Below are 142553 nucleotides of genomic sequence, written 5' to 3'. Positions count from 1 at the left end.
TATAGGACAATGATTGTCTGCCCTCCCACTTTCGATGCTTTCCTATTTTGTGTTGTCACAATTAAATCACGTCAATATTTTATATTATTTTTTCATATAGATAATAAGAAAAAAAATAAATATTAATATAAAATGTTGACGTGACTTAATCGTGACCACACAAATAAAAAAATACAGAAAAACACCAAAAATAGGAGGACAAATAATCCTTATCCCAATATATATACTATATATATATATATATATATATATATATATATATTTCTGCAACTTCGCATTTATTATCTCATTTTAAAGAAATGGGCCTGTGTAACTACCAGGCAATTATAATGGCAATGGCATCCCCCATTTCCTCTATCTCTCTCTCAAAAGGAAGGGGATCATCAAGACGTGGCATAATGTAAGCCAAAAGCAACCAAAATATGCTTCCAGCATCACCAATATACATATACATACATATATATATATATATATATATATATATTTCTGTCATTTTGCATTTATTATCTATTTTTCGAGGAATGGGCCTTCGTTGCTACCACTATTTATTTTTCATATGCGTAGCTGCGCGTTCTCTACTGGTAGCAAGAGTCCATTTAATCACGTTAATTTCCTTGTCTTCCATTTTGATTGTTGAAGAGTCTCTGCTGGAGTGTCTGTTTCTAGAGCTACCAAGATTCTATTTGTCTCCTCCTCCACAGTTAATCGCCTCTTTTTTCACCTTGAAGCCATTTGCTACATTCAGATTTGATTCCCGCATCCATTTTTCACAAACACGTCACATGAAGGTATAGGCATTACTGTTTGGTTCAACATGGCCTTCGCATCGTGTTCTAAAGGTTGATGTGATTACTTGTTCATTTGAGCGTTTGACCATATATTTCGAGTTAACTCTGTGCAAAGTATTGCGTGTTGTGCCTTGTTTAGGAGGCGGTCTAGCCGGGATCAACCCGTACATCGTCTGAATCAGTTTATGACTCAGGTATTCAAGTTCTGGACAAGAAGAGAACACAATAGTGTGAAATGAAATTTGAGCAATCTCAGCTCTGGCAGCATCCTTTGACATGCTCTGAATTGTGTAAAATAGTAAAGAAATGTCAGTTTTCGTGAGCTGCAAACGTTGTACCTAGAGTGATATGTAGTGCTTATTTAAGAAAAAAAAGGGGCCAATGTTGTTTTGATATCTGAAATATTCAAGATAATGACACTGCATTTGCTTGTTCTTTTCTAAAGATGACAATGTATCAGCGGGCGGGACACACACGCTCTCCCTCAAACGGAAAATAAATGGATGAGATTGAAAATAGAAGATCTAACATTTTTAGAAATTAAATTTAATGGCTAAAACACGAGTCAGTAAGTGCTACATTGCATTGAAGTATTAGATAATAACTTCCCAGCCACGCCCTCACAATTTTGTTTCTGGGAACTCACACGAGAACTTCCCAGCGGGTCACCCATCATGGGATTGCTCTCGCGTGCTACTCGCTTAACTTTAGAGTTCCAATGGAACCCGAAGCCAGTGAGCCCCCAAAAAACCTCGTGCTAGGTAGAGATGGAACATAAGGCTTACATGATCCACTCCTTTGGACGATATGAGATGTTACATTTAGGTACTTAAATGAAAGTCCTTTCATTTTTATATAAGAAATAGGCTTTATACTGGCGCCTCCTGAAACTCAAGTTCATTCTCATTTTACCCTGTAAACTCAAATTGTCCCACTTAACTCCTGTTTGGCATTTTTGCGGAGAATATGTCTTGGGTTGAACGAGTAAATAACTTGCTAGGGGTTAGTCCAGGGACTAAATACGCCTAACAATTTTGACCAAAAAAAAAAATACGTCTAACAAAGCCATAAGACAAGTCGTCTCATCATTTATGGGTGGTAATTAACGTGGATCCTCATGTAGTCGACATCAAAAATAAAAAAGTCTAAAGTTAGGTATGCACTTATACCTATAAAACCAAAGGCCCATCGGTTCCCAACTTCATCATTTCATCACCAAATTAATTTGGCAGCAAATTGAAGAACTGATTGCTTAATCATGATGAACAACCAAGTAATCTTCAGTCTCACCTTAGCCATCTTCTTCGCAGGTAAACAAATTGACTTGTTCTGTTCTTTTTGTTTGCAGTTATTTGAATGTGATCTGGTACGTGTCATGATTCATGAAAAATGTTATATCGATCGTTAAATTGTCAGACATGAAATTTTGTGTTTGAACGTTATTAATTTGTGTTCAAATTGATGGATAGTTTGTAACAGTATCATTGACACATATATAGAGATATAGTGATATTTTTTTGTAACATAATGGTTATTTGATTATTCGTTTATAATTGGCATGTAGGTGCACATGCAGCTACGATCACCTTCACCAACCGTTGCACCTATACCGTATGGCCAGGGTCCCTAACCTCCGATCAACAACCACAACTATCCTCCACAGGGTTCGAGTTAGCATCCGGCGCTAGCAGTTCCTTGACCACTCCAGTCCCATGGAAAGGCCGCTTCTGGGGCCGAACCGGATGCTCCACTGACGCCTCAGGAAAGTTCAGTTGTGCCACAGCAGAATGTAACTCTGGCCAAGTCACATGCAACGGTAACGGAGCAGTTCCACCAGCAAGCCTAGTCGAAATAAATATTGTCCCAAACGGAGGCCAAGATTTCTACGACGTAAGTCTTGTTGATGGCTTCAACTTGCCCGTGTCTGTTGCCCCACAAGGCGGCACGGGCGACTGCCAGACCTCTTCCTGCCCCGCCAACGTCAATGCTGCTTGCCCAGCTGAGCTGCAAGTGAAGGGGTCCGATGGGAGCGTAATTGCATGCAAGAGTGCGTGTACACAATTTAATCAACCACAATACTGCTGCACTCCTCCTAATGACACACCAGCTACATGTCCACCCACAAACTACTCTCAGATCTTTGAGAACCAATGCCCTCAGGCTTATAGCTACGCTTATGATGATGTCAACAGCACCTTTACATGCAGCGGTGGACCAAACTACGTTATTACATTCTGTCCATCAGCCTAAAAATAGAACTAGAAAGGATATTATGTAATATCCCCTTATATCATACTATAGGAGAAATAAACTTTATGAATTTTGACACTTAGTATTGTCATGAATTTGTAATAATTTCAATGAAATAAATAAAGAATAATACTCTTGCATTCCCCTTTTCGGGGATGAGCTATTCATGACTACTTGCAAATATGTATTTTTACTGTAGAAAATTTATAATTAGAACAGTTCAATTTCTTAATTTTTCTTTAAATATTATCCCAACAAAAAATCATTTGAATCATAAATTATTTTATTTTTTAAATGTATCAAATAACCATGTATGCATCAAATAAATCAACAGCCTCTTTACATATTAGCCTGAAAATATAGGTTGTGAAAGGACAAAATTCCCTTTTATCTATTACCATACATACAATTGGACAAATAAACCCTACTAATTTTAATACAGAGGTATTGTCAGGAATATGAAATACGATATTGTCCAAGGGCTACGTAGCTAATGCGCTGTTTCTGGCTAGCATTAGTGCAAGAACCGACGTGTTTAAATTTTTAACCCAAAAAATTTAGGGTTTAACCCAGAAACATGTTTTGTGCTTCAACTCTTCTGGGTTAAATTTTTAGTCTGAAATTATTAAAAAATGAATTTAGGATTCTTAAAGTAACTTTAAAAAAATTAAAATTTTGTAGACTATTCTAATTTAATTTTATGAACATTTTAACTTAAAAATATTTAGATTCCAATAAATATTGAAAAATCACTAAACTGACACCATGAAACTCGCCAGACACTATGAAAGAATATGAAAAAACAATTATTTTTAATTACTTTAGCCGTTGGATCTAAATTTGGAACGTTAAATCTATTTTTTTTACTGTTGGATTTGATTATATTAAATCTTAATTATTGGAAAAACTAAAAAAAATACATATATATGGTGGGCCAACCCTACTAACCCAGGGGGAATCCTGGCCTAAATTTGCCCCAGAAATGAGTTTTGGGTTAAAACTCATATTTACCCTAAGGGTTGGAGCAAGTTGGGGTAGGTTTAGAATTTAAAATTTGAGTTTTACTCTAAGGGGTGAAGTAGATCTAAAGGGGGTAAAAGCTACATCCCACCCAAAAATGATACATTTGCCAATTTTTCAGTAGTTTAGGGTTACTTGGAAAATGAATGAAGAAGTTTGATTCTAAAATTTTATTTTATTTTATTTAAAAAATGGACTAGCTGATGGCTTTGCCACGACAATCCTCTCTTCCAAGGGCCGGGAAGGCTCACAGAGACATTTTAGTCTCCCTCTGGCCACCATCATATGATTCACTAACACCAGAAATTATTACTATAGTTTAAAACTAGAAAAATGCCCACGCGTTGCTGTGGGACTTGAATGCACGAATCTTAACCACATAAATTAGACACATGTAACTTGAAAAAAAATTAAACAGAATCATGAACGAATGAAAAGAATAGATGAGTGAAAAGTGAAAAAGTAGGTTGTTTTTGTTTCAGCAGTTAATCTTTCAAGCATAAGTGTTTAAAGCAACAAAGATGTAGTACGCATGTTTCCATAAGTTACAAAAGGAAGATGTAATATCCCGTCCCTAAAATCATGATTTTATTTTATTCTTGACGTATTTCGAAGATTTGATTAGGACTAGTTCTTTATTTCTCCAAATTTGAGAAAAACGAAGTGAGGGTTACTTTAGTCATTTCCAATTTTCTCGACCTTTTCGGTCAACTCTTGAATTGGTTAGGTAGAGTTCGATTCCATGAGCACGTAGGCGTAAACAGATCTTATTTCCAAGTCCAAACGAAGAAGTTAGAGTCGTTTAAAGTTGGTGGTATTTTGGTAATATTACCAAAATGCTATAAATGGGGGGAACCTCCATAAAAGGGGGAGGGGTTTTCAGAAAATGGGAGATGGAAACTGCACTAACCCGTTTTAGGGGGAAATTTGACCCATAAACCCACCAAACTTGACCCGCTTGTATCTTTTTCATCCGAGCTCCGTTTTGGATGATCTTGGTGTCCACGGAAAGCTCTTGACGAGCCCTACATCTCTGTGATGTTAGATTTTCCCATTTCTTTTCCATATTTGCAGTTCGAGGTCGCAAAGTCCACGACTTTTCCGGCGGTTTTATCATTTTTCCGGCGATTCCGGAAACGATTTTCTTCGAGTGATGTATGAAACTTCATCTACTCTTCATAATCTTCAAGTGGGTATGCTTAGTTTGTGCTTTGGTATTCATTTTAGAGTTGGGTGTTTAGAACCCTAGAAATCCGGTTTTCTCCGGTGAAATTGGACGGTTTCCGGTTAGAATTTAGCGTCGGGCTAGTTGTGAAAAGTGTTTCCTTTGTTGAGCTCTAGCTACCACGTAAATTTGAGCTCATCTAGTTAATGTTGAAATTCATGGTTTGTAAACCCTCCATCTTGACTTCCACCGCGTGTGGCGATGCGTGGGATCGTTCACGAGTGTGATCTAGGTTTCAAATACCTTCTAGTGACCATGTGAACCTATTTCTAGCTTGGTTTCCAAAGATTCAATTGTTTGGTGTGGTGATCAATTTGGACCGCCACTTGTTTGTGTGATTGTCGACAATTCGACCATTGGATCAAAATGAAACTTTAGTATGTTATCCTCAAAGCATAATGTGGACTTTGGGAAGTTATGGATCGTAAATCTGATTTGCGGATTGTTGTGGACCCCATCGTTGATCGAAAATTGATTTATGGTCAACATGTCTCAGAATGTTCTAAATAATAAAATTAGTACTATGGGAGACTTAAGTGAAGTCTAATGGGCCTACATTGGTTAGATAGTGACTTGAACATATGTGATATGGTTATTACCTTGATTTCTTATATTGGTATCATCGGTGAATTTGACTTGGTCTTATAATGTGATTCTATTGAAATGTGATTATATATATATATATATATATATATATATATATTTGTATATATTTAGCCATAGACCTATGTTTATCAAACATGATTTGGCTTGTGTACTGATGATGATCGTGGTATGTGAATTGACGTGCATATTCGAAAGGTGTTTGACGTACATAGATGGTATGTTATGATGAAATGTGAGTGACTTTAATATATGTGAATATGAAATGGTTTTATAATCATTTTTCCTATAAATTGTTAATTTTCATATTTAGCCAATGATGTTGTTATATGAAGTGGGATTTGACGTGCATATTGGAAATATGGTTTGTTTTGTTTGATTGGCTTGATTTGATGAAGGTGAGGGCTAGTGGTGGACCGTTAACCCATTGTCATGGGGTTTGTTGCTTTGAAACATGTGTCAATGCTCGTTTCATTATTTCTTTTCTTGTTTCGTGGAGCCTTTATAACTTGAGCAACTTGATTCATGTGTTGTTTCATTAATTGGTGGTTGCAATGTACTCCGCGATTCCATTGAGTGATGGTCCGGAATCCTTCCTACTCCACTCTGCGATTCCGTTGAGTGATGGTCAGGAATCGTATCTTGGTTTGGGTTCCGTTGAGTGATGGTCCGGAATCCCTCTTACTCCGTGATCCCGTTGAGTGATGGTCCGGGATTGTATCCACATTAGCTCATTGAGTTTAGTTTGAGATGGTTGCAAAGGTGTAGGCTTTGGATGAACAGTGTCGCCCTAATTCTACTTTCATTGTGTGTATGTGAATATGGGTGTGAGATGTTATGGTTGTTTGAAATGAACTTTTGGATGTCTGGGTGACTCCCTCAGAGTTTTCAAAAGTAGGGTATTGATTTCTTATGAAAGATTTATATTCAAGGTTTATAAATTATGATTGATGGCTAGTTTTATTATTGTATCACATGCTTATTTTATTGTCCCTCACCCGAGCCTCTTAGCTTGTCTGGGTGCCTGATTTGCCAGTGCACCAATTCCATAATATTTGGCATTGACTTTACATATGACAGGTCTGGGTAGATTATGAGAAACCGCTTGATATTTTGGTTCCGTTGAGTGGTCCGGAACCCTATGTTGTTGGATTCTGTTGAGTGGTCCGGAATCATTGCTCTTGTTCATTCCGTAAGGTGATTTTAGAATCCTAAATTCGAGTAGATGGGAATTACCCACAATAGATATTGTGAAAATAAATTAGAATTACCATGTTATTATTCTTAACCCAAATTGGGAATTATGTAGAGTTCTTTAATTAAATTCGTGAAATGATATGTTATCTCACTGATTGATTAACGTAATTAAACATTAATATTGTGCTTCGTAATTCCTTGATATGTTACAAGCTATGGATCGGAATATAATGTTGGAAGCATAGTGATTGGTATGATGAAGTGAAATGTGATTTAACTTGGGTATTGGAAATAGTTATGACACATGATTGTAATGCATATTGAATTGCTTGAGAGATGTGAGGTCTAGTAATGGACCGATAAGCCATTGTGATATGGATTTGTTGCTCGAGATTGTTTCGTTGATTTTTTGGGAATTGAGTAACTTGAATCATGTTTTGTTCCTTCGAGCCATTGTTATGTTTCTTGGACTTCTGTTCAGTTCTGTTGTGTGGTCCGGAACTGAGTTCGGCTTGGATTCCGTTGAGTGATGGTCCGGAATCCCTTTTGATGCCTTGATTTCGTTGGGTGGTCCAAAATTTCCCTTTTTCAAAGATGTAGTCTTCAGTCGAACTATGTCACTCTAGCCCACGTGTTTCGACGTGTTGTATGTGTTATTGATGATGTGATGGTTGACATTATTAATTGATGGGATTGTGGAATGACATTGGATATGAGTGTGGTTATCATGAGGATTTTAGTTGATTTATATTTCTAGAGAATCATGTGTACTTTGTTAATTCTTAACTATGTTACACACTATGAAATGTGATTTTATGTGGAAAACGTGATGAATTACGTGATGGATGAAGTGGAAAGGTTAATCGTCATGTGAGATTGTTATGTTGGATATCATGGTTATTGTTATGATTGGACTTGTTGATAAATGTGGCTAGAGAATGGTATTGTGCTTCGTTGGTTCTTTAAAGTGATATATGTTGTGAATTGCGGTATCATGTTGCGACATAATGATTTATATATAGTTGGAGGGGAAATCATGTTTTTCAGATGGGTTTGTTATGTAACCCTGAGTCTAGTATTTTCATGCTTGTCAAGTTCTATTGATTGATTGAGAAATGTTATACCTTTCGACTTAATCTGACTGTGTTATATGTCAATTATTGTGCATGACGAACTAGGAATGGCTTGATCCCTGTTTAGGGTACATAGGCAGTCTAATGGGGAGGTTAGATGCAGCCATAAAATATACGAAAATAACTATACGATTCGATTTTTGGGTTGTGCTTGCCCATATCCTGGAGGTGGGATATGATAAATACGGATTTTTTGTGACGTCACGTGTCAATTCTGGACGTATGTCGGGATTGGGGCGTGACAGAAGATGCAGTCCAAACATATTTTACCCCTGCAGTTACGATGGCAAAATGCATGCCTTGTAGCCTAGGCACCTGTTAAGTAGTTACAAAAACAAAAAAACAAAAACAAAAAAAAAAAAAAAAAAAAAAAAAAAATCCCAAATGTTCAAAGCAATAAAGATGCAGGATCCCTGTTTCCATTAGTTACAAAAGGACGATGTAGTCCACACATATTTTGCCCTTACAGTTAGGGTGGCAAAATACATGCCCTGCAACCTAAGCACCTGTTTAAGCAGTTACAAAAAAACTAAAAAAAAATGTTTCAGCAACACATGTTTTACAGGCAAAAAAATAGAGAGCAGCTTTGTAGCAATTCATAACGAAGACGGCAATCCTTCATTTTTTCGGCGGGCGAACATCTTCATCACTATAGTAAAAAACATGAATCATAGTTTAGCAAACATTGGTATAACAAATGTTATGCAGGCGTGTATGTGTAAAACAAATTATAATTTACCTATCTTTGGTTTTTTTGGCTTGAGACTTTGTTTTGAGTGCAGCTATCGGCTCTTTGTTGGCGGGCTCAATCTTAGGGACAACCAATTTGTGGAATTCTCTGGTAATTCTAGCATAATTGGTTGTCTCTGTTTACCCGGTGTGAGTTTTTTTGCTGTGAATGAAGGTACAATTTATAAGGTTAAAGAGAATCGTAATAGGTATGCAAAAAAGTGTCAAAGAATGGTGCAAAAAGATTGGCTAACAGTTTTTGATCAGCGGCATAACACATGTACACCCAAGATAAGCAACCATATTTATTAAGATTTACACATAAGAGGATAATTGAGAGGAAAACTTAACCTGTCGGGTTTGCTTGGTTGATCAATGAACAATGCTCTCTTTGAAGTTTTGTTTTGGTTGGGGGGGGGGGGGGCAGGGGGTGGAACTATCAAAAAAACCCAATTAAAACACCAACCAACCAATAACAGAATCACAGAGATAAAATGCCTAACAATATTCGATAAAAAAACAAGAACACTAGCCTAAACCAGAATAACAGAGATGGCAAGGGACCTTCAACCCTCATAGAATCACACAGACAAAATTAAAAGGAAAAAAAAAAAAAAAAAAAGGTCCAACTACTGGACAATTAGATCCCAAACTAACCACATAAATAGGACAAAAACTGAAACATGGAGTCATGCAACACAAAACCTGTAATTAGATCCCAATCACAAAATGTCAAACCAAAATTCCTAATCTAACTATCCAAGCAAACACAATTCTAATGGGGTTTAGAACAAATAAACCAATTATCCAATTTGAATGGCGTTTGGAACAAATACATTGACTACTCAGTTTTCTCAAGCTTTACATAAATAGACAGATATAGATACGTGAACAAAATAGAAAGAACCCCAATTCCATTCTAAGCTCAAACCACCAAATACATGCTTAGTTACTCGACCTTGACATAAATGGACAGATAACAGATACGCACATAAAATAAAAAGAAACTCAGTTCCAATGTAAGCTAAAACGAACAAAAATGAATCATATATTTAAAATCCAAGCATGAAAGCTTCACGAATATAAGTAAAAAAGGTAGATAACTAATTAGGCTTTGAAAAAAAATGATGGCGCATAATTATATACCTCAAAACGTCAAGAAATCAACTGCTTCCTCCAACAATCCAAATTTTTGAAATTTACAAAAAGTAAATCCGTTAGCAACCCTAAGACTTTCAAATTTAACGACGAAATCTAATGAAATTTCAGCTAAATGATCAAAGACACACCAAAAAATAAAACAAAAAAAATTTAGGAATATTTTGAATCCAACACAACTAATTTGGTTCCGTGAAGAATACGAAAGCTCAAGGCCTAGGTGAAATGTTGAGTAAATTGCAAGGGCCCTCGACCAAAGCTATAATTGAACAGTAATGTCATGCAACCTACAATTACTTCAATACAATCGGATATAAAAGCAAATTAAATTTGTAAAGACACTCTCCCTCGAGGGTTTAACCCTCCCCACTCCCCAAACCCAAAACGATGACTTGGCAAAAACAATCCCTCCACTTTGTCGCCTTGAGATGTGTTCACTTAATGAAAATCATGATACTAACAGAACAAATAGCAAGTACTCTAAACCCTAAACCCTTTAATTAACCCTTCGCATGTTGGGTTTTGAAAATCACACAAGGAGTAAACATGTAATCATAACATATTTTTAATTAAAAAAAAAAAAAGAAAAACAAAACAAAACTTCCCACTCCCACGTTGCCATCACTCCCTTCTTTTCTCCTATTTCAAAAACAAAAATACAAATTTTCTCATATTTTGTGTGTGCCTATATGCTAATATAAATATTAAATTAATATCGAACTTGGGGAAATGCTATCAGCCTCCCACTCTTTACTGGACAAGGATTGTCTGCCCTTCCATTTTTCGTGCCCTCTTGTTTGCGTGGTCATGGTTAAACTACGTCAACATTTTATATTACTATTTATTTTTGTCTTATTATCTCTATAAAATATTAACGTGCTTTAACCATGATTATTCAAAACAGAAAGGCACAAAAAAATGGGAGGACAAACAATCCTTGTCCCTCCTTACTTCTCCTAAAAAAAATCAACACTCCAGATGGATCCCCCACTAACACAACAAAAAAGTTGAAAATTACAATTAAACTAAACATTTTATCTCTCTTCCTCTCCCTCTTCGTCTGCCCTCTACCTGATGAAAACCAGAAGCACAGAGCTTCCCAAAATTCCAGTTGTTTCCATCCTCTCTTCCCAAAAAATACAGGTGTTTTTTCTTTTCTGTTTTCTGATTAAAAATTATTAGAGATTATTGGATGAACCAGACCACCGAATCCAAAAAGTACTGGTACGTACGTACCGATACGGGATTCGGACACCATTTCACCGAATCCAACAACTATGATTTGTCTTGATTTTCTATTTGGATTTTTTTTATATGAAAATTAAGTATAGGGTTTTGACATATGGGTGGATTTGACATTGCTCATGCTGCGGCTAGGTAAAAAGACTTCCTCAGTTGTTTTGCTTGGATTATCATGTTCATGCCAATATTAAATGAAATTTCTACCCTTGCCACTAAAACTCTCTACTTTTTTCTTTGCTTTTTGTGTTGAGGTGTCGTCTGCTTCTTCTGCTTCATTGGTTTTGTTCTTCTGCACTCCCTTGGCCCCTGGGATTTTTGTGCTTCCCTACTGCCCTGCTTCGGGATCTTCAATTTTGAATGGTTCTCGGTCCCAGCTGGCTAGAGCTTTGATTTTGTGTTTCTGCACTCTCCCGGGGATTTCTTCACTGTCCTGCTACTGGGATCTTCAATTTTTGAATAGTTGTGGATCCCAGCCTGCTATCTGCAGAGCTTCTATTTTCCTTCAACTTCGTCTGTAGCAATGCGCCTCCCTCAAACTACTATATTGGCATTTGTTTAACTTTTACTCGAAGGATTGAGCAATGGGTTACGCGTCGAATGTTCATGCAGGTATTCACATCTGTTCTACAGAAGTTGGGTTGTTCATAAACGAAAGAGTTGTTTGGATTTTACTGCTTCTTGAATTTATAAATAAATGAGTCATTGCGTAAAAAAAATAATTTGGGGTTTTGTTTTTATGTTGGAATTCTGAGTGTGGGTGTATGATTTGGTTCTCTTTGTATTTTCAAGAAACGGTGGTTTTCATTTTTCAGGGGAGCGTAAATATCATTCTAGGATTCATATAGCCGACCCCACTTGGTGAGAAAAGGCTTTGTTGTTGTTGTTGTTGTTTGTATATCGTGTAGGCTTCTACGCTGTTTGTGCTTGAGGTATATAATTTCAGCTTTTTTCTTTGGGTTTTTATTATTGAAGAATGTAAATTTTTTTTGTGCTCGGAAACTCGAATACGTAGGGATTCATCTGATCTTATATTTTTGTGTATTTTGAGAATGCCTTTTAATGCTTTTTTTACAGTTTTGTATCATATTTTGTGTGTGTGTGTGTGTGTGTGGCTCAAAACAGAAAGTTACTTGGTCCTAATATGTTGTTTATTTAGCTGCAGCCAACATTCCGGTGTCTGAGATTGGTGTGCAAATTACTGGTAATTTGGATTGGTGTCTGAGATTTAGAGAATGGCTCGCATCTTTAATTTCTTTTTCCTTCATTATTACTGTTTTCAAAATTTTTACTGGTGGGTATTGATGATTTATAGTCTGTGAGGGCTTCAATCTGTTGGAATTTTGAATGGTTATTGCTTCATCGGAATTTGGGTGGTCCAAATTTTGAATTAGAAGAAAACCCATTTGATTAATATTTTAGGTGGATTGGCTCTCTGTGTTTCGTCTGTTATTTCTTCCCCAGTTGGAAAGTGGAAGCCCCAACTTTGAGCTCAGAGCTTGAATTTCTCAATCATTCGTTTCTCTGCACTCTCATCAGTCACTCTTGATCCTCTCTCTGAGGACCTGGGTACTTTTCCAGCTCTATCAAGTAATACTCCATTTAATTGCTTAATTGAGGTTTTTTGTTTCTCTTTTTTGCTCTTTCATCAGTTCATTGGCTTTTTTGTTTCTCTTGATCCTTCTTAATTGTCATCTATTAATCTTTCCATTCATAATGAAGCTTAATTGTCAACCTGTTTTGAGGTAGCCATGTGAACCATTGCAGGAAACGTGCTGCCGACTCGGGATTTAACATTGCAGGTTTCATTGACTTCCTATCCTCTGCTTACTTATGTTTTATTATCTGATTTTAAACTTTTAACAGCATAAAGCTTATGAAAATTCAAATGTATTTGACCACGATATAATTTTAGAGGATTTAAAAAGTGAAGATTTTTGGTGGATGTAGAAGAATGTTTTAGGTCTTAACATATTTTAATGTGGACTATCCTTTTTTTGGGTCAATTTACATTGTCGATCATTGATAATATTAATGTTGCAATCCTTGATTCCCAATGAAGAATGGCTGTTTTGTATCAATCATTATTGAAAGGAAAAGAGAGGCGAGAGAAAAATTAGCTGTGTAATAGTTTTACTAAACAAACAGAATTATATCACACATTTTGTATCCTGTAGCTCAGCACAGTAATCATAGCTGGTCAGTTTAATTATTAGCAGCTGATAAGTGTTTGTGAAGAAGTGTAGCCATGGGAATTTAAACAAATTCAAATTTATAGATTCGAATGGGTCAAGGTTGATTTGGCAAGGAATTTATGGACAGTTGGACAAACACACGCACGCACACACACATATATATATATTAGTCCACCCTATACGTATTCTTTTGTGAAGCATTTCCAAAGTTCTACTAGGTTAGATACTGATTGTTCAGAAATCAAACATGCAAAATTTCTATGCATGTTTTAAAATTGGTTGTAGGGAGTAGGCTTCTAAGTGGACATTCTGTGTGAAGGTTGTTTCGGTCAGATATGCAATAGAAATTTGCATCATTGTGGAGTCTGGTGTCTGTCAATGTTTAATGGGCTTCTAGCTTTAAAACCCCACAATTAGCAAGCAAGGCGAGGCTTAAATTGTGGTCATGTGGTTGGTAATTGATTTTTTCTCACGACAATTCCAATGTTTCTTTACGTAGAGCTCATGATTGTATATCATGGGTTTCCAATAATCAAAAAAGCTTAACACACACGATAAGATTGCTTCCACTTTGTCAAGGTGTTTTCTTTTCTCAATAGCAATGAACCATTCAGCCTACACTTATTTATTAGAGAAAACTTTAGAATTAGTCTTTGAAACTTTTACTCTAGCATCTCTTCAAGAATAAAAGAACAATTACCAAATTAAAATCCCTATAGACATTGCTTATATCTTCATCTCCGTATGAACCTAATCCAGAATTCCCAGGGATGCAAAAGATTCCACATCTGTTTGGTCATTTTGCTAAATTTCATTAGATTTGACCCTCAAATTTGAAAAAGCTTTCATCTTGCTGTAAATTTAAGTCTTTTCTCTCTGTGTTGGTCCATCTCCTTATATTTGAAAGTCTCAGAATTGCTAATGGATTTATTGTGTTTGGGAATTTTAGGATTTTGGATTTTGGTTGGTTTAGGTTGCTGCAGATGGGGGCTTTGGATGTAAGGCGGTCGTTGGCAGACCCCGAAAGGTTGATTACCCTCCTTATGGAAGGGACTTTATGAACCATCAGCCTACTGGAAGTGTTTGCAATGGCAAACTGGCCACTGCCTTCAGTTCTTCTTATTGAAAGTATTTAGTTGAATTCTACTATTTACAGCAAACCATATAAACAATGATATGTAATTCTAAGAGGAGAGATTTAATGGCATTACTATTATTTAGTTCGATTCAAATGATGCAAACTGTTAATTTCCTTTGCAGTTACTTTTATTTCAAGACACTGCACTCTTCTTTCAATCTCGCATTCTTATGAATCCTCAAAATATTATTTTTGCGCAGAATTAGTTTGCCAAATCCACATGACGTTAAACTTTAGAATTGTTAAAATAGTATGATTTACTTGGAATCTGATGGTGTTAAACTGCAGCAAATAAAATTTTCCTGTTGTATTGAATTTTCGGAGGGCTTCCTTTCCACTTTTGATAACTCAGCAGCTGCAAGCAAGGCAGAGAGTTTTTTATTCAAGAGCAACAATCCAGAACAATTTCCATGGGAAGAGTCATGGATTCCTATTTCTTAGCTCTCACTGCCATTGTCACTGTAACACTCTCTCTCACTTCCTCTGAAAGATAAATCTCAATTTTTGAGCCCTGATTTGTTAGTTACGCAGTCCTTGGAACGGAATACAAACACAACTCGACAATAGGGTCTTCATGTTGTCCCGCATCGGAGGATTATTATAAAATTTATGAACTTTATTAGGGTTTACATTAGGCTTTTCATCTCCAAATAATTCTTTAAATTTGGTTCCCTTGTGGCTCGGATATGCATACAATCATTGTTTGGAATTTGGTGTTTATAGCATTTGATTTTCTTGGATTTTTTACATGTTTTTGTGGTGACACAGGGGACGTATTCTCGGATGGAGGTGAAAGGATTTGGAAGAATCAGATATGCCTATTCATTTGTAAGGTGATTGTTTTACCGCTTAAAATACCGTGCGAGTTTATTTCACTAACATTGCATTGGGTTTTTTAATTTGATATGTTGTTTTGGCGTGTGAAAATCGAAGAACTTTTAAATGTTTGCAAATTTGGTTGACACTTAAGTGCAATTCATTTTGGTCAAGGCTTTGGTTTGTGGCCAGTTGGAATTCATTTTGCTAAAATAAGATAAATCTCTTTTTCAGCGAATCTGGGGTTTTGTTAGGTGTGGGGTTCTTTTGGCCTGATTTTTTTTTTTTTAATTGATTTGGGGTTTTGTTTTGTTTGGTTTGCTAAGATTTGGTTCCCCAAAATTAGTTTTACATGCAATAAGAATACTGCGGATCAAATTGTAGGTCCAAACATCTCTTGAAGGAGATGTATATAGCTGATGAATTGCTTAAACATGATTTGGATGGTAAACCTTCTGTTGATATACCAAGCTGCCCAGTTTTGGTGTTTGTTGATATAAAAGATGAAAAGCTTGGAGGACGACTCTATAACGAATTTTGCTACCGTCTGAATAAAAACCAGGTATTATTCTCTCTTTGTAATTGTCTCTCCTTGAGGAAAGGCATATTGAAATGATTATTTTAAAAAAGAAATCTGACCTGTATGATTGTAAACATGCTTATCACATGGGACTGAAAATAACATCCCCCTTTCGTTTGGATGGGTAGGACATCTTTTAGTTTATGAAAGCATCTTTGAAGGGATCAATTATTTTTCCATTGTCCCGATATCACATGGGACTGAAAATAACATCCCCCTTTCGTCAGGATGGGTAGGACATCTTTTAGTTTATGAAAGCGTCTTTGAAGGGATCAATTATTTTTCCATTGTCCCGATATCACATGGGACTGAAAATAACATCCCCCTTTCGTTTGGATGGGTAGGACATCTTTTAGTTTATCAAAGCATCTTTGAAGGGATCAATTATTTTTCTTCTTTTGTTGTTGATTGAGGTGGGTTATAGGAATAAGGTGACGTTTTAGAGTTGAAATTGTTAGTTTTTTTCGTGATGCTCTTTCCTTTTCTTCTCAGTGAAAAAACATACTAAAGTAACAACGCAATGGTGGTGAGAATAAGTGTTCTCAGGTATCTATGGATGTGTGATATGAATTAGGTGGATGATGTTGAAGCATCAGTCAATAAAAAACAAATAGGATCTCAGATATTATACATTAATGCATACATTAGTGCTTGAAAGATTAGCTGTTGAAACAAGAACAACACACATTTTTTGCTTTTTTGTTTAGCTGTTAAAACACGTGCCTGGCCTGCTGGACGTATATTTTGCTATCTTAACTTGAAGAGCAATATAAGTGTTAAATGCATGTTGCTTATGTTTCTCAGGAAACAGAGCATTTTTTGCAACTGTATCTTTTGTAATCAGCTCAGTTGAATGTATATAAAAGCCGAACTGCTTATCTTACCGACACCCTTCACTCATCTATCCCTTTTGTTCGTTCATGATTATGTTGAATTTTTTTTTTTTTAGGTTAAATGTCTTATTCATGTGGTTAAGGCTGGTGCATTCAAGTCCCGCAGCAACGCGCGGGCATTTTTGCTAGTATTTACCTAATATACATTAAGATGAACAAGAACATATACTAGCTATAGCATTAGTCAGTAGTTAAACATTTTTATTGTTGTTTCTCAAATTTATATTTGGTATCTCCTAGGATTCTTTAATGCAAGAGAACATTTATGGTTTTTTGGAGGTATAGGCACACGTTCCTTTGTTGTACTTAATCGAAGTTCTCGCGTAGATAAATTTTATTTACAGATTGATGAGTTTAGTTATGTCTTTGATTCAGGGAATTGGCAAATGATCCAGTTTTACGGGAAGCGAGTTACGATCGATCACCACCTCACATTCCCAAACATGTTGAGCTTGATGTGCTGGGAACGGTGGTCTTGCAAATATTTTGGTATGGGCGTAGCAGCTGAAGATGACGTTACCTTTTTTCTTGTAGCTCATGAAATGAAAGGTGTGTGTGTGTGTGTGTGGATTTGAGCCTCAAAGTTCCTCTTCCAAGTACTGTCTTCTACCTGGTTTTGAAAATATTCAAGTGACTCGATTCATTGGGTTCCTTTGACATTATGTATATGGTTGGGTCAGGTGTACGTAGGTTGGGCAATTCTCAAGTGCCCTTTCCTGTGCGTCGGTTGGTCTTCTTTGGGGCCTTTTGATCCCGTTCTTCTAGCTAGCCAAATGACAAATCCGAGGCTTCGAGTTGTTATAATGCTGTTCCTTAAGCTGGTACTCTTCTAAAAGCCAAAACGCTTCTGACTACGGGCTGGTTTAGTATTGCTGTACTTTGAAAAAAAAGTTGCTTCTGCTGTGCTGTAAGAATAAGCAGTTGTGAAACAAAGCAGCAGAGTGTTTGGTAAACTTTTTTTGTAAATGTGCTTTTAAAAAAAAAATAGTAGTATTATAGTGTTTGGTAAACTTTTATGTAAAACAGATGTGAAAAAAAAACCGGTTTTTTTAAGTTGGGTTTTGCAATTTCTTGTTTTTGGCTTTTTTTCACCAAAAATTGTGAAAAAAAACTGAAGCTAAATGTTTATTAAACACAAAAACAGCTCTCAGCTTTTTTTGATACCAGCTTTTTTCAGAATCACCTCAGTACCAAACCAGGCCTATGTATGATAGAAAAAGTTAGAAAAGCTTTTGATTCATATAAATGCTTTTTGGATAAGCTTCTTCAAAAAGCACTTTCAAGTACATTCTAAGGATTCGGCCCTTAATAAGAATTTTAACGCGAAGTAGGTTTAGTGATATTCCTCTTTTAACTCTTAGACGAGAGTCCGACATCAATTTATGTAAACATGCGTCCTTCAAATCCCTCTTCAAATGTGTAACATGTGAATCCATGCTCCAATCAATAGAAAAGTCCGGGGATGGCTCCTCTGTCCAACCGTTGCCCCACTCTTTTGTCTATTTCCTCTAGATTATTAGCTCCTGTGAGCTGTGGCGATGACTTTTCACTAGCTAGTCGTTCGTATCATTTCCTCTGTCTCTTCCATCGCCTTATATTTCGTGCTTTGTTCAGGAGGGGAGGGCCGGTTGTGTTTTCTTGGATTCTTTTAATAAATTTCGACACCACACAAACAAAATAATTCAAGTGAAAGTGAGTGAGCGACGAATAGTGGGAAATAATTAAACTTGGTGGGAGGACTGTTTTCACTTCTGAAAGGAAAATCATAACCAAACATCTTTTTTCTATTCTTACACATAAATCTTTTATATAGAAAGCTAGCGTCCCAATTTTAGGGTCACAGCTTCGACAAAAATAATAGACCTAAAATGCCCCTCAGCAAAAAAAAAAAATAAATCAAAAGCCGCAAAAATGAGTGCATAAAATAATCTAAGGGTAATTTTGTAAATTTATTTTATTTTTTTAATAATGCCCTGCCTCTTCTACAGTCTTCCACATTGTTTCATTTTCTTAGTTTCATTCATACCTCTTGACCCATTTTGGGATGGAGTTTGTATCATATTTCCATGGTATTTGATGTGAACAGCCACATCATGTGAAAAATTTGCAAAACATGGTATAGTAATGATATTCATATCATGTTTTTGTACCAAATCTGATTAATTCAAATGATGTGGTTGTCCACATCAGATATCACCTAAGGTGGTATAGAAATGTGATATAAAAATATGATATGAATAACATTACTCTTTTGGGATTAGGTTTCTTTATCTCTCAAACCATAATTTTTCTCTCTTTCTAATCTCATCTCTCTACTCGCACCGATCGGTCGAACTATAAAAATTCCGTCTGTGTGCCATCATTGTCATTGGTTGCTATAAAAAATAATTTGGTTTGCTGACGCCAGGTACAGTGACTGCCAGAATTACTGGGTTTTCAATTTTTCAATTTTATTAGAATTAGAATCGATTTTTAAGTCGTTGGGTCCGTATCCTTTTTGGTAAGTTTTGTGATTTTCTTACTGCCAAGTACACCGTCCAGGAATGCATCTCTGAATTCATTAGCTTCGTCACCAGCGAGTAATTTTCACCTCTAATCTCTTTATACCTCTTTCTCTCTCTACTGTTATTTACTTTGCTTTTCAATCTGAATTTTTTGTTGGGAGTTTTAACGAAAAGTTCGCGGTACTGTTCATTTTAAAGAAAAATCATATTTTTACACTAAAAAGTCAATCATGGTAGTATTTATTTTACCCTTTATTTTGTCCTTATTGTTAAAACTCAAAATTTTCAAACCCTTTTCATTAAATTTTCTTTTTTTTGTTTTTGATTTTGAATTGGGGTGTCTGGGGCCAGCGACAAGTGCCAGAAGGAGAAGCGAAACACCATCAATGGCGACGATTTGTTGTGGGCGATGGCCACGTTAGGGTTTGAGCACTATATCGAGCCCCCCTCAGGATTTACTTGCCTAGGTACAGGGAGGTATTATTCTTTAACTTTTGCCTTTTATTCCTCCTTTTTCTTTTACTTTCAATTCTCTTTACATTTTAGCATTTTTCAAATGCAAATTTACAGTTTGGTTGTAGCATCTTCTGGGTTTTTTTTTTCTCTTCCCATTTTTAACTTTAATCCTTTAAGAAGATTGAGATTTAAAATAAATCTGATGTTAGATTACATATTGATTATAATCCCTTGATGTGTCCTTAATTCAAAATAATTAATGTGTATTTTATTTAATGTCTCCCATTAAATATTTAAATTTATTAATATACAAATTTTAATTTATTTTTTGACCAAACAAGAATTTTTTAATTTATTAATTTTATTTAACATTCTTCAAACTTGAAAGACTCAAATAATGTACCTAAACGTTAGTATCAAAATATATTATATTGAACTAATGTATTTAAATGTTAGTACCGAAATGTATGTACTAAAATATATACACCGAAATGTATTATATTAAATTAATATACCTAAATGTGTGTACTGAAAAATATGTACCGAAATGTTAATACCGAAAAGTATTATATTGAATTAATGTACCAAAATCTTTGTATCGAAATGTATGTACCGAAATGTGTGTACCCAAATGTATGCACCAAAATGTATTATAATGAATTTAATGTACCTAAATGAAGAAGACAAAATACATCGAAATATATTGTATAACAAAAATTAGTTTATCTAAATGTTTACAACAAAATATATTACGATAAATGAAATAAAAATGAAAATTATAATGAAATAAAATTAATACATTAAAAATTAGGAAGAAAAAGAGAAATAATTAAAAAAATCAAAATATAATTAATAAATGAGGTTATTTATGTATTAAGGGACTAAAATTAGATTTTGATCTTACTCCTAGTTTTAATCGAAAAGTCATATTTGCCAAGGATTAAAATGAAGTTTTCTATTTAATTTATTCAATTGGGTTTTCCTTATCAGTTCAATCTAACACTTCCTTTTCTTCTTTGTTTTTACCCTTTGGTTTGATTGGTTGGGATCATTGGATTGTCACTGACAGAGGTAATATTTTTTTATGAATGTTATCAGACTTCACTTCTATATGATCTGATGCATAAATGTGTTTGATGTTATTTTATGAAGGGGCATTTAGATCCAGGTCCAAAAAAATCAGTTACTTTTGGATTGAGTCCAGTTAGATATTCTTCCCAGTTTAGGTCTAGTTGATCTCATCTTATTCCCGTTTTGCCCTTTATAGTAAAAATAAATATATATTTAAATTTCCTAATTTATGCATTATTTACTCAAATTTGAATTTCAAAATTTGAATCTTCAAATTCCTCAGTCTAGCCACAATTTAAGGAAAAAAATTTAAAAGTAAGTTCATGTGTATGACTATAAACCCACGACTTAAGTTGAAATGAATGATTTATATAAAACATATGAAAAAACCTATGAACAAAAACCTATGATATAGGTAGACTATGAACAAAAACCTGTGATATAGGTAGACTATGAACAAAAACCTGTAATATAAGCAATGACCAAAAACCTATGGTATAGGTAGATAAATATTTTTAATTTGAATTAGAATATCAAGAACTAATGTGTGTGTGCACTATTAATCCATGGTATAAGGTAGATAGAACAAGATAACCTATGATACAGGTAGAAAAACACAATTAACTTGAGACAAATTATCAATAATGTGTGATAGGTAGATAATACAATTTATCCATGACACATGTAGTATAAAACACACATAGGTAGATTAGAAAAAAAGATGTGATATATATACCAAGAAGATCCATAGAAAATGATGAATAAAAAGATGATGCTGAGGGAGTAAAACACGAAGAGGTTTAGAATAGAAAAAAAAAAAATTAAATTAAAGCATATACAAGATTGGCTAAATTCTACAAATCAAACCAACAATAGAAATTTGAGTTGGACATCTTTGATCATCTACGCTTGGGAGCAGGGAGGAGGGAAAAAAAGAAGATATCATGAGGGATGAGAAGGAGACATCGTGAGGGAGAAAGAGAAGGAAGAATAGGAAACGTTTTAAAGAGAATTAAATTCCTATACTTAATCCGATCATTAAGCATAAGATAATCCTATGAATAAGGATTAAAAATCATCATAAATATAAAAAAATTAATAATATATTAATTACTTAATTAGTCAATTTAGGGATAAATTTGGCAAAAGAACAAAAATAAGCTGATGTGTACAATGAGCCATTGGACCTAAGTCAATAATTAAGCAAAATTGGACTATACCTCACAAAGGCTCACAAAATTGGACTCATATCAAATTTTCTCTTTTATGAATAAGTTAAATGGGTTAAGATGCATATCCTTGTTTATAGGGTATAAATAATAATTAGCTGCTTTTTTTTTGTGTTTTGGGGATTTTATCAGATTTGAAAAACGACGGAGACAAAATTAATTTCGAACAAATTAAAGAATGCAAAATTTTGGTTATTTGGTTATTGATTTATTATGGTAATGAGCTATTCAACTTTTTTATTTTAATTGTGAGAGTTTTCTTACTTTCTTTCTGTGTTAGGTTTCCTTTTTGGATTCGTTCTCTGAAAGATCCCACATCGACCAACGGAGAGGGGGTGATGTCCCTTATATGTAAATGCTCCCCTCCTTATAGCATGAGGCCTTTTGGGAACTCACTGGCTTCAGATTTCATCGGAATTCCGAAGTTAAGTGAGTTTGGGCTGGAGTAATCCGAGGATGGGTGACCCACTGGGAAGTTGCTCGTCAGTATGTTTTGTTTGGGATATTATTATAAATACTTATTAAAGTATGTATTCTACAAAGTCTATTTATAATACAAGTTATAATGTATACTTAAACAGTGATAGTTTATACTTTGAATAGGAACTCACGAGTTGGATCAAGAGACTTGATCAATTTGGTAGTTACGTGGACTTACGTTGTAGCTTTGGAACCAGGTAGGGTTGCTTGGGAAACCTCATAAATATTTATTCTTTTATTATCTGATTAATACATATTGATTGATATTTATGTATGTGGTTGGATTCATAAACTCATTGCCTATACGATTACTTGGATGGATTGAGATACATGCTTTTCATTCACTTGTTAAACAATGAACTGATTACCTTAAGTTGAGATTCTTGTGAAGGAGATAGGGAAATGGGCATTGAGGAAGGCTTTTGTGTAGTTGAGCTTAATTGTTGGCAGGTACCAGGTCTTAGGTCAGCCCCAAAGTGCACACTAATTTAAGGGTAATACGGGATTGGCGAAAGGGAATTAGGCAAGAGCACTAACAAAAGGAAAATATGGTGTTTGGGTTCAAGTTAATAGGGTTTGAAGAGAGAAACTTTGTGCATTCATACATATAATTTTTCTTATGTGTTTTTAACTACATAAAAATAATATACTCATGGTTATATATATATATATATATATATATATATATATATATATATATATATATATTGAGGTATAATGTCCCTATTGAGCTTTATGCTCACCTTAATTAAATTTGTGCAGGTTCGGAACTAGAGAATTAAGTCATGTGCTAGAGATGTTACTTGTTGTATGATATGTGTAAATAGAAATAAAATAAAGAGCTTGGTGGTGTTTGCTCTTTTGTTTGAATAAGGAACAAAAAGCTTTATGTAAATTTATGTAAAGTGTACTTTGTAAAACTTGAGAATTATCTCTTGGTGAATAAATGTGAATTATGTTTGAACAGATTTATATCTTCTAAATAATTTTTTTTTCTTTCTTCACTATTTAACTATGGATCAATTTGTTCTTAAAGATTTTATTCCATATTAAATTGTGAATCATGCCTTAATTAGAGTTTTAAGTTAATACTCCGATTAGGGTGTGACAACTTGTAGCTCATCAATCTAGGCTAGCACACGAGTCGGAGTCACCTAGTGTGACTTGTACGAGAGGTTGGGTATAAATATGTACGCTCAAGTGCCACGATCATGTGAAGGCTGTGCGATAATTCTCGGGTTATCTACGAGTCAGAACCACCTATTGTGGTCTGTACGACAGGCTGGCACCAGACTTGGATCCAAGGTGAGCGTGCGATGTGAGAGGTGAACAATCACGTGAAGGTTGGCCCTAGCCCCGGGCAGGAGCACTAATACCGGGGTGCAGCCATGATGAGCTCCAAATAAATGTGTGCAAACCAATGCAATACAACTCATTCAATCACAAAGTAAACTCACCTGAACTTACTTGTGCATCCAGTAGGATCGTTTGGCATTTCACAATTTCATAACAATGCAACATTTTAAATATAACAATATTTAATCATGGCATGATATGCATAACTCAATTCAAAGCAGTTGTGGAAACTATAAAGTTTACACGCACGCACACACACACACACACACACACACAGTATAAAAAGGAAAAAGACCCACTCACCTAAAGTCCTTGCTACAACTCCTTAGCATAAATATCGAGGCGCCAAGAACGATCGTCGCATGTGGCCAAGTCCAATTTGGCTGGGCTTCAAATCACCACGAACCTGCCGGAACCTTAGAATTTAGGTGTTCTTGATTTGTCCTCAAATCAAATCTGACGCTCCAACCAATGATTAGGCATTGTTCCTGAGTTCAAGGGAGGGCTAGTGGTGGTGGCAATTGAAAGAAATCATTGCAGAAATGGTAGATTCACCTACGTGCACCCCTCGAAGCCGACGTGGGTGTTCTTGTGAAACTAGGGTCCAAAAACCTATCAATCATGGGTGGAAATTGAAGAAGAATGGCCAGTGAGAAGTTCCCAGGTGGTGGACGGCTGCAATTTGGCAGAAAAATTGACGAAAACCAATTGGGAACAAGTCGGGTCGGCGAGGAGGAACCGGGTTAAGGGTGATCCGGTGCTCCTTCACCCTCTCCTTTTCCCTCATTTCTTCCCTCTCCCATTGGTCACTCACCCTCTCCCTTCTCTCAATTCGTCTTTACCTCTCCCTCTTTTCTCTTCTTTGTTTTCCATCTCCACCGACTATCTCTCATTCCCTTCAATCTCAGCCACACATGTGGCTTTCCAAATTTTGCTCCAAAAATCTGGAGCATTCCAGAAAATAATAAATTTATAATTTTTTCCTCGACTTCATTCGTTAATAACTCCTTCGTTATAACACCAAATTACGTTCCGTTTACGCCCACGCGTTCATATCGACGAATATTACAAGGATACGCCAAGAAAATGGATCTTACATGACTCGACAATGCGGTCAACAAAAGTCAATGCATTTGCCTCGAAGCGCATTTTTCGTAAATTCACTTTTTAAAATTATAAATACTATAATTTTTAGGAACGGGTCATTAAATCTACAGTCTTTGAAAAAACAAATTTTTTCCTATGGATATAATGTGATTAGTTCCTTTGACAAATGCAAGTTTTTGAAAAATTTAAACTCTGCAAGTTGTGAAAAAAAAAAGGTTTCCAAATCATGTGCTTTCACGTTTCGGCATCTTTCCGTTTCTATTTCAAGGATTTCTGCACTAAAGGTTAGTGATCTAAAATTTGGGAATTGTTAACATCAAATTTTAAGTATCTGTTTTTTAAGTTTGAATAAACTTTGGTATTCCTTGTAGCTTTAATCGTGTTTAAATTGAAGTCCAAATTTCAGTGGTTTGTTCATAATTAGTGTGTTATGTTGTTTTATTGTGTGTTTTATGTGTTTGTTAATTTATGGGGAAAACTCTATATGCTGTATATTGTGACTCCTAAACCCCTTGTACTCAAAGTTGCTTCCTAGTGCAACAAAAGCATCGATATCTAATATTCACTCTTTGCCAAATAAATTGACCAAACAAAAGGAAAATATTTGTAACTCTAGAACATACACATAAATGGTACTGTATGAAATATCCCACATGAATTTTTATTATTAACATCACTTTCATATGTTAACTATTTGACAATTCATATTCCTCATGTTCTCTTTTCTTTTTTCAAAAATAAATTATCGTGTTTTTTTTTTCTTTTTCTTTTTTTCACTCGGATCAAAATACATAAGACTTAAACCTGCATTTTGGTTGGAGATTTTACAATTGCACCTCTGTTGTCGTTCAATACGATTTTTTTTTACTTTTTTTTAAAGAACTAAAATTCATTCTCTTTTGCAATTTCTTTGTATTGGTCAGCAATAACGAAGTTCGATTGGGACAAATAAATGTTCACAATTGTCAAGAACAATCACAACAAAGGTTTCGTAGGAGCAATGAACAAAGACAAAGACGTCGAGTTGCGAATTCATCATCAATGGCTCAAAATTCAATGCAACAATGTGCCTATTATCAAACTTGATTGAACTCCGAAAATATAGTACAAAATCAAATGGAAGAAAACCAAGAACAATAGGATCAACATCAATGGGTAATTATGATTTCTTTCTTTTGGACCCTAATAATTATATATTTGTAAATTCATCTAATGTATGAATATTTTTGTATGAATTATTAAAATCATCTTATTAAGATCAAACAAAGCATAATTTTACATCGTCATCCATTTAAAAATTTCTAATTTCTGTACATACTTATATAATAATATATGCTAACTACATTTTTCATGTACCATTACATTTCTTGCTTTAGAGCAACAAAATGCACATGTTATTGATGAGAGAGAGCGCCAACAAGAACAATGGAGGGATCGTCAATATAAGGGGCGAAATTCAATGACTTCAAGGCAAAGACACGAATGTTTAGCACAACGAAGATCCAATTACCGAGTTCAACAAATTCAACACTCAAGCAAAGATCCAATTACCGGGTTCAACAAATTCAACACTCAAGCATAGTGTCACAACGAAGATCCAATTATCGGGTTCAACAAATTCAACGCTCAAGCATAGTGTGATTTGCTGAAGGTGACACCAATCAAGTTCAATGCCCAAACATAGTGCAATTTGATGAAGACGGTAGCAATCATGTTCAACGTCTCAACATAGTACCATTTGGAGAAGGCAGTAGAAGTCAAGTTCCAAGAACAATGCGCTTAACTTATATAAGGCAACTGGCTCAGTCAAATTGGACACACTTGCCTTAGGGTGGATTTAACCAAAATTTTACTAATAAATTAATAATGGTAATCTTGCAAACTACCATATTCCAACTTTTAAGATAAAAACTCTATATCACCGTTACTATAAAGACCACTTATTACCTTTCTTCAATTCTATTTGATTATTACAGAATATACAACAGAGCAATCATTATGCTCGAATGCTGCAGTGAATTATGCTTACCCGCCCATCATCAATGAATGTATTAGTTTTTTTATAATAATAAATACAAATTCAATTTCGCTCTATAATTCATAACACACATGTATCGTTTTCTTCTGAAGTAGATGATTTTCATCTCATCAATGAAAATGAGATCCAACTTAACGACGATGTTCCACTTCGACATCATACTATGGCAGCAAGGGCAAGTCATAATCAGGCTAGAAACTTTAATGAAAACATGGGAGTTCCAAGATTTTACATGCCAAATCCAATCACATGTTCAGATCATGCCCATTTGTTCTTTCATGAAACCTCTGAAATGTGTTGCTTGCGTGGAAAGATTGCCCTACTAGCAATACCATCCCCTCCTGAAATGACTGAACTTTTTTGCAACCAATCTACAAAGGGAAAACATTTTTGACAAAATATACGAGCTTACAACCACATTTTTGCCTTCACTTCAATGGGAGTTCATGTTGATGAAAGCCTAGCAACAAGAAGACGGGGTATTTATACATTTCGTGCTCAAGGTTCCATGTATCATAAGATAGGAAGTCTCTCGCCTGTTGGAGATAATAGACCGAGATTCCTACAAATGATATATATGACACAACTCATGAAATAGATAATTGGATGAGAGAAAGTGAAGCACTAAACAGAGATGTCGTTCAAAAAATCCAAGAAATCTTGAATCAATATAATCCATTTGTGCAAACATTTCACCACCTAGCGCAATGTCAAGATTTACAAAATTGCAGATTTATTATGTCACATCCCAGATCGGCTCAGCCGTAACACGATATTATTCGTTTTGGGCCTTGATCATGCCCTCACTATTTTGTTTCTGGGAACTCAAACGAGAACTTTCCAGTGGGTCACCCATCCTGGGATTGCTTTCACCCGAACTCGCTTAACTTCGGAGTTTCAATGGAACCCGAAGCCAGTGAGTTCCCAAAAGGCCTCGTGCTATAGGAGGTGGGCATGTACATATAAAGCACATCACCCCATCTCCGTTGATCGATGTGGGATGTTGTAATCCACCCCCCCTTAGGGGCCCAACGTCCTCGTCGGCACACTCGCACCAAATAGCATAGTGGCTCTGATACCATTCTATTACATCCCACATCGACCAACAGAGAGAGGGTGATGTGCCTTATATGTACATGCCCAGCTCCTATAGCACGGGACCTTTTGGGAACTTACTGCTTCGGGTTCCATCGGAACTCCGAAGTTAAGCGAGCTCGGGCAAGAGCAATGGGAAGTTCTCGTCTAAGTTCCCAGAAACAAAATCGTGAGGGCGTAGCCTAAAGTGGACAATATCGTGCTACGACGGAGCCGGTCTGGGATGTGACAGATTATCAAGGAAATCAACAACAATATTGTTTATCATCTACATCTCAGGTTACTGCAATCATAGTAAATGGTGAAGGATAAGAAAACATTAGAGGTTGGGATATCATTGTGCAAACTATAGATGGTCAACTTAAGAATATCAAAGTTTGTGTCGGCTACTATGACCCTTTACAATATCCATTGTTGTTACCTTATGGAACATATGGATGGGATGTGAGTACTCGAAATAACAACTGCAAAAAAGTGACATGTTGTGACTATAATTCTTATGTTCTTCAGGTAACCAAAGACCTTCATCTCTATACACATAATATTAGTTTTTAAAATTATATTATGTTGAGCAAATTTTTTTATTATTTTAGATCTGTGAACGCGACAAATCGCTTCTACTTTGTGGTGCTAGCCTGTTGCAGCAATATGTAGTTGATAACTACATAAAGATCGAATCACAAAGGCTTAGATGGATGAGTGATAATCAACACACAATTTGATCTGAATTTTATCAAGGACTACAAGACTCATTAATTGTAGGACAAAATAATGCAGGTATAAAACTTATCAATTTATACAATAACATATGCGCTTCGTTTTCATGTTCTATCATATCAAATGATACTTATTAATAAGTTATAACAAAGTAAATATAATCAGACTTATTAATGATTTATAACAAAACAAATAAAGGAAATATCAATTGTTGTAGGACTATATTACCATCATCTTTTAGTGGTGATCCCCGTGACATGTATCAAAGGTATCAAAATGTAATGACTTTGGTTCAAAAGTATGGAAGACCAAATATTTTCCTAACAATGACATGTAATCCAGTTTGGGAAGAAATAAGTGATGAGCTACTACCTAGCCAAGCACCACAAGATCGACTAGATTTGCTTACAAGGGTTTTTCGTGCAAAATTCGAAGAGTTGACGAATGATGTTATAAAAAAAAGGTGTTTTGGGTAGAGTTCTTGCATATGTATATGTCATTGAGTTTCAAAAGCCTGGTCTCCCTCATGTCCACATGCTTCTCATGTTAGAAGAAAATGATAAGCTTAATAATCCTGATGTTTATGACCAGATGGTACGAGCTGAAATACCAATTCCAAATGAAGAGCGCCTGAACTGTATAATGATGTGCTAAGGCATATGATACATGGTTCATGTGGAAGGCACAATTCATAATCACCTTGTATGAAACGTGGGAGTGTAAACGAAATTATCCCAAGCCATTTGCACCAACTACAGTTCAAGGAAATGATTCTTATCCAGTCTATCGTATAAGAGACAATCATGATCTTGTTCCATTAAATCATAATGCACATATAATGGTGGACAATCGGTGGGTTATTCCGTATAACTCATGGCTGCTCCTCAGATATAATTATCATATTAATGTTGAGATTTGTTGCAGCATTAAAAGCGTTAAGTATTTGTACAAATATGTTTACAAAGGTCTCAACATAGTAGCTTTTGAAGTTCATTCAGAACCTATTCAAGATGAAATAAAGCAGTTTGTTAATGCAAGATGGGTTTGTGCACTTGAAGCTTTATGGAGAATATTCAAATTTGTAACTAATCGACTTTATCCATCAGTCAAATGACTACAAATTCATCTTCCCGAAGGACAAATTGTTCACTTTTACCCTCACCAAAGAGTATCAGATATTTTGGCAGATGACACAAACTCGAATACTATGTTGACAGAGTTTTTACGAAGAATACCACTTGTACGAAAGCACGACAATACTTATACCGAGAGGTCCCTGAACAGGTTAGATGGAGTCAAAAAGATAAAATCTGGAGTGAGATGAACAATAACCAAAAAGTTATCAGCCGAATATATGCATTATCTCCGAATGAGGGTGAAAAATTCTACTTGCGCATCCTTCTTAATCATCTTAAAGGACCAACATCATTTGAGAATTTAAGAACAGTCATTAACATCGTTCAACCAACATTTAAGAAAGCAGTGCAACAATGAGGTTTGCTAGAAGATGATGATAACATCAAACAGTGTCTTCATGAAGCCTCTAACATTCGTATGCCGTCAGCTTTACGAACGTTATTTGTTACCATCTTGATTTACCGTGAGCCATATGGAGTAAGAAGATTGTGGGATGACTTTAATTCATTTATGGTAGAAGATTATTCTGTTTCAAGTACCATAAGTAATAGTTCTATCTTGAACAAGTTTTTGCGAGACTTAAATGAGTTAATAGTACAACATAGTTAGTCTTTGTCTGATTATGATCTACCACAAAAAACACAAGATTATGTTAGAAACAACACACTTCTAAGGATAATACAGGATGAACTTTCACTTGACATCTCTGAAAAAGACCTTAATGCGCTGCATAATCTAAACGAAGATCAAATGGCGGCATATGACTCGATTGTATCTGCAATTCAACATCGAGACAAGGCCATATTTTTTGTGGATGGTCCTGGAAGGACGGGAAAGACATACTTATATAGTGCATTGTTAGCAACCTTTGTTGGAGAACAATTCAGAAATAAACAGAACTTGAAATTCTAATATTTTATTTACCAAATATACTTGATGTGCAGAATGAAATTATACAATAAATACATAAACTAATATAATAATATCAATGATACTAACTTGATCACAGAAGGTAGAGGCTAGCGTAAAAGCTATGTCATTCGAACAGTATTTTCGTCCCACTCTTGTGCTTGTGGTTCTACAACGTCTGCTCGACCAGGATACAACTACCAAATTCTACAACCCGCACCGGATTATAGAACTCTAGCGAATTGCTTTGTGTGTTTACTCTCTGGAAATTTTGTACGGAAGATAAGGAGGAAGAAAAGATGATTCTCACTTGGATACTGTGATTACAAATATATAGGCTGTTTCACACCCTTTCAAATACCTGTTCAGTGTATTTGAAAGCACACAACTCTTTCTAATAGCTGTATCTTTTAATCAAAAAGTACAACTCTTTCTAACAGCTGTGTCTTTTAATCAAAACGTTTTTTAATTAATAAATTAATTAAAAAACTTAATCCGAAAATTAAAATTAATGAATCTGATTAATTTTAAATTCCAAGGCCCCAAGGGCAGGCCCTTGTCTTGATTAATTAATATTAATTGTATTTAGGCTATATTATATTCAAGCCTAATTCACACAACCATAAGGCCCAAGCCTTCAATCCATTTCCAAATGGTCCAAGTTCTAATTACTAAGAAAAGGGAATAAGCCTATATAAAAGCTTATGAAAAAATACTATTGACCAATGTGGGACAAGAGGGTCTCAAACTCCAACAACCTTAAGGAGCAATGGTTATATTATATTGGCAACAACATAATATGGAATTGCAACAACAATATTGCCAAGAGGAAGGGCAACACACTCAAGATTTAAAATTCCTCTCAATCCAGATGCATATTCCACATGCTCTATTAGTATCCAGTCAGATTTGGCAAAATTGATAAGAAGAACATCAGCTGTTATTTGGGATGAAGCAAAAATGACACACCGATTTGCATTTGGGGCTCTTGATTGAACATTCACATATATAATAGGAGTTGACTTGCCATATGGAGGAAAGGTTATGATTTTTGGATGAGATTTCCCACAAATTCTTCCTATTGTTCCAAAAGGTACAAGATCTGAATTAATGCAAGCAAGTATTATTAATACTTCATTTTGGGGACATGTGAAAATCCTTCGTCTTAGGAAAAACATGAGATCCATCAACGATCAAGATTTTTCGGAATTCTTACTTCGTGTTGGTAATGGGGAACAAGAAACAGTGATTGATGACATGATGCAATTACTATCATCTATAGTCATACCATGGAATGGCGAAGAATCCATTTTCCAATTGGTTAATCAAGTTTTTCCCAATTTGGAATGTCATGTAAATGATGCAAAATACTTGGTGGAAAGAGCGCTTATAACTCCAAAAAATGAGGATGATGACAAACTCAATCAAATGATCATTGATAAATTTCTGAGGTTTGAACACATCTTATACTATTCCGATTCAGTTAAGGATGATGTGAGAAATTTGTATCAACAAGAATTCTTGAATTCAATTTCACTTGGTGGCATGCCCCCTCATCAATTAACTTTAAAAAAAGATGCCCCATAATGCTTTTAAGAAATCTCGATCCGATGATGAAGTTTTGCAATGGTACAAAACTAGCTCCGATAATCTCTTTAAAAACCACAAAAAGCGCCGGACTCCCATTTCAACTGATGAGAAAACAGTTTCTTGTGAAATTGAGTTTTGCACTAACCATAAATAAATCACAAGGGCAAACATTACCAAATGTGGGTATCTATCCACCAGACCACGTATTCAGTCATGGACAATTGTACGTGGCTTTATCAAGGGGAATATCGTCGTCTTCAACAAAAATATTGGTGAAGAAAGGAGAATTACACAGTCACGAATGAGTCTTCACAAGAAATGTTGTGTACAAAGATATTTTGCTTCCATCAAATATATGTTAAAGTTACATTCATTCTTTTAATGTTTAATTCACTTTTCAAATCTACGTAGATAAATATATTTAAATTGTATAAATTGCATGTAAAACGTCGTGATTATAAAAGAGTCTTCCGCAAGCGCATGAGCTCGTGCAGGAAGACTAGTATTTATATATACACACGTCATTTAACATAGCCATAGCCATTTGCAAAGGAGGCCTAATAAATGATGTCCTTATCGATTTGGTTGTATGTGGGAGCAAAATTTAAGCATGCACATCAAAGCACCGCCCAAACCAAAAGCCTTCAATTCCACCAAACTTTCAAATTTATCAAAGCTCGTCTGTAACTATTTTTAAAATGATTGTAAGTTTTTTTTTTTTAAATCTTTTTAAATTTAAAAAATACTTGAAATACTTCTTGTAACTGGTATATTTTTAATTCTTTTAAAAATATTTTCGAACGAATTTAAATTGAAAGAAACAAAAAGCAAAAGACTTCTTTTTTTTTTTCTTTCCAAACGAGCAGCAGGAAAACGGTTGGGAGTTGTTACACATATCATTTAAGGCCTCTCTTTTTCATTCAACTACTTCAAAGTTCTTTTTAGATCCAAATTAATTGCTCCCACAGGAGTCACCACAGCCCTTTAGTTAGGGCTGGTTTTTACTGTAATGTGAGAATAAGCAACTGTGAAATAAAGTATCAGAGTGTTTGGTAAACTTTTATATAAAACAGATGTGAAAAAAAGTCGGTTTTTCTAAGCCGGGTTTTGCAGCTTCTTATTTTTGGCTTTTTTTCACCCAAAACTGTGAAAAAAAGCTGAAGCTGAATGTTTACCAAACACAAAAACAGCTCCCAGCTTTTTTCATAATCAACTCAGTACCAAATTAGACCTTAGTACTAGGAAGTGGTGCCCGCGAGTTGTTGCGGGATAAGAAAATTCGCAAGTAATAACAACTAAAAAATTAATAAAAATAGATTTAGCATAATTTCTAAGTTTTTGAGTTTTGACTAACATTATATTAATTTATTCAAACAAATGCATTGAGAAATAAAGAGTAAGTGAAATTGGATACATACCTGGGTTGAGAATTTGGATAACATATATTCATTGTCTTAGTTTGACCAATATCAGAAAAGATAAGTTTGTTGCAATTTAGTACAACAAAGATGGAAATTGGTGTTTCATGCAATAAAATATATCTAGTGATAGCGTTACATAAGAGTTTATTTGCCATTAATATAATTTTTAAAACATAATTAAATGTCATTCTAAGACGGATCAGATTTATGTAAACTGATAAACTCAGTTTTGATTATCTAGAGTAAGAATCATCATTTCCATCTTTTCTCTTCAGAGGAATTAACTATTACCAATTTATACACATACTTTCTTCTGCTAACTTATTGTGAATACATGGCTAATTATTTGGTTGTCTAGTGAAAGGTTTAAGGCCAATGTTCAAAAGTATAAAAAGGCATCGTTCCACTAAAGATATGTTCTGTCCATATTTTCTAAATCTGTGAAAGAACATATTAGATTAAAATATATGGAGAGGGTATATCTCTTATGGAAATGTCTACTTTTATACTTTTGGATATTCAATCTAACCTTTCAATATGCAAGCAGGTGATTTGTCATGTATTTAGATCATGTGAAAAGAATATAGTTTGTATATATATATATATATATATATATATATATATATATATGGGTAATATCTAATTCCCCTAAAGAGAAAGCTTAGTAAAAATTGAAATTAAATGTAAAATGTCAATAAAACAAAATTATTTAAGTAATAATTAATTTTACATACCTTTGAATGTTCGTGTCGTTATTGCGTGAAAACGTATTTGTCAACGTTGTAAGTTCGTTGCTGAGTTAGCAATTTTTTTTTTGTTTCCTAAAATTATAAAACAAAGTGTTAAAAAAAAAAAAAAACGTTTTATAGCAATTAATAAATAATATGCAATAATTAGTTGATATGGATGGAAAAATGGAGTCATACGTAGGATGAAAGAGTAAAAACCAAATTTGAATAAATAAAAAATAATTTGTAATCCATTATCATGCATCATTATCTATTTTATGCTAAACATAAAAGATAAGGTCTATTACTATGAGTGAAGCTAGTGTTTTTGGCATGGGTGTTCTAAACCGTAAGGAATTGAGAAACTGAGATTATGAGGAATTCTGATCAAAGAATTGAGAATTAATAGGAATTGGATCCTATCTTTTCTTCTAGTTTATTACTATTTGGTATGTACATAATGAAAAAGTTATCTTGTTGCCAAGTTTAAATTTCACCAACCATAGGTTTAAGTGGCGCCCAGTCATTGTTCACATAGGCGTCACGTCATCAGTTAACGGGTGATTTAATAGTTTGATTAACGAATGTATGAGATTGTCTCAAAATTTACACTTTAGGTATGACTCTGGAATGAAAAAAATTTGATATACTAAATGTTGAAAACCACGAAATATGAAAGTAATAAACTGAGATTTACCCAAAAAAATAAAAGAGATGAGTTGAAAAGCCAAATGCAAGGAATGATCAACACGTGGTCTGCCCTGCCCAATACATATATATATATATATATATATATATATATATATATATTTACCCTTTTTCTCCCACTTCGCATCATGACCTCTCACACAGATTGGACAATCTTTTTGTGTCCTGTCCAATATATAGGACAAGGATTGTCTGCCCTTTCACTTTCGATGTTTTTCTATTTTGTGTTGTCACAATTAAATCACGTCAACATTTTATATTGTTTTTTCATATAGATAATAAGAAAAAAATGAATATTAATATAAAATGTTGACGTGACTTAATCGTAACCACACAAATAAAAAGGTACAGAAGAGCACCAAAAATAGATGGATAGATAATCCTTATCCCAATATATATACTATATATATATATTTCTGCAACTTCGCATTTATTATCTCATTTTCAAGAAATGGGCCTGTGTAACTACCAGGCAATTATAATGGCAATGGCATCCCCCATTTCCTCTATCTCTCTCTCAAAAGGAAGGGGATCATCAAGACGTGGCATAATGTAAGCCAAAAGCAACCAAAATATGCTTCCAGCATCACCAATATCCATATACATATATATATATATATATATATATATATATATATATATATTTCTGTCACTTTGCATTTATTATCTATTTTTCGAGGAATGGGCATTCGTTGCTACCACTAGGCAATGGAATGGCATCCTCTTCCCATCCCCTACTATTTTTATGATCACGATTAAGTCATATTAACATTTTATATTTCTATTATTTTTTATCTTATTTTTTCTATAAAAAAATTAATATAAAATGTTGACGTAATTTAATTGTAATCACAAAAATAAAAGAAGATGGAAAGGATATGAGATGAGAAGGGCAGACAATCCGGGTTCCTTTTCTTCTGACTCTTTATAGAAATGGAAAGGGATAATCAACACGTGACATAATGTAAACCACAAGCAACCAGAAAGGCTTTAAATACTGGACATGAGAGTGATCGGAGGAAGAAGAACGGATGATGCACAGGTAGATATAAGAAACATTGAGAGAAAAATAAAATAATAACATGCACAGAAAAGAAAAAAGAAAACTAATAAAAAAAGACTTGAAAATTTTCAGTTTGGGTAATGATAAGGACAAAATAAAGAGTAAAATGAATAGTACTAGGATTGACTTTTTAGTGTAAAAATATAATTTTTCGTTAAAATGAACAGTACCGTGGATTTTTCGTAAAAACTTTCAAAAGAAAACCCACTTTCAGAGAGAGAAGTTGCAACAGCTGAGAGAGTTAATGAGAAAAACAATTATATATATAATAAACAAAACAATCACCAATTGTTTTACCCCGTGGATAAACACATTGGTTTTTGGACAAAAAATGATAAACAAATAGACTGCAGGACAAAACAAATTATTATAGCTGTCAGGAGTTAAATCCAGCCACATAGTTTGTGGCGCAAAAAAGGACAAAAATTATAAAAATAATTGTTCTAGGGAAAAAATGATTAAAAAATGTGCTTGGGTTTTGAAAAGCAAAGAACCGCAGATGATGGAGAACGGCACCGGAAAGCAGAAGGGGCAAAATGGCCAACTCACTGCACAATTTCAGAAAAGGGCAAACAATTGCTCAGCAAGCGAGGGACCAAACCGGGTGGGCACTGTTAATGAACAATACCCATCCGCTGAGCTTTAGTATGTATAGAATATTAACTTTCAGGTTCTAACTTTGATTGTTTGATGTTTGTTCGTAATTATGGTATGCTGGCCTATTTTAATGTCAATCAAACTCATAATTTATGCTAATTTTTAATTGTCTCACGAAACTAACATGTTATTACAGAAGAACCAAAATAACACAATAATTTTATTTGTATTGCGACAATGAAATGCATAAATGTAAGAAGGAAAAAATTAAAAGACATCGAAGTTCAAATATTTTGCCAAACTTCTTATCTATATATAAAGCCAATACTAAAGGTGAATAGTGATTTTGCTATCACCAAGCTTCAACAAAACAATTGGACAAAAATGCCCCCAAGACAAAAAAACTTCAAAGGCATCCCAAAATAATGCATCAAATAAGGCAGGGGTATTTTTGTCATTTTAATAGTGTTTTTTTAATAGTTAATTTTTTTTGCTTTTTTTTTTTTTTTAATTAGTACCTTCCAATATGCTAGCAATAATATGATTCAATTTCTCTATTTTTAAACACGTTCAAAGCATTTTAAGAGACATGTAATACAGGTTATAAAAAAAAAGTATTTCGCATGCTAATAATAATGTGATTAATTAGTTGTCAAATAATTATTTATTTATTTATTAACAAACAATATTATCTACACTAAAGGGAAAGGGGTGGGCTTAGCCTTAGAATAGGCTAGCAATAATGTGACTCAATCAGTTGTTCATTCAATTTGTTTTTTACTATTTTTAAACACGTTCAAAACATCTTAAGAAGCATGTAATGCCGTTTATAAAAAAAAAAAGTCTTTCGCACACGGATAATAATGTGATTAAATTAATTGTCAAATGATTTTTTTTTTAACAAACGATGTTATCTACACTACATGGAATGGGGTGGGCTTAGCTTCATAATGGGCTAGCAATAATGTAATTCAATCAATTGTTCACTAAATATTATTTTCTCTATTCTTATTGTAAATTCTATAGAGACCGATTGTATTATGTGAATTCAGCTGCTTTAATTGGTTTATGAGGGGTTTCTTCTAGCATGATCTAAGATTATTCATTTACATAAAATATTTGACTTTCCCCTTGTCAATTTACGCATATACATACATTTAAAACGTGTAAATTGTACGTAATATGCTGTGATTAAAAAAATACATTCTGCGTGCATGAAGGCTAGTTCAAGTGAAAGTGAGTGAGCATCGAATAGTGGGAAATAATTAAACTTGGTGGGTGGACTGTTTTCACTTTTGAAAGGAAAATCATAACCAAACATCTTTTTTGAGTTTTTCTATTCGTACACATTTTTGTTTAAACATGTCTGTTAATTTTTTTTTATTTATGCTTTTTATTTGACTTATTGAATATGATTGTGATACATAAAGATAGAAATAAAGATAAGTGTTTAGTGTTGAATAAAGTAAAATCATCGCACAAAATAAATCGCAACTTATATCAAATTGTTTATATTTCTAATTGCATCGAGGGTTTTTTGTATAAAAATATGGGGTGTGTTATCCATATACCCTATTTTACTTCTCATACACTCTTTGATAATTTCTGTCCATTGATTTTCTTCAATTTATCTGATCCGACGACCGAAAATTAAAAAGATGTGTGAGAAGTAAAATGAAATGTGTTGATATCACATCCCAAAAATATAAACACGTTGATAACATGCTTGACTAAAGTCAAAATAGGGTACTATCAATGCAATTAATATGGTACACTATGGCCCACACCTTAACGATTACTTGAATAAAATATTTTGTGGTTATCATCTCCCATTTTAAAATTTTTTAACCATGAAATTATGTTCATACAGATACAAGTTCCTCTATAAATGTTGAAGTCGCTTGCTCTTGTGTCGCACCATACATGAGATCTAAGTTCTCAAGTTTTCATATACACTTTCAATTTCAGTCCTAATGGCATTTCATCTCGCACTCTTCTTCTCTCTTCTCAAAGTAAGCCCTGAGATTTGAGTTTTTACAATGAATCAGTGATTTTAATACTCATATTTTACTGTGCATCTAGAAAAAATTATAAAATATTCAGTTTAAAGCGCAAATGGTTATATATATATATATATATGTCACTCTTGTCTACATGTATATGGAACAGTTTGTTGCTACGTTGGTTTAATTATCCCTGCTTTAACTAATTAAATTTAGTTCACATTGTTCTGATCTCATTCGTACGTACTAATTAATCACTAGAGTGAAAATGTTGCAGATGGCAGTGGTGGTGGCACTGGCAAGCCAAGATGCTCATCCACCGTTACCTCATGAACTCTACTGGAACTCGGTCTTGCCAAACACACAAATGCCAAAAGCTATCAGTCAACTTCTCCAACCTGGTTTGTATTAACGACATAATTTTAGAGAGCTTTTCTTCTATCTACCATAATATCGATGATAGGATTTCATGTTAAAAGTTGTTTGATCTTTTGGCAAATATAATTTTGAAGGAGGGGGCTGGAGTATGCCGCCACTAGGTACAGAAAAACCGAACTAAATACCAGGCCGAAAATTGGTCTGGTTGTTCACCAAAAAAAAGTTGGTCTGGTTTTGCTAAAGTTACAGGAAAAATCGATATCAACCAACTAATTACAGAAGTTCTTACTGAAATACGTCTAAATATTTACCCAAAGGACTCACTAATACGTACTAACTAAAAGTTCGTTTGAAATTGCTTTTAAAATGATTCAAAGTTTTTTTTGTGAAAATGTTTTTGGAACCAATTTTTAATAAAATGATAATGCCAACGAGATTAAATGTATAGACTAAATTTTGTAAAGAAAATAACTTGTAAGTTGATGGTTGGATTATTATTTAAGTATTGATTAACGTGCTTATTTCTTATTGGTAACACATAATTTAGTTTACAAATTTAGTCTACGAATTTGATCTCTCTAGCGTTACCCTTAATAAAAATGCAAGTAATCCTAGAAAAGCACTTGAAGTGCTTTCTAAAAAAAACACAAGCATCGTTAGTTGTTTTTGGAATCTAGAACCGTTTCTTTAAAAACAGTTTTAGTCTTTTTTAAAGCAATTCCAAACGAGCATAAACGGCCAATATTACAAATGTTTATAGGGAATAGTAATTGGTACTTCAAAAATCTCATTTTATACTTCAGACTTTCTATATTTAAAAAATATATATATACTTATAAAAAATGTCAAATGAATTTTTTGAAATCTTAATAACAGTTCACTATTTATATGCATTTACTATATTTAAATACATAGGGAGCTTTCACATTAGAAGACGCGTGTCAGCGTGTGGTCATAAGCCAGGTCGTTTATTCTTGGTCTTTCATATGATATAAAGATGAGAGTTTTAAAGAAAAACCCACGGTACTATTAATTTTAATGAAAAATCATATTTTTACACTAAAAAGTCAAATTCGGTACTATTCACTTTACCATTTATTTTGTCCTTATCGTTAAAACTCAAAATTTTCAAATCATTTTCATTAGTTTTCCTTTTAAAGACGAACAAAATGTTTCCAGCAAACATGGAAGTAGTCAACAACGAGAATCAAATGGATAAAAGGAAAATTATTGAAAATAGTTTGAAAGCTTTGAGTTTTAATCAAAATGACAAAAATGTATTATAAGTGAATAGTATCATGAGTGATTTTTTAGAGTAAAAATGTCATTTTCTTTAAAAATGAACAGTACCAGAAATGTTTCGCTATAACTCCCATAAGTAAATGATATCCGATCTGCCATTTGTATGTATGAAGAATTCTTCACTCGGGATTTGAAACAAATCATATCTCGAGTGGTCGAGCAACCAATTTGATCCCTTATGACCAATCTTAAGAACCACCGCATATATATTGCAACACAAATTCTTAGATGCAATACATATGCAAGAATCAACGTGATCAATCAATGGTTGAAATTTATATCTGTTCCTCCTAGTTTCTTCATTTTGATTAAATCATTTGACATGGTCGATTATTTAGAGTGTTGAATTGATCACTCTTAAAATAGATTAATGCGGGCATTAAACTATTGTGAATATCACTTATATATCACTCTCATTTTTTACGTTGTTGCTAAACTAATTCGCAGACTTCATGATTAAAGAAGATATGAGAATCCCTGTCGAATTAGGGAAGGGTACTGGTTTCGACCTCATTGCAGGAGAAGAAAACCCTAGACCTGCTGGAGGCACAAATGTCGATCTTGTTGGAAAAGATGGGACGAAACCTGCATATGTTGGAGTAGCACAAGAAGGAAACTTCTTTTTTTACCCTAGTCATCATGCACATGCCACTCATGGAGGCACAAATGTTGATCTTGTTGGAAAAGATGGGACGAAACCTGCATATGTTGGAGTAGCACAAGAAGGAAACCTTTTCCTTTACCCTAGTCATCATGCAGATGCCACTCATGGAGGCACAAATGTCGATCTTGTTGGAAAAGATGGGACGAAACCTGCATATGTTGGAGTAGCACAAGAAGGAAACCTATTTCTTTACCCTAGTCATCATGCACATGACACTCATGAAGGCACAAATGTCGATCTTGTTGGAAAAGATGGGAGGAAACCTGCATATGTTGGAGTAGCACAAGAAGGAAACCTCTTCCTTTACCCTAGTCATCATGCAGATGCCACTCATGAAGGCACAAATGTCGATCTTGTTGGAAAAGATGGGAGGAAACCTGCATATGTTGGAGGAGCACAAGAAGGAAACCTTTTCCTTTACCCTAGTCATCATGCAGATGCCACTCATGGAGGCACAAATGTCGATCTTGTTGGAAAAGATGGGAGGAAACCTGCATATGTTGGAGTAGCACAAGAAGGAAACGTATTTCTTTACCCTAGTCATCATGCACATGACACTCATGGAGGCACAAATGTCGATCTTGTTGGAAAAGATGGGACAAAACCTGCATATGTTGGAGTAGCACAAGAAGGAAACGTATTTCTTTACCCTAGTCATCATGCACATGCCACTCATGAAGGCACAAATGTCGATCTTGTTGGAAAAGATGGGACGAAACCTGCATATGTTGGAGTAGCACAAGAAGGAAACGTATTTCTTTACCCTAGTCATCATGCACATGCCGCTCATGAGAATCAACTCCATAAAGATGACAACCCGCAGGCAACTCTATTCTTCTTGGAGAAGGACATGCGTCCTGGGACAACAATGAACTTGAACTTCACTAGAAATTCGAATACGGCGAATTTCCTACCACGCAAAACAGCAGAGTTGATCCCCTTCTCGTCGAACGAATTACCTGAAATTTTCAACCAATTTTCAGTGAAATCAGAATCTGTGGAAGCCAATATAATTAAGCAAACTATTGAAGAGTGCGAAGCTGCAGGCATAAGAGGAGAGGAAAAATATTGTGCCACCTCGTTAGAATCAATGATTGATTTCACCACTTCGAAGCTCGGAAGAAACGTTCAGGCATTCTCGACGGCGGTGTTGGAGAAAGGAGGAACCATGTCCATAATTTCTGTGAAGAAGCTTGCAGGTGACAAAGCCGTTGTGTGCCATAAGCAGAACTATCCGTACGCAGTGTTTTACTGCCATGCAACAAAACCTACAAGAGCTTACGTGGTGCCCCTGAGAGGTTCTGATGGGGTGAAGGCTAAAGCAGTAGCAATCTGCCATGTGGACACATCAGAATGGGACCCACAGCATTTGGCCTTCCAAGTGCTCAAGGTTAAGCCCGGAACGATTCCCATTTGCCACTTCCTTCCTAGTGATCATGTTGTTTGGGTTCCAAACCCCCAAATCTACATTAGTAGTTGAACCCATCAGTTCTACTTGATTATCCCCATCTGAGAAACCTTTAATTTGGAGGTAATTGGTTGTCTAAATAAAGAGGATCTCTGTTCGATTCTCGATTTCCGCTTCTTTGTTTGTTAGTTGTGATATGTTTTTCTTTTGCTTTTATTTTGTCTATTCCACGAAGAGTTTTCATTGTGGAATGAAGGGTGTAAGCTTGATATCTATATTGTGACTATTAATTTGTAATATATAGCTTTTTAAGACCTAAAGAGCGTTGGTAATGCTGCATTAGTTACTGATAATGGGTAACAATGAACTTCGAATGTTTGATAAAAAAAATATCACGTTTGATAAACCTATATATGTGGTACTTTGCCTCGAGCAATTTCCACATCAATGAATTGTTTTTCACTTTCAAGGATAACACAAGAGTTAGCGAGGGCTCCAGTCTAAACGAGTCCCCTTAGTCTCATTTATCTTTGTTACGCGTCTTTAACTCAGTAGCCTAAGTCATCGAGCGAGCATCACTCGTCATATGATGAGTACCATCAGTATCCGGATACCATGTTGGATAAGAGGGAGAAGCAATATGCATGCCAGCAAAAGCACAAGAAGTATCGTCATCTGACCGAGTAGCTTGAGGACACAATGCACCAATATGGTTGCAGAGGCCCACGGTTGACAGGGGCTGGTTCAAGAACACCATGGCGTTGTTGCTGCACAGCACGACGCTGACCATATCGCCTACTACCACCATGCTGATTGGAACGTCCACCACCATTATTGCGAGGAGCCTGATTGTAACCAGAAGCACCATTGTGTCGAGAAGACTGACCATCACGTCCATTAGACGAACCACCAACAGAATTACAGGTAGAATAGAAAGCAAAAGGAGACGAAGCAGCAGCCTGATACATAGTGTGCTTGGATTCAAAGACCAGGAGACGAGTACGCAAATCATTAAACGACGGCAAAGGTGGAAGGTTGGTCAGTGCCACTCAGGCCCCAAACCGTTAAGCACATACATCACCAGATCTTCATTCTGAACAGCTTGACCAATGGAGGCCAACTGATCTGCCAAATGCTTGGTCAGACCCTTGTATTTCGAAATCGTTTTGTTCCCTTTCTGAAGAGAAAGCAACTGAAACCCATTATGGATAGAATTGGCAAGGGATTGTTGAGAAAAATTTCTGACGAAGATGCTCTCAAATCTCACGAGAAGTAGAAATCCCAACAATAAAAGAAAGAACGGTATCAGTAAGAGTAACACGCAACATGCTCACAAGTGTCTGATCAGTTTGGTACCACACAAGGTAGTCGGGATTAGGAGTCGTAGTGACCACAAGAGGAACCACTATAGAAACAACATTATACACAACAAAAGCAGCATGAGAGGCAGCAGGCGCAGTGCTGGTGATAAGAGGAGGAGGACATAGATGAGTTCTATAGACAAAACGGCAAAAGTTTTGGCCAATCAGAAAAGGCTTAACCTAACTTTCCCAAGGAAGATAGTTGTTTCAGAAGGTTTAACATAAACCAGGTAGAGATATTGGGGATCGGAGACGTAGAATATGAAGTTGCAGAAGTAGAGGTGGTGGTGGCATAGGCGGTGAAGGTTGTGGTGGCGGGTGGTGGCGGGTGGTGGCAATGAAGTATCCGGTGGTGCTGGTGCTAGTGACAGCCATGGTGGAGAGAGGTGGTGGTAGTGGTAGAGACTGTGGCGGCAACGACAATTGTGGATGGGATGCTGGTTTTGATGACCATGGTGACATACCTGATCACTTTCTTTCTCAAAACTCTAACTTTGTTCTATACCTATGTTGTGTTCTCTATTTTTGTGGGTTCTGTTCTCTATTTTTGTGGATTGTGTTCATGGGAAAGTGAAACACATGAAACATCAATTTGACGTTTTATAGACCATAGGTTAAATATTGTAATTTTTATTTTTCATTTTTGGAGTTTCTCCTTTAAAAGAAACCTACCAAATGCATTTAACACATTTTGGTATTTGTAAAATGAAATTTTCAGTGCAAATGTTACCAAACAAGCCCTTAATCCTAGAAAGATTTGAAAAAACAAAATGATAAATACTTGTTTGGTAAAAATATATGAAAATAGTAATATCGGTAAAAATTTAGTGGATATGGTGATGGTGGTGGCAATGGTAATGGTGGCAAGAGTGTTGGCGACGGCCATTCTAGTGGCAAGGGAGAGCTAGTGACAATGTTGGTGAGAGTGGTGGTGATGTCAATGATGAAGGTGGCGGGAGAGTGATTGATTTTATCTATTTTTTGGGATTGTATATAATATTGAGAAACACCAAAAACATCAATTTCACTATTTTTTTAAAACATAGGTTACTCGTTTTTGTGTCCATCTCTTGTGGTTTTCATTTTTTAAATTTATTTCATTTTTAAAGATGGTAACAAATGCATTTTATACTTGTTTCTGTATTTGAAAAATGAAAATTATTTTCAAAGTCGTGATCTTACTAAAGTATGGCTCTCGACTATGTGCAACCTTATGTTGTTAACATAATATTTTTTAACGTTTGACACAAGAATTGATGTTAAAAAATTAGATGACAAATAGTCCATATAGAGTCGAACTTTAGAGTCCCCTTAACACAATATTTCTCAATAATTTATTATCAAACTCTGTATTTACATGAGCTGTTTTCCGCTTACAAGTCAAGAATACACTCACCAAAAAACGGTTTTTTTCAACACAAGGTTGGCGGTCCATATGAGGCAGGGCCCCTAATTTCAGTAACCAAATTATTAGCCAAGACTTTAGCTTCCTTTTTCATTTTTTTATTCATTGAAGGTATGGTCGAGAATCAGGAACACGTGGAAAATAAAATACATGGCTGCCGCCGGACTATATTTACAGGTTTGGTGAAGTGCGCATCCCACTACCATCTTCTCATAAGCAATTTTAAAAGATAAATATTACATGACCCCCTATAAAGTTGTTCAAAGCGTGAAGAAAATATAACCCAAGCACAAAATGCAAAGGCCTAACAGAGTGTTCCTTCTGCTAATCATCGGCCTTTGCTACCTCACCTGCACAACTGCCTCGGGAACGAGCCCTTCGTCCACATCGTGCAACGGTTCGATAGCGGAGTGCGACAACGAAAGCGAGCTGCTGATGGAGTCGGAGATAAGTCGGAGGTTTCTTCAGACGAAGAAGTACATATCGCCCGGGGCTTTGAAGCCTGACCAACCAGTTTGCAAAGGCGGCGGTAGAGGTGAAGCGTATAGTAAAACAGGAGGCTGTCTTCCTCCTCCGTCTCACCCTTATCAAAGAGGTTGTTCTAAGTATTATCGTTGTAGGTCGGACTCGTGATCACGGAGGAATGAGCAAGTTCGAATTTTTATTTGGTTTTGATACATAGGGGCGATCTCTGGCGTCACTTTTTTTACACAACTTTTGACATACGTTTTTAATGAGGCCGGCTTTGTAATATATTTCTACGATCCGAACTATCTATCTATTAAATCTTTCCTCAAAGGTATGTCTACTAAAATAACTCAAATATCACACAATGACCATTAAGGGTTTAGGATTTCTTTGTAGAATCGTACTAGTTTATTTTCTTCGCTATGGTTTTAGATTTGTCTAATCTTTTGTCTAATCTTTTGCAACGGCAGCGGTAGATGTGAAGCGTATAGTAAAACAGGAGGCTGTCTTCCTCCTCCGTCTCACCCTTATCAAAGAGGTTGTTCTAAGTATTATCGTTGTAGGTCGGACTCGTGATCACGGAGGACATGAGCAAGTTCGAATTTTTATTTGGTTTTGATATATATATATATATATATATATATATATAAGGGGCGGTCCGTGGCGTTAGTTTTTTTACACAACTTTTGACATGTATATATATATATATATATATATATATATATAAGGGGCGATCCGTGGCGTTAGTTTTTTTACACAATTTTTGACATGCATTTTTTATGGGGCTGGCTTTGTAATATATTTGAACGATCCGAACCGTCTATCTTTTAAATCTTTCCTCAAAAGTGTGTGTCTACTAAAATAACTCAAATCTCAAACCATATGATATTAAGGGTTTAGAGTTTCTTTGTAGAATAGTCTATTTTCTTCACTATGGTTTTAGATTTGTCCAATATTTTGTAAGGATGATATATGAATGATGTTTTAAAAGATAAACGGTTCAGATCATTAAAATACATTATGGAGTAAACCCTACAAAAAAATGTGTCAAAAATTGTAAAAAAAAAATTGGTGCATAGATCCGCCCTATCTATATACGTACAACACTTCTATCTGAAGCTATTTCCCTTGAGTTTTCAATGACTCTTCTTGTTTTTGCTTCAAGTGTTCAATAAACTCATCCCATAGTTTAAAGAATAAAGCTTCATATCGATGTAGCACACTCCTCGTAGATAAGGGTTATAGGCATCACTTCGAAATTGTCATCATTCATTTCTTTACTATGATATACTAGATAAGATTGCATGATAACTTTTCAAAATATAAATCCTTTTACCCACCATCTATATTAGAGAAATTTAAGCATGTCGAGGAATTCTAAAATGGCGGCAATCCATGATAGTGGTGGCAAGGTTGGTGGCGTCAGTGATGTTAATGGCGGCCATAGTGGTGGGAGTGTTGATAGTGGAGCTGACTGCATACAATAACTCACATGACGTCCGATGAAATTCTTCCGGGCAACTTAGGGTAAGGTACAATACTGTTTGGTCGCCATGAATTCGACGCCTACTTAAACGAAAGCTTCCATACCTCTCGGACATTAGAAGAACCATCTGCAACTTCAGCAACCATGCTAGAAGCCAACACCCCTGCAGAAAGGAATTCCAAGAAAATGTGTTTAAATTTCTTACTGAAGCATAAGTAAATACTAAACATAACTTCATAACAGTCGATAACACCATTGTCGCAACTTTAAGGCCTCTGAAACACATATTCATAGAACAAACATATTCTGCAACTTGTTCTTATCGCATTTCGCACAATCCCATCAACCCAAGGAATAGGGTAGGAAAGAAATAAGAAACAAAAACTTCTAATGTGGTATAATTCCTCAGTAATTTTATAAAAATAATTAAAACTAGCTCACCATCTTTCTCGACCACAGATAGGAACCTCCGAGTTCCCCCGCCTACTCCAAAATAATGCTTCTTTGCAGCCATGTAGACTACTCCATGAGAAGGAGTTAAGCACTGTAAAATAAACATTATTACACTTAAAGCCGCTCCAAGTTCGCAGTTCAAAATCATAAATAATGACAGATCAATGAGAGAATACCTTTTTTATGAGTTCATATAGATGTGGGAGGGTAGAAATTGAGTAAACTGTCTCCGCCATTAAAATAATATCATACTGAGCATCTAAACTTTGCTCTGAACTAACATTAAGATCCTTCTCGTCGTTTTGTGCATAAGGAAGAAGTTTATGCATTTCACGCCAGTCACCAGCAAAAAAACCAATTTCGGCCCCCACATTAGACTTTGTCACTTGCACTGATGGGGGTTGGAAGTTTGGAATATTTGAATTTACATTGGGAATGGTGAGGCACCGCAGGACCTCCGCATTGAAGTCCTGGAAATGAATGGCAGCTGCACCCTGATGGGCGATAATGAAGAATATTAAGAAATCTAATCTACAACACTAAATTGAGAAGCTTATGAAACACAATTTCACCTCAAGGCAGGCAAAGATACCGGGAAGTCCATGGCCACAACCAAGCTGAAAAACATGACAGGAAACAGGGTGAGGCATAGTAAGAAATGGGAGAAGGAGATACATGGCGGTGGCCTCAACTTCTATGACAACCAGAATCAGTCAGCATAGATAATCACTTGTAGTAGTGCTTAATGATTTTCTTTGTTGATTAATGATCAACGATAGCGGTTTAATTTATTCCATGTAAAGGGGCACCAGTGAACACTTAATTCAAAGATTGTGCAGATGTGAAGAGATGTACTTATTGTCGCAAGTAAGACTCCAAGAAAAAAATAACTTCAATCTATTTCTAGAGAGTGTAAATTCAGGGTTACTATTCTAATTAAACCCTTGGTTAGTTAAAGTATTGCAACAAAAGTGCAGTTCATTAGGAATTGTGTTGAAATTCTCCACTTCCAAGCTATTATATTAGAGCCTAAAAATTTGAACTAGCCATCTAGAAAGTTGAAGAGTTTCCCTGTATGATGTATGAACAAGAGATTAATGGAAATAACAATTAGTGGGGAAACCTACAAGCTGAACAAAGCGAGCAGGATGCGACCAGAAACAAAATTAGTTTCTGCTTGTAAGGATATAATACATTTCAAGGTAAAGAAGCTAGTATGTCTCATTTCACAAAAGCACCGTTATGAACTTATGACTAATACAAGTTACACTCGAGAATTAGACTACCAGGCAGGAATCATATGAACTAAACTAGCAGGTGAAATGTTAGGATCTGAAATGTTAACAGGTGAAGGCATTGTGAGACAGTATGCATTCACCTGAAAATATTAGGATGCCCACCTCTAAAACGCGTTTACCGGCAAATGATAAATGTCCATTTTGAACTTCAGAGCTTAGAGCTTTAACTAGATCAAGAGAACCTTCCCACAGCTTTAATCCCCCTACAACCCGCCAAAACCAAATACATAGCATCACACTTGGGTGCCGCAGCGCATCATCAATAAAAGAAACGATTTTTAAAAAAGAATACGATAAACTCAATCAAACATCATTTTCATTATTGAAGATGGAAGAAATGTATAACCTTCATATTTCCCAGGAACTAAATCGGAGTTGGATAGTGTGAAAACGTCTTGAGTACTAACCCGGCCCTACAATCAAATCACGCACGACCTCTAAGTTACACTCAAATCAAACTTAACTTCAGAAACTACCAATTTCTACTAAAATCAGCTTTTTTTTTTTTTTTTTTTTTTTTCGGAGAAAAGATTGAAATGTAAATTGCTCCATTTTCTGAGAAGCCAAACAGAAACAGAAAGAAAATGGAAAAAAAAAGAGTGACCTTGAGCAAAGTAAGTCCGCCCAACTCCACCGGCTCCACGGTGTACTTCACAGACGACGAAACCTATTCCACATTAAATCAATCATTTGTGTGCTTAAAACTGCAAATTTCACTAATTAATTCTTAATCAAAGTAAATTAATAAGCAGTAATTAACTAATTAACACCTCGGAGGGAAACACTTGGACGGAAGGAGGTGGCGGAGGAAGAGGGGGCTCTGATCGTTCAAGAAACCCCGAGCCTGGCGACGAAAACAGCCGAAACGGTTCGAAACTTGGTTTCTGAGAAACGCGGAAATGAAGATTCAGCAAAAGATTGAGATTTCGTAATTGGGGAATCAGTATAAGGGAAGGAATAGGCTAATAGGGCAGAAGAGAAACTCACCTCAGACTCCATTGCTGCCTGCTCTCTGCTCCTCTGAGCTTTTGGAGGGTTTTTGTATGTCTTGGCTACAAGGTTTTTGGGTTTTCTTATTTTATCAATGTAATGCAAGCCCAGGCCCAAATTACAAGTTTTCCCTTCATCTGATTTTGCATTAATATTTTGGCATTATCATAAGAGTACTTATAACTTCCTTGTAGCTCAGTCATTTGATATTACGGTCTAAAATTATTTTTATTCTCCAAGGTTGTGGACTTTCTTAGCGAAGCGTCGGCTAATCTTCTCTCAAAAATTGATATTTTTATTATTTTAAATAGATACTTATAAAGCATTTATCCTGTGCTCCAAATATTTTTTTATATATTCCTCATAAGAGTATTTTTCTTTTTAAATATAGAATATTGCACATTGAGATTTTTCTAGTGCCAACAACAAGTTTTTTTTTATTCGAGCAATAATTTAATCTAAACTACAATAGTTTAGAAGAATGTGTACACTGCTCTAAACAAATTAGCTATGCTCAAAATTGTTTTGATGATTTGACCACTATCTTAGTGTTGACATGAATCAAAAGTAACTTCACAAGTCCATAATGAATGGTATGGTGAAACAAAAGTTTCTTAAGTTAAAGGGCCGTTTAATAATCAATTCATTTTCATTTTTTGTTTTCATTTTTTTTGAAAATTGAAAACTACTTTTTTTTTTTTTGGTCAAACGATAGATTTTGTTAGATTAGTCACTGACTGGATTTGAACTCACGCTATCATGCAATGCTTCAACACCTTTCCATCACTGTAGTAAAAGGCCACATTCTTGAGTTTTCAAATTTTGGTCTTGATTTTCAGTTTTCATTTTTTTTTAAGCTGAAAATTAAAAGTAGTTACTAAATAACATTATTTCAGTTTGTAAAAATTGAAAACTAAAAACTAAAAATTAAAAACGAAATAATTATTAAACAACTCAGGTCCAAAAATACGTATTGATTAGGTCCATATGTATTGGAAATTTTGTGGAATACGAAACCACGATCAAAGGCGTAATCTGGGTTAGCCTAAATCTCAAACTTCGCCATTCAAGGCATTAGTGGGTCCCAACTCAAAGTGTCGGCACACAAAAACAATAGAAACCTGTAAAACTTCACTCTTCTTTCCAAACAAATCACCTACAGCGAGATGGGAATTGTGCATTGACGCAGTGGACCTAGTGGGGCTCGGTAGAATATAATTTCAAAGAAAATCTCATGGCCTAAAAACTTCGAGATAGAACAAAAAGCGTCACGCGTTCAACAATTTCACGTCAAATCAAAAGGGAATTGTACCGCTGAAAACCCTCTACACAATAATCTAATTTCTCATAAATTGGTGTAATTCAAAATATCAATTTGATCTGATGATTCAGTGGTAAATGACAAATTACGAGATTTCGTTAAAACTAAAACCTAAAGATCTCGGATTCAAAATCCGTTGTTGGTGTGGAAGCTTGACTTTTGACCAGGATAAGGCTAAAATACCTCTGTAAATCTTTCCGGTCACTGGGAGTGATGAATAAACGTGATTTGCCACCAGTTGTCTTTTTTTTTTAAAAAAAAAGAAATCAACTTGCAAAAAGAAAAAAAATACTAATTTGAATGGATATATAGATGCGCTCTCTCTCGTATTTAGATAGCTTTTTTTTTTTTTGAGTTTGATGACATGATCATTTACCTGGAATGAGAAAAGTGATGAGTTAGAAATATAGAAACAAAAAACTTTCTTTGTAAGTTTTCTGATTGTATTGAATTGATAAATCAGTTACACAGATGTGAATATATATAGCCTTAGCTGCCTTATGCTAGTTACAAGAATACCCTTAACTACCTTAACTAATTACAGTAACTAACAGAACTAATTACATTTAACTTTATCAGACTATTTAACAGTAACTACATTGGATGACTTGTCATTCTCCCCATGTGAATATATATAACCTTAGCTGCCTTAGGCTAGTTACAAGAATACCCTCAACTACCTTAACTAATTACAGTAACTAACAAAACTAATTACATTTAGCTTTATCAAACTATTTAACAGTACCTACATTGGATGACTTGTCATTCTCCCTACTAAGAAAAACTAGAAACAAGAGTGAGAATGAAGGTGCATGAGATCAAGCAAAGAAGATTTTTTTTTTTTTTTTTTTAATGAGAGAAAACAAAACAAATAGAAAATAATTACATAGACTTTGCCTTTGCCAAATTTGCCTTTTGCTTTTGCCTTTTTTGGGTTCTTTATTTCTTGGTTGGCTAAAGAGACAAAGGGTCTCACTGGCACACCACTCCATAAGCACGTAATGAATATTTTGCAATGCGTATTGTTTTTTTAGTGTAACGAATGAATGATATCATTTGAATTTAAGAGTTTTAACGAAAGGTCTACGGTACTGTTCATTTTAACGAAAAATCATATTTTTACACTAAAAAGTCAATCTTGATACTATTCACTTTATCTTTTATTTTATCCTTATCATTAAAACTAAAAATTTTCAAACTCTTTTCATTAGTTTTCCTTTTGAATTTTGACCCAGTCACTTAAAATAATCCCATAATTCATCCTCATCTTCAGCTACTACTCAGTATCGGTGTCCCACGGTTTTACGTGCAACGTCCGCGCACTTCAAAACCCCCGACAAACTAACCGAGGTCCCTCCCTCGGTAATACCCTTATTGCACATCTCCAACACCAAAATCACGGATCTTTTAACAATGCCAAGTGGTTCAGTTAAAATGCGGTAAAATTTCTAGTCAAGTTTGTTCTTTGGCTTTGGATTTAAGACTTTAAGAAATCAAAAAGTGTAGATTTTTTTAAAAGTAAGACTACTTAATAAGATGGACTATCAAAGAAAACCCCGGCAATTATCATTCCACAATTCATTTGTCATCATCCAACCACCACCACCACCACCACTTAAAAAGGAAACAATGTTCTCTAAAGTTAATTTTGTACTTGCATCAACGCCAACATTGGCCCTATAAATACGCATCATGTCCTGCATTTCACATTACTCATGCAGTGGGGGCCTTTCTTTTAATTTATTTCCTTTTTTCTACCTTCTTCTCGATAAATTTTTTATTATAATCAAAATACGAGTGATACATCGTATATTTTTATATAAGTAGTGGTAAATTTTGTTTTTAAAATTATTAATTTTTTAACACACATATCTCACCATTTGTATAAGAACACGTAGTGTACCAACCTGTGTACCGATCACGCTAAAAAATCTCTTATTTTCCCACACAAACTCTCATAGTCTCTCTTTCCTCTTGCTATGAGTGGCTTCGGATTTTTGTCCTCAGCAGCAAACACCAATGGAGAAGCTACCGACAGTAAAGTGCTCTCAAGAACTCTGGTTTGCCCTTCTCATCTCCTCCGCTTTGTGCATTATATTTCTTTCCTTCGATTACTCTACTTTCTCTGGTCTCAATATTTTGCTCAACAAAAAAGTCGACCCAATTGGGGTTTTGAACAACTCTATCACAGATTCATCATGTTTTGGTCGTTACGTTTATATGCACGACGATCTTCCTGAAAAATTCAACTCCGACTTGGTAAGAAACTGTAGGTTTCTCACCAGAGGAACTGACAAGCCAAATTTATGTATGTACTTTGAGAATTATGGTTTCGGTCCCGAAATCCAAAACTCGGAAGGGGTTTTGTCGAACGGGAGCTGGTTTTCCACGAACCAGTTCTTGCTGGAGTTCATATTCCACAACAAGATGAAGCGCTATAAGTGTTTGACAAACATCTCCAGTCAGGCTTCGGCCGTTTATGTCCCGTTTTACGCCGGCCTTGATGCGAGCCTCCATCTCTGGGACTCGAATCTTACGGTTAGAGATGCCTCGGCGAAAGAACTTGTGAGTTGGCTAGCGAGAAAACCCGAGTGGGCGAAAATGTGGGGGAGGGACCATTTCTTGGTTGCCGGGAGAATTTCTTGGGACTTCAGGAGGCAGACGGATGAGGTTTCGGATTGGGGTAGTAAGCTCAGGTGGTTGCCTGAGTCTATGAACATGACTATGTTGTCGGTCGAAGGGAGCTCTTGGAACAATGACCTTGCTATACCTTACCCGACAAATTTTCATCCCGCGGAGGAGGTCGATTTGGTTCAATGGCAGAACAGAATGAGGAAGCTAGACAGGCCTTACTTGTTCACTTTTGCTGGGGCACCGAGGCCTGACCAGCAGAGTTCGATTCGGGGGAAGATTATCGATCAGTGCGTAGCTTCGAGTAAATGCAAGTTAATCGATTGCAGTTTGGGCGGTAACATGGATTGTGACAACCCGTCGAGTGTTATGAGGGTGTTTCAGAGCTCGGTTTATTGCTTGCAGCCCGGAGGAGATTCATACACCAGGAGATCAACTTTTGATTCCATTCTGGCCGGTTGTATTCCGGTTTTCTTTCACCCGGGTGCCGCTTATTCCCAGTATTTGTGGCATTTGCCGAAGAATCATAGCAGCTACTCGGTGTACATTCCGGTGAGGATTGCGGATGATATGCCAGGCAGCATTGAGGAAATCTTGCTTGGAATTTCAAAGGATAAGGAATTGGCCATGAGAGAAGAGGTTATAAGGCTCATACCGAATCTGTCATACGCGCATCCCAGGTCTAGATTAGAGACCGAAGATGCATTCGATTTGTCTATCAAGGGAATTCTTGAGAGGATTGAGGATGTTAGGAAGGTGATTAGGGAAGGGAATGATCCGAGTATTGGTTTCGCGGATGAGGATAGCTACAAGTACACATTTCATCAGAAACAAGAACAAACTTGATTGAGTTCAACTGTTCTTTCTGCAGTTTAACAAACAGAATGAGATAGAAGAGGAGGTGCAGGCCTACAATGGCAGATCGCCCGTCGAAAGATTCGAAACTAGATGAAACAGTGCCAGTTCTTGGTTTCCAGGTCGTTACTGCAGCTGCCAAGAGATTGTAAAGAAAGATCGAAAGCAAAATGCAATGTTAGAGGTCCCTATTTCGTACTCCTCTTTCAGAACATGTACCTATTTAGCACAATTATAAGTTAAAAATGTAATGTTTTTTAAATTTAAACCTAGAATTATTCTTTTCAATTCTCTGATGACGATAATCATTTTGTTTTTTATTTTTTGTTATTTTTTTAGTTTTTAAAAAAACTGAAATCTTAATTAGTAATTACTTTTGATTTTTAATTTTTGAAAACTGAACACCAAAAACTGAAAACTACTTGTGTTCTCAAAATTTAGCCTAGAGTTTTCAGTTTTTATTTTTTATTTTTTTTGAAACTGAAAACTGAAGGTGATTACCAAGCAAGATTTTAATTTTTAGAAAAGTACTGAAAACCGAAAACTGATTGAGGTTGATTGCACTTATATACATGCTTTTTGTGTGCTGTATTGTGATTGAGCAATGCTTGGCTATACAAAGATAAGTAGAAACTTCTACTCAAAACTCTTTGTGTTTGAACCACAGAGTTTTGTACTTATGATCAGAACCGCTCATAATAAGAGTTACTCTGTAAAGATTATCTCTGCAAAAAATAAATTAAAACTAAGGTCCTTTAGTCAATCTATTGTAGTAAATATATAGACAGATCATAATGCTTTTATTGATTCCGTTCATCTATTTTTATACAGTTCCATGACTAAACGACTTTAGTTTTAATTGAATTTTTTGCAGATGCAGTCTTTATAGAGTGATTTATAATATAAACAGTTATGATCATAAACATAAAATTCTATGAATCGACAACAAATATTTTTAAGTTAAAAACTCACACCCATCCCTTGAGCAATCAAGTATTTATTCATTGTGATTTGAACAGGCAGCCAGGAGCCAGCTTCCCTCATTTTCTTTTTCTGTCAAACAATCCGTGTTATTGACTTGTGGACGAATAGAGACGTTTACATGAGTCGGTAGGATATTCAAGACCCAGTTTGTGATGCCCAAATCCAGTCACACACGAAGCGATTGCGTGCGCTGCTCCGTTGTACGCGGAGTAATTAAGACCACCACTTGAGTTTAGCGGTCAATCTCAAAATGTTCTTTGTCTAATCGAATGACTAATATGATCGGTACACGCGTGTAAACGCTCAAATAGATCACATGCAATATGTTTTATGATTCAATGATTGCCCAAGTCGTTTGTTTAAAGTATGAAAAATACTTGATTCCTTACGTGTAAAAAAAGATTGCCCAAGTCGTTTGTTTAAAATATGAAAAATACTTGATTCTTTACGTGTAAAAAAACGAATTAATTTTTGTAAATGTAGTTTTCGGTATGGCCATGGCCTTTGACAAACTCAAGGCATCAGCAGCCAGCAAAATTAGAAAAGATTTTTTTAGTGTACCAAGAAATTTCATAATGCAAGTGGTAGGATATTTGAAAAAAAATTTCTAACTATTTGTATTATGATACTTTCAGTAAGTAAAGATTTTAAGTGGGTTCGCTTGGACCATGATATGTAGGAATGATCATTTATTTTGTTATAGGAGATCTTGGTGCTTGCATGATGCTACAAATCTCCATCAAAGCAGTGTATAGCTCAGTTGGTAGAGCATTGGGATTTTAACCTAATGATCGCAAGTTTAAGTTATGCTATATGGCGGATATCAGGTTCCAACCGAGTTTTACGTGAAATAGGGTGCAAATCCTTTTATTGCTAGGGACACGGATTAGTCTTTAATAATTGATTAATCACAGCAAGCAGGGTTTATCTGACTCAGGAAAAATGTTTTTTATTGGCTCTCAATAGGCAAAGCAAAACATAATTACACTCAATCTAGCACTGGCAATGAGGAAAAAAAGGTCTTTTGCCTTGACAACTTCAGACGAAAAGTGAGTAATCGGACCATGATGATGAAACCTAGCAGCCTTAAGAGAATTGGACAATTTGATGAACTACTGTCTCGACACGCCTTTCTCTTGTCCAAACCAAAATGGTGTACCTAATCGTATTTCAGGTACACTGAAAGATTTCTCCAAAATTAGGAGGAGGATTATTCATGTCAAGTCAAAATTGCAAAAAGAAGAACACAATGATCAAACATTGAAAAAGTAAGAACATTTTATTTTTATGCTGTATATAAAAGAAAGCGGTAAATCTATATTTCTTTGAATGCTGGAAAAAGCATCATACAATTTTCTACAAACAAAAGGCAGTAAAATTATGATTAATTTGAATGTCTTCATATTCTTCTCTCTTTTTACATCAATCAATATTCTTCTGGTGCCTCCGGAAACATGAATTTAGTCCAATCCTCATCTGCAAAACCAACGCTAGGATCCTTCCCTTCTTTAATCACCTTCCTAACATTCTCTATCCTCTCAAGAACTCCCTGCACGGCTAAATCGAACGCGTCTTCCCTCTGTAATCTCGACCTGGGATCTGCATACACCAGCTTTGGTATCAGCCTTATGACCTCCTCTCTCATTGCCAATTCCCTCTCTTTTGAAATTCGAAGCAAAGTTTTCTCGATCATGCCTTCTTTCAAATCCTCCACTTCCTTCACCGGAATAAACACCGAATACTTAGTATGTTTCTCCGGCAGATGCCATAAGTACTGCGTGTACGCGGTCGCAGGATGAAAGAAGACCGGAATACAACCAGCAAGTAAAGAATCAAATGCTGATCTCCTTGTGTGTGAATCACCTGGAGGCTGCAAGCAGTAGACCGACTTCTCGAAAACCCTCATAACTGTAACGGGGTCGTTACAATTAATCCCAGGAGCACCACAATGCACGAACTTGCAGTTGTTTGATGCTCGGCACTGATTGATAAGTTTTCCCCTGATCGATTTTTGCATGCCAGGCCTCGGCGCGCCGATGAAAGAGAACAAGTGAGGCCTTTTGTACTTCTTCACTCTGTTCTGCCATTGAACAACCTCACTGTCGTTTGCAGGATGGAAGTTGGTCGGGTACGGTATAGCAAGGTCATTTCTCCAACAACTTCCTTCAACCGACAACATACTCATGTTCATCGACCCCGGCAAAAACCTTAAGTCAGTACCCCAATCAGAACCATTGTCGGGCCTCCTGAAATCCCAAGAAGTCCTCCCGGCAACGAAAAAATGATCTCTCCCCCACATTTTCTTCCACTCAGGCCTCCGCGTAAGCCAATTCACAAGATCTTTCGCGGACGCGTCCCTGACATTGTGATCAAAATCCCACAAATGGCGACTGGCATCGAGGCCGGTATATGACGGTACATAAATGGCTGAAGCAAGATTGGAGTTGTTTGTCAAGCATTTGTACGTCTTCATCTTGTTGTGGAAAATGACTTCTAACAAGTAGGGATTTGTGATGAACCAACTCTTGTTTGCCAAAACCTTTCCGGGCTTTCCGATTTGAGGACCAAGACCCGAATTCACAAGGTGATGACACATATTGTCACCAGTATTCGTACCTTGATCACTAAGGGCCTTGCTTCCTGTCGAAAGGGACTGGCAGTTTGCGAGGAGATCGTAGTTGAACCGTGTTGGAAGATCATCGTGGATGTAAATGTAGCGGCCAAAACACGAATCTTTGATGTAGAACGGACGAACATGTTTATTGACTAACAAATTTACACCACTGTAGACACCCAATATTGAAGTTGAATAATCAAAGCAAAGCAATACAAAGAACAAGAACAATGAGACTAGTACACCAAACCATTTTTCTTTGTAGTACTTTCCGGCGAGTGGTTTCTCCATTCCACCTTCTTCGATCACACAAACCTCTCTGCCAGGAGAATATATCTCCGGTGGTGACGGATTCACCGGAATAGTCTCAAGGGAGAAGAGAGACAGAAACACATGAAACAAAATATATGGTGTGGGAGAATACTGATTGAAAATTTGACAGTGAAATCTTTTGTTAATTATGTGAAGGGATCGATGATGAAATTTGGAAAATGAGAAAGAAAGAAAGGGGTGATCTGATTAGGATGGGATTTGCATGGTAAGCGGACAAAAGGAGAAAAAGCAAATGAATCCAAGAAAATGAGGAAGAAAAAGGCAAAAAATCGAAAAGACAACAAAAAAATGAATGAAAAAACGATGGAATTACTTAATAAAGACTTTCGATTTTTGTTTTTACAGAGTGCTGCTATTTCCACCCCGAAGAACAACGTATACTTACATTTACTATGTAATTAATCATAGATCCCTAGACATACTTTCAAATCACTCAAAGGACATTGGCTATATCTAAAGGTGTTTTGTGACAAGTGTCCCTGTTGGATTAGCCAACAGGAACAGAATGATACACGACCTTACAACTGCAGATATATACAACTCTGCCACCATTTACGATGAACACACCCCTCTTCACATGAATCACAAATTTCTTGACAGAAAAATACCTGCTAGGCTGCTACTGTACCTGAAATGGACATGTTGGAGGGGTGCTGTGGGTCTTTTAGGAGAGGATTGCATTAAGGTGGGGCCTACTTCGGGACATAGGTGGCAGAAGGGTTCATGCAGAAAGAAGAAGACGAAGGAAAGGAAGGAGATGGATGGCATTATTTTATTTTATTTTTATTCTTTCTGTTGTACAGAAGACAGATTGAAAATTCTACGTTTGCAGGCAGGAGAAGGAATCTCGAAGGAGTATTTTTGTCATTTGGAACTGATGGTAAACCCACCAGTCAGTTTCCTAGAATTCAGCCTATACTGTAGCTCAACAGCTGTTATCTGTTGGATGATGGCCACGTGTTGAAGAAAAATGTTACCAAAGTTATTTTATTCCCTTATTTTATTCTTCCAATTAATCCCGGCCAAATAGGAAAACCAATAACGTGAAGAATCGGTTTATGAGGAAGAAATTGGTAGTGTTTTTAAAATAAACAGAAGTATTTTGATTAAAATGTTTTTTAAATCAATTTTTTTTTTAAAAATTTAAGTAGATCATGACAAGGTACTTTGAGATTATGATGATTTGAATGCATAATTTTTGAAGCTGATCTTGCAAAAGTAAGATGAGTTTTGAAACTAATCTTGCAAAATTGTTGGATATGATGCACTATGAACCATAGCCTTCGTCTTGCAATAAACTTTTGGTATACTTTAATTTTTGGTGTATCTAAGTAGATAAAAAAAACACTTTAAGTGCATCTTGCAGGAAATTCAAAATAAATTTTACTAAAAGCACTTATAGTCATTTTAAAACACTTCCAAATGAGTCTTTTTCTTTTTTTTTTGACCTAAGCAAATTATTTTTTATGTTGATAAGTTTTCTAATTTGTTTTCTAATTTGTTTTATAGATGAAAAGCACTTATAGCCTTTGTCTTGCAAGAAACTTTTGGTATAATTTTTGGTATATACTTTGGTTTGCTACCTTTCCAGTTCTGATAGATATAGATGCTTGTGAAATCTCCTATTGCAATTTGGGTATGTATGCTTTTGGTATGCTACAAGGGACTACAAGAACATTTTCGTGATGTGTCATACTCATACTAATGTTTCTTTGTCGAAGAAGCGTTGTCTTTTGCAAGTTCATCCGAATGTGATGAAAGGTTTTATCAATATGAGTGTTATCTTTTTATTCGGTTGGATGTGTTTATTTGGTAGAGATTTTGAGTCTTTCTGTTGCATTTGTAATCGGCAAACAGTATTAATTCCTTCTCGAGGACATCAGTGTTTTATTGGCCAAGTAAAGTTCCAGTAGATATTTTAACACAAAGCTGAAGCCAAAGAAATTCCTTTCAACTAAGGAAGGGTTACATGAACATGGAGTGAGCAACAATGTTGAAAATGTTGGCTTTATTATCACGCATCGGAAAAGGAAGCTTAGCTTAAAAGATATTGAATCGTGTATATTATCGATAAGTACATAAATATTTAATCAGATCTTTAGAGCGGGGTGAATATAATGATAGAAGTAAGACCGTCGATCGTCTCACAGAGTTTTTAAACATGAGGATTTTTTTAACGTGGTAAAATTCCACACACGATGAGGAAAATATACGAGCCCGCTGTCAGCCACTAATTTCAAACAACAAATAACTCGTTTGAATATGCTTTTAAAATATCTGAAAACGCTTTTAGTTAAATTGATTTTAGAGTTCCAAAAGCATTTTAAATGTTTTATGAAAGAAACACCAGATATGTGTTTCTTACAAGAAGCACTTAAAGTGCTTTTTCATGATTCACTTGGATTTTTACTAATGATTGGTATCAAAAACATTTTCACCAAAAACACTTTCAGTCATTTTAAAAGTACATCCAAACGAGTTCAAATACAACTCATAAAAGACACAACCTACAAACTCAAAGATCACCTTGTGCTCTTGTCTTCATACTTGCTTTTCTCTGTCTCCTCTTGATTGAAACGCGATCACCTCAGAGCACGAAAGTAGGCCATTATGAATTATATATGAATGCTAGAAGAAAGTATTTCACTCAGATTTCACTCCTCTAACCTAGCATACAAATTCCTTGCCTTAAACTTTTTCTAGCGCAAAATTATGGTTCGCAAAATGGAAAACCTGGTGGAAACTCAGCAGTATATAATGGATATAATCAAATTAAATGACCTACAATTAAGTACTTTAACCCCAAATTAAGTTGATTCTACTTGGTCTCACTCTCCTAATGAAATGTAAATACTCAGTTTATGTTTTCCCAAAATGATGCACATGAAGTTTACTCAAGTCATCCACGAAATAAGATTGCATTTGATTGTCCTTGACGCGCAAGTTCAAATCACAAACCTATACATTAATCTATTACATACAATGTGGAGCCAAAAATAATCAAGAGGCAACACGTAGATTTTTAGGCAAAAAGGACAAAATTACCGTTGAGGATCACCGGAATTCCTACGCGCGAGCAGTGGACAAACATTCCACAATCAAGTCAAAAGTGCTCAAAATAGGTAATAAATTCAAAGTTATTTCATCCATCATCATCCTATATTTTCTACAAGGCAATTATTTCATAACCTCCAAAATAAAATGTGTTAATTGGCTAATTAATGGATTAATTAGGTAATTAATCCACAAATTGCCAAATAACTCACACGTTAAACCACAAAATGCACACAAAAAGCATCCAAAGGCTGGCCACCTTTTATCCAAAGGGGACCGGTCATGCCCTATAAATACTACCAATTTTTCTCTAAAAACCTAAGTCCACACTCTTGCAAAACTCCAAAAACTCTCTAAACACTTTTCTCTCTAAATTCTAACTTTAGCATTGGAGGTTCTTCAGGCAAAGCCCACCCCCCCTTCATCGTGGACGCGTGAGGCTCTTGGCCTTGATCCTAAGGTGTTAATTGTTTTGTAGACGCACTTTTGTCCAAGAAGAAAGAGTCGGCAATTTGCATCCACATACACATATACTTATCTAGGAAATTAGCCAATCACAAAAGCTTGCACAGTCAAACACTTGGCTAGTGGTTTCTTCATTTGGTCTTTAAATCGGAGCAGCACTCTGCCGAAGAACATGTCTTCAACGGAGCGTGCGTATGAGGACTGAGCTTTGAAATAACTTATGGCCTTCACCTTAGTTTACTTGCAATCTAAATCATTTCCGGTTAAGTTTATTTGTTTTTGGTTGGTAATCATGATTAAGGTATAACATAGCACATTAGTGGAGCCATAAATATTCTGAAAACAAAGTACAAGCAACTGTGATCGAGGTTAGATGATCGAACGAGCACGTAGAACAAACTTGATCAGCTCAAGCAACCAAGGTGGTTGTGTTCTAAGAGACGGATATAGATGCTTGACATCCAACTCAAGTAACTCGTTATCTTTCCAGTTTTGACACACTCCAACTCAAGCAAGCGTCAGCAAATATAGACTAGCTAGCAAAACAAATTGGTTTACCTTTCAAATATCTTATTTATTTATTTTAATACAATCGATATTTCCACTCTAAACTAGACTTAAGGGTTCCGACAACCTGTATTGCGGTAATTTAAATTTACTAGACGAGCAATGCGAAAGCAACCTGGGAAGACAAATAACATGTAAGAACTGGAATAACTTTCTAAGCTCAGCTGCGATCGGGTTGCTGCAGCAAGCACCTCAGAAGTAACAGCCGGCATTATTTTGCAATCATTTTGGTTTCACAAAGCATCCGCGGCATTCAATCAAGTCGGCTTTTCTATAGTCTTAGGAAATGTGACCTTACTATTATCCTCGTCTGCAAAACCAACACTAGGATCTCTCCCCTCTCTGATCTCCTTGCTAACGTTCCCAATCCTCTCAAGAATTCCCTGCACAGCTATATCAAACGCGTCTTCGGTCTCTAATCTTGACCTGGGATCTGCGTAGACCAGCTTCGGAATCAGCTTTATAACCTCCTCCCTCATTGCCAATTCCCTGTCTTTTGAAATTCCGAGCAAGATTTTCTCAATGCTGCCTTCTTTCAAATCTGTTACATCCCTCACCGGAATATAAACAGAATACTTGGAATGATTCTTTGGCAAGTACCATAAGTACTGAGTGTATGCGGTAGCTGGATGAAAGAAAACCGGGATACAACCAGCTAGAAACGCATCAAAAGTTGATCTCCGAGTGAATGAATCCCCTGCAGGCTGCAAACAATACACTGAGCTCTGAAACGCCCTCATAACAGTAATCGGGTTGCCACAAATTTTTTCAGTGCAATGTAAGAAATTGCAATTAGTCGAAGCTTGGCAGTGTTCGATAAGTTTTCCCCGGATAGAACCTTGCTGGTTAGGCCTCGGTGCACCGGCGAAAGTAAATAAATAAGGCCTTTCTTGCTTTCTCACCTTGTCCTGCCATTGAACCACCTCGCTGTCGTTGGAAGGGTGAAAGTTTGTTGGGTACGGAATTGCAATGTCGTTTTTCCATCGGCTTCCTTCGATTGACAACATAGTCATGTTCAAAGACTCGGGCAAGAACCTGAGTTTGCTACCCCAATTCGAACTATTGTCTCTTTCCCTCCTGAAATCCCAAGAAATCCTCCCGGAAGCAAAGAAATGGTCTCTCCCCCACATCTTCGTCCACTCGGGTTGTCCCGAAAGCCACTTGACAAACTCCTTGGCCGAAGAGTCTCTGATTTCGATGTTGGAATCCCACAGATGGACACCAACATCCATGCTAGGATAGAACGGCACATAAATGGCGGAAGCAAGAGTTGAATTTCTTGTCAGACACTCATACTTCTTCATCCTGTTGTGGAATATGACTTCCAACAAGTAGGGATTTGTGACGAACCAGCTCGCGTTCGATAAAACTCCATCGGAGTTGTTAATTTTAGGACCGAGTCCCAAATTAACAAGGTGAGGACACATGTTTGGGACATTAGTCATGCTGGTTCCGGCACTAAGAGACTCACAGTTGTTGATGAATTCGTCGTTGAATCTCGCAGGAAGACTGTCGTGAATGTAAATGTATCGATCCGAACACGGATCTTTGGTGCGGCTAATGTTCAAAACTCGAATTGGGTTTTCTTTTTCATTCACCACAACATCAACACTCAAAGAAGTGGAATGATCAAAGGAAAACAAGACAAAACACAAAGCAAAGGAGATAAGGATGCCAAACCAGACTTCTTGGGGGCATTTTCCAGTGTGTACTTTCTCCATTTTCGTCTTCGCTCCTGAGCAACAAACTCTCCAGTTACTGAAGTCCTATAGGCGCATAGCAGAACATATAAAGTCAAAGAGAGAATAGAAAAGAATCTGGGTCCGAGAATTACGAATATTCGTGAATCTTATCTATATTGTGCAGTTAAAAATCATTTGAATATTTTTATTTAAAATTAAACACAAACAGTATCTGATAATAATTGACCACACGATGTACAATAAATAGACATTATTTACGGATTATCAAGATCTTCACCAAAAGAATCCGAAGAGAATCCTATTGGAATAATAAAAAGCTTAGTTTGTGAAAAAAGAAAAAAGGAAAAAGAAAGTCCGACTTCATTAATACTGTGAATGCGTATTTATGGAAAGATTTGTTCGTATCACTAATTCATTGTGTTAATTAGAATATATAGTATTTTCATAATATATAAGCAAAGTGACACTAAAAATGTGTCATTTATTCTTTTATAATGATATAATGTACTAATTTGTGTTAAGCAAAGTGACACTAAAAATGTGTCATTTATTCTTTTATAATGATATAATCATATAATGTACTAATTTGTGTTTTGAGCGTACGGAAAGATTTTTCTAGGGAAGAGGGAATCTCTCTCCTTCAAATTCTCTTTGCCTTCAATCTTCTCATATTTGTACGGTTACAATTAAGTTACGTTAATATCTTGTATTGATTTTTTTACAAAAAGTAAAAATGAGAGAAAAGGGGATATAAGGAGAAGGGAGGACAGGGATGAAAAAGTCAATCATATTCATTGAAAAAAATTTCAATATGTTCGGAACACAAAATGATACAAGTATCATCTCAAAGAATTCCTAAGTAAATTTGTTGTTAGCTCTCAAAAGAATTCCCGGTGACAAGAGTCGCTTTTTCTTTTCATTTTCCCTTTTTTCTTTTTTCTTTTCCTTTTCCTTTTCCTTTTCCTTTTTCATTTTTCTGTGCGTTGTCTTATTATGGTAAAAAAGTAGTGAATAATTAAAAATTTTGTGTTGATAAATGGAAAATAAACCCACGATTTAATGCTTGTTTACCGGTCACGTTTATGGTAACGTGGTAAACGAGTGTCGGTGTCCAATATTATTTACCCACGTGTAACGTCAGTGCGTAAATCAGCCGACAAACAAACGGACGTTACTCCATCAACCGAACTTTTTGCAGATCTCCAAAAGCCGAGCATACCGAACGAATTCCTCGTGGTCAAGGTCATCATCGCCCACCTAACAACACTTGTATGGACCGAATCAAAACTGTACCCATGATTTCTCTAAAGTTAATTTGTACTTTGTTACCGCGTAGGCCACTTTGGCCCCTTGCCACGACAATTTTTTATTATGTTTTAGACATAAATGGTACATCACGTATTATTATATAAACGGTAAAATTTTTTAGTTTTTTTAGTTATTAAGTTTTTAATACAAGCTATAACAGTTCCCATATTCTCTAAAATTTGAGGTGATTTTTCTGGCATAAATTTAGGGGTCTGTTTAATTGAAGTTTTGAACAATTTTAATTCTTTTAATAAACTTAACCTGAAAAAACTGTATTTTCCGGATGCTATTTGGTACTATGATCTAGTGATATTCCTCTTCACTTGTAAGTGAGAAGTTTCGATTCTTGCCAAAGGAAAATTTGAACCACATTATTGTTAGCTCATTATGAGAGTAAGCACAGCCCTCCCCCCGTGTAGATAATGTCGTTTGTTAAAAAAAAAAAATATTAAAGAAGTTTATAATATTTCATGTGTATTCAATCAGGACTTATTGTTTTATTAGCACTCCATATATTGTTAAATACACCTCACATACTTAAAATACCCTACACTATCTCAAAAAATATATGAATATTTCAGAGTCCTTCATCTCTTATGTTGTAGAATCCTTAGCATTTTTGATAAATAAAAAAATAATCACAAGACATTGTTTTGCTTTACTTTTCAGGGTTTAAATAATCATTTTATATAAGTCATTTAACAATAAATATTAAGTGGGTGTATTCAACAATTAGTGGAATGCTAATAAAGACTTTTAAAAGTTGGGAAACTCGTGAGAAATTGAGAAATTTCATAGTGTATTTTAAGCAATCACAAGTCTCACTCTCAAAATTTTACGTGGAGAGAGGCTTGAAGAATTGTGTGTTATTCCTCATGTCTTGTGCTTTTATTAAGGCTTTCTTCCTAAGTAATACAAACACTAATAGGAAAGATATTCAAGATCTCATAGAATTCCTCTATAATCGCTAATTATGATGCACACAATCACACATGTTTTATAATCCTAACTACAACACTCCTCCTTGAGTGTGTAAATACTTAAATAGTCAGTGCATCAGGTCTTTAGGTAAAGATGAACTCGTTTTGTTTAATCAGTATAATTAGCAAATGCAAGTCTCATATAGAGATTGCATGTAAGAGTAAGTCTCACCAAAATCTGGCTATGGTAAAACTTAATGGGACAAAATCCATAATCTAAGGAGAAAAATATGACTTAATGCAACATGTCGATACTTAACATGCAGAGCTACACCCACAGCTAAGGTAACCTAGGTAGGTTATGTGCGGATTCCTATAGTATTAGCACGTCTATTAGGCTATTAGCATATCAGTTAGTCGACTGCAGCCTATTGTGACCATATGTAGCCCAACCAGTTCTGATATTATCCAATATGTATGTCATCATAAGTAATAAATAATATTTTAACAAACTTGGTTTATCTATTTTCTTTTAATTGCATTTATATATTTTTTTTCTTTTGAAAAAAAAAATTAGAGTAATTGGTCTTCAAATTTTGATCCAAGTAAAGTTTTGATCTCTAAATTAAAAATATGTGAATGTAGTCCCTGAACCCATCACAGCATGATTTTTTTGGTTCAAGGGTCAAAATTTCAATTAGATATATGATCTATTTTTTTTAGTTAGTTGGAAATTAATAAATGAAAAGCCATATAATTGTTTTCTTTATTACCTGAATATTTTTATTATCTTGTTGATTATAATGATATATGGAGACAAAAAAATTTGATCACATCATTTTGTGGTAATATTTTTAGCTAGCCCACCTGTTTAAAAAATCATAGCTCCGCCCTTGATATTCAAGATGTATCCTTGCTTGGTTTAGTCAATACATACGGCGTTGTCTTCATAGATCATTGTTGGGACTCAATGATGGATGAAAAACTACAAATACTTCGAATATGCTCACCAAGAGCTTTCAACCATTTTTCTCACGTTTGTTGTAGTGAGGTGTACTGAGTTTGGCATGATTCGAAGATTTCGTAACTTAGATTTATTTTGTGGACCTCCAATAAAGACATAACTGTCTGAAAATGTGCCTTGATGCGAGTTTAATAAGTAATATGCGTTAACATAACAAACAAATCAAGTATCATTATGAGGATTATAGGGTTGTATTCGCTCAGGATGCGTAGGGATAAGCCCAAATCCAAAGTAATGAAAAAATGTCTTTAATGTCAATGCAGTGGCGGTGTGCAGGCACAATGTTTTATCTTTACCAACATATCAACAACTAAGGAGATGTCCTGCCTAATGCAATGAGCTAAGTACAATAAAGGCTAATCGAACTTAGATATGGAACTTCAGGTTCCACAACCTCTTTAAGGGTCTCATTTGAATATGGTGTATGGATGATCATGGTGTACTCAAAGCAACACCTTTTGGGTGTGGTTCAACTAGTGGACCAGAATACCGTCAAGAGTCCATTGAAAGACAAGATAATGCTAGAGGAGTCCACCGAAACCACTAGTGTCATATTGGACTTGGTACAAAACATGTGCCACAAAGAGGAAATCATGGTGGTTGGAATTGCACATCAACCAAATCATACCACGGCGTGAAAGAGCTATAAAAGTTTTAGATCTTAGGGATCGTACGTAGTGTTTGCTTCAAAAGATGACTTTAAGATTGTAGCTAAAGATATAAGAGAGGTTTGCTGAAGAGCAATTGAGTTTGTGCTGAAAAGTAGTTAGGTTGATTGAAGAATCACTCAAGGTTTTGTTTAATTGTAGAGATTGAATTTGACAAAGATCCTAAGCTTGAAGGCCTCAGGTTCTATTTATAGGTAGTGGAGAGTGAGCAACCTTGATCATACGCTGAACTAGAGCATGGGTATATCTATACTGACTGTGACTGTGATTTATGGTTGGTGGCCTTTATCTGTATCTTGAAACGATTTGAACGATCGCGGTTGTGACATCAACGTGTCGGATGACGTGTATGTATGCATTTAAGGAGACGAGATATTCTCAGCCTCTAGTCATTTGCATGGCAACCGTGCCTCGAGAAGAACCATGTCCAAGCTTTCAGACAGGTTATAGAAATGAGATGATTGTCCAAGCCCTCGTTTGGACTTCGAAGTTAGAGAGCCGAAGTCGTATGATTTTTGCATACATAAAAGTTGACATGCCCATAACATGCCTTATTTTTAATTGTGACTTAAACAGAAGGTCGACGCGCAATAAACCTTTTGTATCGTGGTACTTCCTAGATAGTGCGAAATCAATTTTAAGGTCAGTGGTTCTCCATTCCTCAACCAAAACCATCTTTCTACTACTTAGGTGATTTCTTTCTTCTTTATTGTATTTGTTGTGTTTTGTTTATGAAACTATTTATTGTAATTTTTCTACAACGGACCCTTCCATTTCTCCAACCTTCCTTGTGCTGGTGAAGCCTCGGCAAAGACCAGATGCACAAACTAAATAAATCTCTTTATGGCCTAAAATAACCTCCTAGAGCATAGTTTGGACATAGTTTGGAAGATTCACAAGCCCCTTAAAATGTTTTGGGAATAGACAAAGCAATTCCGATCATACCTTATTCTTGAAGCATAAGAGGGTAAAATCACTACCTTAATTGTTCATGTAGATGACAAATTGTAGTGGACCACTTCTTGACCCAATAGCCCATTAAGTGGGCCTTTTATTTAACCCACGTGGAACCCATGTGATGTGGCTAGTAGGGTTTTAATTGGCAGCAGCTGCTGCCCTTTTTGTCTGAGTTGAGCAGAAAAATAAAGGCAGCAGCAGAGAAGGAAAAAAACAGGTGGTGCCGCAGTCCCACTTTGAAGAGAAGAACGTGCTCTTCTCTCTGGTTAGTAATCATCCATCAAAGTAGTTGTTGTAATAACTTTGAGCTTTGTATAGAGAAGAAATTAATCATTATATATTCTTTCTCTATTTGTTTCTTTGGTGAGTGAAAGCTTTTGAGTGTATTGGGGTTTTGGGTTGTGAGATTCTCAACTTTTTGTCAACTCTCATTTGGTTGATAGTAGATTATTGGGTGAGCTCCTACTGCTCCAATGACGTACTCAAATTATATTGACTGTTGAGGAACCTCGCTAAAATCTTGGTGTCTTTTATATTTTGTTCTTACATTTCATTTGATATATTTCCTGTGGATTAGCTTAAGTTGATTCCAATTGGCTTGGTGCTATCCTAGCACAACACTACAAACATATTTATCTTAGGAATTTGAGATGAAGGATTTTGATCCCTTAAAGTATTTTGTAGGGATTGAAGTGTCTAAATTGTCAAAAGGCATTTTCCTATCCCTGCGAAATGTGACAATGTAATGTAAAGAACAGAACTTGACTGCTGAAAAATCAGTAGCAGCTCCTACTGCTGGTCAATCACATATGGACACATGTTCAAGTAATTGATTTTTTAATCACATATTGGACACGTGTCCATCTATGATTAGCTAGCAACAGGAGCTGTTGCTAATTTTTCAACAGCCAAGTTCTGTCCGTAAACCAATTGACACACCTCTGGTGATTAATGTCTAGCTGTGTGAGCATGTTGATCAACAGTATCCGCTCCTTGTTGGAATGCCTGTATATTTGGCATGCATTTGATTAGACATTGCATATGCAGTAAGTGTGGTTAGCCATTAAGGAACAATATCTACCCCTTGTTGATCACATTTTAGAGAAGAATAACACATAAGAAAAATTCTCTAATATTCAGTTTACCTCCTTATTTATTAATTGAGTTTTGAAACCTAAATTGAATAGAACAAAAAGGAGGAAGTATAAGTAATGGCTTTGAACATATTTTACATGCGCTATAAATTACTCCTAGTTTTTTAGTCTATACTATCAGGAAATTTGAACTTATCATTCTCAAGACCTGCAAAGTCAGCACTTGGATCCCTTCCCTCATTCATCACCTTTCCAACATTCTCTATTCTGTCAAGCATTCCTTGCACAGCTATATCAAATGCATCGGGAGTCTTTAATCTTCCCCTGGGATCTGCATATACCAGCTTAGGTATTAGCCTTATGACTTCCTCTCTCATGGCCGCCACCTTTTCCTTCGAAATTACAAGCAAGATATTCTCAATTCTGCCTTCTTTCAAATCTTTTCCATCCTTCGCGGGAATAAACACCGAATACTTTGTATGATCCTTTGGTAAGTACCATAAATATCGAGTGTACGCGGTAGCTGGATGAAAGAAAACTGGAATGCAACCAGCCAGAAACGCGTCAAAAGCTGATCTCCTAGTGAATGAGTCCCCGACTGGCTGCAAGCAGTAAACTGAGCTCTGAAACGCCGTCATAACTGTAATCGGGTTGCCACAAATCTTTTCAGTGCAGTGTAAAAAATTGCAGTTATTTGAAGCTTGGCAATGTTCGATAAGTTTTCCCCGGATAGAATCTTCCAAGTTAGGCCTCGGTGCACCTGCGAAAGTAAACAAATAAGGCCTTTCTTGTTTCCTCACCTTGTTTTGCCATGCAACCACCTCACTGTCCTTTGTAGGATGAAAGCTTGTCGGGTACGGAATTGCGATGTTGTTTTTCCATTCGCTTCCTTCTATTGTTAACATAGTCATGTTCAGGGACTCGGGCAAGAACCTGAGTTGACTTCCCCAAACAGAACTGTCATCCTTTTGCCTCCTGAAATCCCAAGCAGTCCTCCCAGAACCAAAGAAATGGTCCCTCCCCTACATTTTCCTCTATTCGGGTTGTCTCGAAATCCATTTGACAAAATCCTTGGCTGAACTGTCTCTGATTTCGACGTTAGAATCCCACAGATGGGACACCAACGTCCATGCTAGGATAGAATGGCACATAAATGGCTGAAGCACAGAGTGGAGTTGCTTGTCAAACACTCGTACTTCCTCATCCTGTTGTGGAATATGACTTCTAACAAGTAGGGATTTGTTTTATACCAACTTGTGTTGGTCACAACCCCTTCCGGGTTGCTAACATCCGGACCAAGCCCCAAGTTTACAAGCTGTGGACACATACTCGGTTTGTTGCTACTACTAGTTCCTGGACTAAGAGACTCACAATTGTTGAGGAAGTCATAGTTGAATCTTGCAGGAAGACCGTCATGGATGTAAATGTAACGATTCAAGCATGAATCGTCATCGGTGTGATTGATCTTCATCGTACTAGCCAGGTGAACTTGCTTCTTCACCAAAAGATTGAACACATTGTTGGCTCCCAATGAAGTTGAATACATTAAGCAAAAGAACGAAATGCATAAAATATAAAAAGAGACTATTATGCCAACCCAGACTTCTTGGGATACCCTTCTGGCCATTGATCCCCACCACCATTGAATATATCTGGTTACTGACTCACTCAACTCTCAAAGAAGAAGATGAAAATGTGAGAAGAGGGTTTGGTTTATAACCTTATGGCTTCGAACCTACGTTACTTACACTATAACCTAATTCCAAATTCATTTTATTTTTATTTTTATAATCCTGATTAAGGTATAACTAACACACAGTAGTTCAAGTAGTATTGTAGTCGATGTTAATTAATGATTTGCCAACTTAATTCTCGCCTAAACTCCCTCTAAGTCCTCTTAACTTTTTTCTTTGATTGTATATTGCTTTCAATCTATTTTCTTGCCCTAATTTGACTCATTTTTTGTACACTTGACTTGTACAGTAAAATATTGTATAGTAGGTTATTAGCAGTATAACAACTTTTCGTCTACCGGGATTTCTTTTCTTAAAGGCATCGTTTGGTGTCGAGGATTAGAATAGATCATGTAGAATTTTTACAGTATGTTAAAGGATGAAAATTATAATTTTGACCCACTTGAAGGTAGGAAATGGATTACTGAAGGAATAAGTTTCCGATCATCCTAATCCTCCCCAAAATGATGGAATTAGAAGAAAGAAGTTTCCTTCATGTCTAATCCCTTCAAAATGAAAAATCGTTCTCGTATACCTTCAATATGTCTTGAACTTAGAGGTTTAACCTTATCAGTTCAATTTTCTATACAAATAAGACCAAAAAGATTCCAAGTTAGAATTCTTTCAGTCGATCGAGTAAAAAAATATTTGATTTTCTCAAAAGCAAAGAGATACATTATATTTAGGAGTGTGCTATCCACACACCTCTTGTTAATTTATATTATTTGATCTTCTTTAATTCATCCAATCCGACGATCGAAAATTAGAAAGGTGCGTGGATATCACGCCCTTATATTTAGACGAGAAACTAATCTCAAGGCATTTTTAGATGCAATTGTTAAAAGCATTACAAATACAATTCCAATAAACATACTACTTTTTAGTGCATTCTTAACAATTCAACCTGAGTCTCATGACACTTCAAAACTCCTCATCCAAATGCACCGTTTGGTTGGCTAGATAAGATTGGGTCTTAGGGATAAGATTAAATTGACAAAGACTTGTAAGACATGACTTGTAACTCATGTATAAGGATATGTTAGATAACTCACTTTATTATGGATTCATAACTCATCATGTCTAGTCCTATCTATCTCACATTTTGACACAACAGACAACGAACTGGACTCAAGTCCATTTTAATTGATCATAACATATCTCATTCTGCCCACGAAACGGAAAATGGTCTAAAACGGTTTTAATCTTTCAGAAGAAAACTGCCTGGATTGCACCAAATCGTCAGGTCAACTATCTAGTGGTACTGCTACTGCCATAGCCTTTACTTGTAAGCAAGTCCCTTTCATAAACTTGTGTATATTTACCTTAATTAAAACATACTTCAGTTTGTTATATTTCTAATTTTGGAAGCGGAGTTATAATACAAGAGACCATGACTCCAACTGAAGCAAGCATATCATGATATGCTTAACAAGATAGAGTAGCCAAAAGAATTGGTATAGGATGGGCGGAAAAATAGGTTAGGATTAGAATAAGTTAAGGGTTCGACTGCTTTTGTTGTAAATATGGACTTTAAAGACATCTTATTACAGATTTAATTTCTTACGTGTGCAAGTAAAAGCGGAGGAAGTCATGAGTTAAACTCGTTCACTTTCTTTTTATTCACATAACTGTTAAGTAAACAAGCGCTTATTTGTCAGCGGTAGTTGTATTTGAATCATTTGATCGTATATTGGAAATCTATATCATAAATTAATAAAACAAACAAATAATCACTTGTACTAAAAAAATTAATTTAATTAAAAACAAAACTAAAATTATAACACCCATGTTTTTATTGTTTAGTTTTGCATTCTTTGAGTCTAGTTTAGTGTTTTAACCTTTGTTTTACGTTTTTGAGTCAGTTTCCAAGTGATTTAGCAATCCCTCCTAATCCCCGGTTTAGAACGATCCCTACTTATTTATATGCTACAATTGTCAAAAGAGGGTTAATTTGTGTGTTAAGTTAATTTTCGCATCAGAATGGATTGGGGAATGATTGAAATGGAAGAGGAATGGTGTTTGGATTATAAGGGGAGAGATGGGAAGCTCACGGCTAGGGAAGGGAGAATGTGTTTGTAATGTGTTGTGTATGAAATGAGATGATCCATGAATGAATGAATGCAAGGGTATTTATAGGAGTAATGGAGGGAACATAACAGCTAGGAACATTAACAAAGCAAAGGAAAACTCTTACAGGATTCAAAGCTCGAGCGGGCTAGACTTTTTTTTTTTTTTTTGTGTAGCTATCTACGAGATTCGAACCTAAAACCTCTTATTTACAAGTAAAAAAGAATACCACTAGTACTAAGTGGCCGGGTGGGCTGGATTTTGAAACGTAATGAATCTCATATCTTTTCTATGATATTCAGACTGGAGTCTCTCACAAACACGAGAGAGAGAGAGAGAGAGAGAGAGAGAGAGAGAGAGAGAGAGAGAGAGAGAGAGAGAGAGAGAGAGAGAGAGAGAGAGAGAGATGAACTAAAAAATTTGTTTGGGCTGGACGGTATATGTGTAATTAGATGTTTACATTAGGCTGGTGGGTCTATTGTATAATTATTGGTTAGAATTATATTGATTGGGCTTAAGAGAAATATATTTGATTCGCCATTCGTCAGTCTCATGCCTATTAAATGTCCACACCCAACAAGTAACTGTTGGAAAACTAGTTCTAGAAATTGAATCTGGAAGGTCTTTAGCTTGAAGGACTTTGATTTCATTTATAAACAACTGAGAAAGAGCAGCCTCGATTATATCGATGTGCTAGAGTATGAGTAGATCGGTCATTTCACCCTAATACAACGATTGCAGCTGGTGACCTTATGCTGGGTTTTAAGGCGTTCGCAAGATTTTCTTGGTAATATTACCTTATTTAGTGACGCGTTCTTCGTTATTTAAGAAGGCAAGAAATTCTCGGATCTGGTTATTGGGTTGATATACACACTTCAAGGAGGGTTGAGTCTAAGCCCAAGAAAACTTTTACATGTTAGACCTCCGAGTTGGTGTGCCCGTATTAAAATAAAGTTACACGCTAGTGGACCGTATTTTTATTTATGACCAATCAGAAAAGATGTATTGTTCTGTATTTGAATGATGACGTGGCGACAAACATACGCGTTCAAGTCAATTCTGTCAACCGGCGGCGGCTCGACTCCAACGTCCTCTCTCTCTCTCTCTCTCTCTCTCTCTCCAGTCTGTCGTCAAATTTGTTCCATTTCTCTCGAACGTTCCAATCGGATCCCAAAATCGATTCCAATCCAGTCCGCCCAAACCCTGACCCGACTCTCCATTATGGAAGGAGGCTCGACTGCCGGCGGAGGCGGTGGCCCGGCGCCGTTTCTGCTGAAGACGTACAACATGGTGGACGATTCCGCGACGGACGAGATCGTGTCGTGGAGCTCGAACAAGAAGAGCTTCGTCGTCTGGAACCCGCCCGAGTTCGCCCGGGTTCTGCTCCCCACCTATTTCAAGCACAACAACTTCTCCAGCTTCATTCGTCAGCTCAATACATACGTAAGCACTTTGCCTCTTAAGATTTTGATTTCGGTGAATTGTTGAATTCTTGAAAATGTTGAAAGCATTGTACATTTTGCCCCCAATTTGCTTCTGTTTGGACGCAGCTCGGAGAATTTTCGTGTTTTGTAATTCTGTGTTTGGGTGATTGGAGATTTAGTCTCTTCTTTGTTTGGATTATTGCTAGTTTTCACTTCCCTGTTTCCAAGTATTAGCATTTTTAGGAAATTGCAGGGCTTTTCGGTTGCTCCGATTTTAGGGAGATGATGTTTTCCTCTAAATGTGCAGACTTGAAAATGGTGGTTGATTGTGGATGTAATTTGTATTTTCTGTTGCTTCAAGAACATTTGTTCGTCATCAAAAATTAGGAAAAAAAGAGGGATACATTAGGAGGAAAACTAACGAAAAGTTCTCAAAAACTTTAATTTTAATCAAAAGGACAAAATAAAGGTGTAAGTGAATAGTGCATAAGTGACTTTTAAAATGAACAGAACCATAAGTGTTTCATTAAGATTCCCTACTTTAGGTCTGTAGTTTCGATTACGTGGGAGTGCATCCAAAAAGCCCAATGTATACTTCTAAGTTCTTGATCAATGAAACTGTTATCAAAATTCTTTGGCACCTCTCTTCTTTCTTTTTTTCCCCTTTTAGAACAATACATTGCTTTGCAGTCCGGACTATAAAACCTTTAGTACATTTTTAGTGATACAGATACCAGATGTGCTTCGGCTGCCTATTGAGGTTTTCAAGCAACAAGAGGTTACAGGGAGTGACTGTCGTGAACTGACTTTCAGATACATTGTACAATAATTAAACCGTAGGTCCTTCCTTGGTTGTATTTTCAAATGCATGAATTTCAGTGTTTCTGGCACTCACCCTCTTTCAGATACTTTGTACAATAATTAATGTATCATCTCTAGGTAATCATCATTTTTATATTGTCGGAAGTGACTGTCGATATAATTTAACTGAGTATGTTTGGACATGAATTTGTCACAGGGATTTCGAAAGAGTGATCCTGAGAGATGGGAATTTGCTAATGAAGACTTCATACAAGATCAGAAGCATCTTCTTAAGAATATCCACCGCAGAAAACCCATTCACAGCCACAGCAATCCTCAAGGTTCTATGGTTGATCCAGAAAGAGCAGCTCTTGATGACGAAATAGAGAAGCTTTCACATGATAAAGCTGCACTCGAGGCAAGTATTTCAACATTCAAACAGCAGCGATCTGCAGCTAAGCTTCAGTTGGAAAACTTAGCACAGCGGGTGAGTGGTATGGAACAACGGCAGAAGAATTTGCTGACATTCTTAGATGAGGCTGTTCACAACCCTAATTTTATTGAACACCTCTCTAGAAAAATTGAATCTATGGATTTCTCAGCATATAATAAGAAAAGGAGATTGCCTGACATTGAAAACCTACAGCCAGTCGTGGAGAATGGTTTTGTGGATAACCAAAGTAGTTCCATATCTGAGTTTGGAAATGTTTTCCACCAAGACTTCTCAAGTAAACTTAGACTAGAATTATCACCAGCTGTTTCAGACATGAACTTGGTTTCGCTTAGCACGCAGAGTTCCAATGAAGATGGGGGTAGTTCAACTAGGAAAATATCTGAAGAACTTAAAGGTGCACAGATGAGAACAGAAGGGCTTTTATTTGCACCTGAAACCTTAGAACTTTCAGATACCGGAACATCTTTTGCATTCAAAATGGATTCGTTGTTATCACGGAAGGCACCAACTGTTGGAAGCCCTATACGTCATTCCTTGCAGCCAGGTTTGCCTTCTAATGAAGAAGGTGATGGTCATATATCCTGCCAGTTAAATCTCACTCTTGCATCTACTCCGTTGCAAGTCAATAATAGTCCTTATTCAGCTGCAGTACCCCAAGCAGGTCAGGATATCAACAAATCTGCAGCATCAGAGCTAAATGACAAGGGCAAAGAACCGGATTTAAGAGCCTTTACAAACAAAAATCTAGCTGACGATGACAAACCTAAAACTTCCTCTCAAGAAGCCACACATAACAATCAAGCGCCTGCACTGGTTCCTGTTAGAGTAAATGATGTTTTCTGGGAACAGTTCCTAACTGAAAGACCTGGCTGTTCAGAGAATGAAGAAGCGAGTTCTAATTATAGGGGAAATCCATATGATGAGCAAGATGATGGAAGGTTCGGCCATGGAATGTCCAGAACTGTCAAGGATGCGGAAACACTCACTCTTTAAGTACTGCAGTCGTGGTGAAGCCCTGATCCAGGTTCACGACAAAGCTCTCTCCCATCTCCCTTGATTTGTAAGATTCACATTATATAAGATCTGAAACTTGACATGACATTGCCTGTTATTGGTTGGATAAGTTCATGCCAATATGCAATTAGTTCTTTGTCATCACTGGCTAGTGTTCATTGTCATGTTTGCGTATTCTGATAAAGCTGTGTCAGTGTTAGCAGTGTGGTATTGATGCATATGCTGCAACAACACACTTTTAATGCATGGTTATAGATTTCTAACTGATAAATAGTTGGGCAATTCACAATTTGTCTGACATTAGATTCTGTTTGTGTATATCCTTGATGTATCCGTTTCCCGTGCTAAATTTTTGTGTACATTAAGTGACCGCATAGAAAAACAAAATATCGATCTCAACGTGAAACTTGGCGTTTTGTGATGATCTGTTAGTTCATACTGAATCAATTTTTGACTGCTTCTATCAAAACAATTTGAGGATATGCTAAAAGCCGATCTTTTAGTCTATAAGTTATATCATTGTTTTCATTTTTATTTTACAGGTCTCTGTTCTACATTCCAACAATCGGAATACATCGATTGTTCAAGCAGTCATGTTGACAACTAGTTTACATTCTCGTAAACACCATGCGCTTGGCCCCTTATTCTGTCATCACCCGCTCTTTAGATTTAATTTGGTTTCGTGATGTATTGAGATTGTATGAAATCTAATCTGCTTTTTTGGGTATGCTCATTTAGTACCTTTTTTTCCGCATTGCTCAAGTTTTCCTCAATTTAGGTTCAATATTTGGTGTGTTTTCATAAATGGTGAAAATACAATACTGTAGCAACTATATTTATGTTAATAGCCGGCTTCAAATCGTCGTAATATGATAGTTATGCAGATTTCTTGTTACTTGATATGGTTTGGTTTGAGGAGCCTCTGGTTACGTTGGAGACCTTCGTTTTCATGATTGTAATCTGGTTTAGCCGGGCTTAATGAAATATTGTCTTTCCGATAACAAAAAGAGCATGTTATTATAAGGCCTGTTTGATACTCATTTCGTTTTTAGTTTGTTGTTTGATAGCCATTGTCGACACTCCATCTTTTAGTGCAGAAGACATTTCAATTATTCGAATGAACAAGTGAGCCTGTCAAAAGTGTTCACAATGGATTAAAAGTAACAATTGATTTATTCTTCATACAAATAATCGCAAGATTTTGGACGATCTTCCACCCATCCTTAATTGTTAAGGCTAGACCCAATTCCAAACCCACTCATTTTCAGTTTGCCAAGGCTGACCAGTCACGGCCCCAGCCATGTCAATTTTGGGTCCAAACTCAAATTCATGGCGCTGACGTTAGGTTGGCTTATGCGTATTCGTTTTTTCAAGGGTGCTTCTATAATTTAGAATAACCTCATGTGTAAGTTAGGATGAGTAAGCGATAATCGGATCTACACTAGTTTCCTAGTTTGTGCCATTGGTTTCCTTTTCCACAGTTGTGAATCATTTGAACTAACAGGTTTGCCACACTTATGAGTAGGAGCAGATGATTGACTAGCCGCCATCGAATGTGACTGACCACTAGGTGCGGCAAACCTACTTTCGAGGGTTGTCCTATGAACGTTAATGGTGTCCTGTCCTTCTGGTTCTAGGACAATGGTTTGACATCTGTTAGGCACATCTATCTTTGTTTTCCCATTTGCAACTAGTATATGTGATCGGATCATTTTTGCTTGATCAATGAAAGAATTTAAATGCGATACCCAACAGATTAATAAAGTGGGTTCACAAGATATTGAATCGCCATTAATTGCTTCGTCCCACATGACATGTCTATGCTAAAACAATGATCATGTCTCATAGCCCATTTAATGAACCCTCCAACCACTAAGAATATCACTTTCCTTTCCCTCCACAGTCCAACGACCCTCCACAAAAATAAAGAACCCACAAAACAAAAAGGAAAAAGAAAGAAAAAATGCCCAAACCCACTCTAATTTTCTACGTATCCCTCCTTTTAATCCACACCCACTTCCCAATCTGCAGTGGGGTTTCACTCAAAGGGAGCGGAATCGAGGCTGCCATGGCGGGAAGAAGTGGCTGCAGCGAGAAGCTTGGGGAGTGCATGACAGAGCCGGAGATGGAGTCAGAGAGCAGCAGGAGGATTCTGGCAATGCAGACGAAGTACATAAGCTACGGGACTCTCAAGAGGGACTCGGTTCCCTGTGGAACACCAGGGGCTTCCTACTACAACTGTCACGCTGTGGCGGCCAATCCTTACAACAGAGGGTGCGAGGTCATCACGGGATGTGCAAGAGGTAATTGACATCAGAATTCGCTGTAAGTACAGGATGTGGAACCCTAGTTGGGAGAGAAATGGAACTAGAAGTGCTTTCATTCAATCTGGTGATGTTGGATTGTGTTGGGGGGTTTTTGGGTATGATTGTATATTTGAGAACCCATGTTTTGAAATGTTATATACTAGATCATGTATGAATAGCATGGTTTTTATGGGAGATCTGATTTTTTTTACCCTTTTTATGAATGTGGGATTGGTGCTGGTTACATGAATTTTGGGGATTTTGGTTTTAGCGGGGTAAATTTGGAGATTTTAGGGTTTATTTTGTTTTTATAAGTTTCAATGATGGAGAAGTTTTTTACTGTGTCGAAAACACGGGCTGATATACCGAGTGACGTAATATAATTGATTAGAAATTGTAGAAAATAAAATTTTGAACAATTGTATTATGACATTGATGTATCAAACTGTGTTTCAAGCATACTGAAAAATCTCTCTCAGTGGTAGATGGTCTTGTGTGAGGGATAATATATTGCATGATTGATTGGCCACTAATGAGACAATAAACCCCAAAAGAGAGATTAGATTGATGAATTTCGGGTTCTAGAAAGAAAAAGGTTAAGGATGCAGAAATGGTTAATAATAGTAGACTAGTTAGTGTGGTATGATTTTCGCACTCTTTTTTTCTTCTGCACATCCTTTTTCTTTTCTTCTTTTTTTAGCTTTTGAATTGAATAAACCGAAAGAGTATCAAGGGATAAAAACAAGAGCAAAAGTGCAGAAAAAGTAAACGGAAGTGTGAAAATCACTTTCCAAATCAAAACATGCAAGAGAGAGCTAGGTGGGTGGGGGTGCTTAACAAATAACAGTGCATATCGGTGTTGGATATTCTCTTGAGAGTAAGACTCACAGGTATTCTGACTGGATGACAGAGACAAATGGGAAGGGAAGATTTTCAATTAGAACCTATTCAACTCCCGACTAATATTTCTCTTCACTTCTAAATGAGAGGTTTTAGCTTAAATCTTCCGGTTATCATCATAGCAGAACATGACCTTGCAGTGCCGCCTTCAGCGCTTCAGTTTAAGATTTTCCGATGCTAAACATTGCTAATTGTTGAACGTTATCTTCCAACCGCAAACATGACTGAAGTCGACATCTAGAGAGAGAGCAATGCCGCGGAAAATGTCCAGCCTTAACATCTCAACGCAGCGAATCTGCTCCGGAAGAGCAGTTTTCGAGCTTGAAATCTCCTTCAACTTGACTCAAACATTTGCAGGCTTCTTATGTAACCTATTCCACCAATGAACTCGTCCCCATCAGAATCAGATTTCCTAGTAGTGCATGATACTATGTTATCTAAAATTAGTGCACATTATTGTACCTTTTGCCTAAGAATCTGATCGATGTACCTTCCAGGAAGCAGTCCGTCAGGAAGTTCATTGGAAAAGCCAACAAAGCCAAACCCTCTGCGACAGGCCTTTCACTCATCCTCAAATCAATAGAAATGATCCATGAGTTTGTCTATCGTAAATCATTTTGTTCATTCCGTGAAAAATCTGCCAACATTTTTGTTACGTAGAGGGGTTGGTTTTACAAAATACCCTTAAAATAGTGGCCACATGGTCATCTATCTATTTTCATTCTTAGATATAAAAAAAGGTAAGAAATTATGCTAATCTCAAAAACCATTTTGAATAAAATCTCCCATCAAATCCAAGTTTGTTTACAAGTCTTTCTAGTAGTCTGCTTGGCTGCTACTTGTTGCTTGCTGTTCAAGTTACTGTTTTATGTGGATACTGGAAGCCCAAACTTTGCGTATAAGATACATCCAACTTTGGTAAAAGTCAATTGATCGAAATAGAAGTGGAACTGAGAAGCACTCCAAAAATATTATTCTGTACTTTTTATAAATGTAATTTTTTTTTTTCTATTTGTAAAATAATCAAAATACAAAATTAAATTTTTTTAAATACTAATAACAATTAGGGATGAGCAACGGTTATGGTAGGCCTGTAACTGTGGTTATTTACCCATAACCATTTAAGTTTTTACCTACATAACCGTTTACTCATTGGGTATTTACATAAATGGGTATACCCATACCCATAACCGTTTATAAACAGTTAACCATACTCATTTACCCATAACCGCGTACCCGTTTACTTTTTTTTTTTTTACCCGTCTACCTATTTTTTTAACAACTTGAAAATTAAAAAGAAATTTGTCATAATTTTCTTTTTTCTAACTATTAAATACCGTTATAAGTACATTTAACATGTATTTTTATATTAACGGCAATATTATTTATGAATATATGTGATGTCTCTCAATTATTTGACGGTCAATCTATTACAAGAATCATGCATGGTTGTAGATTAATTAATATTCTTGTACACATACACACACACACACACACACACACATATATATATATATATATATATATATATATATATATATATATATAAAAGTACGCATCAGTCTACTAAAAGGCTAATTTGATAAATATTTGGATTTTTATTTAGAAGCATATGTTCATCGATCCAAACCATTTAATCGATTTCTAATTTTGGGGTCAAATATTTATTGAAAACTCAAGGCCAATTAAATATATATATATATATATATATATATATATACGCATCATTTAATAATAACATGTTTCTAAATGCTCAAGGTAATCATTATCTTGAATTGGTCAAATCTCCAAAAGAATCCAAAACAAAACTGTCGAACACTAATGCTTTAGCACATTCAATCACATATATTAAACATTAGCCCGTTCTATCAACTATATTTTTCTCTCAAGTGAGGCATAAATATATATATATATATATATATATATATATATATATATATATTATGGCCCTTTATAACAAAATATATCTCAGGATACTAAACCTAGTTAGAAACTTTTTTTTTTTTTTTTTTTAGTTTTACATATATTAAAATAAAGAGTTAAATGGGTACCCGTTTATAACCGCATGTAATACCCATAACCGCTCATTTAAATTTCATGGGTAAACGGTTATACCCATAACCCATAATGTCACAACCCGTCCCGAAATTTTTAATTCCGAGGATGTGAAATTACGAAAATGCCCTTAAACGGGACTAAGGGGCGTAAAGTTGGCATTGGTTTTTATCTGAAGTTCCTAAACTAATGTTAATTGGAATATTCATTAGTTTTAGGGACTTAAATTTAAGACTTAAAACTAGGTTTATATGTTATAACTTGATGATTTGGGGATTGGGTAGGATCCCACATCCCTCAAATCTCTCCCCCATTTCTGCATCTTGTCTCTCTCTCTCTCCTCCCTCACAAACCTCTCATTCTCTCTGTCAGTTCTCTCTCTCTCCTTCGAACTCACACGGACCACCCACAAAACCACCCTAAAACTATACCAACGAAGGATCTAAGACCACCATCGTACTCTTGAAGACCACACGAACACGATGGTACCAATTTCAGGTGAGTTTCACTTCGGAAAACATGGATTTCAATTTCACTGTGCGTGTGCACTGTTCATGCACACGTAAAACTTGATGTTTTTGGGATTTTGAAGCTTGTAGGAAGCTTGGTGAGATCCTAAGGAAGCTCGGAGTGCTTCGTTTGAAGGATTTGGACGTCGGGATCACGAACTGTAAGTTCGGCCGAATTTTCGTATTTTTGGAAAAGTTTGATTCCGTTGTTTTTAGGCCCTAAAACTAGTCCAACGTGGTAGATTATGATTAGGGCTTCATTTTGGTATAAATTACGTGAAAAATGGACGTAGGAACACGGAGAACGACAAGTTCAAAGTTTGGCCGGAGCTTTCGAGGCTTTTTCCGGCTAATCCACGGCGAGTTAGGGGTCGAGGCAGGTATGGATGTGTTCGTCTCGTCAATACCTTCATTTTGATATATAGTACGTCGAAAATGGTTAAGAAATGAAGAAGTTATGACACTTTGAAGTTTACCCAGAAATTCCGGCAAAACACCCACCGCCGGCGAAACCAGTCCGGCGACGCGAGGAAGAAGACGCGCGCGTGGGCAGTGCGTGAACAGGGCGCGTGGGGGCGCGTGAGAGCTCCAAATTGAGTTCTAAAAATTGTCACGCGTTCGTGACGTCGTGTAGATCACCGTGGTATATTCACACACCCAAATTGAGCAACGTATGAAAAAGTTATTGACGAATGTTTAGTGTATGTGCGTTTAAATGATGATTTTATAATTATTCTTTTATAGGTGAAACTTGTACGGATGACGAATGTAACCAAACTAGGCGTGAGGGTTACGAGCCGGCTACTTATCAGTGAGTGGGCAGTTATTTTTCAGTATATATATATATATATATATATATATATATACGTATGCTTGACGTATTTCCCAGAAAACGTATTTTAAAAGAAATACGAATTTAATATTTTGTCATATATGCATCATATTTTAATATGTGCATTACCATAATTATGCATACTGTTGCATGGTGCTGAGGAGGCCCAGGTAAGCTACCTTCGAAATACATTTGATATACATATGAAATACGTTTGGAATACGATTGAAATACTATCATCACATGCATTAGTAGTGGCATACATTTATATATGTGTATTTGGTGTTGTGGACGCACAGGTAAGTGCCAGGTAAGTGGTATTCCTATTTGTATTCAGTAGTAGCTTGAGATGCTTAGAGAGCTCATAATCTGCACCCCCGGTGTTAGTGCTCCCGTCAGTGGCCAGGGCACAGCCTTCACGTGTATGTTCACCTCCCGCACCACACGCTCAGCTTGGATCCAAGTTAGGTGCACAGCCTGTCGTACAGACCACATTAGGTGGTTCCGACTCGTAGGTGACCCGCGATTTATCGCACAGCTTCACGTGATCGTAGCACTAGAGCGTATATATTACACCCAGCCTGTCGTACAGACCACGTTAGGTGGTTCCGACTCGTGTGCAGATTCAGTTATTGAGTTTGAGATTTGAGCTCTATATGCAGCCGTACAGGTCACGTTAGGTGACTCCCGGCTGCCAGATTATATGTTATTGATGTGAGTTATGCTTGAGCACTTACATTTCATTATGAGTTTCCGACATGGCATATTCTTGAGCATGAATGATATACCCTTGAGCATGTTGGCATATTTATACATAGGTATATATGTTTATTTCTCTGGAAACTATACTTGTTTTACGGCGAGGGGTTAGTATATTCAAAGAGAAAAGAAAGTGTTGAATACGTTCGTTTTGCTGACCCACTCAACTTTGTTTTGCGCCCCTCCAGGTTCAAGAATTGCAAAGGTGTGGTGACTACGAGGAAATTCAACGGTGTTCTGACAGAATGGACCAAATGAGGACTCACCTTCGGGTGCTTCATTTTAGAAATTGGATTTTTTTTAAAACTTCCGAACTGTGCAAATGGTTACGTCACTCTCACGTGACGGCCAGCATGCCCTCCTTCGGGACGGGGTGTGTCACATAACCATTTATTTATCTAAACGGTTACCCATAACCATAACTGTCAAATTTAAATAGGTGGATAACCGCGGTTACCCATAACCAATGAGTATTTGCCCATCCCTAGTGAGGATCCTTCTGACCAAGCCCATCGAGTCGTTGAAATTTTATCCAACAGCTACAATTATTATAACTTTTAGAGGGGCCCCCTATTTGTAGCTGTTGGATAAAATTTAAACGGCCCGATGGGTTTGGTTAGGAGGATCCTCACCCTTTGTTCAGGAAAGGATCATGATCCGCATGTTTTGATATGGGTCTAATGTATTGCACAGTCATAGGTAGGGTCTAATAAGTAGAGCAATTAAAGTGTCCATAATTTGAAAACAAAATTGCATCGACTGTTGTTGAATGTTTTATCATGACTCTTCCAGAATTAACATGGAACTTTAAGTTACACATCAAATCGCATCATTTCACAAAAAACTATCATCTTTTTTAGTGTAAAATATATCGTTGTATTAAAAAAAAAAAAAAAGAAGTTACTCATCAAATCTCGTCGTTTCATCAAAAACTCTATCCGACTCTTGTTTTGAATTTTTCTCGCAATTCTTGCAAATTAGTATCCAAATTTGAATTTGCATGAAGTTATGAGAAATGCAAGTAATTTTACATGTCTTCGTTCAGTTGTTTACAACAGTAAGCTTCATTTTTGCTAGTATTTGTTACATGATTCTAGTCTACATGATTTGCGAGTATTATATATTGATTGTCTTATGTAAGTAATTGCTCAAGAGGCTTTTGACATTGATTGTGTTAGCTTCGGGGGCTTTTAACATTACCAAGATGAAGGACTACATCTTACTGTTAGAATAATGTAAAATTACTTATTCCTCCATGATAGGTAGTTACAATACGATAGGTAGTTTAGCTTGTACAAGTACTTATATGGCAAGTAGTTTAGACTGTAAAAGCACTTATACAATAGGTAGTTTAGATTATAAAATATCAGTTGAAATATAAGTTTATACCGACTAATATTATAATATAATAGGTAGTTTAGCTTGTACACGTACTTATATAACATGTAGTTTAGACTATAAAAGTACTTATATGATAGGTAGTTTAGATTGTAAAAGATCAGCTGAAATCTGGGTTTATGCCAACTAATAGGATACTTGAGTTGAAAAAAAAATAGAAAAATAATATAACTAATAGCGAGGCCGCACAAGAGATTTATAGGTGTCCGAAATTTTAGAAATGTCCTAAATTAATTTTAGGAATTATGTGGTGCGAATAGAATGACTCTAACTTTGGCTTATAGCACACATTTTTTTGTAAAAAAAAAATTGAAATTTTTAGCTTTAAGAAATATTTTGCGCTGGAGTTAAGGAAAATATTGCAAAACCTTTGGATGTGATCCTACAGATTATTAGGTCATGAAACTATTTTTTATTGATTCTTAAAGTGAGAAAATAGAAAAATATCTTTAAATTTGGGTTTTAAATCATTGATTACAAGTGTTTAAAAATGAATTATAATATATTTTGCACGGAAAAAATATATTTTGAAAAACACGAATATGATAGTTTGTTGTTATAGTAAGAGAAATAAAAGAAACATTAACAAAAAAAAAAAATTAACAAATTGAAAAAAAAAAAAGAAAAAGGATGGATCGGTACGAAACTAGCGACCTTTGTTCATACTGGTCGCTATCTTTTTGCGATTATCTTCAAGGAGAGTTGCTAGCAAAGTACCGATCGTATCATTTTCTTTTTTCTTTTTTTTTCTTTTTCCATTGAATAGCTATAGTAGAGTAAAATAGTAATCACAATGCAAAGTATCAACCTAACAACAAAAAGTGCTGACACATGGAGTCCTATTCATGGACCTAAATTGTCACATCCCGGCCTGGGGCGGACCACTTCGCGGGCCAACTCCACCACCGTAGCACAATATTATCCGCTTTGGGGCCCGACCACGCCCTCACGGTTTTGTTTTTGGAAACTCACACAAGAACTTCCCAGTAGGTCACCCATCATGGGATTGCTCTAGCCCCCTTCTCGCTTAATTTCGGAGTTCCTACGGAATGCGAAGCCAATGAGCTCCCAAAAGGCCTCATGCTAGGTAGGGATGAGAATATACATTTAAGGATCACTCCCCTGGGTGATGTGAGATGTCACATAAATAAATAAAAAATAACTAAAAATTGGACTAATCTAATTGCTAGGTCATAAAATTGGGAAAGGGATCCTTTCTAGATCTCTTTCACCAAATCTACCCAATCACGTAATTCGGACCCTTGAAATTTAGTCCAACGACTAAAGTTATTATAACTTTTAAAGGGACCCCATGTTTGTAGCCGTTAGATCAAATTTCAAGGGCCTGAATTGTTGATTGGGTGGATTTGGTGGAAGGGATCCAGAGAGGATCTCTTTCCTTAAAATTGGACCTATTTCAAGTTAGTTTATTTACACATAACAGATTTGTAAGAAAGAAGTTAATTTAAACCACATATTAATGAAACTCTTTTTGTCAACTATAAGAGGGTGAAAAAATATTTTTGTCTTCTATCACAAAATAAAATTATGGACAACAAAGTAATTTGCACAAACTAAATTTTACAATTGTTTTTAAAAGCATCATCTACATGGAATTCTAACAAATCACCTACAAGAACTCCAGATTTTTACGGGTGTATTGTTTTATGAAACTTCAAATTTCTATGGCACTTATTTTCAAAACTTCAAGTTCGAGTTTAAGTACGAACTCTATGTTCTTGATACCTGCAAACAAACACAATATACATATGTAGTGAAGGGGAATAGCTTCGGGACTTATGTGTGAAAAGAATGAGTGACGACCCAAAATATAGGGCTGTCGTGGCTTACAGGCCCAAAAGAGTGGTTATTGGGTTGCTGGGCAACAAAGGAGAAGTAAATGGGTTAACAGATTATATACCCAATTATTGGGCTAAGAAGGAAAAGTGAAAAAGAATGCCTAACCCATGAGCTTGTTATTTCATGCGAGCCAAAAATAAAACAAGGCCCAAAATAAAATAAAAAAACCAAGTAGGACGGTTTGGTGCATATGCCCAATTGGGTTGCGGGTCGACTGTAGGCAGCCCAGGTCCGTAAGAAAGGTGATGCAAAACGGCTTTGTTTTGGACCTTAGAGTTTTGGAGCAGTAACGACTTGGTGGCTTGGGCAGCGCGACTTCAGGATGCGGCTCCCATACATGTAGGGTTTGAAAAATCCCATTTTTTTTCTTCTCTTATTCACGCATATTCAATTCACCACAATTATAAGAACAATAAATTTAAGCTGAATCTACAATTTGAAAAAAAAAAACGTAAAATTAGAGTTCATGCTTCATGGTGAATGTTTCATGTAATCATTGCTGAAAAAATATCGAAATTGAAACCATATTTTATAGATTACTTGGATTGCTTGATAAATATTGTGAATGGCTTTGTAGTAAACAAACATTCATTTCCTTAGCTCAATGTCAGGAGTGTGTTTAACAATGCGTTGTGGCCTAAATTTAACTGAAGGAGAGAGAGATGGGTGCAGCTGCATAAAGAGAAAAGATAAGCTTGGAAATTACTGTGATGATATTTCTCCGTACCTTGTGCCTTTTTAAAAAAAAAATAATGGGGTTACTTGCCCTACAAGTAATACAAAGTTGTGCCTTTTTGTTTTTTGTAATTAATTCTTGAATTGTTTCTCACTAACATTAGTAGTTGTTGAGACTATAAATATTCAAGTAATGATTGTGAAATTGGTGTGAATGCCCACATAAAAAAAACAACTACATATGGCTAAGGATGGAAAGTGGAAGAATAGAAGTCAAAATTATATTGCTTAAATAGTAAAAGTTTGGTTTTTATTGTTTTGAGGTGTAAGTCTTTTACATGTATTAAAAAAGACGTATGCTTATATCATATGGGTAGTACAAAAAAACGAAAAGCAGAAAGTAATAATCATGTTTTCCTCATTTGTCCATCTCTACGTTCATTTCTCTTATCTGATACTAGTGAAGAAAATAAACAGAATAATACATAGTTCCCGTTTCACTTCAATCTCTAACAACTTTGATAATATATATATATATATATATATATGTAAGCATCATCTGATAATAACATGTTTCTAAATGCTCAAGGTAATCATTATCTTGAATTGGTCAAAGCTCCAAAAGACTCCAAAACAAAATTATCGAACACTCTACTGCTTTAGCACATTCAATTACATATATTAAACATTATCCCGTTCCATCAACTATATTTTTGGGAAAATTAGAATTCTCTACAGTCTTTCTATATCATTTAGATTAAACATCTGTGCCTTTTTAAAATTTGATTAAATTACTTTGACCAATAGTTGTAAGATCTCACATCGCTCAGGGAAGTGATTCTTATATGTATATTCTCATCTTTACCTAGCACGAGGCCTTTTGGGAGCTCACTGGTTTCGGGTTCCGTAGGAACTTCGAAGTTAAGCGAGTTCGCGCGAGAGCAATCCCAGGATAGGTGACCCATTGGGAAGTTCTCGCGTGAGTTCCAAGAAACAAAACCGTGAGGGCGTGGTCGGGGCCCAGAGTAGACAATATTGTGCTACGGTGGAGTCAAGCCCAAGTTGTGGTGGGGGCTTGGGCCGGGATGTGACAATAGTCACCTCAATTTTTTAAAATTAAAATAATTTTTTAATATATTCTTTTATCTGCATGATGCACTTTTCCTTATTTAGCAGAGATATTATTAATTAAACTATATTTTCTCTTCTTCCAAATATGTTTTTTCGATCACATTTTTTTTTGTTAAGCAAACATTTAATATTTTTTCTTTTTTCCAAATGGTTTTTTTCTTTTTCAAATAGTTGGTGATCAATATAAAAGCTCTGTGTAATTTTTAAAATTTTTCTTGTGAAATTATAGTTTTTTTTTTTTTTTTTTTTAAGTATAGTTGTTGACAAATTATTATTAGGTACAATACATTACGTATATAATATCTGCGGTACGTTTGAATTTACAAAAATCATTAATTGATACATTTATTTGCAATTTTGGTACGTTTAATTTAATACATTGTTAATATTGGTATATTATTTTTATTTTGTACACATTGTGTATTGGTACGTTTATATTATTTTCAATCCTATTTTCTTTTAATGTACTAAAAGAAAAACTTATTTCGGTACGTTTGATTTTGGGGGATTTTAAAATATTTTAAACTATTTTGGAAAGAAAATATCTTAAATTGTAGATAGTTATTGTTAAATTGTAGCATTATTGTGAAAATAATTTTGAATGTAACCCTCTTTTTTTTTTTTTTTTTTTTTTTTGACAATGATCTATAACGGAGGAGAATGTAATCAAAAGGCTAGATTATAGGAAATTTGTTACAGCACAATGTGCATATAGCACGCAAATTATGAAGAAAACAAAGTTTAATCAAATCAATAAAAGACATAGATGTTTGATTTAAAAAATTCAAAACTGAGACACCTATATCAAAATATCTCTATATTTTTCTCTCAAGTAAGACATATATATATATATATATATATATATATATATATATATTATGGCCCTTTATAACCAATTATATCTCCGGATACTAAACCTAGTTAGAAACTAATTTTTTTTTTTTTTTTACATATATTAAAATAAACGGTTAAATGGATACGCGTTTATAACTGCAGGTAATACCCATAATCATCCGCTCATTTAAATTTCACAGGTAAATGGTTATGCCCATAATCGTTTATTTATCTAAACGATTACCCATAATCGTTTATTTATCTAAACGATTACCCATAATCGTAACCGTCAAATTTAAATGAACGGATAACCGCAATTACCCATAACTTATGAATATTTGACTATCCCTAATAACAATTCTCGAAAAAATATTTAGTTGGCCTACTATATTCTTTTTAATTTTTTAGTTTTTTACTTTCAAAATACGAACACGAAAATAATTATTTATAGGGAGATGCCCACCACATTCCCATCATCAAACGCCGAGAAAATATCAGATAAGATATCGTGCGTTAAACATGATTAATGTATTAGTATAATACATGCCCACTAAAACTACAATATAATAATAATAATAATAATAATGGCTGCCTTTCTTATCACCTACCCACCCACTTTCTCAACTCACCCACCCCCCGCCGGCACCAACGCGACCAACGCGCCGCCAACGGGAACGTTTCAACACAAATGAATATTTTGTCTATGTCGTCCAAGAAACGCTATCTCACTAAAACATTCAAAAATCCATACATAGAAAATCAAACAAATTTTCAACTACTTCCAACTTCTAAATATGCACCACCGTCTGTTTACCTTGCAAACGGGAAGGAGTGCAAAAGGAGAAACCGGGCGTGTCAAAATTATTTACCCTAATGCATTCATTATAAATTCACAAACATCAATGGCAATTGGATAGGTGGACGCAAAAATAAACAGAATGAATCCAATCGTAACACCGAGGATGAATCGAATCAAAACTCGAAATGACGGTAACTGGTTCATTTTTTTTGATCCATTTCTTGCTGGTAAAATGATAGATATCCGGATGCAGCACCACAAGTGATGCTGCAGCAGAAATTATCTCACGCAACCACGTCCCATTCCCTTATTCAAGCCCCTAGGTCTTCCATTGAGACCTAAATCATCCCTTTCCCTCATCCCATACCCTCCGAAACCCACCAACACAAACTCCTACAAAATTTAAAAACCTAGAAATTCTATCGCATTTCATCACAAGTAAAAAATAATCCAAAGCAAAAAACAACCCGTCGTCTAGATATAGTTTTCTTTTTCTCATTTCTCGTCTCATTGACGATCCCTCTTCAGTACCTGTAGTGAGCTGGCTTGTATGGACCCTCGACCGGCACGCTGATGTAGTCAGCCTGCTCCTTGGTGAGCTTGGTGAGCTTAGCTCCAAGCTTTCCAAGATGAAGGGCAGCAACCTTCTCATCAAGGTGCTTAGGCAAGACATACACCTTCTTCTCGTACTTGCCGGACTTCCTCTCATTCCACAACTCGAGCTGAGCAATCACTTGGTTGGTGAAAGAGCAGGACATCACAAAGCTGGGGTGTCCAGTGGCACAGCCCAAGTTCATGAGACGGCCCTCAGCCAACACAATGATGCCGCTGTTGGTCTCGGGGAAGACCCACCTGTCGGTTTGAGGCTTGATGGTGATGCGCTTCACACCGGGGTATGTCTCAAGACCGTGCATGTCAATCTCATTGTCAAAGTGACCAATGTTGCAAACAATGGCATTGTTCTTCATCTTCTTCATGTGGTCAACCATGATGATATCCTTGTTACCGGTGGTGGTAACAAAGATATCGGCCTCAGAGACAACATCCTCAAGGGGAAGAACCTGAAGGCCTTCCATAAGAGCCTGGAGGGCACAGATTGGATCAATCTCAGTCACAACCACGCGGGATCCAGCTTGCTTGAGGGCAGCAGCACAACCCTTTCCGACATCTCCGTATCCACAGACAACGGAAACCTTTCCGGCAATCATAACATCGGTCGCTCTCATCAAACCATCGGGGAGAGAGTGACGGCATCCGTACAAGTTGTCAAACTGTTATGCACAATCACAAAAAAGCAAAACCCCATATACATATGGATCCAATTAGATCTAAAGCAAAACCCAGATAAGATTTACACATAGAAGCAAAACCCCATCAGATCTAAATCAGCAATGCACAAATCCAAGGTCCCAAAAAACTCAGATCTAAATAATATAGCAGAATTGATAGCAAAAAGGCGATCTGAGAGACATACCTTGCTCTTGGTAACAGAGTCATTGACATTGATGGCGGGGAACAAGAGAGCGCCGCTGGCCTGCATCTGATACAACCTCTTGACGCCGGTGGTGGTCTCCTCCGAGACTCCGACCAACCTGTCCTTCATCTTGTGGTACCTCTTGGGATCGGTCTTCAAGCCATCTCTGATGATGGTCAGAACGAGCTGGAACTCCTGGTTATCGGTGGAAGACGGGTCGGGGAGCGTCCCGGACTTCGCGAACTCCTCCTCGGCCTTGACTCCCTCGTGGATCAAGAGGGTGGCGTCACCGCCGTCGTCGACGATCAGATCGGGTCCACCACCTGGGCCCCAGTCGAGGGCGCGCTCGGTGCACCACCAGTACTCCTGGAGGGTTTCGCCCTTCCAGGCAAAGACGGCGGCGCTGTCGCGGGCGATGGCGGCGGCGGCGTGGTCCTGGGTGGAGAAAATGTTGCAGGAGCACCAGCGGACCTCGGCGCCGAGAGCGGTGAGGGTTTCGATGAGGACGGCGGTCTGGATGGTCATGTGGAGGGATCCGGTGATGCGGGCCCCCTTGAAGGGTTGGGAGGGTCCGAATTCGGTGCGGCAGGAGACGAGGCCGGGCATTTCGACCTCGGCGAGCTCGATCTCGAGGCGGCCGAAGTCGGCCTGGGACATGTCCTTGACCTTGTACTCGCGGCCGCTGCTACTTTTCTCGACGGAGAGAGCCATTGCGGGTAACGGAGGTGGTAATCTCTCTCACTCTGCAAAACTAGGGTTGTCTTTGCGAGTGAGGGATCAGTGCGAGGGTAGAGTGAGGGATTCAGGGGCTATAAATAGGGAGGGAGGGGGAGATGGACGGTGGAGATTTCGGGGTGGGAGGAGTTGGTGGATCTGGTAAATAAGAGTGAAAAGTTTTTTTTTTCTTTTTTTTTGTTTTTTTGGAAACGAGAGTGAAACGTTATTTGGCGTTGTAGACGGAAGATGATGCGGGACCCAGCTTTTGCGGGTCGTGGCTTTCTTGGATGATATGATTCATCGATGGCAGATAAGGGAGGCCATGGATTTTCTTGTCTCCAATCGTTAACGTTAAAGTTAGTGAGATGTTTATTTAAATTTTATTTTATAAATCGTGAAAGGGAGATTAATTATTTAAAATTATACTTTATAAGCGATATGATGTTGTTGTTAATAATTAAATTATAATTAAGTGTGAATTAACATATTTTTTTATTGGTGTGACATCACATAATTTACGAATAAGATCGAAAAAATTGGTTTACCTAACATTACTTATTCCAAAAAGTATATTTTTGTCTTTTTTTTTATATTTTGAGACATGTGTGGTATCATTTAATTTTAATTTAACTTTTGTCAATATTTGATAAAGAAAAATGTAAATACTAAAAATAAAAAAATTGAAAAAGAAAGGAAAAAAACAAAAAAAACCAGAAACCATCGAAGTCCACCCACCCAGGCTCAAGCCACCACGCCATCGACGTCAACCCACACTCTCACTCGTCGTCGTTAATGGTGTGGGGATGACTGCCTTTCATGGTTGAGAGAAAGGGAGGGAGGTTTATATCGATCGCGTGGGGGTGGCTATCAGGCTTGGTAGATGAGACTTTAGTTTATTTGTTTTTTTCTTTTCAATATTTATTTTTTAATTTACTAAAACTTAACGCCTTAAGTTGAAGTTAAGTGTTACGACACATGTCGAAAAAGAGATAAGAGACACAAATAAGACATTAGCCGTTAGATGAAATTTCAAAAACCCAAATTTATGGATTGGAAGGAATAAATCCGGAGATGATCTCTTTCCCGCCTTTAGTTCCACCTTAATTGAAAGAATGTATGTCTGTATATTTTCCATAACCCAATAGTCAATAATGTTTTCCTATCAAAAAAAAAAAGTCAATAATGTTTGGACGGTCCAAGGCTCCAAACCATGTGGTTTGGGTCCAGTAGATATCAGATAAAAAGCCCAGGACCAAATATAATGTGATTGGGCCTAATGAAGTTTGGCCCAGACCAAATGAATTCATAATTTTATATTCTGTTTAATTAGATAAAACAGAAAAATTCATGGTTTCATGTGATATTTGTGTTGGTTGGTAAATGTATAGTGTCAGACAGACTGCCAGTGGCGTCATTGTTACGACAATTTGCGTCGGTCGAGTCGTGGGCCCCACCTTTTTTATAAAATAAAACAAAAGCCCCACACCTTTTGCCTTCACCGACTGGTTGGTAGTAATGGTACGTTCGAGTACTTGCTCAGCATCGATGAAAATATGGAAGGATGTTCTACTGTCTTTATTTCTCTTTTATTAAGATCATCAAACTAAATCTTTGACCATCCATGTAATATGGCCCTCTTTCTAGCTCGCACCCTATTACAACGTTCGAGAGAAACTTATTTACAACGGAGTACTATTTTTGTGATGTTCAAAATCGATCAGGCGTTTAATATTTTGGTTTTTATAAGATATAAGTAATCTCTCTAGAATATCGTCTTAGTGAAATCCCGATTCCACGAAAGTCTTTCTCAACTGACTGTAATGGTACTAGCATTAGGACTAAATTTGCGTCACTGTAAAGATTCTTTGTTTTGGAGAAGTTTTGAGGTTTAGTAGGTGAATCACGTGTGTGTAGACGCTAAACGCCTATACATTGCATTCCTTCTAATTTATCATGCTAACCTTACCTTACTTTGGCTCTATCCTCCTTTCAGATGATTTATCTAATGTATGTCTTTGTTGAAAATAAATTTCACATACTGTCAATTAATTTTATGGCAAGACTTCAACTTTCATCGGTCAAACGTCGGAAATATAGAACAAGTTTTCGCTGGTAGCTGCAATATATGTACACATCTCATTCCCTGTTATATACTTTATGAGCTGGAGTTGTAGATCTCATTCCTGTTATACTTTATTTATGTAACGGTCGTACTTTAAGTGAAAAGAATGGAGCTAGCGTGATGAAATTAATGCCAGTTTGGCACAATGTCGGGGGAGAGACGTGTGGGGCCACTGACTCTAGATTTTGCATCTGAACGGAGGCAAGCCGTAGATCTGATCTGACGATGTGCTGGAGAGGCATATCAGCATGTGCATGGTGGTTTGCGGTGGTCAGGTCACCGTTTTATCCAGGAGGCCCTGCTCATGTAGTCATTTATGTCCTCATCAATAAGAGCAAGCCCTCTTTTCGATTCCTACCAGATTTTGCACCGTCGATCCGTATATTTTACCCGCTAGATTTAGAGAGCTTCCATCCAAGTCTTGGTGCATCTCCATTAACTAATTAGAGTTAGTTTGGATGTACTTTTAAAATGACTGAAAGAATTTTTAGATAAAATATTTTTGGATTCCAAAAGTACTTGAAGTGTTTTCTACAAGCACCAGTTATGCGCTTCTTCCATGAAGCACTTTTAAAATGACTAATGATTGTTTTTAAAACTATTTTCATCAAAAGAGCATTCAGTCATTTTAAAAGAACATCCAAATAAATTCTTACGCAACAACCAAAAAAAACATGGGATCAACTTATATCTATTATATAGTAATATAATATGAAAATTTATAGAGTCAATTGAGGAACAAAATTGTGAAGTACCAAATTTTACTTTTCAAATTGTAACGTAATTCAACGGACTTATAATTAAAATATATTACAGTATAAAGACTGTTGGCGATGTTGTTACGTGACTTGCAAAAAAAACTCCTCCGGTGGCCGGGGGTTGGTGCGTGTTTGGTGAGCTGCGGCCAAAACGGTCCGGTGTCTTCCTATCAGAGTCCACTATTTTATTTGGAAAAGAAAATTCCACTTGTTCGAATAATCAACTTTCTCTTACATGTTAAAAACGCACACATAAATCCTAATTAATTAATGAATTAATGAAGAAAATAGGTGAGATTTGGTGGTTATAGTCCATCATCCAATGGAAACACCACCCTACACAAGTTAAGAAGGAAAATGTCGACATCCATGGGGTTGGTTTGCATGGTAATTGACCAAGTTGCCCATCACCAACCCACAAAAGCCACCCATCTTCTACAATCCCAACCTTTTTCTAAACCAAAATAAACCAGCATCTCACCAACTCCTGCAGTGACATGGTGACTACATAATTCCATTTCCTCCGTCTTCTTCCTCACAAGAGTGCAGTTTTGGTCATCATTTTCAAGTGGTGGTAATACTCATCACTTTACTTATTAGTAGGTCTCATAGTTTTTTACACGACCCATTAGCCCGATGCAAAACGACATAAAAATAATAGGTTTCGGGTCAACCAATTAACAAGTCAGGACATTATCGAGTCACCTGTTAAGATATTGTTTGCCAGATCTAGACATTATGCATGATAATTTGTTGCATGACCTGTTAACTGAACACAAAACGACACGACCCGTTAATGAATTGGGTCATTTGTTAAGATAATGTGTTTGATCTGACACGACTTGTTAAGATAATGAGTATGATATGGAACCAATACGAACACAACAAACCTGATCCATTTGACATGCCTACTTATTGTTGTTGGATGTGTTTAAATTTTAAGATTTATTTTATTAATTATACAAATATGTCTTGATATTCAAACTCATTCAATAATGATAAATAAGCGGGTAAACATCAACATCACTTGAGGTTGAAGGTGACAAGCAAAAATGTTCCCACCTCATGAATTTTCTTCTTCACAAGTTGGTAGTGAACCGTATCACCAACTCCAAAACATACTTTTGTCTCAAGGTCCGGTCAAGAATATAGTCCAAAAGGCAAGTTTCAGTGGAGAGCTATGATCAAAGTTTGAACGTGAATGAAAATACAATGTGATTCAACAATTATATTGTTTTTTTTTTCGGTTTTAGATATCTCTTCTACAATTGTTATCTATAAAACAAATTCAGCAGTAGAATTCAAGGGCATTTGGTAACCATTTGAACTTTTAGTCTATAAAATACCAACAACGTAACTTCATTTAGTTTGGATAAATTGCATTTTATCTTCTTAGGTTTGGATGTAATTGCAACCTTATACAATTAATATCTTTAAAAACACTTCAATCACATACATTTAATTTTATTATTTTTTTCATTTCAATTTCGTACAACTGTTAGAAAATCTGTTAACAAGCTTCTGAAGATGAAATATCAATCCTAATTTGTAGGAACATATAAAGAAAAAAAAAAAAAAAAACCTCATTGGAATACTATATAGGTTATTGGAAGTGTGCCATAAATGCCAGTTATAAGAATATATTTACAAACATTTCATATATTAAATTTATTTAGTGTAATTAACATGCAAGGTTATTGTTTACAACTGTCTCATTAAGAGTTATATGCTTAAACACGAGAGAATATAATCTAAAGAAGTCGTATTCATGAGACATTTCTCTCTCATAGAGAGTCATACTCATATCTAAATGTTCCTGATTGTATTTGTAATGATATGCACATACTATGTCTTCTCATTCAAAAGAGTGATTCACGTCGAGTCATTCGTATGAAGTCACTATGTAGATGCTAAATGGAGTGTTAGTTCAGTAGACACGATCAAATGAGAGTTCTTACATGAATGTTTTACTTTTATTATATGTCAAATTAGAAGCTCTATAAATCGATGCAATAATGTAATTAATCTTTAAACATGAGGTACCACGATCAAATGAGAGTTCTTACATGAATGTTTTACTTTTATTATATGTCAAATTAGAAGCTCTATAAATCGATGCAATAATGTAATTAATCTTTAAACATGAGGTACTGTAGCCCCATTGGGCTTTTAGTAATTTTATTTTTTTTATTTTTTTGAGTACATCAATATTTTTACATTAGGAAGAGGGAGTGTTCAGCTAAGCCACATAATGAGCAGTCTAATTTGGCATCGAATTCAACATCCACGAGATTCGAACCTATGACCTCTCACTTATAAGTGAAGAAGAATACCACTAGACTGTAGTACTGAGTGAGTATTGAGCTCTTAGTTTAAGTTGTGTATAACAACTTAAAACAAAAGGCCCAAAGTCCCAAAGACAATACAAAAACATCCCAAAACTTTTGGAAATGAAAACTTAAAACAAAATACCCAAATTGACCAATTTATTAATAGACTCTTACGAAATACGATTAAACCAATTTTAAATCGGTAGGGTCAATGTGGGTCAGCTCGTTGTACACCTTTAAAAATGTTTGAGAAATAAAAATAGTAAAAAGAAGTTGAAATCTTAAAAGTCCTTATGAATAACAATTGGCCGAGTGCCTTGTCAAATTAAGTTTTCATCGAATTAGGTTTTCATTTTCATATTATCGTGTCTCGAATTCAAATCCTTTTCGTTTCTATTCTAAATTATGATATTATTTGCTTGTAATGAAAAAAAAAATCCTTTTGAATAATAAAAAGAAAAACCTAATTGACAAAAAAAGAAAAAACAGAAAGGCATTGTAAAATGAAGGATGAAGCCACCAATCCACATTACCAACCACATAATCATCCCAAAAGGACTAAATGGTATTTTCAGCAAATGCAAGCCCTATAAACCCCAATCGTCGGTTTGCCACCACCACCCCACAACCACCTCTCTCTCTATCTCTATCTCTATCTCTATCTCTATCTGCCTCCGTTTTTCTTCCTCCTCCTCCTTTCTTCCTCTCCGATCCGTCCCCATGGAACCAGTAAACGCGTGGGGCAACTCCTCCCTCGAGAGCGTGGACCCCGAGATCCACGACCTCATCGAGAAGGAGAAGCGCCGCCAATGCCGAGGAATCGAGCTCATTGCCTCCGAAAACTTCACCTCCTTCGCCGTCATTGAGGCCCTCGGCAGCGCCCTCACCAACAAGTACTCCGAAGGCATGCCCGGCAACCGCTACTACGGAGGCAACGAGTTCATCGACGAGATCGAGAACTTGTGCCGCTCGCGCGCCCTCCAGGCCTTCCACCTCGACGCCGCCAAATGGGGTGTCAATGTTCAGCCCTACTCCGGTTCTCCCGCCAACTTCGCCGCCTACACCGCCGTCCTCGAGCCCCATGACCGCATCATGGGATTGGACCTTCCATCCGGCGGTCACCTGACCCACGGGTACTACACTTCCGGAGGGAAGAAGATCTCGGCGACCTCGATTTACTTCGAGAGTCTGCCGTACAAGGTCAATTCCTCGACTGGGTTCATCGATTACGACAAGTTGGAGGAGAAGGCCTTGGATTTCCGGCCAAAATTGATAATTTGCGGCGGCAGTGCGTACCCCAGGGACTGGGATTACGCAAGGTTCCGCGCCGTTGCGGATAAGTGCGGTGCTCTTTTGCTCTGCGACATGGCTCACATTAGCGGCCTTGTTGCTGCTCAGGTATGTGCTTTTTTGTGAATCTTCTGTGTTATTGGTTTATCAGATCTGATGGGTTTGCGTAATTTTGATATTTATGAATTGGGTTTGTGTGATTAACTTGATTGGTTCAGCAGATCTGGTTTTTAATTTCGATTCGATTAGGTTGTTATCTGTATTCATTCGCATTTCTTCTGATCCAATCGGAATACCTTTGATTTGATTTACTTATCAATGTTTTGGTTATGTTGTTTTGCATCAAAATCTGTGTTCCGGAAATTCTGATAAATTTGGGTCATTTCTTCACCGGGATGCAAATGGAAATGGACGTAATTAGTAAAACCATATGTGTTCTTGAGGGGATGAAATTGGGAAAAATAATTTTCTTTTGGTTATTTAAATATGAAGTAGATCTGCACTGCACATGTTTTATTGTGACGGAAAAACAGATGGTACATCACGTGTTTTTAGGTAAATGGGGAGAAATTTTATTTTTTAACGAATATATCCCACCATTTGTATAATGACTGGTGGTGTAGGATGTGCCGGTCATACTGAAACCTGGATATTGACTTGTGTCGTTTTGCTAGATTCGGATTTTCGGATTTTTAATAAACAATGAAGTTTCATGAAAATCTAATTTTCGTTTTACGCATCTGTGTTTCAACTTTAAGCTATAGCAGGGTAATATTCAATTTTTCTTCAATAGTACAGTGGTATGGAAATTGAATGGCTGAAATTGAAATAGAAGATCTAATAGTTGTGGAAATCAAATCCAACAGCTAAGTAAGTGCTACGAAGCATTGAAACCACACCCGTAAATTTCATTTGCAACTCTAAATTGCATTGCATTTGGATAATTAGCGACATTGATTTTTGTGCATAACACATAATCGTGCAGCCTTGTTTGTAGTATTGAATTATTGGCTGTGCTGTGCTCGTAATAGTTTGTATGTTTACCGTGCTTATTTCCCTCTTTCTTTGGGTATAGGAAGCTGCAAATCCCTTTGAGTACTGTGACATTGTCACAACCACAACCCACAAGAGCTTGAGGGGTCCTAGGGCTGGTATGATCTTCTACAGGAAGGGACCAAAACCACCCAAGAAGGGCCAGCCCGAGGGTGCAGTTTACGACTTTGAAGACAAGGTCAACTTTGCTGTTTTTCCCTCCCTTCAAGGTGGTCCTCACAATCACCAAATCGGTGCCCTAGCTGTTGCTCTTAAGCAGGCCATGACACCCGGGTTCAAGGCATACGCCATACAAGTCAAGGCCAACGCTGTTGCCCTCGGGAACTACCTGATGAGCAAGGATTACAAGCTTGTCACAGGAGGAACAGAGAACCACCTTGTTCTGTGGGATCTCAGGCCTCTTGGTTTGACCGGTAAAGTGTTCAATTTTCTCGAATGATAAATGTGATGGCCACGAGCACTTCTTTTTCTCTTAATACAATTCTAACTCTTTGATGATGTTCTTCAGGCAACAAGGTTGAGAAGCTTTGTGACCTGTGCAACATTACTGTGAACAAGAATGCTGTTTTTGGTGACAGCAGTGCCTTGGCTCCTGGAGGAGTAAGAATCGGTAAGAACTGCTGTATAAATCGGCTTTTCCATTGCCATACAAAATTTCTGCATGGAATGAAATTTCACATGGTACTTATCGACCATGGTAGTACGTTATTCATAGACGTCCTTGCTACATTTGTCCTGAAATAAGTTATGTGATGTTTTAACAACAGGTGCTCCGGCTATGACCTCAAGAGGTTTGGTTGAGAAGGATTTTGAGAAGATAGGGGAATTCCTTCACAGGGCCGTAACTCTCACCTTGAAAATCCAGAAGGAGCATGGAAAACTACTCAAGGACTTCAACAAGGGTTTGGTGAACAACAAGGACATTGAAGAACTCAAGGCTGATGTCGAGAAGTTCTCCGCCTCATTTGACATGCCCGGCTTCTCCTTGGCCGACATGAAGTACAAGGATTAAGTGTAGGTATCCGCTATTCTATTATTTTCTCTATTATTTCCGGGCCTTGCGAATCAAGTAACCTCACATTATGGTGATCCGAAAAATGAAAGGTGAAAAAAAAACTTTGTATTGTTTTCATGTCATCGATTAGCTGTTGATTTTTCTGTTTTTCCCCGATATCGATCTTAAAGTTGTCGGGATGGCACGTGTTACAGAGTTTGAGATGAAATCCTCTCGGTAACTAGATGCGTTAGGTTTGTGTTTTCATATGTTCATCAAGAAATAAACAATGGTGATGGGGGTCAGAGTTTGGAAAGTGAAAGATATGACGTCATAACTTCATGTATACTCATATGTACTGTTCTTTGTTGTCATATATAATGGTGATTGCCGTTATAGTCAACAAAAAATATATTTTCAAAATTGGTATCAGCATGCTGCTGTGGGGTGCAGAATACTTTACAGGCAAAAACCCAAATGATTTCTACACGCCTTTTTTCTTCTCGAACCCATTTTTCATCTCTTTGACACGTTTTTCTGGCCGTTAAATTGAACAAATCAAAAAGGTGAAACAAAATATTCACGGATTCTTCGGAAAATCTTTAGTCCATTTTTATTTGACGTTATTGTCACTCCCAAACTTTTGCACCCAAAAACTGACCAAAGTGGAGAAGAAATACGTGAGTACCAAACAAACCGCACAAAAACTAAAAACTAAAATCGAAAACAATGCTCGGTAAAATAAAAAATCGAAAAATAGAACACACTCAGTAGAATTTCCTTCTTTTCTTCCTCCACTCTTGTTTACTTATTTATTCGTAATGGTTATTAAACGGGCCAAAAAGTGTGATGGATTTATGAAAATAACCAAAAGAGGCTTCTTATGGGTTTATACACAGATGATACAAGATATCAACTGAAAAATGAGGTGAACTGCAAGTATAGTAATAATCCCGACTCTGTCGAGATGGCAAAGTATTTAAATTAAACCCAGATGTCTATTCAATTTTCTACCTAACTACATATTTCCATTATTTTACAAATTTATAAGGTTTCCTAACTTTCGGGCTTCCGAGTCTCTCGTTCGGAGTTTTCAACGTGCTGATTCATTTCAGCTGCATGAGGCTCGAGGACAGTGTATACTACGCGTTTAGGAAGCTTCAATCAAAGATCTCCTGGGCTTCGATTATGCTATGCTGGCTGGAAAGAAGAGGGAGTTAGAGAAGTTAGAGTGACACGGAATAAGAGATGCGTAAAAATATAAAAGGAAAGACATCCGAAGCAGAAGTTTTAAATGTTAGCCATACTGATCATCCTTTGCCACCCGATAATATTTTTCTGCATGCTGGCGCTGGCCAATTAGTTGAGCGAAACGCTCATCATGAGTAATTACTATCAGCTGAAAGTTCTCCTGGCCCTTCCGGTCCTCCATAATTCTGCAGAAAGAGGATAAATGGGCAAATGTGAATTGAGAATCCATTTGCTATATGAGAGAGAATGTAGTCTGCCCGTACCTGTGGAGAGCAGCGGCAAGACTATCAGCATTCGGGCCATCCAAGTTTGTAGTTGGTTCATCTAGTGCTAGTATTCCGCAGTTGAGGCAGAAAGTTTCAGCCAAAGCCAATCTTATGATGAGGGAGGCAAGGACCTAAAGCCAAAACACAGGTTTTAGCTTTCCGTTTCACATAGGTCTGGTTTGGTACTGAGGTGATTCTGAAAAAAGCTGGTATAAAAAAAAGCTGAGAGCTGTTTTTGTGTTTGGTAAACATTCAGCTTCAGCTTTTTTTCACAATTTTGGGTGAAAAAAGCCAAAAACAAGAAGCTGCAAAACCCAGCTTTGAAAAACTAGCTTTTTTTCACATCTGTTTTACATAAAAGTTTACTAAACACTATAATACTGCTTTTTTTTTTTTTCAAAAGCACTTTTACAAAAAAGTTTACCAAACACTCTGCTGCTTTATTTCACAGCTGCTTATTCTCACAGTATAGCAGAAACAACTTTTTTTCAAAGCACAACAATACCAAACCAGCCCTAATATGGTGGTATGTTAAGTGAAGCGCTCAAAGATTATTTACCTTCTGACCAGCACTACACCTTCCTCTCATTTCGAGCTCTGTATCACCAGTCTGCATGAGAACCTGACATTATGCAGTGGCAACAATGTAAGAACGGGCCAAGAATTTAAGGGGCTGTTTCATTTCCTTCTTGGATCCAATTTTTAGTTTTCAAAAGAATGTGGCTAAATTATTTATTACTCATTAGTTTCAAAAACTAAAAATTGGATCCAAGAAGGATAGTGAACAGGCCTAAAGGATTTGCAAGAACTTTAAAAGAAAAATGGTAATACCTTGTAACTGTAAGAACGAGTCCCAGCACCATCAGAATCTGAGTGTATACAGATGTAGTCTATATCTTGTCCTCGGTATGTTTGCTGCCACAACTCTCTTATAATTTTATTTATTTCCTCCATCTTCATGCTGTGGAAGCGCATTAATGCTCTGAAGAAAGAGAAAAGAAAGATCAGAGATCACATTATAACGAAGACGTATGCAACATTATAACGAACATGTGTGCCAGAAAGCATTCACCAATTGAGCTTTATTCACACATACACACAGACATGAATACGAATAATAAGTCAGTGAGGCTGATTTGCTACTCATAAATTTGACCACCATGTCGTGCCTGGTATAGGCTGATTTTGTGAAACAATCTGCTTCATACCTATGCCTTATTGTGTCGTGTCATACCTAATGGGGTAGATATTCGACTGTAAATAGGCACTTGTACCCATGAATGCATAGCAAGTGAAGGCATAAGTTGTGTTATGTCTGTTCAGCATAAGCCATACTCATGTTCACCCAAGTTCGCTTTACACTTTTAGCACCGATATATGTGGTGGGCCATAGCCTAGTTGATCCCAAATTCCCCCTACCCAAAATGTCCCATGATCAAACAAGCAAATGAATTAAAAAACCCAGAACAGGTGCAAGAAAAAGAAATAACAATTCATGATGAGATTAGTGGGAATTGATGACAATATGATAGTAGTGGATGCTTAGTAACAGTTCATTTGACAGGCAGTACTATGGTGCCAAATAAGTATAATTTCTCCAGTGACCAATTTCTTGATCTGGAGAGGATATCGCACAACTAACAATGAAGGTAACAACCTACATCGCCACCACAACAACCAAAGACATTGATAGTGTTGGGAGTACTGACTTGTTTCGAGGAAAAGGAAGGAGAACAAAGAGTTAAATGAATACAGAGAATGCAGCAAAAGAATGATGCCCAATAGTACAAAGATTATTCAGCCTCAGAGAGCGCAGAACAACAGGACATGAAGAAACCAACCATCAAAACCTAATTCTAGAAGTATATCGATATTCAACTAACATCTTTTTTTGGTTGGAGTTAAAATTATGACACAGCAGAGTAATTTGGAGAATTAATCCTCAATTTAAGTAAGAATTTTGTGGTTAAATAATCAAATTATGAAGATTCATTAAATCTGATTCCAGAAGCTCACTTGTCAAGCGCATTGTAATATCTGTCCAGGTCCTTGTTTGCCATCTCAGTTGTCTGTCACAAAACAATTAGACTAACAATAGAAATATACGAGTAATCAGGAGAAACATTTCGCGATTCATGAAGATGCCATACCTTTAGTTGGATTAGCTGATCAAAGTACCGCTTGTCAATGTCCTTGTAATCTGGGTTTTTGAGATCAATTTTATGCTTTGAAATTTCGCTCTGGTGAGCAGAAATGATCCCCTCATTCTGGTTTAACTGCCATAAAGGAAAGTTCTCTAAATAAAAAAACGTAATTCTGATACCAAGAAAAATGGAAATAGAATCAACACAGAAGTTTCAACTAGAGATGCTATATAATTATATTTTAAACGATATCCAGCGTGCAATAAAGACCACATTTAAGTCATTTTCAGCTCTTGGACTTCATACCTTCTATGTATAATGTTGAATTAGAAAAGAGAATGGTCACCAACAATCACATTTATATGCACAAAATTCTGGATAAGTGAAAGATTTAGAGTGGAGATCTTTTAATGTTCAAACTTGCTCTCATTTTTCTTATCTTAAAGACCCTTTTATTTGGGAATTTTAAATGAAAAGAAATTAAACAAAATATGCAAAGTGCAAAAAGATACCACATCCATACAACTATGTTTACTGCACTTTCAAAATTTCTGTTCTTTCTATCCCTACTTATATATTCAGTTCTATTTGTTCTCAAATTTTTTTTAACAAATATGGCTGTAATTGAGATGTAGAACTATGGATACCCTTTTCAGAAACTCCTCCCTCTCATGAGAGAGCTTTTCAAGTTCAGCTTGAACTTTGGGCTTCCGACCAATCTTCAGCATTTTGTCTTCCAGTGACTCAAGCTCATGGGTAAGTTCCTCTACTTCAGCTTTCGTTTTCCTGTAACTCAAATTATCCTCAATATTTCGTCTTACCTGATCTTGTTTCCCTCTTAAATCTTTGCTTTTGTTCAACTCAGCTAAGATTTCCTTCTTTCTAGTTTTACAACTTTGAAGTTGAGATTCAAGCAGATGTTGCTTTTCTTGGATTTCCTGCAACTTCTCACCTTTCTTTGAATCATTATACCTGGTAGGAGAATAAAAAATTGATAGAAAAGATCAATAGTACAAGATCCTTAAAAACAATCAATTGAAACTTACTCTTTAATTTTCAAATTAATCATATTTAATGCCTCAACTTCCTGCTCGTATTCTCTTTTTCGTTCAGCTTGATCATCATATTCACGATTAAGTTTAACTTTTAAGTCATTATGGTAGCCAAGTAATTTATCTTTCTCCTTCGATAAAGGGCGAAGAGACTCTGCCAAAAGCTGAAAGTCCAAATACGTCATTATGCATTAGAAAATAGAAAATCACTACTCCGATCACAAGGAACACAGTTGATAAAATGTAAAACAGATGAGATAGGAACTATTGGTAATCGACATGGTAAAGTACTTCACAACTGTTACTTATTCAACATGTAGTCTAAATTCTCATAAACTTTAGCCCTCTTCTGAAAATAGTCAAAAAGTACTTCACAACTCCTAGAAAATATTTCTTTCAATAAACTGGATCACATACTGTTAAACTTTTTCCAGACTCATTCCAGTACACCACAGCAAGAATCAAGACTTTTTTCTTTTTTTTTTTAAACTAGTGTAACCTAGTCTTTGACCCAACTAAAAGTCCTTTCATGCCCACTTTATAAGACATCAAGAACAGATATCATCCCATACACAAAGCAAAAGCAATTTAAACAAGGTTTGATTAGTGGCAGCACATACTTGATTTCCTGTGATAGATCAATCTTGATTTTTATGTTTATTTTTTATCATGTAAATCAGTTGTATTGATAAGAAAGAAGGGCAAGAAAAGACCCCAGTAAACAGAACATAATTTTACCAAGTGTAAGGAATCTCTAATTTTTCTTCCCCTGAGAATCAATTGACTCTAAACACACCTACTGCCTAAATTTCTAGCACTTAACAATTCCAAGAGATGTTTGACACATATTTCTTAACTGATAAAGCAACTTCTTCAACCTTAGGCCCAAAAGTGAAGACTATCCAATAGTTAACAGCTCTAAAATATGAAAGTTTTAGAATGTATCACCATGCTGTGTTCCTAGCCAATTGACGATAAAGAAAAAAATGTACTATTGAAGTTACCAATTGTGTTTCTCAGACAGAATATGCTCGGCTTCTTATCTGCTGTTATTATTATTAGATACTTTCTTAGTTAAACCTTTGAAGCCCAGTAGCTTTTCCATAATATATAGATAATGAAAATAACCTTTTCATCAAGATCAACTCGATTCTTTTCTTCGGTCAAACGCTCCAACTCTTCTTCTGCCCTTTTGACATCGGACAATAAATTAGCTGCTTTGACTTTCTCTTCCCTTATGTTGTGCCACCGATTTCGGACCGTGCTCAAATCATCTTGTAATTCCGTTTGTTCGGTTCTCAACTGCATTACTTCTCTATGCAAATTATCCCTGTATCCACAAACAAATTAACCAAAATAAACAAGAAATAAAAAAGATTAAGCATTGCACGATGTCAACAAGAGTTCGATTTTAAGATCAGAATCTAAATGCTGGAGAGCAAATAAATGTAATTTCCATCTACATGAAGCTACATTTTAAGACTGATTTTTATTTATTGATCAAATATTCTGATAACAAGAACAAGTAACCAAATCATTAGATATTGAGAAGTTATACTTTGTCTCTAGCAGATTATCCAGCTCTGTCTCAATATCTTGCATAGATCTCGCACCATGGCCTTGTTCAAGTTTATGTGCCAGCTCATCGACTAGCTTCTGTTCTCTTTGTATATCTTGAAATAGTCTGTCAGCATTTTCAATGGGTTCCATCAGGGCCTGAATCGAGTCCCTTTCAGCCTTTACTTGAGCCAAAACTGCTAACACCTACAAGATCAAAACAGAAGGTACCTTTATTGGAAAGATTTCGTGGAAAAGAAAACAGCAAACTCCTAGTATTCAAATTATGAATTCAGGCAAAGACAAGAACATAGAGAATTACTAGATAAGAGCTTATAGAAGAATCAAGTAAATAATTTTTTGGTCCAATCCTTTATGGCCATTAGTCTAATTGTCACTCTGAAACAGCTTCTAACAATATCGGCCAATGATTCAGGGCCTGCAGGAGTTTAGAATCTTAATCTGAATGTTTTCAGAAGAACAGCCAACACAATCAAAATAGAAATATCAAGCTGCATAAGCTAGCCACTTTGATTTTTATTTTTTCACGCAACCCAATATGAATGAGAAAGAGAGAAGGTAAATGTGCAGTGGTAACAGAACACAATGTTTCGTAATTTTTTTAGGTTCAATTTTGGTGATGATGTGCTATAATGTGCTACCACATGTGCTTATTGGCCATTCGCTGTTGGCCCCTGAATAAATGGTTTGACCATTATATGTGAAAGCAAGGAGTAATCAAATTAATAATTACATCATCAAGGGCATAAGACTTTTGTTCCATCTCTTGATTAAGGTCATGCAGTTCTCTCTCTGCATTGGGGATTCTTTCCTTCCCAATGTTAACATATTCTTCATAAACCATGCGAAGCCTGTCCAATTGCTGAAAAAAAGAGTCAGCAGTCGAGGACTCTGCAGCCAGCACTTTTAATTTCTCAGCAGAACTTGCAGCATTCATTCTTTGCTGTATAAGAAAATATTTTCCAATTTTAGTCAGATAATATTCCAGGAAAAAAACAATGAACCTTTTTAAAAAATATGAATGGTGATGTATGCCAACCTTTTTAACAAATTCGTCTTCCTCTTGTAGAGAAAAAGGTCGTTCACAGCAAGGGCAAATATGATTGGCACGGGCAACTCTTTCAAATGGATCAAACATTTGTCGCATACCATCCGCAAAATTGTATTTCCTACAGATGAGTCACCAGATTCAGAGGTAAAATTGGAAATATGCTGAACATGTTGATAGAGATGCTATTACTTATCACTTAATATTAGCCTACTACTAAAAATTCAAAAAACAAGTACCTTTTCTCGACATCTCTTTTCTCCTTGGATGAATCCAAGACTGTAGGATAGTAATCAACAGTAAAAGATTGCTGATCTAAGGCCTGAAGTTTAGACTCAATATATCTCCTCTTTGCTGCATTAAAACAAATAAAAAAACTAGATATAATTTTAAGGGAATACACAAGTCAGAGCACGGGAGACAATGGAAAAGAATATCTGTTTATTATCCCTATATCTCATTTACTATATTCAAAAACTTAGTTAAAGGGAAAATCTTAGTCGATTGGATAGCACCTAATGCTCTAATACATCTTCCACACTACTCAAAAGAAAGAAAAAAACAGGTGTATGTGCGAGCTCCAATGGCTCACATCATGTCAGTCTTAATTAAATCAGTATATATTATCTTATACATTTATCAGCAAGGTCAACTTGGTAAAAAGAACTTATGTGTGTAAACAGTGTTGCAAAGTTTATGCAATGGTTCAATAAATAAAATTTGATTACACCTGAATTAAGAACAAAAATATTATCATAATATTATAAAGATCAAACACTTACAGTCCATATCTTTCCGATGCTTGTCGATGTTATTGTTAATTTCTTGTATCCTTGTCTGCAACATATTCACCTCATTCTCTGCTTCACGAGATTTGGTGCTCAAGTCATCAAACTCCATGGTAACAGCACTGCAAGGAGAACATAATGAAAACCTCAAAATCCAAAACCATAAATTCAGCAAGTTCTAAACCCTGAGAGTCGTAACTAAGTGGAAGTTTGAGTTCTGTCATCATAAGTTTGAGTTCTGTCATCATTCTGCATGTCCGTAGAGGTAGCAAATTGTTCTCATATGTCCAGAAAAAGCTAAAAAACCAGGATTTTCTTCCAATTTTTTTTTTATCATACTATGATTTCACATTTTGAAGCAACAATCACATTGGCTGAAACCCCAAACCATGAAAAAATCCCTTTCACAAATCAGAGACGCGATTGGCTTTTAAATGATTAATCCCCTGTTTTAAAACTCACTCTCCCAAAATATGACCATCAGCTGCTTATATAATCTATAGATAATTACGCCGAACACTTTACTCCTCAAACATGACCCAACCTTCTTTCCTAACCAGTCAAGTAACTGATGGAAAAGCTCATTCTTCGCAACATATATCTCTCAGCATAAAAATGCATGGAACTTATTCTGGGAAACCGATCAGGACATCAATGGAAGTAAAATTAACAAAACGAAAATCACTACTGCAGGTCGTAAACACAACTTAAATTGATACGGATAGAACAAAATAAAGAGAAAATGTTAAACCATTAATGGAACATAAAAGGATATCCCAAATAGAGAATGAAAACCACTACAACAGCATGCTGACATCAAATATCACTAAATAAGCCTGAAATATGAATCCAGAAGCAAGAAAAGGCAAAGTTGTGACTCAACATCCCACTGCATGATGAACATTACGCAATCATGATTTCACATTTAGGGTGACAAGCAGCGGAGCATTTTTAAGATGTAATAAAAAAAATATGGGACAAACCTCAATACTTTACTGATTTCGCCTCTCAAATCCTTCTCTGGAGGAAACCTCCCTTTTAGCACTCCTCTAACTCTCTCCCTGTTTTCATTAATACTGGAAAGTATAATAAAGGGACATTATAAGCATTGGAACGGGGATTCATATGAATAACACAAGCTAAGAGAGAGAGAGAGAGAGAGAGAGAGGGGAAGAACAAAGAGACAGATAGAATAGGTTTACATCTTTCCATGTTGCCTTTTGCGGTTCTCCAAATCATTCTTCTTCATAGACAGTTTTGTTCTGTCCTCTGTATCAACAGCCATGGCGACTTTCTCTTTCTTAGCAACTGTAATCATTTGCTCGATGCTAAACATCTCATTATACTTTTGGCGTATTGTTGATTCAAATTCCCTTTTAGCATACTGGTTTGTCTTTCTCTCAAGCTCAATATGCTACAATGACAAAGAAGAATTACTTGCATGTACCTTAGCCCGGTTATTTAAACCTAAGATTATGAATCCCAATCGAGACTACTAAGCTGTCATCCTCACCATATTTTTTTCTTTTTCATCAATGTGAGAAAGATCAACATTTGAAACTTCAAGTTCTAAAGAATCACGCTCATTCTTTTTTTCCTCTATGCGCTTCAAAAGGCCATTCTGTATGAGTCACAATTAGGAACGCCTACACAAAACATGAGAAAAATACATTTCGGAAGCAATCTAGTGAGTCTTAAATGCAAACCTTTATTTCTTCTTTAGCTTCTTTCTGAGCCTCAATAGACTTCCAACGGTCTTTTACATCATTGTAGCAGTCCCATGTTGTCTCAAGTTCTTTTTCATTTGACATCTGAAATAACATCCATTTTAGTCAGTTCTTAGCCAAATAATGGACCAAGCAGAACTTTGAGTTGTGAGAAAACTTTACTTTGAGGTGAACTAGTATTTGCTTTGGTATTAAAGTCCACTTTGTGGCCACCATGCCAAGCAATACAAACATACGTCCGTCGTGGAATTACAAACATGGATACATCCCATGCAAATGCTCAGTTTCAAATACCAATTACCATAATGAGATTTCTCAAGAAATTAATTTTAACACAAGATTATAGGGGTAAGCAGTCAAATCCAATGATATTTTCAATATGAGATCCATCATAGTATAGCCACATCAACATTTTTGACCGAGACAGCTTTTTTGAATTATAATCGGAAGAACACTCTTTTGAATTCCAAGTTAGCTTGGGTCGGCAAGAGTTTTTTTTTTTTTTTTTTTTTTTTTCTCTCTAATGATACTTTTATTTTATTTTACACTTTCCATAATATTTGCTAGTTGGTCCTACAGTTTATAAAAAGCAAAAGCACTTGAGCCACATAATCTCATATTAGTCATGACTCCAGCTTTAGTTTCTAGCCATATGGTTTGGCTACACGTGGCCTTGGTTGGTTTGCAGAGCCTCATAGCCTTACGGTCTGGAATAATCATTCAGCCAACAATGGGTGTTAGTTGGTGAGCTGGTTGGTTATGGCTCTAGGGTTGAAAAGGATGGCTTGCTGCTAAATAAGTGTCTACCATGGGATGTTTGAGAGATGATTGGTCATTTGTCCTCTGGGACGACTGTTTCTTTCTTGCATAAGGAGGGATCTACCATGGGACATGGTGGCTAAAGTAGGCATTATGTCACTGCATAGCAGTCAGCCATGAAGGGAAGGAAACTTTTCAATCACGTCCTAGATTCTAACTATAAGATCTTTTCAAGAAATCTAATTTCAAGCCCAAAACCTAAGCACAAGGCCCACAACTTGCATTTGCCTACATTTGGGAGCATACTTTCTTAGCCTGCAAGGTGTCACCAAAATGGGCACTTCCATGTCACAGTTCTTACCCTCCAAAGATTCACTAAAATGGGACTCCTTGTCGAATCCCATATAGTAAGAGACCATTAGACGAGTCTTATTCCAAATATATGATGAAGCATAGCTAGGGTGACAAATTCCTCAAACACAAAATGTCATCTGCTTTCTTATGTGAACAATACACTTTGAGGGTTCTCTTGGTTGTTTTACTCCACTTGCATCCACACCATTTTCACGTGAGATCATTCTTAGAGGATACAAACTTCAGGGGGGCAAACCTACCAAGAGCCATAGGTGAGCTTGTCTTCCTCAAATAACAAAAAGTTATTGGTATGGTAATGTTGAAAATCCTAATAATAAACCATAAAATAGAGTAAATTACATTTTGCACCCTCAACTTTGGGTTACATAACAAACTCATAAAGCATAAACAAAAAAAATTATTGGTATAGACTCTAACTCAATGGTTCTAGATACTTGGTGGTCTAGTAATGTTGAAGATCCTAAAAGTAAACCATAAAATATAAACAAATTCCTGCTAGGACTGTTGATACCAAGTTTCCAGGACGTACATATATAGGAGGAAAGTATTCAAGATAAATCATCCATTAGAATTAAAAAGATGACATGGAAAGAAAGGAGATGTTACCTTCTTATTTTGCAAATCCTTTTCTAGATCCAACAACCTTGATTTTATTCGATTGGTGAGGTTCAGAGCAACTTCATTGGTGAAGGGAGGATTAGGAAGAGCACCCAAATTGTGCCTTGAAAAGAGCTTTTGAATGATAGAATCTCTCTCATTCTTTGAGCACAAATGAACCTGAAGTCAAAAATCAAAGATTAACATAGAACCATTTTCCATGGTTCAAAAGATTTTTAGAATATTAAAATGTATGTGATTCATTTACTTCAGCTTCGTTTTCGAGCTTGCTAATCTCCCGTATAGATTCCTTAAGCGTTTTTTCAAGGAAAGTAATTTTGCTCTCTGCGTCATTCTCTTCCCTCTCCAACTTCCTGATTTTAGTTTCCAAAAGCGCAATCTTTTCTTCAAACTTGGTTTTCCATTCCTTCAATTCTTCATCAGTGTCTGACCAATACACCAAAAAAAAGGTGACATTCCCCTAAAGGCAGCATCAACAATATCCTCCATAAATAAAACATGAAAAAAGAACAGCAGTAAAAATTGAACGACTATGATCAACCAGAGATGGTTAAATGAAAAAAGTTACACAAGCATCCTACTACTGCTAGGTAGCTATACCTTCATTCTCCTCTTCAAGAGCTTTGTGCTTCTCCTCCCGCTCGTTAACCAGGGTGCTTCTCACGGCAGTTTTCTGTGATATCTGGTCCTCCAGCTTCTTCAAATCCTTTAGTTTTGTGTCAGTATACTGAATTTTAGTATTCACATCTTGGATCATTCCCTCCAACCCCTGCATCTCACTTTTCAAAAAATTTGCTTTTTCTTGAGCTTGAGAAATTTGCTCGCGATGCTACAAACACAAAACCCCGTATCAGCAACATCAATCCCTTTAACGCACACATGTCAGACATTAAGCCCAAAACACCCTTTTTGTATCTTGAATAACGATGATTTCTAATAATTAAAACAAAGAGAGAAACTAAGGGACCCATGTGGAACTTCTGTCACATAGAGCAGTGTTTTAAACAGACTAAAAGAGAAGGAAGAAACAGACACACGATGCAACTTAAAATATAAGAATACAGCAGGATGGTCACAGGAAGCTGTCATCAAAAGCTTGTGTTCAGTGAAGATACGAAAGAAACATATTCTATCCAAGCGGACATTCAATTTCCCAAGTACTTCCATCGATACTTCAGATTTTGTGCATACCGAGTACCCAAATGGATACAGCCCTGATGTGGCAGGATACAGATCAGATATGTCATTTGGAGTGTCCATTGACTTTTTGACACTAGGCTTTCAGATGCTTCAATGCCATGCAATCAATATGGTTGATATACCAAAAGGGTATTTTGCATTTCTTTTCACATAGAAACGGGGACTTATTGCGATTTAGAAAATTAAGTGATCTCATAGACCGGGAAAAGCTGTCTACGATCCGTTAGAACAACAAAAAATGCATATCAGAATTATCACAAGAAGAATTAAATTAAAGAAAGGACTAGAAGAACCTTATATGCAATATCTTTTTTGGTTTGAAGATTCTCCAACTGTAGCTTGTAGGTCTTTATCTCTTGAGCTTGATCCTTGTGAAGTTTTTTAATTACCTCCAATGCCTTAGTATATCTGATTAAGTAGCAGATGCGCATGAGTGATAAGTTTGGGCAATCGTCATCAAAGAGTAAAACAAAATCAAAGTACAAAATTAATGAAAAATTAGGGAACTTGCCATACAAACAATCGAATGCATACATACATGTATCAATGAAATGTTCATACACAAATTAAACTCAACTATGGAAAAGAAAGACAAACAAAAACATCGAACGAACAAAAGACAATACCGGGTAGCAGAGAAGATATCATCAAACTTCTTCTTCAATGTTGAAGGATCCTGCAAAGGCCAATTGGCTTCATCTTGGTGCACAAATATAACATTTTCTAAGATAGCCTTTGACACACCCATTAAAGCAGGGATTTCCCTATCCATATCGGCACATCGATAACTAAGGCAAACTTTCTGCAACTCAAAAACAAAGAATAATCAACAATCTCCACAAACCCCAAAACCATAAGAATTTGAAGTTTTGATTGAAATTTCAAAACGCAGTTGTAGTTGTACCTCTCCAGTGTGGGGATTAATGGTCTGAAGGACGCTGTCGATGGCCTTGAACTCCATTTTCGAGGCCTTCTGCGTGAGCTGAAACGACCTAATGCACACCACATCTTTGCCGGCGGCGGTCCTGAAGCGGAGCTTAATCTGGGCTTTGGTCTCGGTTTCGCCGGCGACCTTAGGGTCATGGACGAAGCTGTGGCCGGAGCGAGCGTTGGGAGGCAACTCGCCGGAGCAGGAGAGCTTCAAGCACTCGATAATGGTGGTTTTGCCGGCGCCGTTGGGGCCGACGATTAGGGTTAAGGGCTTGAAGAAGGTGATGACGTGCTTATTCTCCGGGTCGAAGCTCCGGATTCCCTTTATTAGCATCTTGTCCACCGTACTCATCTTCGCTACTTCTCTTTCTACTCATGCACCAGAGGGGAGAGAGAGAGAGAGAGAGAGAGAGAGAGAGAGTCGGAGGGAAAGCACAGCGGAAAAGGGCGGGACTGATAATCTGAGGGTGACAGAGGCCGAGTCTGAACTATGGACTGGGCCATGTAGAGTAACTCCAGCCCTGTCTTTTAGGCTGACCCAAAGCCTTAAAAAACAGTCTGGCACCAATAAAACCCCTCCATCCTTAAAAATAGACCAACCTAAGGTTCATGCCAGTTTGTAAGCCGGTTCAAAATGAGTTGAGGTAGGAATCGGCCTATCTGGCGTCATGTTGATGTCAGCGGACAACACAAATTTTTTTTGCATCAGGTATGTGGGTGCACATCCCAGACAAGGCGACAGGTGCCGGGCTTGCGCTGCAAGAGCACTAAAGGGGTGTAGAACATGGGCCACGTGGCTAAGCCTTGATCGTTGGATTTCCAACGACTAGTATTCTGGGCTGTTGGATTTCCAACCGTAAAAAAAATTTGATATTCAAACCCAACGGCTAGTGACATGGTATAATCTGGACCTTTCGATTTTCAGATCAACAGTCCATATTTTTCGACAGAAAAACTTAACAAAAATAAATAAATAAATAAAATGTCATAAATTAATAATATTTTTTATAAATAAAAAAATGTTAGAAATTAAAAATCAAATATACTAGGATATTTAATTTTAGAGGTGGAGATGTATTTAGCCAATTATTATTTATTGCAGTCAATTACTATTCATTTGGATGGATTAAATAGACTTTGGACCATCTCATTTTTAGGGGTGGAGTTGCTGTTAAACTCTATAGAGCCCACATTTCATAAAAAAGAATGAGTCATTTTTACGTTTCACACATTTTTTTAATTTTCAACTCTCAGATTGATAAATTGAAAAAAAATAATTTAAGATGAGTGTTTGAGTGCAATTAACTATTAGGGTTTAGTGAAATTCTTCTTCACTTGTAAATGACTTTTTAGGTTTGATTCTCATCAAAAAGTAAATTTAAAACATATTATTACTAGCTCATGCTAAAATTTTAAATTCGATTTTTGTCTTATTTGGTGCATAACTGTTGTTTGCTTCTTTGCAAAAGTGCTTTTAAAACCCGAAAAGAATTTCACGTAATCCGCTCTCAACTATTTCAAAACCATTGTTCAAAATCTCTTTTAATACAAAGTGACAGAAAATGCGGGGAATGGTGGTAATGGAGTAAATGGATCACTCCCAATCCGAACAAGATGGCCACCAAAAGCAAAAGCAAGACCACCACTTTATGGAAATCCCAGAGTTGGACGACGATCCCTTCACGGAAGAAGACCTCCAAGCCATTGAAGCCGCATTCGAAGCTGCGACTTCCTCTCTCCCCAAAAAGCGAAGCTCCAGTCCAGAAGACGACGGGGCCGACCACAAAACCCTGCAACGCCGCCAGTCCGAGAGTGCCCGACGCCGACTGCCCAATTCAGTTCTCGCTCTCCAGCATCCAAACGCATTCCCTCTCTCTCCTTGCCGTCAAGGTCCGTCGCCTCACTTCCATTGTCTGTAAATCTTGATATTTCAGTGTTTCTTTTTATTGAAACCCTAAATTAGTGTAGAGGGTTTAATCTGTTTAAACATGGCGTAGGAAATGTACCAAATTTACAAATTAAATTTGTGGAGTAGGAAGGCACCTGTCAATTGTCAGAAATCAGTAGAAAATATGAGGTTATGATTACTATGTAATCACCCTGAGTGTTGGGTTTTGGGATTGCAGATAAGTAGGAAAGTAGCATAGTGGCTTTAGTTTCGATATTTTGTGTTACAGCTTAGCAACTGAAGTCTGTGTGACAGAGTCTAGCTAGTCTTGTGAAGCAGGGTAGGCTGCATTACTAAGCTGTTCAAGATGATTGAAATGCCGGTATGTGGTACCGAAAGAAATTGGAGTTCATGAAGTTGGTAGTACTAGTACAGTTCGTACAGAGGAGCTATACAGCGGATTAGTACGAATCTATTCTTGAAGTGTTAGCGCAATTTGCTCCTCACTTGGGCCCTGTTAGATTTCTATGAAATTTGACCTGTCCACGATGAAGCATCATAATATAAAAATGTCAAATCTGAAGATGACTTTGTAGTTTGAGTTTGTGGACGTAGCACAGGTAGTAGAAATGTATTGTGGGGGTGGGGACAGTCATAGGATCTGCAAGCAGAAAATCCTAAACAGCATTATTAGATTCCGACTTCCAAGTGAGAAGAAGACAACTAAGAACTTAAAAGGTTAAGAGGAAGAGAGATTGGTGCTAGATGACCACCTAGAATTTATTTTATTTTGCCTAGAGTGCAGGCAGGGAAAAAAAAAGCAACCTTATTGCAAGAACCATGCATGCATCAGGTCTTGCATGGTGAATGATTGTTTCCTTGGTGGTTTTGGTAGCTAATGCTCATCATACTACTTGCTAATTATTTATCTTATCAATTATATGAGCTTGGCCATATGGATTTATCATCTTCCATCATAATTTTTATTATATGCCATATCTTATTATGTCAAATTATATTTAGGTCTTGACTTTTGTTAGATTGTTTTGTAGTTATTCTATTTGTCTAACACTTTTTCTCATACAACTAGATACTCAAATATTGAGAACGCATTTAAAGTATCGCTCAGAAAGATTCTGAAGTGTCCAAATCATTGCTAAGAGACGCCCTCCTACCAATTGCGAAACTGCATGAATTTGCATGGATGACTTTACTAGCCAGTCTGATAGGACAACTGAAACTTGGCTGTTAATTTTCTCTTGCTATAGTTGCAAGTCGTAACATGATCTATGATAACAGTCACAGAATTTGTGCAGAAATCCTTTCCTGTGAGAGTTATGACGCTTTTGATAGGATGAACTATATTTTAAGGTTGTTTAAGAATCCCCTGATTGGGTTTGAAGGTTCTCACTAGGAAAAATTCCACCTCAAAAGGGATAAATCGGACCATCAAACCAATTATGTAACAAAACAATATTACCTTGATACTTGAGCAAGGGTTTTTAACAAGTTGACACTGTTTCAGTGCAGTTAGTTTTAGGATTTGGCATGATCCTTATTTTTTCAAATGTAGTTATGTGGAATTATAGTGACCATCAAAGGTTTTGCCCACTTTTAGTGTGTTTTGTTTGCTGGCAAATGTTGTACTGTGCATAAACATTTGATTATCATTTCCGAGCATCCTTTTTATATTTAAATTAGTTAGTTTTTCATTGCAATATCTATTTCCTAAAGCAGCCAATGCAAGGATGAAATATCCCGTGATGATGTTTGGAGGTGAGATTAAATATAGCAGAACTGCAGTTGAAGTAGAGAAAGCTGCCCTGGAGATTTTAAAGAATTTTCAAGCAAAGAAAAAAGCAGTGCGTCAAAATGCAATTGGATTTGACATCGAGTGGAAGCCCACATTTAAAAGAGGTTCGTAGTTCTCTTAGGCATCATATGTATTTTATTATGATTTTTTTTGGTTTCTTGATAGATTTGTCTATTCTTTCTTTAGTTCCATCATGAAAATAGAATTGACTCATAAATCACATTGGCTTGAAGATATAAATTGATAAACCTGAATGTGGCAACCTGTTTCACAAGGTACGGATGGTGTTGTTGAAGATCCAAGTTCTGTCTCTCTACCATATTTCCTCCTCTTTCTTATTCAAGATGTTTATTTTCAAAAACCTAGTCTGTGTCTTCTTCAGCTTCCCTATCCTACTTTTCATATTGTTAAGAATTCTACAGCCATAGGCCAAGGAGTAAGAGAATGGTCACAAGGGAAAATAATCCCACAAAGAAGAGAACCTCCAGTTTCATTTAGTTAGAACCAGTGCAAATGCTGAAGCAAAGTTTTTATCGGTTTGGCCTTGATCGCAACTCCCCTCCCCCGGGCCTTGAAACAGTGACATAATGGATATTTTAATGACTGTAAAAGCAACGGGGGGTTCCGGTACCTTTGATTTATTGTGTCTGTTAAATGGAAGGGGAAGGAGGGTTTCTTTTGTGTTATACCTTCTTTATTTGATGAATCATGACGATAATTCCTCTGGAAGGCAGAGGGGTTTCTTGAACCCTTGCTATATTTTATGCATTTGAAAAATGATGGATTTTTCAGCGAATACTAAGAATGTTTAGTGTTTCGGCTGTTGATGATTCATTCTTGTTATGTACTCCGTAGGATTTTTCCGTTATTTCTTTTAATAATCGCCTCATTTCTTGTTTTGATCATAACTCACCCTATATATCGTAGTTGTATTCAAGATTGATGATGATTGTCCAACCTCATTTCATATATGATTTAAATGAGGTGATAATAGAAAAATTGTTATACTTGTTTCACTTTCATTCTATATTAAAGTTATAAAAAAGACCTGAAAACATTGGATGGTGCAAGTCACATTATCTAACGAAATTATGAACGGAAATGTAAGAAGAAGAAAGAGAAAGTGAGCTACCTTGGGGTTGGGGTTGGGGTTGGTGTTGGGTTGGGAAGGTCTTGAGCTTGAGCAGGGACTGTGGGCGTTACAGGCTGAAGAAATCATCGGAAGTTGCACTTCCTTTCCGATCTGCTTTTCGACATGTTTCTGATAAATTTATGTCTTCCAAACCATTTCTATGTTGGATTTATCCAGTAAAATGTGAGCTTTTTTTTCGTCTGATTCTTGGAGAGGGGTTTGGTTTAGTTTTGTGAAAAAATGTAACTTATACTTTGTGGATTGCTTAATTGGGAAAAAACTGCAGGTGTTCCACCTGGGAAGGCTGCAGTTATGCAGATATGTGGAGGCACAAGATGTTGTTATGTAATGCACATTGTACATTCTGGAATTCCTCGAAGTCTGCAGTTACTTCTCGAAGATTCTTCAATTTTGAAGGTGTGTAACATGTATTGTACAGACTTGTTGCATCTTGCCCAGATATATGAGATGTCTTTCTTTTCGTTTTCTTATTCTGGAACTTATATTATGTCACACTATTCTTATATAATACCTGACACAGGTTGGAGTTGGCATTGCCAATGATTGTCTTAAGGTTTTCAAAGATTATAATGTATCTACTAAAGCCGTAGAAGATCTTTCATATCTAGCTAAGCGGAAGGTCGTTGAAGGTCTGCAGAACTGGGGTCTTGCATCTCTAACTGAGAAGCTCATTTGCAAAGAGGTAATCATTGTTTTTTCTCTGCCATCAAATATTATTTTGTCGCTTTGATTCACTATTCTCAGCAAAACTACTGAGCGTAAGGAATCCCCGATGCATACTCCTAAACGATTCTCCCTTACTGGATCTTTTTGCTTGAATTGTGCCGGATTGTAACATAATTTTTTCCTTCATTATTTCACTTGCATTTGACCTGTATCTTTCTAAAATTCTCCTTAGGCTCTTTGTAGAATACAGTGATAAATTCATGTAGGAATCGCTGTTAATGTTTTCAAAACGTTGCAGCTTTTGAAGCCCAACAAAATTAGATTGGGAAACTGGGAGGCCAAGTTTTTATCAAAGGATCAGTTACAGTATGCCGCAACTGATGCTTTCGCATCATGGTACCTTTACGAGGTTAGTTGATCATCAAACTTAAATTCTCATAATCTGTGATCAAAGTAGAGGCTGTCGAGGACTCGAAACACGGGTGACTACTAAGCTGTCTCACTGTTAGGTGCTACTGAGCCTCCCTGATGCCGAAAAAGATACAGCCCACAACCAGAGTGAGGAACTGCGAGCTGTGTCATTGTGAATGTTGGGAGTCCCTTCTTAGTGCAGGTCTTTGGACTTCCAAGACTTTGATTCATGCCGTTGGTTTGCCATGACGTGGGATTAATTTCGCAACGGTAATGATGTTAAGCGGGAGGAGAGATTTTTTAGTATGCCTGGAACACGGGCACCTACAGGCTGTATCGTTGTCTGGTAACATCAGAGTTAAGTTATAAAAGATATGCATGATCATATGGTATCCTGATTATGCCTAAATGCCTTTTTATCAAACTTTTTGTGATCCATTTCTTCATCATTATTCCTAAATCCCTTGGAATATGAAAGTTTCTCAACCGAACATTCCCTTAAAGAATTTTGTTTGACTACCCATGCCGTTGTGTTGTATTTTTTTACATATCATAATATAAGTGAATTCGTGTAAATCTTATATTTGAAGACATCAAATCAATAAATTAAACATATTCTATTACATAAGTGTATTAGTGACTACGTAATCGTGTTATAATCTAACTGTATTCGAAACACAGTGGATTGAAGTAAAAACCGTAACCACAATAATAATACGGCACCTACGGGGAAACATGTACCTCATTCTTAGTTTACTTGATAACCAAGGCGTGTACGATACTGATCATTACTTACCCCTTACGATCATATACAAGACAATTCCACATCAAAAGGTATGGTATGCTCCAAATAGTGAACTTTTGGCGCTTAGATTGATTTGTCTCCTTTCAAATGAGAACAATTTATATGACATAGATACCTTGTCACAATGATATTTCGTCCCAATGATAGTAAACTTTGGAGTTTGGTTAGATTTGCCCTCTTCAAACGAGAACTTATATAACACAGGTATACTGCCATCATGACATTTCACGCCGATAAAACAAAAACATATAGCATTGCCATATATGTCTTTCTTTTTCAAGACGCGTATCATGTTGGTACATACGTTTGATGAGATTTTCTTAGTATGCACCAATGTAAGTTTTGTTAAACTCTTGACTGTTAATATCTTGGATCAAGTGCCTAAAACCTCCATACTTTTTAGTGTCATTCCAAATTGGTCTCATCCATTTTAAACATTCCAAATAAGTGCCAAATCTATTGAAGTATCGCATTCATTACGCCCTAGTTAAATTTTCTATTAAATTAACTAGGGTTTACTTTGTTTCCAAAATCAATAGAAAATCATGGAAGCATAGCCTTGACCAACTAACGGTCACCACCACCTCCATCAGGCCATTACCTCCAAACCCATTGCACAACCACCAACATAACCCAACAACTCAAGCCGCCAACATTGAAAAGAAGGTTATGGAGGTTACTGAAATGGTATAGATTTCCTAATGCGGTCACCACTGTCTTCACAGTCCACAAAGAAGAACTAGAAACTTTACGAGTCAAGAATTGAGGAATGAGGACATCACATGAGCAGAAACAAGCTCTTCGAAACCCTATCTGAATTCATAACCCTTTTCTTTATTAGAAGATTGCCCTCCTGCTGTAATTTCAATTTTGGGATATTTTTTTATTCAATTCAATTCTCGTTGATCTTTGAGTTCCATATTATATAATTTATGTGTGAGATTTAGATTTTGAGGCAACTAATATTAACGTTGACTATGATATACTCAGTTAGTGGGTTTTGATTATAGAGGTTGGGATGGGCTTTTGGTGGTCGTAGGTTGAGCTTGGAGGTGGCAGGGTCTTTGATATTTTCCGATCTTCATTTTTCTTCATGTCTGTTTTAAACTTATTTTTATTAGTACCGTCCTATAAGCTAAAAAGTTGGATTCATTGTTGCCACAGGTACATTTAACATAAAAATTAATTAGACTTGACAAATGTGACATTTTCAATAAATTTGATACTTGTTTGAAATGTTTAAAATACTAAAATTAATTTAGAGTCACACCAAAAAATTAGAGATTTTACATACTTAGTCCTAATCCCCTTCATCAAACATTTAATTTTTCGATCATACAATGCATGACATGCACTGAAACATGTATAGTAGATGAATTATTTTGCATGTTATGTGGGTCTGGTGGCCCGAGACTTTACCGTGTGAAGACCACTTTCCCATTTGAAAGGGACAGAAAGATGCAAGTGACAAGTCCACCGCAATGACTGCATGTGCGTAGGGCCTCTCGCGCTGAACAAATAATGGCCATGCATGCATGCCATGTGCTACCAACAGTAACATGTACTGAGTCGTAAAATGCAATGCACAATGACATGAAGAAAGCCCCAAAAGGGGGAGGGAAATATCAGACAAAATTTCTGCGTGTTATTCATACCGATAAAACAAGTCGTGTTTGTTGTTTTCGTATCATATCTATTATCTTAAAGGATCATGTCACGTCAAATTTGTATAACGAATTCTTAACAAGTGATCCGATAACGACATAATTCGTTAATGGGTCGTGCCGTTTTGTGTCGAGTTAACAAGTTATGCTGACATGTCTAATGTTTAGATCTAACAAATGATATCTTATTGGATTCTTAACGCATGACTCGAGAACGACCCAACTCGTAACAGATGACCTGATAACAATTTGACTCGTTAACAGATTGACCCGAAACCTGTTAATTTTATATAAATTCGTATCAGGTTAAAGGATCGTGTAAGAAATCATGTTGGTTAATCAATCGATCAATCCTTTGATCTATATAAACATGGTACTACAATAGTTCTGAGGTTTCCTCAAAGGAAGCTTTTCGTTTTTCTTGTTGCGAACCCATAAGGGATGACGACTGGTGATTAAGGTCTTATTCTCAAAATTTATTGCGCTTTGAGTTTAAATCCTCGTGCTCTGAGTTTAAACCTTCATTTCTATTAGAGTAATTAGTGTAGAATATCGCTTGTATTAAAGAAAAAATGACAACTCTTTTTCTAGGGTTTTATGTAGAAAAAAGTAGTGTATATATATAGGAAATCTTTAGGGGAAAGGATCTCTATTTTTTTTTTATATACAAATGGGGATTACTTGTGGGGTTCACACTAATCAAACTTTAACGATCCAAACCGTCTATTTTTCAAGTTGCATCTCATAGATCATCCTTGCAAAATATTAGCTAAATCGGAAATGTTTAAGACATCTAATTAGGTTCAAAGAAATTAACAAATACTTTGTTATATAAGAAACAATGAAATTTTAAGTCAATATTATTCAAGGCATCTCATGATTTGTGTCGTTTATTGTTAGGTTCTCACAAAAAGAGAAGTCTGATCAAGTGATCTTGCATAGGAACCCTAAGGCATGGATAAAATCCTCATAAAAATACCACTAGGTCCTTGCAATGCTCTAACGCCCACATCGGATAAGGATTGAACGAATACTAGCTAAATCAGAAATGTTTAAGACATCTAATTAGGTTCAAAGAAATTAATGAATACTTTGTTATATAAGAAACAATGAAATTTTATCTTGATAATTAATAGGCAAAAGAGTTCGGATTGAATTGAATTTTTACAATGATGATTTATGAATCGAGACTTACAAAATAGACTGTTCAGATCTTTAAAATTCGATGTGGAGTGGACCCCACACTTAATCCCATTTTTTTTCAAATAAGGGGATCCGTTGCATACACACACACACACACACATATATAAAGCTTACAAGGCGTTGTAAGTTTGAACGTTGCTTGCATTGTGAATTGATTCGTGTCATAACAAGATGATTGAGCATGAATTATTTTGTATAGTAAATTTAGTATATCTTCTCTTCTGGTTGGAGTATCTCATTTTTTAAGAGTTTTCTTTGATTGCAAGTTTCGCTTGTTCTGTTTTGTTAGCCACAAAAAAATTTAAATAAACCCTCAATGAACTTCCTAGTTTTGTGTGTGTGTGGGGTAAATTAGTTTAATCAGAAATCATTTAGCAAGTCAATATTATTCAAGGCATCTCATGATTTGTGTTGTTTATTGTTAGGTTCTCACAAAAAGAGAAGTCTGATCAAGTGATCTTGCATAGGAACCCTAAGGCATGGATAGATTCCTCATAAAAATACCACTAGATCCTTGCAATGCTCTAACACCCACACCAGATAAGGATTGAACTGTTGACCTGACACCGATGAGACTTCCAAGCCACTAATATACCAGAAGTTTGCACTCCTATGAAACCCCTTCGACTTCTTGTTCTTCTTTGTCAACGCCTACTAAAATTCGTGCAAATGCAAAAATTGTGTACTTATCTAACTTCAATCGAATAAAACAGATCACCTAACACATGATTTTCAACAAATCATGAAAATATTTACGATCATAATTAAATGGCAAAACAATTATCGAGTCCGTTGAATCTTTTCATGGATAATATTACTGAGAACCTAAAATTGAACAGTTCATATCTTAGAATAAACTGAAGACATAATAATTAAAGCGAGGAGATATTCAGGGGAATAATATCATCTTACTGTATATCATTTGTTTATGAAATGTTTTCCATGTTCCAAAAGATCACCATTTTTATTTAATTTTTCCAAAATTTGAAAAAAAAACAATGTCCTGCAAGTTGTACTCTGGACAAAATAATTCACTTGTCGCAGACAGAATGGGGAAAGAAGTTGTCGGCAGGCAGCATAGGTACCGATGTCAGCACTATATCTTCAACGTTAACGGCAAATAATGAATAACAACAAAGAAATGTAGGACCTTGGCAATGCTAGTTTTACTGTTTGCCCCCATAGAGAATCCAAGAACTGTAAGTGATAAAACAAATTATTACAAGGTTAGAACGGTAGTGTAGACACCTCCGCAAAATGTGCCGTACGTACAAATCCGAGATACAACTTAAAGCTTTATAAGATAATCTCTTATGCGAAAGATTTTCTCTTAAAACCAATGCATATAGTTTTAGTAACATCACCAATTCATTAAATACTTCACACGTATTAAAATATTATTTGAAACTATCCAAATAAATGTTTGTCATGTCGCTTTATGATTGCATGAGAGTATCTCTCTTTGTACGTCAACAGTAGGATGTCAAATCTTGATCAACTGCCCAATGGATGAAGATTGGAGGTCTAGGAGACCAAGGTTAGTAATGGTAGTGGAGGAATAGAGAAAGTTTCTGTCTCATGGGTTTCTTAATTCTTTTGGTCGAAATGATCGTCCTGCAAGGCTGCAGCCCACATCTCCTCCCACGACCGTACTCGTGTTTTCCTGTGCTTAGTTTTAGGGTAAATTACACTTTCATACCTTAGATTTGAGATCTATTTCAATTCCTTATAACATCTTCAAAACATTTCACTTTCATACCTTAAGTGCTATTTTATTTCAAAATAATACATCCGTTACATTTTGCATCCATTGATCCGTTAAATGCTGATGTGGCTGCCAAATGTCTACCATGTGGCAAAAAAAATAATTTTTTAATTTTTTTTAATAAACCTAAATCTTCTAAATATTAAAATTAAAATTAAAAAAAAAAAAAAAAAAAACAACTGAAACCTTATCCTCCTCATCCTCCTCTCTTCTACCCATATGCCGTCTTGCCATTGCCGGGTTCGTGGAATGGGTGTGGCTTTAAGGAGTGGGGGTTGTGCAGAGAAGGGAAGAGGGTTGGTGCGAAGGGAGGGAAGGTTGCGGGTTGGGTGGGTGTGGAGGAAGGGAAGGTCGCGGGTTAGGCGGGTGCGCAGGGAGGGTCACAGGGGGGCGGGTGTTATTTTTTCTGGGTTTCTGGTTTTGGGGGCGGGGGGGGGTGTTATTGGGTTTCTAGGTTTTGGTTTGGGGGGTTGACGGGAGTGTTTATTTCAGCTTTTTTTTAATTATTATTTATATTTAGAAGATTTAGGTTTTAAAAATTAAAAAAAAAAAAATTTGCCACGTGGCATATATGTGGCAGTCACATCAGCATTTAACGGATTAATAGATGGAAAATGTAGCAGAGGTATTATTTTGAAATAAAATAGTACTTAAGGTATGAAAGTGAAATGTTTCGAAGATGTTGTAAGGAATTGAAATAGACCCCAAACCTGAGGTATGAAAGTGTAATTTACCCTTAGTTTTAAGTTTTGTTTGTAGCGTCTTGAGAGGGTTAGGTTTGTAATTTTGTGTTGTTTCGGTGATCTATTTGTATCACTTATGCAATTTATGTAGTCTCGTCGTTGATGGCTTTATATCAGGGTACCGGTGTTTGGACTATCTCATCTGCCATCTTTGTGACAGTCCTATTCGGAACTTTTGTTTGTGGTGGTTTATTGTGGTAGCCGTATAGGGGTTTAAAATTATTTGTATCTTGTGCATCTCCAAATCAAGAAATTGATCACTGGAGAAATTGTACTCATCTGGCACCTGTATTTGGTTGTTCTTATTAATGAAACACACTGTCGCTTCTATCTTTAAAAAAAAAAAATAGTTTCATTAAGAAATATAAATATAATAAGGGACGGATCTGTGGTACCATTTCTTATACACACTTTTGTAGAGCACACTTTGTAATGTATTTCAAAGATCTGAACCGTTTATGTTTTAGGTCTTCCGTAAAAAATCATGCCTACCAAAAATCACTCAAATCTGAAACCATATAATAGTTGGATTAGGAGTTTAGGGTTTCTTTGTAGAATTGTATTCGTCCATTTTTTTCTTACAAATGAATATCTTAATAGTTTTGGATTTATCTAATTTTTTGCAAGAATGATCTATAAATGACGTTTAGAAAGATAGACTGTTCGGATCAGCAAAATACATTACAAAGTGAACTCTGCAAAAACATGTATCAAAATTTGTGTAAAAGAAGTGGTACCACGGGTCCGCATCAAGTATAATATAATTAACATAAATAACAGATGATATAATATAATTAACATAAATAACAGATGATAATAGAAAAAGAATGCATGATAATTATTTTAGAATGCTTAACAATAATGCTCTTATTAATCTATCAACATATGCATCCTTCCTGCTATTCATTTTGTAGACACTAGAAAATAGTGATGCACTTCATTCTACATCTTTTGGATCAAATGAAAGTTTATTAAGAATGTATATAGTGCATACATATTAAATTAAACGTAACTAAGAGGCCACACGAAAAAAAGAAAGGAAAGAAAAAAAAAAAAAAACACCCTCACTTTATAACTACACAAACTTATCATGATTTAACGATACAATTCTTTAACCACAAAGGATTCATATTCAACCAACATGAATGAGAATACAACTAAACCTTGCATATTGTAGAGCTATCGTAAAAGACACCGCAAAAAAAGAACGCACCATGCATCCTCTGATGATTTCTCAATCGGCCCGAAAGCACTAATATAATTCACCGCCTATAAACATATTTTATCTTGTCATGAAAGTTAAAATATTATTCTTGGATGCTCCGATGCCTAAATTAGACTTTAAAAGATAAATGTGTATTCAAAATACTGGGAGCATGTTGAAGGGGTGACAAAAGTCGTTTTTTCAATCAGTCAATTGAAAGCGGTGAAAGAAGAGGAAAGGGACTGAACATTGTGGAGACGGGTTGTTTTCCATGAACTGTCGGCAGACTGATGCTTTCAATCATAAGTGAGAAGCTTCCGTGCTTAAAATACTCCACTAGCTACTATAGGGTTCGGTCTCGTTTGGAAATATTTTTAAAAACGTTTTTAGAAAAAATGTTTATAAGTTTCAAAAATACTTAAAGTGTTTCTTGTACAAAGCATTTCAAGTGTTTTTTTTAATATTCATTTACATTTTTATTAAAATTTGACTTTAAAAGTATTTTTACAAGAAAAACGTTTTCAGCAATTTTAGAAACAATTCCAAACGAGTCTTTCTTTTATATGAGACTTTTTTTTATACAATTCCTTTATATGATACTTAGCATGGTAATTACGGACATATATATATCATCAATTTAATCATCGGTAGTTTTCACTCAAATATGTAGCATATTTTCGACCTAAACAAAAAAATAAAAAATATAGCTATTGGAAACATCTATCCCACATCGACCAGGAGGAAAGGAGAAAAGCTATTTAAATAGGAATTCGTTACCCGACATGTGTGGTTATGGAGAATACTCGACGATTAATCTGTTGTTACAAGTTATATGGATAGATATGGATAGATATAGCACGTTCGTCCTGAGTCGAATAGTTTCCATCCCTACCATAGAGGGCCTGATTCATTATATGCACAATATTTGAATAATCTATAAGAAATTTCATACGTGAAGGGTTTTTGTTTTCTATAAGCAGACTATGAGACTATACGAACAAGAATTGGATGGCACCTAGAGCCTTTGGTCGAAGGTTCCTTTCCCTAGACTTGAGGAGGAGCTTTAGAGAAGGCAACCACCCTTGCCCGAGAGTAAAAAGCATCAATAGTGAGTTCTCTAAAATGATAAGCATACACATTTTCATTTAATACACACTTTGTTTAGTATTAATTATTATCGGTTGTTTCTATTTAATTATTTTTAGGTTTTTATTACAAATGGTCCTTGAAATTGACCCTTACCATCAAGATGGTCCCTGAAATTAAAAATCAATCAATGTAGTCCCTGAAAATACTCAAATAGGTGTCGCAAATCAATGTGATCTTTCAGTTACAATTCTGTTAAAAATTCCACTAAGTGCTGATGCGGCACATAAATTGGCCCCACAAGATTTACGGGTTTTTATCACAAATGGTCCCTGTAATTAACCCACACCATCAATATGGTTTCTGAAATTGAAAATAAATCAATGTAGTCATTGAAAATAGGCGTTGCAAATCAATATGATCCTTCCACCATAAATCTATATAAAAAACAAATTGTTATGTACTGATGTGGGTTTAATAATTAATTAAAAAAATTGTCTAAATACCTTTTTGCACATTTTTTTTTCTTATAGTAGGACCTACTCTAAAGAGAGATCCCTTCCATAAATTCTCAAAGGCACAAGGCTTAACCAAGGCCTAAGAGGGGGTGTGAAAATAGTTTTCAACCAACATTAGATGCCCCTCGGTTATAACCTCATTATCTCAAGGTAGACCTTGCCGTTCTTTGCGTCACCAGACCACAAGGGAAGCGTTGAACAAGCTCTCCAAGATTAAGATTGTGAAGATGTTGATCGCCTAAATGCTAACGGTGATGTCTCAGAAGTCGTTGCCAATGGGCCAAACCATCATCAAAGGTGATATCAATCCAGGTTCAATTCGGTGAAGGATGTCAATGTGTAAAGATGGGTGTATTGCGATTTTTTTAAGAGAATAGAGAGCGAATGAGGTAGAGAAATATGGACTGGGATCAGAGGTGATTGCAAGATTGGGTTTTTGGGTGGACAATAATTTATTAACTATTAAATTATTAAGCCTATTTGTAATTTTTTTTTAATTTAATTAGACTTGTGTGACCCATTTATGTGTCTGATTATCACATAACATAATTTTTGATAGAATTGTGACGGAATGACTACATTGATTTGAGACACTTACTTGCAGGACTACATTGATCAATTTTCAATTTCAAGGATCATTTTGATGTCGCAGGTCAATTTCAATGACCATTTATATGAAAAAATGACTTATGGGGCCGATTTATGTGTCACATCAGCACTTAACAAAATTTTTAACAAAATTGTGACGGAATGACCACATTGATTTGTGTCATCTATTTTCAGGGACTACATTGATTAATTTTCAATTTCATGAACCATCTTAATTTCAAGAATTATTTGTGATAAAAACCTTTATTTTTATTTGATAGTCACAAATAAAAAAAAGAGTATAAGTGATATATATATATATATATATATATATATATATATATATGTGTGTGTGTGTGTGTGTGTATATGTATATATGTATATATATTATTATTTTTATTTGATAGTCATAAATAAAAAAAGAGTATAAATTATATTTATATATAGGATTGAGCCTGCGTCATAAATCAATTGAGAAGCCTCATGTAGAAGTTTTACCTTACCTATTAGGTCGATCTCTTGGAGGCGGAGCCGCGAAGTTCGGCCAATTCTTGCTAAATCAACAGACAGGACGATTGTATCATGGGTTCGATCTGGCAACGGTCAACAGCCGCCCAAAAGAAAAAAAAAACCTCCTAGAAGTCCGAGGACCTTTAGTGGCTTATTATTTTGTATTTGTCCACCTCTATTGGAAGGGAAGAAAAAATAAAAAAATAAAAAACAATTAGGGACACTGAATTTCAGAGAGATGGGCTAAATATATTAGTATTCTCAAGTTAACCGCTTGTAGTCCAAGAGGTGAGAAGCTTTATCGTAAAAGATCACGGTGTAAAAAAGAAATAAAATCATGTAATTATAAGTTGTAAATTGTTTTGTTAAGCTGATGATATAGAATTTTCTCAAGAAATAAAATCATGTAATTATAAGTTGTAAATTGTTTTGTTAAGCTGATGATATAGAATTTTCAACACTAAACGAGAGCATATGTATAACAATATGCATACAATAACAGGGTTGGAATGTAAACTTACCATTTATGAGATTTAAATTGAAAATCTGTCACTTACAAATGCATAGCAATGTCGAGATAAACTTAAGAACGCGTAATCCATCAAACAAGCAAGACTAGCTTGTTTGTATATGCCTTCTCATTCCCAGCCCCATTCATTCAATTATTAATTGATCAAGGCAAGGCATGATAGCATCTTTTGCTGCAACATTTTCAAACTTGCAAAACTATAACTCTGAACATCTTCCTGGAAAAGGTCGCAGTTGGGTCAGATGGTTTCAAATCCATGTGCAACATTTGCCGAAAACCTAATTAAAAAATGAAGAAACTCATCACTCATCAGGCATGGGGAGCCTACAAATAATGAATTTACCAAATCGGTTGCCAAGTACCATCCCATAAATTCAAGTCTCTGGTTTCCCATTATACCATAATCATTCCATGTCAAAATCTCCATCGCAATTAGTTAAATGTGTAATAAATATGCATTAGTCTGTCTAGTTAGCCATGTGTTAAAAAGAGACCTTCTTCTGCTCGATTTTTTGTAGTATGCATTAGAGTATAGTATGCACTGAAATATTTGGTCTCTCTTGCTAGTTCCATGTAGAATTTTCGGTTCTGCGTATTATTAAGGCCAAAGACTCTCCTAATCTCCAAGCTGTCCTACGAAACCTACCTTTCAAAGAGACGGACTTCTATTAGAGTTTTTAGGAATTCATACAGAACGATATCGCATGGGTCTTTGCTGCTGAATCCCTTCATGAGAAAGATCAAACTTAAGATTCTTAGGGCAAAGCGCACCTCACCCCGAGGTGTGTAGCTTATTTGTTAAAAGGGTGTTTGGATAGTTGTTCCCTAGTCCGTTCGTCTCACGATGTTCTAAACCCTGCTCACGTACCGTTTTAAGAGGCGAACAGCCCAATCCTTGGAACATGCTACAAGCCCATGTGGTGAAGAGCCAACATCAACGTGCCAAACCTTCCTGTCGATGTGAGCTCTTGAAGAAGATCAGTCTGTTATCCCTAGAGTAACTTAGTGACTACATTGGATATCTCATATACGATAGTTAGCAGTTTGCCCTGTCAATCCTCTGGGAAGAAATACATTGAAGCGCTTAGCTTGCAGATTAGACTCTAGGAGAAAGAGTGAAATAGAAATCCCAAAACTTGCTTTTTTAGATAATGTATGTTTTAATAGACTGAAGCATGTGTGTATCAAGACATTTGATCGTTAAATTCTAAACTATGGGACTCTTGACCGTTAAGTCCATCGTTCATTTACCTAATTTTTGTTATGGGGCAATCAAGTTTAGAACTCTTTGCCTCTGCCCTAGTCGTAAGGCCAGAGAACCTCCAAGGTGCCCTACGAAACTTCCCTTCCATCATCCTTCCCGGCATGTGTTATTTAATAGAAAATGACACAATGAGGTCCCTAGGACGAACCTAACATCATCATGCCTTTGTAATTTTTTGAATAATTAATGTGATATTATCCAGCACATTGATTTTTTTTTCAGATTCTTTTTCGTCGACATATACTTTGACTTTGGGATGAAGATAGATCTCTGGTTTCCACCGGTCGATTGAGCAGGAGGTGGATCTTTTGAGCTGAGTGGGAAAAAACTGTGCGTTTTAGTGGTTGGTTTTGTCTCCAATGGCATTCGCTACAATTTGCCCTAAATGTCTTGGTTATTTACACAATTAACCACACCATTTTCTTTTCCTTCCAGAATTTTGGGTGTTAGATTTGTTGAACAAATTCAACATGCGATTTGGATTTTAACTGACTACGTTGAAATTACTTGATTTGTCAATTGTGAACAGGTTGTGTTTGCTTTGAAGTAGAATGACAATCATGAATGGTACATAAAGTGTTGTAAGCCAGCAATAGCAAATTAACAAATAAAGAGACTATTTGTTATGGGTACACACCAATGTGGTATCTTTTTTATGGGATGGTACTTGTATTCTCTTCTTGAAAATAACGTATTTGATTGTATAAATTTTGTAATCAGAACTGTTTACTTTCTTAGTCTTCATTTGAAGACCATTCTTATAAAAAATCATTTCATCGGAGATCATTTAGTCATTCAAATGTATGGAACAAATTGATGGTGTAGGTACTAAGTAATATATTCATGATTAACTATCCATTTATGTGATGTGTTTGGACAATTAAACATCTCACATTTGAATGATTTTTGTAGGAGTGATCTTCCAATGAAGATTAATAAATTGAATAGCTCGATCATTGATTTTATTCGGTTAAGATACAGTATTCGCAAAAATAGAAACCTAGTAAGTTGTCAAGAAATTGAAGGGTTAAATACCTTTTTAATTTAAAAACACATAGTGACTAGGCAAAATCATATTTTTATACAAACGATAGTAAGGGACAAGAAAACCGAACCTAAGATTTTGATGTAAGAGTATTGTAACAATAAATGTTCTTATCCAGTTGAACTACAAATCACTTGCAACAAAGCAAAATCATCTGTTTGTAAGAATCAAATCAGCAAAACCAGATTTATGATTAAAAATTTTGCCAAAATTGAAACTAAGTGAAAATTTGCTCAAACCATAGGGACCAAAGAATTTTATTTAGCCCTGAATTTCATCATTTGCGATGAGGAAAGTTCCATGAGAGTCAATTATTCAGAGACAAATGTTTTAATTGCGAAGAGATCGTAGGTTGAGGTTCAACACTCAACACAGCCAGCTGGTGCTAATGTACCACCTTATAGGTCTTTTTTTTTCAAAGTAGAGGTCGGGTTCGTTTGGATGTACTTTTAAAATAATTGAAAACACTTTTAGTGAAAATGTTTTTTACACCAATTCTTAGAAAAAATCTAAGTGGATCATGAAAAAGCACTTTTAAGTACTTTTTGCAAGAAGCACATATATGGTGCTTATTCCAAAAAACACTTAAATTTCTTTTGGAACTCAAAATCAATTTAACCAAAAACGCTTACAGACATTTTAAAAACACATCCAAACAAGCCCGTCATCTTCGCAAAATTGACATACGTTACTCTTTGTACATAATTTGTTTTGGTTTTTAGTGTTGATAACACCATTTCTCCGTACGTGGAAAATTATGAAAGGCTATAGTGTTCTTAAATAGATGAGTTTCTAGTGGTGGAGCCATCGTGAGGACAAAATTGTAGTCGATGTGATAGATTTTGCAGTTTTTCATCGAATGTATCTTTTAGATTAGGTTTATTTATTTATTAGAGAATTAGTCTTAATTATGTTTTATGATTTTCTTTCAGCATTAAATTGCTTTGCTTCTCATTGTCACTTTTTGATTAATTGGTTAATTAGGGGCACATCTGTCTTTTTCAATTTAAATATGACACATAGATTAGCAAACTAAGACAATTTTAATTGCCAAAAAACTAATTAAGACCTAGACAAGAATTTAATTATAACTTTGAAGAGTACTTTAATTCCGACATGATAGCAATTAGCAAATTAGAAAAATTAAAGTTAAATCAGAGATTACTAGTGAAATTAGAGTCCTCAATCCAAGGTTGGAGACATCTTAATCTTGTCATCACATGATAATTAATGGCCTGCAATTTGATTGTGAGACATAAGATTCCTTCCTTAGAAAAGGGTCAATTTGATCATTAAATTTCTGAAAAAGAAATTCACAAACTCATTTTTCCATATTATAATCACGCTGAGCCACATTAATTTTGACAACGAAACAAATTTGATATCATCCCCTTCAATATGTAATAAATATTGGAGTTAATCGTTTTAAAATCGGAAAATGATCGAGAGATTTTTCAGTGTGTCAGGAACACAACTTATTAATTTACTAGGTGTTATAATAAAAGTTGTTGGATATTTGAAAGAGAAAATTTTTAACCACTTATATCATGACATTTAGTGTATCAAACGTGTTTTTGACATATTGAAAAATTTCTCTCAATCCTATGATCATGAAGTAATTAATTTATTTATTTCTTTCAATTAATTAGGAAAAGGGAAAAATGTATAAAAATGGGAATAGACATCCAGCTAACCAAGAAAAAGGCCATGATAAATGAGGCCACCGACTAGGATCCGTTTTAAGAAAAAGGTTTGAAAACTTTGAGTTTTAACAATAAGGACAAAATAAAGGGTAAAATGAATAGTATCATAATTGACTTTTTAGTGTAAAAATGTGGTTTTTCGTTAAAATGAACAGTATACTGTGAGCTTTTCGTTAAAGTTTCCTAGTATAAATACAGCCCCAAGCGCATAGTTTTATTGTTAACAAATTAGTTTAACTGTAACTTGTGATTAAGTAAGTAAAATCGTATGTATGTACTATTCATGAACGACTTATTACTTATTTTTTTAATCTAGTGAGTTGTGTAAGACAAGTCAATCCTAGACAAATAAACGAGCGCCATGCGTAGGTCTAGGAATTTCTACGATCCATTAGCCTGACACAAAACGACATCAAAATAAGAGGTTATGAGTCAACCTGTTAACGAGTCTGGTTGTTATCGGATCACCCGATAAGATAACGAGCATGACACAAAAACGAAACTAACACGATTTTCAAGAATAAGCGATCAAAACCAAAGAAAAATTGTATACAAATCTAGAAAATGAGATTGTATAAGTTATAATGTTATACGCGTATACGTACAGAAAGAATGAAAGTTGCATGGTATACGTAGCTAAATGTTATGTCGGTAGCAAACGGTCAATTTTTTTCTTCTTTGATTTCTCTCTTTTTTGCTGAGACATCCATGGGAGGAAACTGCATGGAAACTGTAGGATTACTTTGAAACCATTGACCTTAATTAAGAAAGAAATCAATAATTTTCATTTGTTTTTCTCAAATCAAATCAATAATTTATATAATGGAAACACATTCACGTGATTATTTTGTGACATTCTTCCATAATTAGTAATCCTTGGTCGTGGAAAATTTAATCAATTAAATGATTAACAAGAGTAAGGAGGTGCAGGAGGGATTCTAGTAGTTCCACAATTTCCAATTTAATTAGTTTAGGCTGAATTATCAAAGTGTAATATGAATTATCACAAAAATATCACGTTATCTCTTGTTTTTGTAACTGTATTACTTTGACCTTTGAACAATCATTTCATATTTTACGTTATCTTCGTTTGTCAGCTTCGTACTTTTGCTCCACAACATGGACATATATATCAATATTGTGGATGATATATTGACGGAATGTCAACCATACCGTCATCAAGTCTTAATGAATCAATCGACGGAGTTGAAAAATTGCGATAATGTAATATACAGAGTTAATCTAAGCATTGAAAAGCTAGAGAGCCAAAAACCCTAGCTGCAGAGAGAGAAGAAAACCTAGCCGCGATGGGGAGGGGGGTTCGGACCGGATTTTTTTACGTCCAACGCCCTTTCACGATTGAACACCCACCATCTCTTTCGTCTCGGTGAGATCTTTATCTTCTTGGTGTTGGTTTGTCTGGGTTTCTTGTCTTTCAGACGGATCAACAACTTCTCCACTTCGGATCCTACAAGCATTTGAGGCTCTAGAGTTATGACTAGTTTCTATCTAAATCGTATAATGTGCTGGACTATTGGACTTGACCCGAGCATTATGGAATCAAGTTTGGTTCTAATCCTGACGACCACAATGATTCAGTCTGCTTCGATGAGAGTTCAAACGCGAGCCATTAAAGGAAGAATCGTGCTAAGTAAAGCTGTGTGATTTTTTTGTTTTGTTGTTTTATTCAACCCTCGTGTTTGTAATAATTCCACAAACTCAGCATGAGTTGTCTCGCCTCGTCGTAGGAGAATTTGGCAATCTCGATTTAGGCGAATAAGTTAGCCATGCTATATGCAAGTTTTGTAGTTGGACATACAATGGTGTTTTGGGATCATAAGATGAATTGAAGCTGTGATATCTTTTGACGCAGAGTCTATATATAATAAGAGAATCTTAATGAAATACTTCCAGTACTGTTCACTTTTAACGTTAAGAACATTTTTACCTTGAAAAGTCATTCTTAGTACTATTCACTTACACCTTTAGTTTGTCATTTTGATTAAAAACTCAAATTTTTAAGGATTTTTCGTTAGTTTTTCTATATAATTATGGCGTTTTCTTATACCACAATTGTCAGCACTAGATGTATTGACTATTATGAATCCTCCGACGTCTCTTTCGATTGTTTGCTGTATTTGGGTTTATTTCAAATCATGGTTTTGCAAGTAACCTCCTATTAGGGTCATGTCCTTCGTTTTGTATGGAAATAGTATTTTGCTCATTTTATAAATGATATATGTTTGTTTATCTTAAGAGAAAAGTAAAAACCAATGGACAAGGTGATACGATTAGAATATTATTATGATATAAAACCAAAAACCCTTAACTTATTCTCCCTTCTTCAAACTTAATTAAATACTGGGATAATGCTAATCAAATTTCTCAATCTCATCACGTTCAAAGACAAATCAGAGTGTTCAAACCTGGATGCGTGTGTGTGGACAACATGGTCTCGAGGGTATTTTTTTTCGTACAGACAAATATAGCTGGCATTTCCAAATTCAATAAATTTCCAAATCAAGTGGCATTTTAGTAATAATCACAATAACGAGGGCCCATCTCATTGTCAAATTATCCAGCTCCCCCTCACTTTCTATCTGTAAGCGAGTAATTAAGAATGAAAAAGAAAGTGGTCTCCAACCAACACCAACCCCTCCCTCCCTCTCTCTCTCTCTCTCTCTCTCTCTCATCATCTTTATATTAATCTCTCTGCACTCCTCACAAATTCAGGGCTCATTCACATTTCAGCTCCGAGTCCCTTCGTTTGTCTTTAGATCCGTCTCTTCTCTCCCGAAACACAAAACCCTTTCTTTTGTTTTTACACAATTTGGGTAGTGGGTACATATATTTTCGTATATTGATTCATATATACTTTGGATTTTGGATTCTCTGTATATTTTGGTGTATGTTTTCGGCAATGGCTTCTCCTCCAGATACAAGCAAGACCATAAAGCTGGAGCGCTACAACAGCTACCTCCGCAGGGTCAACAGCACCAAGCTCCTCAACGCCTCCTCCAAGCTCCTTTTCCGCGCCACCCTCCTCGTCGCCCTCGTCCTCATCTTATTCTTCACCCTCAACTACCCTCCGCTCTCCGATCACGTCGGCGGTGGGGCCAACCACGTCCACACCACTCACAACTTTCTCTCCTCCGCTTTCTACGGTGGGGGAGTGGGAGGGACTGCTTGGGAAAAGCAGGTCCGCAAGTCTGCCACTCCTAGACGCCCCAACGGCATGTCGGTGCTGGTCACCGGCGCGGCCGGCTTTGTCGGGTCTCACTGCTCCCTTGCCTTAAAAAAGCGGGGCGATGGAGTTCTGGGACTCGACAACTTCAACTCCTACTACGACCCTTCGCTAAAGCGGTCGAGGCAGGCCCTGCTGAAGAAGCATGAGGTTTTCGTCGTGGAGGGGGACTTGAACGACGAGCCACTGCTGACGAAGCTGTTCGATGTGGTGCCGTTCACTCACATCCTGCACCTGGCGGCCCAAGCGGGCGTCCGGTACGCTATGCAGAACCCGCAGTCGTACGTGAGCTCCAACATTGCCGGGTTCGTCAATCTCCTCGAAGTGGCAAAAAGAGCAAATCCTCAGCCCTCCATTATCTGGGCCTCGTCCAGCTCGGTCTACGGGCTCAACACTGACAACCCGTTTTCCGAGCTACACAGGACTGACCAACCGGCCAGTCTCTACGCGGCAACAAAAAAAGCCGGTGAGGAAATCGCCCACACTTACAATCATATTTACGGGCTTTCCCTCACCGGCTTAAGATTTTTTACCGTGTACGGACCGTGGGGGAGACCCGACATGGCGTATTTCTTTTTCACCAAGGACATACTGCAGGGTAAACCGATCGACGTCTACAAAACAGTGGACGACAAGGAAGTAGCACGTGACTTCACGTACATTGACGACGTCGTAAAAGGGTGCCTGGGAGCGTTGGACACAGCCCAAAAAAGCACGGGAAGTGGGGGCAAAAAGAAAGGCCCCGCCCAGCTGCGAATTTACAACCTCGGCAACACGTCGCCGGTGCCGGTGGGGAAACTGGTGTCGATACTGGAAGGGCTTCTAAGCACGAAGGCGAAGAAGCACGTGATCAAGATGCCGAGAAACGGGGACGTGCCCTACACGCACGCCAATGTGACCCTGGCGTACAAGGACTTTGGGTACAAACCCACCACGGATTTGGCCAGCGGGCTGAGGAAGTTCGTCAAGTGGTACGTCAGTTATTACGGGATCGAGTCGAGGGTAAAAAAGGAAATGGACAGCGGTAAGAAGGGCAGTCAGCAAACCGACGAATCCGGTTGATTAAATCATCCTCGTCACTGATCACATGGCCTTTTGTCTAAATTTTTTGTTGAATTAAATTCCGTTTTTACTTTTTTTTTTGGGACTTTTTTTAAAAGTAATTTGGGTGTGTGTTCCTGGATGTAATTGGATCCAAAATGTTGCAACTGTTCTTGATGTATCATATATAATTTCATATAGAAGAAGAAGAAGAAGATAAAAATGTTTAGGAAAAATATGGGGGAAGGTGTAGATCTGGAAACATGGGGGGAGGAGGTTTGTAATAATGTGTGGTGGGGTCTACTGGAAAGGTTGTAGATCTCAGCCATTGGATTTGGTATAAAGAAACTTGTGATTGTAACAAGAAACAATGACATCAAGAATCTTCTTTGCCTTTGCTTCTTCTTTTCTTTTCTTTTCTTTTTTTCTTAATTTTATTTGTTTATTTGTTTATTTGATTCAATTATTAACTTGTTTAACTATTCTCTTGCTTTTGTTGTTTCTTTGGTGGTCATCATGTATAATTTGGCTTTGGTTTCGTGGCCAGATTTTTTATTGTGTCTAGAACATGGCTACATAATCATATGTCATTATACAAGTTGAAGGATATTTGGAGAAAAACTTATCACTCTACTTGTTTAATAACATACAACGTACCGTCCCGTGATTCAGTCATATAGAAAATCTCTCAATTCTGTGGGTCGCAAGTGGAGGGGAGGTCTTCATTAGTTTTGCTTTGGAGACGATCATCAATAATGAAAGAGGGTAGGGATGTCTCTCTACAGCACCTGTTGATTAATT

At 36.3% G+C, this 142553-nt stretch overlaps 13 protein-coding genes, 1 long non-coding RNA gene and 2 pseudogenes across 67 annotated transcripts; 10 read left to right on the top strand and 6 right to left on the bottom strand.

Annotated features, from left to right (window-relative positions):
• Positions 1 to 1941: 1941 nt before the first annotated feature.
• Positions 1942 to 3211, top strand: LOC137722543 (thaumatin-like protein 1b). Its single transcript, XM_068461572.2, has 2 exons — positions 1942 to 2098; positions 2353 to 3211. The coding sequence occupies exons 1-2, from the start codon at positions 2047 to 2049 to the stop codon at positions 3036 to 3038; spliced, it is 738 nt and encodes a 245-aa protein (XP_068317673.1). The 5' UTR covers positions 1942 to 2046; the 3' UTR covers positions 3039 to 3211.
• A 7873-nt stretch (positions 3212 to 11084) lies between these two features.
• On the top strand, positions 11085 to 17781 carry LOC137723543 (uncharacterized). Of its 50 annotated transcripts, XR_015961326.1 has the most exons (11): positions 11274 to 11954; positions 12135 to 12274; positions 12502 to 12546; positions 12765 to 12932; positions 13092 to 13144; positions 14511 to 14665; positions 14964 to 15136; positions 15444 to 15508; positions 15876 to 16053; positions 17340 to 17513; positions 17645 to 17781. XR_015961326.1 is itself a non-coding variant. In XM_088692181.1 (9 exons), the coding sequence occupies exons 6-9, from the start codon at positions 15086 to 15088 to the stop codon at positions 17352 to 17354; spliced, it is 309 nt and encodes a 102-aa protein (XP_088548307.1). In that variant the 5' UTR covers positions 11085 to 11246; positions 11435 to 11480; positions 11597 to 11954; positions 12158 to 12932; positions 13110 to 13144; positions 14964 to 15085; the 3' UTR covers positions 17355 to 17616. The 50 variants fall into 50 exon arrangements, 5 of the variants coding, with proteins under 5 accessions (XP_088548307.1, XP_088548305.1, XP_088548308.1 ...); XM_088692181.1 differs by lacking the exons at positions 14511 to 14665; positions 17645 to 17781 and adding an exon at positions 11085 to 11246 and having other exon boundaries at positions 11435 to 11480; positions 11597 to 11954; positions 12158 to 12932; positions 13110 to 13144; positions 17340 to 17616; XR_015961318.1 differs by lacking the exons at positions 12135 to 12274; positions 14511 to 14665 and adding an exon at positions 11088 to 11246 and having other exon boundaries at positions 11597 to 11954; positions 12508 to 12932; positions 13110 to 13144.
• A 21210-nt stretch (positions 17782 to 38991) lies between these two features.
• On the top strand, positions 38992 to 43245 carry LOC137722889 (uncharacterized). Its single transcript, XM_068462001.2, has 3 exons — positions 38992 to 39182; positions 39451 to 39574; positions 41301 to 43245. The coding sequence occupies exons 1-3, from the start codon at positions 39144 to 39146 to the stop codon at positions 42995 to 42997; spliced, it is 1860 nt and encodes a 619-aa protein (XP_068318102.1). The 5' UTR covers positions 38992 to 39143; the 3' UTR covers positions 42998 to 43245.
• Positions 43246 to 45891: 2646 nt separating this feature from the next.
• On the top strand, positions 45892 to 46489 carry LOC148697267 (protein RALF-like 32). The gene has a single exon (XM_088692132.1). It carries the CDS (start codon positions 45986 to 45988, stop codon positions 46322 to 46324), a length of 339 nt encoding a protein of 112 aa, XP_088548258.1. The 5' UTR covers positions 45892 to 45985; the 3' UTR covers positions 46325 to 46489.
• Positions 46490 to 47344: 855 nt separating this feature from the next.
• Positions 47345 to 50530, bottom strand: LOC137722512 (Putative methyltransferase family protein). Its single transcript, XM_068461528.2, has 9 exons — positions 50384 to 50530; positions 50167 to 50280; positions 50001 to 50063; positions 49743 to 49809; positions 49499 to 49599; positions 48671 to 48715; positions 48275 to 48592; positions 48087 to 48189; positions 47345 to 47808 (listed from the first exon to the last, which is right to left on the bottom strand). Exons 1-9 carry the CDS (start codon positions 50393 to 50395, stop codon positions 47726 to 47728), a joined length of 906 nt encoding a protein of 301 aa, XP_068317629.2. The 5' UTR covers positions 50396 to 50530; the 3' UTR covers positions 47345 to 47725.
• Positions 50531 to 53424: 2894 nt separating this feature from the next.
• On the top strand, positions 53425 to 55481 carry LOC137723144 (putative xyloglucan galactosyltransferase GT14). The gene has a single exon (XM_068462315.2). It carries the CDS (start codon positions 53727 to 53729, stop codon positions 55182 to 55184), a length of 1458 nt encoding a protein of 485 aa, XP_068318416.2. The 5' UTR covers positions 53425 to 53726; the 3' UTR covers positions 55185 to 55481.
• Positions 55482 to 57437: 1956 nt separating this feature from the next.
• On the bottom strand, positions 57438 to 59949 carry LOC137723411 (putative xyloglucan galactosyltransferase GT14 pseudogene; annotated as a pseudogene). Its single transcript, XR_015961304.1, has one exon. The product of XR_015961304.1 is annotated as a putative xyloglucan galactosyltransferase GT14 pseudogene (transcript).
• Positions 59950 to 63196: 3247 nt separating this feature from the next.
• Positions 63197 to 65067, bottom strand: LOC137722902 (putative xyloglucan galactosyltransferase GT14). Its single transcript, XM_068462019.2, has one exon. It carries the CDS (start codon positions 64929 to 64931, stop codon positions 63468 to 63470), a length of 1464 nt encoding a protein of 487 aa, XP_068318120.2. The 5' UTR covers positions 64932 to 65067; the 3' UTR covers positions 63197 to 63467.
• Positions 65068 to 71030: 5963 nt separating this feature from the next.
• LOC137723178 (putative xyloglucan galactosyltransferase GT14 pseudogene) lies at positions 71031 to 72511 on the bottom strand (annotated as a pseudogene).
• Positions 72512 to 75758: 3247 nt separating this feature from the next.
• On the top strand, positions 75759 to 79272 carry LOC137722605 (heat stress transcription factor A-5). Of its 3 annotated transcripts, none has more exons than XR_011066777.2 (3): positions 75759 to 76127; positions 77127 to 78423; positions 78920 to 79272. XR_011066777.2 is itself a non-coding variant. In XM_068461649.2 (3 exons), the coding sequence occupies exons 1-2, from the start codon at positions 75906 to 75908 to the stop codon at positions 78354 to 78356; spliced, it is 1452 nt and encodes a 483-aa protein (XP_068317750.2). In that variant the 5' UTR covers positions 75759 to 75905; the 3' UTR covers positions 78357 to 78387; positions 78920 to 79272. The 3 variants fall into 3 exon arrangements, 2 of the variants coding, with proteins under 2 accessions (XP_068317750.2, XP_068317749.2); XM_068461649.2 differs by having other exon boundaries at positions 77127 to 78387; XM_068461648.2 differs by lacking the exon at positions 78920 to 79272 and having other exon boundaries at positions 77127 to 78695.
• A 5028-nt stretch (positions 79273 to 84300) lies between these two features.
• LOC148697266 (uncharacterized) lies at positions 84301 to 84949 on the top strand. Its single transcript, XR_015961230.1, has 3 exons — positions 84301 to 84527; positions 84628 to 84790; positions 84892 to 84949. It is a non-coding gene; the product is annotated as an uncharacterized LOC148697266 (long non-coding RNA).
• A 7672-nt stretch (positions 84950 to 92621) lies between these two features.
• LOC137722284 (adenosylhomocysteinase) lies at positions 92622 to 94693 on the bottom strand. Its single transcript, XM_068461250.2, has 2 exons — positions 93910 to 94693; positions 92622 to 93706 (listed from the first exon to the last, which is right to left on the bottom strand). The coding sequence occupies exons 1-2, from the start codon at positions 94618 to 94620 to the stop codon at positions 92960 to 92962; spliced, it is 1458 nt and encodes a 485-aa protein (XP_068317351.1). The 5' UTR covers positions 94621 to 94693; the 3' UTR covers positions 92622 to 92959.
• Positions 94694 to 100369: 5676 nt separating this feature from the next.
• LOC137722502 (serine hydroxymethyltransferase 4) lies at positions 100370 to 103495 on the top strand. The gene is made up of 4 exons (XM_068461518.2): positions 100370 to 101234; positions 102202 to 102592; positions 102688 to 102789; positions 102947 to 103495. Exons 1-4 carry the CDS (start codon positions 100557 to 100559, stop codon positions 103189 to 103191), a joined length of 1416 nt encoding a protein of 471 aa, XP_068317619.1. The 5' UTR covers positions 100370 to 100556; the 3' UTR covers positions 103192 to 103495.
• Positions 103496 to 104008: 513 nt separating this feature from the next.
• Positions 104009 to 117511, bottom strand: RAD50 (DNA repair-recombination protein (RAD50)). Of its 2 annotated transcripts, XM_068461517.2 has the most exons (25): positions 116884 to 117511; positions 116606 to 116781; positions 116273 to 116387; positions 115380 to 115608; positions 115027 to 115205; positions 114768 to 114938; positions 113007 to 113111; positions 112814 to 112921; positions 112503 to 112714; positions 112284 to 112376; positions 111295 to 111422; positions 110752 to 110866; positions 110504 to 110633; positions 110198 to 110407; positions 109445 to 109650; positions 109015 to 109216; positions 107881 to 108050; positions 107482 to 107806; positions 106841 to 106966; positions 106707 to 106759; positions 105522 to 105672; positions 105250 to 105312; positions 104688 to 104821; positions 104481 to 104609; positions 104009 to 104373 (listed from the first exon to the last, which is right to left on the bottom strand). In XM_068461517.2, the coding sequence occupies exons 1-25, from the start codon at positions 117259 to 117261 to the stop codon at positions 104334 to 104336; spliced, it is 3948 nt and encodes a 1315-aa protein (XP_068317618.2). In that variant the 5' UTR covers positions 117262 to 117511; the 3' UTR covers positions 104009 to 104333. The 2 variants fall into 2 exon arrangements, 1 of the variants encoding a protein (XP_068317618.2); XR_015961303.1 differs by lacking the exons at positions 104009 to 104373; positions 104481 to 104609; positions 104688 to 104821; positions 105250 to 105312 and adding an exon at positions 105925 to 106105 and having other exon boundaries at positions 105626 to 105672.
• Positions 117512 to 118407: 896 nt separating this feature from the next.
• WRNEXO (Werner syndrome-like exonuclease) lies at positions 118408 to 123363 on the top strand. The gene is made up of 6 exons (XM_068462570.2): positions 118408 to 118799; positions 120535 to 120714; positions 122029 to 122159; positions 122284 to 122445; positions 122728 to 122838; positions 122939 to 123363. The coding sequence occupies exons 1-6, from the start codon at positions 118499 to 118501 to the stop codon at positions 123014 to 123016; spliced, it is 963 nt and encodes a 320-aa protein (XP_068318671.2). The 5' UTR covers positions 118408 to 118498; the 3' UTR covers positions 123017 to 123363.
• A 16707-nt stretch (positions 123364 to 140070) lies between these two features.
• GAE6 (UDP-D-glucuronate 4-epimerase 6) lies at positions 140071 to 142152 on the top strand. Its single transcript, XM_068461463.2, has one exon. It carries the CDS (start codon positions 140376 to 140378, stop codon positions 141771 to 141773), a length of 1398 nt encoding a protein of 465 aa, XP_068317564.1. The 5' UTR covers positions 140071 to 140375; the 3' UTR covers positions 141774 to 142152.
• The last annotated feature ends 401 nt before the right edge of the window (positions 142153 to 142553 follow it).

This window comes from Pyrus communis, chromosome 4 (assembly GCF_041283825.1).
Source record: "Pyrus communis isolate YQ-2024b chromosome 4, ASM4128382v1, whole genome shotgun sequence".
Taxonomy (NCBI): Eukaryota; Viridiplantae; Streptophyta; class Magnoliopsida; order Rosales; family Rosaceae; genus Pyrus; species Pyrus communis.
This window is presented reverse-complemented; position numbering and strand designations above follow the sequence as displayed.

Coding starts and splice junctions, on each gene's coding strand:
- LOC137722543 (XM_068461572.2), top strand. CDS start 2,047: ATGATGAACAACCAAGTAATCTTCAGTCTCACCTTAGCCATCTTCTTC. Junction 2,099..2,352: donor CTTAGCCATCTTCTTCGCAG/GTAAACAAATTG, acceptor ATTGGCATGTAG/GTGCACATGCAGCTACGATC.
- LOC137723543 (XM_088692178.1), top strand. CDS start 11,927: ATGGGTTACGCGTCGAATGTTCATGCAG. Junction 13,145..15,443: donor CTCGGGATTTAACATTGCAG/GTTTCATTGACT, acceptor GTGGTGACACAG/GGGACGTATTCTCGGATGGA. Junction 15,509..15,875: donor TATGCCTATTCATTTGTAAG/GTGATTGTTTTA, acceptor ATCAAATTGTAG/GTCCAAACATCTCTTGAAGG.
- LOC137722889 (XM_068462001.2), top strand. CDS start 39,144: ATGGCATTTCATCTCGCACTCTTCTTCTCTCTTCTCAAA. Junction 39,183..39,450: donor TCTTCTTCTCTCTTCTCAAA/GTAAGCCCTGAG, acceptor AAAATGTTGCAG/ATGGCAGTGGTGGTGGCACT. Junction 39,575..41,300: donor CAGTCAACTTCTCCAACCTG/GTTTGTATTAAC, acceptor ACTAATTCGCAG/ACTTCATGATTAAAGAAGAT.
- LOC148697267 (XM_088692132.1), top strand. CDS start 45,986: ATGCAAAGGCCTAACAGAGTGTTCCTTCTGCTAATCATCGGCCTTTGC.
- LOC137722512 (XM_068461528.2), bottom strand. Junction 49,810..50,000: donor GCGGACTTACTTTGCTCAAG/GTCACTCTTTTT, acceptor ATTTGATTGTAG/GGCCGGGTTAGTACTCAAGA. Junction 49,600..49,742: donor AGTTCCTGGGAAATATGAAG/GTTATACATTTC, acceptor GGCGGGTTGTAG/GGGGATTAAAGCTGTGGGAA.
- LOC137723144 (XM_068462315.2), top strand. CDS start 53,727: ATGGAGAAGCTACCGACAGTAAAGTGCTCTCAAGAACTCTGGTTTGCC.
- LOC137722902 (XM_068462019.2), bottom strand. CDS start 64,931: ATGGAGAAAGTACACACTGGAAAATGCCCCCAAGAAGTCTGGTTTGGC.
- LOC137722605 (XM_068461649.2), top strand. CDS start 75,906: ATGGAAGGAGGCTCGACTGCCGGCGGAGGCGGTGGCCCGGCGCCGTTT. Junction 76,128..77,126: donor TTCGTCAGCTCAATACATAC/GTAAGCACTTTG, acceptor AATTTGTCACAG/GGATTTCGAAAGAGTGATCC.
- LOC137722284 (XM_068461250.2), bottom strand. CDS start 94,620: ATGGCTCTCTCCGTCGAGAAAAGTAGCAGCGGCCGCGAGTACAAGGTC. Junction 93,707..93,909: donor ACTCTGTTACCAAGAGCAAG/GTATGTCTCTCA, acceptor TGTGCATAACAG/TTTGACAACTTGTACGGATG.
- LOC137722502 (XM_068461518.2), top strand. CDS start 100,557: ATGGAACCAGTAAACGCGTGGGGCAACTCCTCCCTCGAGAGCGTGGAC. Junction 102,593..102,687: donor CAGGCCTCTTGGTTTGACCG/GTAAAGTGTTCA, acceptor GATGTTCTTCAG/GCAACAAGGTTGAGAAGCTT. Junction 102,790..102,946: donor TCCTGGAGGAGTAAGAATCG/GTAAGAACTGCT, acceptor TTTTAACAACAG/GTGCTCCGGCTATGACCTCA.
- RAD50 (XM_068461517.2), bottom strand. CDS start 117,261: ATGAGTACGGTGGACAAGATGCTAATAAAGGGAATCCGGAGCTTCGAC. Junction 112,715..112,813: donor ATGAAAAAGAAAAAAATATG/GTGAGGATGACA, acceptor TTGTCATTGTAG/CATATTGAGCTTGAGAGAAA. Junction 106,967..107,481: donor GGGAGGAGTTTCTGAAAAGG/GTATCCATAGTT, acceptor CCTTTATGGCAG/TTAAACCAGAATGAGGGGAT.
- WRNEXO (XM_068462570.2), top strand. CDS start 118,499: ATGGATCACTCCCAATCCGAACAAGATGGCCACCAAAAGCAAAAGCAA. Junction 122,160..122,283: donor AAGATTCTTCAATTTTGAAG/GTGTGTAACATG, acceptor TACCTGACACAG/GTTGGAGTTGGCATTGCCAA. Junction 122,839..122,938: donor CATCATGGTACCTTTACGAG/GTTAGTTGATCA, acceptor TCTCACTGTTAG/GTGCTACTGAGCCTCCCTGA.
- GAE6 (XM_068461463.2), top strand. CDS start 140,376: ATGTTTTCGGCAATGGCTTCTCCTCCAGATACAAGCAAGACCATAAAG.